Raw genomic sequence first — 125429 nt, forward strand, 5'->3', positions numbered from 1 at the left:
CAATTTTCATTTTTGAAAAAAAGGTTTTAAAACCAACAATAAAACCATCTAGGAAAATACCCGACACCACAGAAGACACAGCACAGTGTCGGTTCGATTCCCCTCCCCATCTGTATCCCCTGCCACCACCACAATTACAGACACCAGCTGTCCCATGGCCAGATTCCAACCATCGCTTCCCTGTCACCTGACTATCTTTTAAAGATGTAATAACGAAACAAAATCAACAACTTCCTGTTCCTGAGAGGGAAGACTAAGTCTGTGTTTGAAGCTCTGTAGGCTGCCCTGTCCTGTTTATAAGCTCACATCCCACGACGCTATCACACAGCAGCATTCTACTAAAATTACTCTCATTCTATCTCAAATATCCCTCTCACATTCTCACCCTAGTCGCTTTGCTCACTGAGATTTACACTTTTGGCATTCACTACCTCTCTTCTCCGGCATTCTAAACCACCCCCTGCTACCCACCCACATTAAGTACCACTGAGGACGATCCTTTTCCCTGACCTTTCCCAGACCTTACCACCTTACAGTAAACTTCTTTCTTTTCTAGATTAGTAACATTTACTCATTTGGTATTGAAAGTCATCAGATACAGGCCAGTGGGTAAAGGTACTTCTTAAACATTATGGCCTGAGTTTTGATCCTACATGCTGGAAGAACTGGTTCTTGTAGTTCCTCCACCTTTATATACACACCATGGCATGTGTGCCCCTCAAAACTAAATAAATGTGAAGTAAATGATTATGTTTGTATTAAAAAAAAATTAATCATAATAAAAACAGAAGGAGCTGGACAGATGGCTCAGTGGTTAAGAGCACTGGCTGTTCTAGAAGACTTGGGTTTAATTCCCAGCACCCACAGGGTGACTCACAACCATCTGAAACTCCAGTTCCAGAGGCTCTGACAGTAAGTACTCCTTCCTAGACAGCAGCAGCTAACAAATAAAAAACCCAGTGCCAGAGTGGGTTATTTCTTTTGGAACTGTTGGCCAGTGAAGTCGCATAGACCCAACCCCCACCCCTCAACCTTACAGGCTATTGCCACTGTTCTTGGTTACCCTCTAGAATTTGATGGAAAGACCCTTTTTGCTGAAGACACCACATGCTTGAGTCAGAAAACATAATGAAATCAAACTGGTACTGACCTGGAAGCTTCATCCCTACTAGCTAGCTTTCATAGTGCATGAAGGTTCAATGCACACTACCGGAGGAGACAATAATCATTATTCATATCCAGCTGTGACCCCTACAAACTACAACAATGACTGGCCTGGAAAGACACGCATTAGTGCAATAGAGTCACAAACATCCCCTGGTACAATAAGAGTCATGGTTTGAATGAGAATGGCCCCCATAGGCTCATATATTTGCATGCTTTGTCTCCAGTTGATAGGTTAGTAGGTGTGGCCTTGTTGGAGGTGTGCTGCTGGGGGCGGGGACTGGGGGTGGGGAGTGAGGTTTCAAAAGCCCATGCCAAGCCCAGTCTCTGTCTTTCTTTCTTTCTCTGTTTCTGTCTGTCTGTCTGTCTGTCTGTCTGTCTGTCTCTCTCTCTCTCTCTCTCTCTCTCTCTCTCTCTCTCTCTCTCTCTCTCTCTCTCTCTCTGTGTGTGTGTGTGTGTGTGTGTGTCTTCTGCCTGCAGATCAGGATGTAGAGCTCTCAGTCCCCTGCCACCATGTTCCTCACCATGATGATCATGGACCAACCCTCTGAAACAGAAACAAGCCCCCAATTAATGCTCTCTTTTATAAGTGTCGCCTTGGTCATGATTTCTCTTCACAGCAATAGAACGGTGACTAAGACAATAACCAACCACTTTCCAACTGGATTTCAAGTCCTGCTCCACAAGATGAAACCCACACCTGGCACCATTATCAGGCTATGGTTAGACAGGTCATAGGCCCTAGGAGAGAACCTACTACTATTAGTCTGCTAAACAGACAGTAGTAAACTCTCCTAATGACTTATTGTTATACCCATAAACCAATGCATCTCTCAACCTTCGTATGAGGAGCTTCTATTTACAGTACATGGTAGTTAACACAGACACACAACTGGCCAAGGTACAGAGAACAAGAGACTGCAACATGTTCAGCCCTAAAAGGATATATAACATACATGTACTCGAGTACACACACACACACACACACACACACACACACACACACACACACACACGGCTCGGGGGTCACTGCAGAAGAGGAGATAGAAAGAATGTAAGAGCCAGAGGTAGTAGATGACCATAAGGAAACAGTCTTCTGGATACATCAGGACAGTTGCCCATGAGCTCACATCAATTGCAACAGCATGCACAAACCTTGTGCACGCCCAAGCCAGACCGAATCCCAGCACGGAGAGAGGAGTGGGCACACAATCCCACAACTAACTGTAGAGCTATTGGCAATGGTTAGTTGCCAGCAGAGGGAGAGACAGTTTTCTCTAAGAGTCTAGCCCCTGGTAAGTCAACTATGCTCCAGTGGGAGACAACACATCTAAAAGGATTTGGGCAACATAAATTGGTCTTGAAAGGGGTGGGGGGTGATGCAAAGCTGCAGGGGGGCTCTGGGAAGAGCTGGGGGGGAGAGGAAGAAAAGAAGAAGAGGAGGAAGAAACTGCAGAAAACATCTAGTCTAAGGATTCCATTTACAGGTAAAAGAACTAAACCTAGAGATGAGTGTGACTCTAAATAGTAATGACTTTGGGACCAGCATTTGAGTCCCAAAATGTTCTAGTTAATCAAATCTAAAAATACATGCCAAGTGTGATAAAATTTTAATTGTTAATAATTTACCATTCATTTATCTATTTAACAACAACAACAAATCACTGAATGCTATTTACTAGATATGTTACTTAGAAGAAAGGCTTTGCTTCACAAGCAATTCCCACAACAAACAACAAAAGCAGTAATTACAATGTAAGTTTGACGTTGCCTCTGAAAGAGAGAGAAATGTCGGGAGCCAGACTGACCCAGGACTTTCTCAAAGGCCCCAATGAAAAGACAAAGGAGCTTCAGTTCGATGTCCTTGTCCAGGAGTGGACTTGGCAAGGTTGGTCTAGGGCTGGGTAGGACTGGAGCTAATGCCTTGAAAGAATCAAGGTTGTGGCTTCTGGGGACCTGACTTTTGCCCCTGGGCTGTGGTTATCAGTCCTTAGGCAGCGATATCTGAGGTATCCCATTTTCTCTTTGCCACCATCTCTCTGCTGCCCTTGCCATTTCCCCTCTGCAAATAGTGCAGATGATGCTGCACTTTTTAATAAACTTGCTTGGCATAAGTCAACTTATACAAGCCCTCCTGCCCCAGCTATTGCTTTTGTCTTATTTCTCATCTTCATTTCTCATCTCTGGTCCTCCCACTCAACTCCTCAAAGTTCAGGGTCCATATTCCTGCTGGCTTGGGTCAAGAGGAGCCCAACATGGGGCTCGAATCCATGACCCTGAAATTAAAAGTCTCAAGCTCTACCAACTGAGCTATGCAGGTTCCTATCTTTTTGGTTGGGAGCCTAGCCTCTATAATGGCTGAGCCATCTCTCCAGCACTAGAATGGACTTGGGAAGGCCTTCTCAAGTCCATTCCTAAACAAGGACACAGGACTAAAGTTCCCTTTGTCTTTCATCAGAGCCTGAGAAAATCTTGGGTCACTCTGGCTCCCCATGGAAAAACAAGTCACCAGTATACAGTATAGTATCTTTGGTCCTTCCAATGAACATTCACTAATTCACTCACTCATTTGCTTTACAGACAGACATATTTTAATAGGAGAGCATACAGAATAAGCAAATGTTATCTTTGGGCCAAGACCCCTAAGTAGGTAAAAGCACTTGGTTCAAAGCCTGACGACGTGAGTGTAGATGCCCATGGAGACCAAAAGGAGGCATGAGATTCCATGGTGCTGGGGTTGCAGGTTGCTGCAAGCCACCTGATGTAGATGCTGGGGTCATCTGATGTAGATGCTGGGAATCAAACTCCAGCCCTCTGGAAGAGCAACAGATGCTCTTAACCTCTGAGCTACCTCTCCAGCCCCTAGAGACTAAATTTCTTAATAGACTGGGTGCCCTTTATTATTTCTAGTTATGCTAAAGGTATAAGTTTCTTCAGTGAAAACTGGACACATAAATCATATGAGGCAAAGAATGATGCATATACTGATGGTATATAGCAAGACTGATGGAAATGCTACCTTTACATGCATTATCCACTATAGTCTCAGTTTATTGAAATGTGAGCTGCTACTGTGGAACAACAGATCAAATACACCATTATCAGTAAACTACTTATTTATATTTGTCTGGAATTCCAGATGTCATGAACACCTGCATAATTTTAACTTAGAAGAATGCATAGTAACCACATGTTTTTTACTTTTTATTTATTTATTTATTTATTTAATTTTGGTTTTTTGAGACAGGGTTTCTCTGTGTAGTTTTGCGCCTTCCTGGATCTCATTCTGTAGACCAGGCTGGCCTCGAACTCACAAAGATCTGCCTGCCTCTGCCTCCCGAGTGCTGGGATTAAAGGCGTGCGCCACCACCGCCTGGCTTAACCACATGTTTTAAACCTTGTTAAAAACAGTCAACACATAGAGCTATGCTACTCAGTAAAGCATCTCCTATGCACACTTCTCTGACTGATCCCACTTGCTCTGATCACTGAATTTTCCCATGCAAGCTGAACTACGTACTTGGTGTTCTTCACTATCTTTTCATCACGACTGAATTGCCAAGAACAAATTCGCTTGCTTTGCACAAGCAGCTGTTACCCTGTGTCCGGTTTGAATTCTAAACTTCTTAAGTACAGGGCTTTGTATTCCTCTTCACATCACAACTAGTACACACTGGATTCTCAGAACATTGCCACCTAGTGAATACTGAGAGGCTTATGCACTGATTATGATTCCAGAGGCACCTGTAGAAAAACAGAGCCATGGGGAGAAAATAAGGACTTTTATTATAAATTTTGACAATGCAATGCGCACTTGGTTAAATTTTAGTATTTTAGTTGTCAAAAGCTTTATTTGTGTGTAATATTTTTGTATTGATTACTAGAAAGGCAGGATTACTGCTATTACTTCAAAAGGTATTTTGTCTTTCAAGTCCTACAAATACCATGTAAGGTGGGCATTTTTCTAATTTTACTGATAAGTTTAAATTGAAAAAATTTGTTATTTCTTTAAAATCACTCAACAAATAAATTGCAAATGGGCCAAAATAAACTATATATATCATGAAAAATAAACTCTATATTTCATCACACACACAACTAAAAATAACTAAATCTTTACAAAGAAATATAGTCTCCAGACTGTGCCCTCTAAATTTTTCCCCAAGGTTCATATATTATAAATTGCACAAACATTTTTACTATTTATATTATACCAAGAAAAAAAACAAATGCTAAAAATGAGATAACAGAGAATACACACAAGGAAAATGGATTTATTTTGCTTTTAAATAATTCCACACCAAAACATTTTGCTGAGTATGAAACAATTTTTAATCTCTAGACAGAAGATACTCTAAATGGCACTGAGAGGACTGGAATGCAGCTCAACATGCTTGGCATGTGTGAGGCCCTGGGTGGGTGGGTGGGGGTCCTCAGCTCTCCCCTGCTCCCTCACCAAATATATATTCAGGACATACTGAAAGTCTGATTTTTAAATACATTTAAATATGGATCTTACAGTTACTTTAATGCTCAGCATTCTAGAATACAACATGGGAACACAAGTATGTGGTGACTGCTGGATATTCTAAAGGACAAAGGGCTTTTTCAATTATGAAAAGCAATCAGCCTTCCTATAATTTAACCCTAAGATCTAGTCTCCTTTATACACGACAATGTTGTTGTCGGTTTCGTACACTTTTACTTTATAAAGAGCTCCTGCAGGAAGAAGTTTCTGGAGGTTTTCCCAGATGTAGACAGCTACATTTTCTGTTGTGCTGAAGAAAACAAAGGAAAGAAGTTCAAAATACAAATAATGAAAAAAAGTCATTTTAATATACAGAGAAAACAGGAATTCCAGTAACATCTATCGTTAGTTACATCAGTAGTTTAGAAATACCACAATAATCATATCAAATGTTAATTTGTTTCATTTCTACTGCTCAACACGAGTCAGTGACACACACACACCTTACAACATCTGCAAAGTACGGCACGTCCAGATCCAGGTTCCTGTGATCGAGGGGCTTCATGATGGCCTCCTGCAGACGGAGAAGAGGGAACAGCCCACACTTGTTTAGGACTCAAACACCAAAGAGTTCCTTCCCCCAAGTCTCTGAGCACCCCCCTCTCATTTAGCCAAGACTCAACACCGGGGAGCAGTCTTACAAGGTTGTGAAACAAAGTTAGGCCTAGTTCTCTGTAATGACTATGTATGTATCCTGGCTCCTGATGCAGAGGGGAGGAACCACAAAAACAGAGTGTTCCTGGAACTTCCTAGAAACAGAGCCACTGTGATTCACAGTTCAGTTTAGCACTTCTCGAATTCTGTCTAAAAGTACTAGAAACACTTTTCCACAGCACGGTGTCACCTACGGAATAGTGCCCTGTGTCATTAAGACATGGCCTAAAATGATGGACATTTCTAAATTTCTGCCCTGAAGAATAATTTAACAGTGACCTTCTGTCTCAGAGGGGAAAAAAAAATGGGGATTATCACTTCCTGATGTTTACATATATTAACATAATGTTTCTTCTTATGTCATTGGCAAAGACTGTAATTGCCTTATTCTTTCTAAATTTTTACCATTAGTTCTTGTACAAAAATTTAAGCATGTGTGACACAAACTCATTTTCTACCTGGTCTGATTTCAAGAAGGCACACTAATAACTGGTTTTCTTCAGCAGAACTGGAATCACAAAAAGAGTGAGTCCTGCCAGGTGGCGGTAGCACACACCTTTAATCCCAGCACTCAGGAGGCAGAGCCTGGCAGATCTCTGTGAGTTTGAGGCCAGTCTGGTCTACAGAGCAAGATCCAGAACAGGCACCAAAACTACACAGAGAAACCCTGTCTCGAAAAACCAAAAAAAAGAGTGAATCCTACGTCAACTCCTCAACTCCAAAACCAATTAATTTTTAAAATAAGTCAAATGAAGAGATGTGAATACCAAGAAAATAAATATCTTTGCTCTATCTTGGATCCCAGTTCTGGCCCCAAGTTCTCCATTTCATAGGACTCTAACTTCACTCTATGGCCACAGAAAGCCACTTTTTCTGGTGGGAGTATGTAATAATTTAGGTAACCAAAGGAGGAAAAAACCCCAAGAGCTCTCTAAGTATTCAATCCTTGACTGCTTAGCCTTCTCACACTGTTGTCTTATAGCACACAGTACCGTGTATATATGTTCTGTGCCCCTGTAAATGCAAAGCCCGTCTTCAGAAGTCCTCTAAATTAATAAGCACAGAGCTATTCATTCATTCATTCATTCATCCCCTTATTCCCTTACTCAATAATTTTTGACCACTTACTATTCTTTACCTCCTAGAAAAGGTAATGTATATGTCTCATTCATTCATCTTTTTATTTCCAGTAATTAGCTTTTAAAATGATGCAAAGAAACAAATTTGTTGAATATATGAACAATATGAGAAAGTAATTATTAGTAACATCGTTTTATAAAACATCCTGTCAACCTTCAGAACAAAAGTAAGATGAAATGAAGAACTAAACAAGCAGCTTGAAATGGTGGGATAATGGAAGCAACTAGGTGAAAAAAAGTCTCCACTTTGTGAACAAGAAAGACCACATAATCTGGGGCAATGGAGTTAACTGTCCAGCATCCCTCAGTTTTAATTTATGGAATGAAGAAACTGGAATAAATAATCTCTAAAATCTCTTGCAACACAAGAATTTACAATAAAACAATCAAGAAGCTTTTTACTGAATACAATCTGATGTGTTATCTCTATCATGATTTGAGTATATTCTGATGTACTATCTCTACCATGAATTGAGTACATTCTGATGTGTTATCTCTATCATGAACTGCCTCGGTAACTCAGCATCAAGTCACAGTTGTTAAGTAAGTGTAGTCTTGGGGCTGCAGAGATGGTTCAAGATGGACAAGAGCCCCAATGCTCTTTCAGAAGATCCAAGTTGGGTTCCCAGAACCCACAAGGGACAGCTCATAACCACCTGTCACTTCAGCTTACAGAGATTCGAGGCTTCCAGCCGCTATATAGTCACCTGCACTTGTATATTGATGCTAGGACTCCTTCATTCAATTCTGTATTTCCAATACTTAAGCTTTAAAAAAAATTGGTTCACATAATTAAAAATAAATCTTAAAAAAAAAATGGGGAGGGGGGCATGGTGGCACATGCCATAAATCCCAGCACTCAAGAGGCAGGTGGATCTCTCAATCTCTGTGAATAAGCGTAAGATTTACAGAAGTAAGAGAAGAAAAAAAAAGTCAGGAAGCAAAAGGTAGATGAGATAATTTAAGTTAAGGAAAGCTGGCAAGAAACAAGCCAAGCTAAGGCCAGGCATTCATAATTAAGAATAAGCCTCCATATGTGATTTATTTGGGAGCTGGGTAGTGGGCCCCCCAAAGGGGCTAAAAGAGCAAAAACCCCCAACAACAAGGAGATGAGCATGTGACATTTCTCCCCATCACTACAATACAACTCTGACTACTTTCTAGTAAGAAGACCTTAGAAGACCAGTTGCTACAAACTTTCTCCACTCCCCCACCTACCTCAACTCATAAAGTCATGGCATCTCAATGAATAAGGCAAACAGAGTACTAAAAATTATACTTAGGGGATATCACATAATAAACAACTAATATGACATTACCTCCATGTATTCTTTGAGGTCAGTCAAATTCATAACCATTCCTGTAACAGGATCAATCTAAGGAAGAAAAAAGGGTGTCTATCATTCTAGTAGGCTCTCCATATTTATACTTTCACAGAGCTGGATGGGTGGCTCAAGCCTGTAATCTCAGCACTTGGGAAACAGAATCAGGAGGATCTGGAGTTCAGAGCCTTTCTTGGATACACAAGAAGTTCAAGTCCAGCCTAGTAGGCTACATGAGATCCTGTCTCAAAAGTAAAATAACTTTACAAGTTATTAAAGGCTGTACAACATGCAGCTTGTGCCCAAATTTTCCTTTAGCCTAGGGACACTTATTGTTCTCAGTGCAGAAGCACCATGGACTTCCAGCACCTTCGTCACTGGATGGATCTTCTGCCCATCCGTATGTAACAGAGAGGTCTGGCATGGCAGCAGCTCACCACACAGAGAGGCCAGCAATGAAGCAACTGAAACACAAGCTTTCAACACAGATTTCACCACAGTGTCTGGAAGATGGCCCAGAATCTGAACAACTCCGCACACCATTTCCAGCACGTACCTCTCCGTGTACTGTCACCACAACTATGGGAAAGAAAACAAAAACACCAACAAAAACAAGTATGACTTTCAACAGATCAGCATATAAGCACAAGTTAGCAACATAATTGTTAGCTCTCGGGCCCCCAAGGCTATACGTCAATTTTTCTCCCAATATCTATTATTTTAGTTAAAATCGTATCAATCAATGCAAGACTCAGTCCAGAGGACCTTGGCAGGAGCTTTGGCTGAGCGGAGGAAATGAGCCAAATTCAAAAAGGTGTGGATGCTACTTATAAGGCTGATGTCCTTGAGAGGAGGGAGATGTTGTCTTCCTGAAAAGTGGAAAATGCACATGCATGCCCAGCTCTGTCCCAAACTGACCCAGTTCCTCTGCAGACAAAAGTACTCATCTTTTACTTTCAAGAACGTGTACTCAGCCCACAAAAATGCTTTGCTGGAAAACAGCAGGTGTCCACAGGAAGTTGTAAAGCAATGACTTTACACTTCTGTATTTTTCCCGTTCCACACAAACACTACTGGGTACTCACTCCATGGTGAGTAAGTACACTGAGTCTGGGAGGCAGCTCAGAAAAAAAGAGTCGGGAACTAAACCAGAAATTCGGATCTCCTGAAGCTTTATGTAACCCTACCTTACACACACACACACTACTACATTATAATAGGCTTATGTAGCATGCTTTGAGGCACCAGGTATGTCTCAAAGAATAATGTCCCTTTTCCTTCCACAACTACTTTCTTAAAATACTGCCAGCGGAGTTTTACATATAAACTACTTTTCTGCCATAGAATACATCCCTAAGCAACAGACCCTTTTCACTGGCCATTATTTACTCAAAATAAAAAAAATTTTTTTTATTTTGCTATGAAGGTTTTTTAAATTTTAACTGATACATAAAAACATAAAGAAGTCTACATATAAAGGGGTACTATTTGATGTTTCAATCCCTATATACATAGTATGGCATTTAAATCAGGTTAAACATATCTGTCTCCTCAAACACTGATTACAATCAAATTTTAACATTGGTTTCAGCCCAATCTAATTAAAAGGACATGCCAACAGCAGTTTTACTATGCATTCAACTGTCAAAGAAAATGCTTTAAGTCATTTTTGTTGCTGTTGTTACTTACTACTGTCTTTAACAGAATAGACGGTTGTGAGGCAAACCATAACACTTACCCAACCAAGACAATAGCTCTTTGTCTTGGATTTCCACTGAAGGGCTCAGAGCACCGCCACTGTGCACAGGCCTCTCAGTCAGACCCTGTGCTTACACCACACACACTTCATTCTTACTGACAGTGTTCTTCCCTCACCTTTATAGTTGTGTCCATGGCCATTGGGATTGTTGCATTTCCCAAACACTGTCAAGTTCTCTTCATCGCTCAGAGAGGGGCTGCCAACAGAAAACCAGAAAAACTCAGTGTGAGACGGTAAGACATCCAGATTCCTCCGTTAGTTTTGCTCTGGATTTTGAAATCTACAGCTTAATTTTACTTTACATGATCAACCGAATACATCGCTTGGATTTCATTAGCCACATTTCCATCAAGAACCAATGTACACTCCCTAATTAACTACAGTACCTCATAAAATGACCAAAAACCTTAATTTCAACCCACTCACAGTTAGTGCTTGTTCTCTTGCCAAGGTCTCCTGTATCCCAGGCTGGCCTCCAAGTCACCACGTAGCTTAGCATAATTGAACTTTTTTTTTTTTTTTTTGGAGCTGAGGATCGAACCCAGGGCCTTGCGCTTGCTAGGCGAGCGCTCTACCACTGAACTAAATCCCCAACCCCACATAACTGAACTTCTGATCCTCTTGCCTCTGCCTCACAAGTGCTGGGGTAACACACTAACTTATGCAGGACAGGGATGGAGCCCTGGGTGTATGCTAGTCAAGCACTCTACCCACTGAATTACATCCTGCCTCCAATTTTCAATTCTACAAACTGTGAGTATTAGCTATGGGACACCAGCAGAACAAAGTGAGGAACAATGATAAGCACAAGAGATACTTGTCCCCCAGCGGCTTAAAAACCTCATTTCTCCTGAAAAGCAATGACCTCTTAACGAACTTGCTCTTCTCTGCCTCAACTATTGCCTAGTGGGGACTTTACCAGTATGTTCAGGGACACTCAAATTAGGTGAAACTTTAAAATTACTACAAATAGCTGTCGTTCCAGACAGAAAACAATTTTCTCAATGGATTTGTGCATCTATACCAACTCAGCCAACTCCTTATCTTCTGCATCCTTACTAACCTGATGTTTAAGCCCCCATTATAAAAATCCCTTTGAGGGGCTGGAGAGACGGTTTAACAGTTAAGAGCTCTACTGCTATTGCAGGGGACCAAGGTTCAGCTCCAGCACCCACATGATGGCTCATAACTGCCTGTAGCACAAGGCTTTTGCCGAAAATTCTCTCACTGTACAAAACATTTTCGATTCCACACACGGGGCGGTGACAAGTATGTGGTGTTCCCTGCAGTATCCCCATCTCCTAGCATGGGACAAAGCCTTGTTCGGTAAGAAGTGGATGGATGCTGTTAGAAATGATGTTCTTCTCATCTCTCAGACGAGGGAATGGTTCAGAGAGCAGACCTTCTAGTGAGTAACGAAGCTCCCTTCAAAACCAACTCTCAGGTGAGGAGGCCTTGGGTATCTGGGATTCAATTCCCAATTGTGCTGCTCGCTATAAAAAAGGGGGGGGGCACCTTGTGTTGCACCCGGTAGCTCATGCTCCTGTCATTGTGCCTTCAGGATGTGCAGGGTACTGTGTGATGCCCGCCGCCAGCTGCATGATTCTGGACTGGGGCAGCCCCGGGAGGGAACCTCTGCAGAGTGGAGCCTCCTGGATCAGAGCTCTACCGCCCTCTCCCGGGCGAGGCTCGGTAGTGCGCGCGGCTCCGCACCTTCACCATTTCCTCTTCCGCCCGCCCCAGATCGGCTCTAACCCACGCGTGTGGCCACGCCCCCGGGGACGTAGCGGGAAAAATCCCGCACTTGCGGTGACACACGTGGTCACACCCCACCTGTGCAGCCGGTGGCTCGCACTGAAGGACACGAGGCGTGACAGTCGCGCGCGGCGGCGAACGCCACCCGCCGCGCTCATGGTCTTCGGGCCAGCGACCCCGGAGCGACCGGCGCTTCCGGCTTCCGGGGCTGAGGCCAGCCCCGCCCTCCGCGGCTGCGCAGTGCGAGCTCGGCCCTCGCCTGCCGGAAGCGCTCCTCCGGGGTGGTTTCGGCGCTTGGAGCCTCTCAGTCCTCCTGGAGGCGGACACTAGCGCCTCCTGCTGTTCAGTCTTCGCCAGGCAGTGAGAAATACGGGGGCAGTGAGTGGGTGGGAGGCAGAGGCCTGGATTTTTAAATTGCCCATGATAGTTTGTGTCTTTCCCCTTTCATTCCATTTTTGACAGCCCTGGGTTAGAATAGAAAAAAATCCAGTGGCTGGGTGCCCTTATCAGATACACCCCAGCCCAGTACCACATTGGGAGTATCTTTAAATAAAGGAAACCCTAGCCAAGGGTAACAGTGCATTGTTTTCAGGGTTACTCTGGAGGCGGAGCCCGGAGGATTGATTTTAGGAGTTCGGGTCTATTCTAGGCAACATAGTAAAACACGAGCTCAAGTGTAAAATAAAGGAAAACTGTGACAGTGCAATACGCAGGTGAGAGATGTCGTGCAACGACCTTCTCAAACCAGACGCAGGCCCGAGAACAGATTCACCCTTCAGAGCCCGCAGCCTTAAACCAGTCCTGGTTTTAGATGGATGGTTTTCAGTGCTTTGGAACAAAAGGCATTCGGGTGTGGTGATATTGTGCTCCCCAAATATTGTGCACCCTAATAAATTTATCTGGGGTCAGAGAACAGAACAGCCACTAGACAGACATAAAGGCCAGAAAATGGTGTCACTCACACCTTTAATCCTAGCATTCCAGAGGCAGAAATCCATTCGGATCTCTGTGAGTTCAAAGCCACACTGGAAACATCCAGGCATGGTGACTCACACCTTTAATCCCAGGAAGTGATGGCAGAAAGCAGAAAGGTATTTAAGGCGTGAGGACCAGGAACTAGAGCTGGTTAAGCTTTTAGGCTTTTGAGCAGCACAGTTCAGCTGAGATCCATTTGGATGAGGACTCAGAGGCTTCCAGTCTGAGGAAACAGGATCAGCTGAGGAATTGGCAAGGTGAGTTGGCTGTGGCTTGTTCTGCTTCTCTGGTCTTCCAGCGTTCACCCCAATACCTGGCTTCAGGTTTGATTTTATTAATATGAACTTTTGAGATTCATGCTACATTCGGGTGTAATCCCCATTGCTCTTGTGCAACATTCACTGGCTATGTTTGGACCCTTTGTCTCAGAAGGTCGGAATCTACTAGATGCTGTCTGAGAGTCAGGTGTAGCATAAATCTGTAATCCCTGCACTGGGGCTTGAGACAGGAGGATGGTGAGCTCAGAGTCCATCTCAAAAGAATAAAATCCTGTAAGTAATGCAAATGGACATCTTTGGTGAGGCAGTCCCCACAGCCATCACCCATCCACTCATTAAATGAAAAACTTAAATTTAAAAAGTGTTCACCTAAGATCTAAATACCAAACGCTTTAAGTATCAGACACATGCACCTCAGAACAACAAAATGGTCCCTGTCATCTGGAATTTCAGTTTAATGCGGGGGGGGGGGGGGGGGGGGGGGGGGGGGGGGGGGTCAAACAAGTAATATGACAAGGGAAACTCACTAATTCTGCCTCAGAGGGAAAGAAAGCTTCCGAGAACACAGTTTTCTGAGCTGGGTTCTAAGGAGTCCAGCAGATGGGTAAGTAATAAATTCCAGGAGGAAAAGAGTTTAAGCCAATGAAATGTGGAAGTGTGGCTTGTTTAAGGTATAGTGACAAATCCTTGGCTACCTTGGAATTCAAGATAGAAAGTGTCCGGAAATATCGACTGTAGACCCTTAGGTTGAAGCATTGTGAATGTTTCTTTTTTTTTTCCTGTATATAGAGGGAAAGAGACCCCACATTTTTCTTCCCATGTAGTTCCTCTCCAAGAGAAAGGAATTTCCAACTGCTTGAATAACATTTTCGGGTACAACTGAGTCCTGCTTGCTCAGATAGTGGTGGCTTACTCTCTGGAGCTATGTATACTGGAAAAAAATGAAAGAAGAAATCTCAAAGCCCAAACTCTCCACCTCATCAGTTCTGGCCATCTTCCATTCTGTTCTGTATCTTGCTTCCCCGTGGCAAAGCTGAGCCAGGAACAGACCCTCTCATTCTTCCTTTCCTCTCACTTGTACACTGAATATCACACCCATACTGAGATGAAGTAAAGGTTCATATGCAGAAGAAAGATGCCTTCAGATCTATGTCCTTCCCAGAAGTCAGAGACCCCATCAACCTCCATGTCTACAGAATATATTAAACCTCTGTGTTTTGTCTGAGGAAATACAAGAATGCTTTTCCCCTGTAGACTCCTGTGAACATCAAGGGACTTATCCTCTCAAGGTTCTTGGCTTCCACACTCTTAGCTCTGTTTACGAATCACATTCTGCCTCTCATAAAACCTCATATGGGACTTAGGCCTTATTAGTTACTATCATGTGGTGCAAACCTCTACATTTATATATAAGGAACACGTCACTGGAGAGGAAAGGGTTAATAGGGTTTGGAATAACCCCTACAGAAATTAAAAGAAGAAACTGACTGTTGTGCCCAGATCGTGACCCCCAGAGAGACCACCAAAGACGAGCATGCCGGAATGCAAAAGCAAGGTTTAATTCTGGATATCCAAAAGCAATACAAGCCTAGGCAGGAACTTCGTCCAATACATCCAACGCAGTGGAGGCTGGAGGAAGTGCCCGCCTGTCCGCAAGCTCAGTTTTTAAAGGGAAAAATCACAAGGTTACATCATTTAGGGGTGCTAGTATGGGTACAATTCTGATTGGCTCGCTTCTAGGGGCTTCTAGAAATTACTTCTAAGGGAGTGGTTGCCCGTCACCATTTCTCATTGGCTGCCCTCAGGTGGGGCATTTTTATGGTCAGTTACCCTGGAAACCAGGGAGAGGACATTCCATAGTCTGGCAGGCATTACCTCGTGACTACCTTGTGACTCTGTACTTTTATACTTCCTGGTTTCTGAAATCTCGACTGACTTGTTTCAGTAACTATTGGCCTATTCCTAGAAGGAGAAATCTTAGGCCTTAGTTTTGGGGTGAAGGCATTTCGGTCTTATTTCTAAGATGGCTCATTTTGGTCTCACACTGACATTCCATGGACCTAGCTGTAAGTTAACAGGTGTCCAAATCACATCTTGGAGGGCTTCTTCAGGAACAGTGAACAGGTAGAAGGGTCCTGGGCAGTATAACTGCTCTAAGATTCAAGTTCAGCCACCGGGCAACAGAAAGAAAAGGAACAAGGCATTCTGGGAGCATGCCGCTGCTCACTTGACTGCTATTAGTGAAAACAGAGGGCTTAGAACTGTGAAGATTATGTGGTCTCTACTGCCACCTGCTGCCCAATTAAATAAAGAACCTCCTGCTTTTCATCAACCCCTGGAAGATTATCTATCTGGAGATTTGAATAAATGCCTGCATTTAGCAATCTCCCTCAAAACCACCACCTCTGAGGACTGAGCTGGGAGAGAGATGGGGATGGTAGTGGGTGGTCTTTAAGAGGAAAACGGAAGTGAATTGACAGTGTCTGCCACAGGCATCTGAGGAAGACCCAGTCCAGAGGCCACCAAACATGACAGCACTAGCTTCTTGTCCCAAACACCTTAAGGCCAATTGTTTTTTTTAAAAAAAAAAAATTTATTTTTATTTTATGTTCATTGATGTTTCACCTGCATGTATGTCTGTGCAAGGGTGTCAGAAGGCCTGGAACTGGAGTCATAGAGAGGTGTGAGCTACCATGTGGGTGCTGGGAATTGAACCCGGGTCTTCTGGAAGAGCAGTCACTGCTCTCAACCACTGAGCCATCTTCCCAGCCCCCTTAGGGCCAACTGTAACAGATAGACCGTGACCTGTTACAGACTTGGAGAGAGCAAGGTGCTGGTCTAGATTCTAAGCCAGTGTTTATCAACCTGTGGGTTGCAACCCCTTTGGGGTGGGGGGTCAATGACCCTTTCACGGGGATCTCCTAGGACTAATGGAAAACACAGGTATTTACATTGTGGTTCACAACAGTAGCATAATTACAGTTATGAAGTAGCAACAAAAATGATTTTATGGTTGGGGTCACCACAACATGAGGAATTGTATTTGAGGGTCGCAGCATTAGGGAGGCTGAGAACCACTGCTCTGAGTCTACTATCCTTGACTATTTGTATTTCTTCTCCCAGGGCTTCTGATCACCTATGTGGTAGTGGTAATGTCCTAATTTTATTCTTTTTGTGTGTATTCCTTTTTCAAAATTTGTGTGTGGCGGGGGCAGGTAGCACAAGTGCCACAGCACATATTTGGGGTCAAAAGATAACTTTGTGGAGTCAACTATCTCCCTCCATCTTTACATGGGTTCCAGGAACCAAACTCATGTCATCAGGCTTGTACTGCAAGCACCTTTGCCTGCTGAGCCGTCTTGCCAGCCCCACCAGCCCCTTTCCGTGTCTTCTTTTAGTAGAGAAAAGCATGTTCGATAAATGTAGACTACCTTCAAAATATCCCTCAGGGCTTACAAGATGGCTGGAAGGGTAAACATGCTTGTTGAATGACCCTGATGACCTGAGTTTGATCCACAACCCACAAAAGGTGAGATGCAATGCCTTGTATCCATAATCCCAGCATCCGATGTGGGGATGGAAAATAGAGAATGGAGCACTGCCCAGAAGTTCCCAGATGAAGGAGAGAACCCACTGTTAAAAGATGTCCTCTGACCTCCCTAAGCCTCCATGTCTGCACATAAACATACATTGTCCATAGACACGCATACAGTAACAACAAATAATAAAAAACTAAATATTATACTGATGCTTGCCCTACGATAATCTAAAGCCAGGGCTGAAGAGCTCACTAAGCAGTTGAGAGCATGCACACTGCTCTTGCAGGGAAACCGAGTGAGATAGATCCCCAGCACTCATACCAGTCTCCACCTGTACTCACATATACATACCCACATGCACAGTCACACACAGACACGTAAATCCTTTTAAAATATATAAAGGGGCTGGAGAGATGGCTCAATGATTACGAGTACTTGTTTCTCTCATAGAAGTCCTGGGTTCAGTTCCCAGCACCCACACAGTAGCTCACAACCATCTGTAACTCCCGTTCCAGGGGATCTGATACTCCATTCTGACCTCCTCAAGCATGAGACATGCATATGGTACACATGCATATATGCAGGTAAAACATTCATACACATAAAATAAATCCTTTAAAATGGCATTAAAAACACAGCAGACCATAATTACCTCACAAATTATGTTTTTAATAGAAATGTAAAACAATATATCCAGTTGGGGGATTAGTTACTTTACTGCTGCAGCAAAACCAAACCAAACTGACGGAACACCCGAAGGTGGAAAGATTTCCTTCGGCTCACGGTTTCCGGCTCACAGTTTCCGGCTCACAGTTTCAGGGTCACAGTCCACCACAGTGGGGGGGGGGGGCATGGTGGAGCACCCCATCTGTGGCAAGGTGGGGAGCACGGAGTGAAGGCCGTTCACATTGTCGTGGGCAGGAAGCAGAGAGAGGGCATGAGAGAACAGGGGCTTCAAAGGCTGGTCCCTCATCCCAGAACGTTTCCACAGCTTCCCAAAATAGTGCCACAAGCTAGGAACAAACTATTCAAAATATGAGCTCATGGGGGTCGGGATCAGGTCCAAACTACAGCAGTTTTGGGTGAGACCCGCTGTTTTTTCTTCTGTACAGAGTGCACTCATTGGGACCTGATTCTCAGACCTGGTTGTACCATCAGATGGATATGAACGTGCCGTGGAACCCATAAGGCATCTGCACAGGTACCTCAGCGCGCCCCAGCTCGGCCAAGTTCTTCGCATCCAAGACGAGGAGAAAGTTACTTTTACTCTAGAAAAGGAGGTGCAACACTGAAGTTCCCTCTTCCTTTGGAAACTATCTCCACTGGCTAGGACCTTGCTAACGAAGAAAGCACGTCTTACTCACGTTCATATCTGTTCCCAGTACCTATGCCTCACCTAGCCACCCACTAAATGTTTGCCCAGTTGCCGAACTGGACAGAAACACCGTGACTAAAGAAGTTCACACCGTAAGCAAGGAAATAAGGTTGTTTGTGCCAGTTCTCTTCATAAGATGGCTTTGAGTCTAACAATATTTTTGCTTGACCCTTTTTAATCTTGTAAAATATGAGGAAACTATTTTTCCCAAGTTAGAAATGCTGCTATTTTGTGTTACTTAGGAGCTGTACAAATGTCAGTGTTGTAAGTCAGTCTGAGATTGGTGCTGACCTAATTACTAGAGTGTTAAGTTCATGGAATAAGCCCATAACAGACATTACTAATTGATCACAGCACTTTTTTTTTCCTAAACCATTAAAGGGTGCAGAACCCCAGACCCAGGTGCCACTAATAATTGATCAAAGCTGGTGCTTGAGGAGAACACATTTGCTATAAGATTGCTCAGACAAGTCAGTAAGTAGCATTACTGAGATGCTAGCCAGGGCTTATGATACTGGAGTTTTTTAGGTCAGTTCACTGAAATTAAAAACATGGTGGTATGAACATCAGGCCAGAAGCCAGACGATTTAAACACTGGCTTTACCACTGTGAGATCAGATGCAAGCCACCTGCAACTTCTAGAAGTGACAAATTCCACATGAATAAAATGGTATTTCATAATTTATAATAATTATCATAATATGTATGAAAGTGCTTTGTCTATAACAAATGACTCTGAAGACACCACGGGTTATGATTTTACAAATAGGACTTTGAGAAGTATGGACTGTGACTTTTTTTTTTTTTTTTTTTTTTGGTTTTTCGAGACAGGGTTTCTCTGTGTAGCTTTGCGCCTTTTCCTGGAACTCACTTGGTAGCCCAGGCTGGCCTCGAACTCACAGAGATCCGCCTGGGTCTGCCTCCCGAGTGCTGGGATTAAAGGCGTGCGCCACCACCGCCCGGCTTGGACTGTGACTTTTAAAGTGGGGGATTTGTACACAGTAAAAAGGGGAAGAGGACAGAGAAGATGCCACAAGGCATCAAAATAGATTGTGGGCTGCGTCACTCGGCATCGTGCTCCGATGAACTAGTGCTGTGTTTTTATGATCGGGGGCAGGCAAATGAACTTACCTGGTTGGGAGTGATCACGACAGAAAGAATAACCCCACTGTCCTCCTCATTGGCTCCTGGGGCCGGAACAAAAACGGGCTCTGAGGGGTAAAAGCCATCCTCTCTCCAAACCTGCAAGTCCCCCCAACACACACAGAAGGCATCTGATGAAAGGTGAAGGCGAGTGGGAAGTGTTCCACAGCGTTTGTCACTGATTGCATAAATTGGGCGTCAACAGGATGTTCTGACAGCGAACACGAACCCAGGCTTACTGCGTTGAATGTAGGTAAGAGGAGCCTCTGCTGCCTCTAGATCACCATCTTATATAATTTCCCATCAACCTGAAATATAGGGGTCACTACAGCCTTCACCCCATAATTACTCCAAAAAAATGACATCAATTTTACCATTAGTTTCCCAAGTTTTGGCTTTCCTTGAGATTTGTCATAGGAAAGCAACCCCTTGCTTAAGTGATTCATGGTTCTCAAACTTAGGAAAATAGCTGAGCTGTTGAAATATTAAAGAACCCAAAGAACTGGGCTGCAGAGACGGCTCAGCAGTCAGAACACTGGCTGTTCTTCCAGAGGACCCGGGTTCATTTCCCAGCACCCACACAACAGCACACAATTTCCTGTAACTGCAGCTCCAGGGGACCAGATGCCTTCATCTGACCTCCACAGGTTCCTGCACACATGTGGTGCACATAATACACTCGAGCACAAACACATACACATAAAATAAACAGACAGTAAAATTGTTTGAGAAAAGTAATACATCTGAGGAACTACTTTAAACAAAACAGAAATAATTCAAAGGGGAGAGCAGGTCTTGGAAAAAGTGAGAAAGGAGATTTCCATTACCTTCAGTGTCTTGTTCACCACGTCAACCTTTATCAGAGAATCCCCCACCAAATGCCGGAAACCGCAGCCGTAGAAGAAATTATACTTTTGGCCATTGAACCGGCCATAGTTGATCTGGGGAAATTCAATCCCTCCTTCCTCTACCAGGTCCTCATGGTGTAGATTTTCAGGAGAGCACCAGATCTAAGAGAGATCCCCAAAGGATTAAAAGTGGCTGCTTAGTTCTCTTTACTTTCTCTTAATTCTCTTTCATTTCTTTATTGTAAGGGCACACTACTCTGTACGTGGTGACAGGATCTGAGAACTACAGTTCTACGTCATGTTTCATATTGTTCCCCTTTCCATAGTGTGTGCACATGCAGATAACATTGTCAGGCTTTGTGACTACGTCAAAGGGCAGAGGAGGCAGAGTGCTTCTGTATTCTGCTAAAAGTAAGGCACCCAGGGCTGCACAGTAAAATTCTCATGGGAAAAGCAGTGTCTCCAGAAGGTGGGGAAGGTCCGGTCAATCTTAAAAGCTCACACCTTCCACAACCACTGGCAAGTTGCCTATATCTGGCTCAGAGCAGAGAAAGTATAGCCAAACACAGTGTCCATCCCACCCAGTTTCTGTGACTCTTGTGCAAACAAGTCTCCATGACCTCACCCAAGCTCAGCCAACTATTATGAAACAGCCTGCTGGGCACCAAACATTTGGAGAAGAGCCCAAGAGTAATGTCACTAAAATCCAGACCCTTGGTCTGGTGCCCGCTGGGGGCTTACCTTCCCATCACCCTGTTTCACAGCGCTGGCAGAGGAGTAGGACAGTGGACTAAGGTTCTTCCCCTCAGGGGCATCCACACTGACATCTAAGGGCAAAACAAATCTTCGAGGGAAAGATTTTGCCATTGAATTATAGACCTGTTCAGAAGAGAGAAATGAACAGACGGGGAAATGTCATCCCTAGGATAAGAAACCAGTGACTTAAATCCAGTCATTACTAGAATTGTGCAAATAGTAATTCTAATTCATTCGTTCATTCAACAAGTATTTATTGAGTGCCTAGAGTAGGCTAAGTGTTGTTTCAGACACTGGGAATGCAACACTGAACTTCATGAAATTTGCATTCTAGTGGTGGAATAGTAATTATAAAATTAAATAGTTATTAATTGGCCTCCAATAAACAAATGATTATATAGTCAAAGGTCCCAGGGACTAGACTGTAACAAGGGAAGATCCCTTTTTCATGTTTGCTGATTCACAGAAGGCCCAGTTTAGCAGGCTAGTATTGCTCAAACCCCACACATTCTTGAGAAGGTCGATTTCCAAGACTAACCCTTTGCTGGCTCCTCGACACTGAGTTCTTAGACTGCTATTCTGATAAGAGTATGTGAAGCCTTGAATGGCACTGTGTAGTCAATAAATATAGTTCATGAAAATGATATTACTTAAAAAGAAAACCTTGGTGCCTTGCGGCGTTGGCACACGCCTTTAGTCCCAGCACTCGGGAGGCAGAGCCAGGAGAGTCTCTGCGAGTTTGAGGCCAGCCTGGTCTACAGAGTGGGATCCAGGACAGGCACCGAAACTACACAGAGAAACCCTTTAGAGGGGGGAATACCTGGGGGCTAGGGATGCAGCTCAATGGTACAGTGCCTGCCTAGCACGTACAAGACCCAAGGTTTAATCTTCAGTAGAAAAAAAAAAAAAAAAAGATTAACATCTGAGTCCTCCTAGGAGTCTAGAACTTCAGGACCCGAGGTTACTTATGTTGGCTGGATTGCCTACATGACTGATTCCCAGGATGGCCCTGAACAACCAGGTCTGTGAACTTCCCAGAAAGTTGACAGGTCTCACACGGTATCAGGACCAGTTCTTTCTATGTGTCCTATGCGACTACACCAGTAGAGAACTGCCCGCTGAGCCTGCCTTCCTCCAGCTCCTTCTCTTCGTGCTCACTGTGCTCTTGTGCTAAGTCTTGTGAGCTCTCCTCGTGAACTGCTGATGCTATGGGTAATCAGAGGAACACTCCAGACAGTCTGTATACCGAGATGGTGTTTAAGCAGAAGATGCAAAGGAAACACGCACAGCTCCTGGGACCATGTGCTTTAAGCATACTTTTCTCTCTTGAAATACTGTGAGACAGACAACAAACTGTGCCATTCCCTTGACCTACCTACCCCACGTCACCTCCATCCCACACAGAAATGTTTTCTCTGAGTAAAATACAATGCTGTTCTTTATTTGAATTTTTTTGAAACCTCTAGAATATTATTCTTAAACTTTATAAAGGATTGGCTCTTTAAAAATTACTTTTTAGCCGGGTGGTAGTGGCACATGCCTTTAACCCCAACACTCAGCAGACAGAGAGGCAGGCAGATCTCTTGAGTTTGAGGCCAGCCTGGACTACAAAGTGAGTTCCAGGACAGCCAGGGCAACACAGAGAAATCATGTCTCAATAAAATAAAAATAAAAATGACATTTTATCAACATCACTTTCTTTTGTAAAACCTTAGCTAAACAAAAAGACATTTAAGGTTGGGTCAGGTGGTATGAACCAACCATTCCTTTGAGAAGAACTAAAAGGGGAAAAAAGTCTGAATAAAATGTTTAAAAATAGGTGTTTGGAGGCAATGATGAGCTAGAAAGGCCAGGGAGGACAACGAGGCTGAGATTTAGGAGGGAAAGAACCCGCAGATGGACCAAGTGTTAGAGGCAACTCTTCCCCTCAGGACTTAATGAGATGCTCAACAACGTTAGTCATTTGAGAAATGTAAATCAAAACCACAGACACCACCTCACACCCAAATTAGTATAGTTATTACTTTTAATAAAAAAACAAATATTGATGCAGGACTGTGGTTCAGTGGGTAAAAGCACTTGTCACACAGCATGAGGGCCTGAGTTTGAATTCCCAGAATCCATATAAAATCCCAGTTAGATGTTTGCATAGCACAAACATCTATAATGACCCAGATTCTACTGGGAAATGAGAGGCAGAGACTGGCGGATTCCCAGAATTCCCAGAATCCCCTGCCTCAGCCCCCTAAAGTAACTGGGATTACAGGATTGAACCACTAGACTCAATTTAAACTTTTCTTTTTTCTTTTTGAGACAGAATCTCACTCTGTATCCTCAGCTGGCCTGAAACTCACTATGTAAACAGACTGGCCTCTACCTTCCAAGTGCTGGGATTAAAGGTACCTGCCACCATACCTAATTTAAACACTTTTTAAAAGAAGGAACCAATATACTTCATCACATTAATTAAAAAAAGGGATAAAATCCATGTGGTACTCTTAATAGTGAGAAAAAATATGAAATGCTACATTTATCCATGACCAAAATTCTTAGTAATATAGAAGTAAAAATAAAACTTTCCTAATCTAACAAAATATACACTTTAAAAAAAAAATCTAGGTCGGGCGGTGGTGGTGCACACCAGCACTCGAGAGGCAGAGTCAGGCAGATCTCTGTAAGTTCAAGACCAGCCTGGTCTACAGAACAAGATCCAGGACCAAAACTACACAGAGAAACCCTGTCTCAAAAACAAACAAAAGACATCTAAGTTTGAGTGTGTTGACACATGGCTGTAATCCCAGAACTCGGAAGACAGAGGAAATAGGACCAGTGTTCAAGGCCAGTCTTGACTATACAGTGAGTCCAAGGCTAGCCTACATTTCATGAGACTTTGTCTCAAAAAAGGCATCTATTGATAATTTATGTTTCCATGCAATCTGTGCACAAATATTTATAACAACTTTTGTCATATTCACCAAAATTGTAAGCTAGCAAGATATTCTTCAATAGGTAGAACAGATGGTCAACTAGTATACGCAAGACACTATTTCTCAATAATAATAAAACTATCAAGACACAAAAACCATGGAGGAACCACAAATGCATACTACTAAAAAGGAAGGAAGGCAGGGAGGAAGAGAGGGAGGGAGTCAGCCTGAACTGGGAATGGTGGTACCCAGCTCTACTCCCACCATTCGAGAGTGAGGAAGGACACTGATGCGTGTTCATAGCCAGCTTGGACTACAGACCTTGTGAAACAGACAGAGCTACAGAGACAGCAGATTATTTAACACAAAGGGTGAGCCCTAAGAGCTGTGGACTTCAGTTGGTAATAACAGATGAGAACTGACTCATCAACTATAACAAATGTTTCACAACAATGCAAGATGTTCATATTGGGCTGGTGAGATGATAGGTCCAAGTGGGAAATGGAGCCAGGCGGTGGTGGTGGTGCACGCCTTTAATCCCAGCACTCAGGAGGCAGAGGCAGGCGGATCAGATCTCTGAGTTGGAGGCCAGCCTGGTCTACAGAGGGAATTCTAGAACAGCCGGGGATACACAGAGAAACCCTGTCTTGAAAAACAACAACAACAAAAGGGTATAATGGTTTGCTGCGCAGGCCCCACAGCCTGGGTTCAATCCCCAGACCCCACGGTGAAAGGAGAGAACCAACTCCTGACAACTGTCTCTGCCTTCACTCCCTTCACTTGTGTGTGTGTCACCCATGCTCACGCACACACACCACACATATGCATACGTACAATAACAATACATAAACCAAGTTTACAATATTGATATTAGAGAAACTAGGGAAGAGGAATACATGGGGGGAAAGCTCCATGCTTTCAGCTTGCTTTTTTTCTTTAACCCTAGGTCTGCTCTGTAACAGTCCATTAATTAATATACAGCAAGCAACATCTTTAAAAGTAAAATGTTAATGCCTGGCATGGTGATACACACCTTTAATCTCAGCACTCAGAAGGCAGAGGAGTTCAAGATGTTTACCTACCTGGTCAAGCCCTTCCCCGGCTTTCCTGAGGTTCTGTAGCTGGTAAACTTCCAGGCTTCTCCCATCATCCTGACAGCACAGATCTATCACAATACAGCCCTGGTCCTCAAAGGCGTTGATTTGATGAAAGGTAACAAAAGGGTTGCTGTAATACACTCCTGGCAGAGTCTGCAGGGCACACAAACAATTTAGAAAGACACTCAGTTTCTTTCCTTCTCCTTCCCTCCCCTCCTTTCTGTCCCCTTTCAGGAAGAAATCTACAAAGCTCAAATTAGAAGGATCCCCACCCCCAACTTCCATGTCATGGTCAATAGGTACAACGGAAGAAAAATCAGTATATAAAAGCAAATGATTTAAGGAAGCTCATTTCAAGTTAATCAGTGAACTGAGGCGGACTGACACAAACCAATCTATTGTTGTGACTAATTTAAAAGCCTTCCTGGGGGGCTGGAGAGATGGCTCAGTGGTTAAGAGCACTGGTTGCTCTTCCAGAGGTCCTGAGTTCAATTCCCAGCAACCACATAAATAAATAAATAAATAAATAAATAAATAAATAAATAAATAAAAGCCTTCCTGAAATGTGTGGTCTAATGTTTTACAGGATAAACAGGTCCTAGACTCTAATTACAAGATTAATAGAAAATACTGTTACTTAGAATGCTTATTATAAATTAAGTGAATGATTGAAAAATACACTCATTATTCAAATAATTTTGTAATGAAATCAGGAAAATTAAATTTAGGACGCTATCTTCTTAGAGATAAACATAGACAAGTACAATGACACCATTACTAATGGGGACTATAAGAAGATACGCAGCCTGACATGCTGGACTTCAGTGGGACTATGAAAATGGCACACCAAGTCCCAGAAGCAGCTACTTTAAGCTTCAAATTGCCGTTGCAGAAGTAACAAAAGAGCTGTGCATAAACTGCACCCCTCTGCACTTTTCTGGCATGAGAAAACCCGTGATGAGAGCTTCCTGTACCCTTTTAATTCAATCAGTTGGAGGGGTAAAAACATTCCCCACAGTTTCCCAACATGCAACATCCTCTGTGCTAATTAATTAATGAGCAGACAATCCAACCAGAAAAAGGAAATAATACTCTTAATTAGAAATGTCTTTAAAAATAATGTATGAAGGTGAAAAGTCAGCCCTGTGGAAATTCACCTTCAGGGGCATACACTTTCATTATAAATATGCTCAAATACTCAGCCTGTCCATTGTGTTTATCCACCACATGAAACCGTGTGTCATACTGGGGCTCCCAGCTTATCCCATCAGCAAAGGCCTTCCCCCGGATTTTAGAAGTGACTATTTTCCACAGTTTCATCTTTAGAGGCTGTTCAATGAAGATTATGTAGTTTTTTGTCATTCCTAAAAGTTTCCAGAAAAGAATAAAATGTTACTTGGCAAACTAGAGTGAACTGAAATGTAGCAGTAAGGACACCCATCTGAATGACTGGCATGTTACTGCTGACCTAAGTAAACACCACCCAGAAATACTTTGCTGTTTCCCAGCTCAACTGGACATATTTCCTGTTTCTGCATAGAAAAGAGAACTGTTAAGAATACTTGGGTTAATGCCCTTAGTTAGGCTTTTTTTTTTTCATTTTAAGTTGTTTTGGTTTAAGGATAACAGAAAGCAGAACAATATTAAAGTGCCATCCATGCTCAGTGTATTTACTACTTAGTCTTTTTCCTGTACACCCTGGGAGTGAAGACCTAGGAGTATTTTGGCTATCACAATTTACAATATGTAAAGTAAATGTTCTGAATAAAGGCCAAAACATCTCAAAAGTTAACAAAACATTATTTTTAAAGGCTGAAACAATCTATACAGAACATAAGGTTCACACACACACACACACACACACATGAAATAGTCAAGGCCTTTTCATGTGTGACTATTATTTTAGGATTTTAATATTGACTCAAATTTTTCATTATCAATTTATATTTCTAGTAACTACTTACATGAAGAAGCCATGTCTCTTCAAGCAATCTGTAGGCTAGCATAAGGAGTACAGGGCTAAACAGAATAACTTAACTGGTATTAATGCAATCTTGACCTCAGTACGGTAACACTCTGATAAGTGATCAACATGGTACTTGTCAAAACTAATCTTTGTGATACAGCAATATTAATTCAGAGCCCAGGGCAACTGGCCTCATCCATAGACTTACCAAAGCTATGATAGTAAGAAGGCTTCATGGTCTCAGCAGAAGTGATAGAACACAGCACTTGTGCTCCATGAATCGTCTCCCCAGGCCCTGTCTTCTCTGGAGGAACCCGAATAATATTATAGCAAGAACCTGCACAACAAAAATTTCTCCCTTTACCGTTTTTATATACATTCTAAAATGAAATAACCCTTGCTCTTGCAAGGGCTTGGTATTTAGCGAGCATACTATAAATAGTTATTGATGGATTAACTAATACCACATGTTTATGTAGTTACTCAGTGAACAAATAAATATTTAGGTGATACTGAATTATCTTCCTGGTATTATAATTTTCAGTCTAAGACATGATGAACTTACATAACATGGAATTTCACAATCTCCATTATTCTTAAGGAACAAAATAACTAACACTTTTTTCTTGGTTCATTTATTCTGCAGCCATTTACTGGTCACCAGTCATATTCCAAACACTGTCCTAAGAAGTCTAAATACTATATTTCAAACTCACTGCAGTACACAGAACAGACAAAAATCTATTCATCTCTAAAACTCAAATTCTTAAAAAAAACTATGAGCAAAAATACAATGCATCTGATTGTGATATGAACTATAATGTAAACAAGCTAGAAATGGGGGCTGCAGTGACTATGTATGGGTAGGCGTTCCTGTTTGCCATTTTGAATATGGTAGTCTGGGGTGATACCATTCAAGTGAAGACCTGAAGAAGGTGAGGAAGAAATTTGAGAACATTTAGGAGAAATACATTCCAGACAGAGGAAAGTGCATATACAGCCAGGAATAGTTTGTAGTGTTCAAATAACAACAAAGAGGCCAGTGTAGTCCTGTCTGATAAGAAGGAGAATCTAAAAGATGAGTCTAGAGAGGTAGATGGGGTAAGAGGTCAACCTGGCCACTATGCTGAGAACACGGAAAAGTAAGGTGAAGAAAGTATTGAAGAAATCAATTAAGAGGTTAGTTTGATAATTTTAATTGTAAGAACACTGTGGTTCAAAAATAGATGGGTGGCCATGGAAGTGATGGCATGAGGTGGTTGGATTTTGAAGATATTTTGAGGGCATTGCTCAGATGATTCTTTTGATTAATTGGGTATAGGTGTAAGAGAGAAACATGAAGAATGATTCCAAAGTTGTCATTAGCAATTGGAAGGATGGTGCTGCCATCAACTAAAACGAGGAAGACTCATTTTAAGGAAGTTCAGCAGAGAAGATCAGAGGTTTGGTTTTGTAATGCCTGTTGACATCCTGGTAAAAACACCGAGTGAGCAACAGGTACAAATTACCTGTTGCAGATGTCCAGGGTGGAGGTATGGACAAGTTTTGAGAGACACTTCAAATATAGGAAACATCATGTTTTGAACAGTGACAGAAAAAAAAAAATAGACAAGAACAGTGATGGACTAATACGAAGAACATAGTTTAAGTGTTAAAAACTAACTGGGTTGATAAAATGTTTAAAGAATTTTTGCTAATTTGTAAGGAGGATCATAAAATATCTGAAAAGGCTAAAGCTTTACTATGATTTGCCCATTGATTCCTTAGTCCCTTTCCTACACCTTTTTGTTCTTCAAAGTAGATAATTGCCGGCATTAAAAATTACAGTGAGAAGTATTATGTAACCAAATGTATCCCAGGTATTCAGGCTCCCTGCAACTTAGGTATGCATTGAGTTCCAGTTCAAAACCTTCTCACTGAACCAGATAATCCAATGAGAAAACAGAAGCAGGTTTGCTGTTAGGATTAGAGTATAAAAGGATTCCCAGTGCTGGCACTTGGATTACCCAATTCACTGAATATAAACACTTAGTCACTCAACTGTTCTAACTACAGGGCACTGAAGGCATTGTGAAGGCATTATGCAAGACCAGCCTCTAATCCGGTGAGGAATGTGAAAGAGAGCTGCCTTGCTCAGCTCCTGAGTCTGGCAGTCTCCAGGAGTTTGTATAAACAGGAAGTTGAGGTAAAGTAACAAGCATGGGCAGTCCTGATTGGTGCCTGCATCAGCTAGACCTAGAGACTGCTTGCACCAAGATGCCCTGGGATCCGTAAAGGTACAGATTCTTGGCCTCTTTTCAGTTCTGCTGGACCAGAATCCCTAAAGATGGATGGAGCCCGTGGTCTATCCTGATAGTGAGCATTCTAGATGATTCTTAGATGCAGTAAGGTTGAGACTGATGATCTAGTGACTATTTTAAGATATATAACTAAAAATGATATTTTCCAAATTAGAGGGAGGTTTCAAAATAAACTACTTGGTTAATAGAGTTAATAAGAAGTAGATTTTTTTTTTTTAATGACTAAAAAGTGATGGATGGAACAAAACAAACAGAAAACCTACCCATGTAGGCTTTCATGTACATAAAAACCAGTGGTCTTGTTAGGACAAAGGTCCTGATTTAGCAGATTTAGTTGATGTTGAGACTAACTAAATTCTGATCTTTGAGGGCAAAACCCAGGTAACTGTATGGTTCCCCAGTGAATCCAATATATAGATAGATTTGAAAAGGTCACTGAAGGCTGGCAAGATAACTCAGTCAGTAAAGGCACTTGCCACCAAGTCTGATGACCTGATTGATTTCCATCCCCAGGTCACACATGGTAAAAGGCAAGAACTCACTCTCACAGCTTGTCCTCTGGTTTCCACATGGTCTCCACACATCACTATACCCATTAGAAGGATTTCTACTGTTTCCTAGAACAGCTTTAAAGAAAAGAAGCTAGATGGAAGCGTATTCAGGATGCCCTATCTGTACCTAAGCCAGTAAAACTAAAACTTCAGCATCCATCTTCACAGACACTCATATGTGTAGATACAGACCTACGGAGGAGCTATCCACAGAGCCAACTATTCACCAAAGATATACCACAACCACAACACATGTTTCATTGACTGTAGACACTAGTCTGACAATAGTCAAGGTAGATAGTCACAAATATCTAATACTCTCAAGTAACACACTCTTGTTCAGAGACAACATGCTCTCAAAACAGGAATGCAAATTTGCCTTCCCTGAGAGAGTGGGTGTATCATTTTAAAGGTCTTTCGTAAGTGGAGGGAGAAATGGTGACTGGGTGGAGAGTAGATGTTAAATAATATCAATACAGCCTTCTGGAGTCGGTGACGTAAAGCTAATAAAAGGGGCCAACAGCAATTGATTCACAGCAAGCCTTTGTGTTTAAAGTCAGGCCTGGTTTCAGGTCTGGCTTAGAGACATGGAAATTGGCTCAAGTAAATTACTTAAACATCCTCAGAGTTCACTGGCCTCATCTGTAAAATGGAGGTGATAATCGAGTTGTATACTTTGAGAATTGAGATTAAAGAAGGAAACAAGAAATATGCTTATCCCTAGCCTATCTTAGGCACTCAATAAACGTTAGCTGTAATTACTAGCTACTGGAACATTCTAGAGGAGATTGGTAGCAAGTTTGGAAGTGTGTAGATGACCAGCAATATGGGGTATAGCATATGCCATACAGCTATGGCCTTGACTTACTTTGTTAGTTACTTCTGTGTGATAGACAGTGGGTCCTCCCTACATTCCTTTTCTGTAGCATTATACATTTTGTTTTTACAATATAGTATGTCCTTAAAGTTCATATTCAAGAGATATGCACCTTCAATGCTTATAACATCCAAAAATCATAATGGAACATAAAAATGTAAGTTACACTGAAAAAGACATATAGGAAATCAGTTGCCAAGCATAGGTACAAAAGGACCACAGAACACATACTTAATGATAAATCATGTCTTTTAACCTCAGTAATACCTCTTTGGAACCTTTCAAGTGATAGTTCCTGCTTACATTTTAAACATAATGGCACTTTGGGAAACAGTTTACTCCTAATTACATCTAAAAATACTTGCATCCTCACTTTACCTCTTGGCCCATAGGTGTTCCCCATATTGTATGCTGTTCCATCTGGGTCATAATGAGGATGTGCAGTTGCTCCATTCACAGCAATGAATTTGCTCCAGTCCACCTACAGGTTTAAGACTACTTGAGAATTGTAAATGATACACAATAGATCTTTATTACCATAAATGAGCATAGATAACAGAAGCATGTCATCTATGTTGGAAGTGTGATATGAGGAACCTCTGAGAAATCAAAATTACTTTTCCTGCTAAAGAAAAAGAAACAGATGCAAGCAAAAACAAAACAATAAAAACCAGCAGTACCACAGCCACCAACAAAAACCTCTGTACAGATTTATTAGTATCACAGCAAAGTTCAAAATAAGCATAACAATTGTAATCAAAAATAAAATTAAAATTTTAGTTTGAGGTGGTGGAACACACCTGTAATCCCAGCACCTGGGAGACTGAGGCAGGAGGATCACAAGTTAAAAGCCAGCTTAAGGTATATGGCGAGTTGTGGGCCAAGCTGAGCTACAGAGCAGACACTGTATCAACAACAGAGTTGTCTTGAAATTGTATTAATTAATGTGCCAAGGCAACACGAGTCTACACAACTTCTAATCTGATAGTTACTGTGCCTAGGAAGAACATGAGCCTGTCAAGGCTACTTCCCTCAACCCCGGCCTTGTGATGTTAAAACTAAGGTAGGAATTTGGGATTATCTTTAAGGAAAACCAGACCCACAAGCATTATAATCCTGGCAGAGGGTGACTGTAGCCTAAATTAATGGATGTCTTTATTTCTGTGGAGACAACCCTCTGATTTCTTCCTTAGCTATCTAGATTCTACAAGGTACTCTGAATAGAAAGAAAATTGGGATTTATTTTATTCATTTGGGGCCTACACATTACCTTTTCCCTCCTTTCCAGAGTTTTAATGTCCACTTTATTCATAAAGTTAGTCTCAGTGCTCATGTAGTAGTCACCCTTGTACTGTACGAAGTTGACATTGGTGTTGTCAGTCAGGACTGAAATCAGGTAGCAGACAGTAAGCACATGCTGAGGAAGAATTTTCAATGCCCCCCTTTCTTTCACACACACACACACACACACACACACAGAGTGTATTTTTCAAGGGCTGGAGAAATGTCTCAAAACTTAAGAGTACATGTTGCTCTTCCAGAAGACTTGAATTCAGTTCCTAGCACCCACATGGCAGCTCACAACCATCTGTAACTCCAGCTCCAGGGGATTCAACAACTTCTTCTGACCCCTAAGGACACCCACAATCACAGACACATGCACATAAATAAAAATATACTTATAAAATGTTTATTTTTCAGATTTCTATTTGTAGAGATACTAATTAAATGATGATAACTGCCATTTTATGGGCTCTTTACCAGGTGCCTCAAACCTTGACATGAAACGTTCAAAGATATTCTTGCATGGATCAGGAAGAGCCAGTGTGCCAAATTCTGAGATCACAATCCTATCTCCAGCACTGTTGGCCTTGTATGAGTCACTCTGTAGAAACCTGCTCCGGTATGTCACTGTGCCCTTCTCCATTTTGAACTGGTGAAGCAAAGCCATTCCATCAAACCAGTGATTGTACCTGCAAAGGGAGGAAACAACAGAAACTAACTTATGAGTAAGGAGAGCATGGGGTCAAATGGGGGTGGAGTGATATCTCTGCCATCCAAATATAAAGATAAGTAAGTGGTATGTGTTCCCAGTGCCAATTAATAATTCAGAGAATTTGAAATTAAGGAATGACAGTGTTCTGAATTCCCTGGACTACAACAGGAAAGAGTAACTTGCATTCTCCTAACCCTGACCCTGTGATTCTTAACCCCTGTCAAAAAGCTCACTTTCCAATGCTCTGAAGGAAAACCCTACAGTGGTGAGGCCTAAGATGTTTCTGCTTTTTACCCTATGACAAGGAGGACAGAGAAAGCTTGGCATTTTCTAAATCAGAACAAGTTCCTAAGAAAAAACATTCATCCTCAAATCCTAAATGCATTAAGTTTTTTGTTTACTATAGTTGTTTTTCAATTTTACTTTTTCATTATCATTTTGGCCTCATGATTATACTAGAAATTATCTATCAAAGTGATGGGGCAGGGTTAGCAAGATGGTACAGAGGGTAAAGGTGCTTGCTACCAAGCCTGATGACCTGACTTTAATCCCCAGAACCCAGAGGCTGGAGGGAGAGAACAGACTCCTACAAGCTGTCCTCTGGCCTCCACACATATGCCATGGCACATGTAAAAATAAAATTAAAGCATGGAACATCAAAAACCTGTAAGCAAAAAAAAAAAATGTAGCTTTGTTTTGAAAAAAAAATTATCACAGCCAGTATAATGACATATATCTGTGATCTCAACACTGGAAAGATAGATGTAGGGGGACCATGAGTCTGAGGCCATCCTGAGCTAAACCCCTGTCTCAAAAGAGAAATAAACAAACAAACAAACAAAAGAGCTATTATGTGGTCCTTTCTTTCCTAAGTTTGACAGGTTAAATGCTTGATGTCATCAGCATGGGCAAGGAAGGTTAGCATCGTTGTCTGAAAAGACAATGGTTCCTGAAATCAGGGCTGGTCTTTGTTCACTCAGGCAAAGTCAACATTACTCATGAGAGCCAAAAGACAGAAGCAATGAAAGTATCTACTGATGACTAAAAACAAACCAGTTGTTGAGGTTCGTGCCTGTTACTCCCCAATATGCCACTTTGACACACCATTCTGAGTTTGAAACGCTTTGAGGATCAACCGCTGCAGACGAGCACTATATGGCCTCCTATTTTCTTTCCAAAAGTGGGAAATGGAACTCCCTCAAGAAAGATGACCTCCCTGTATCAGAAGGAAGAGAGACACCCCTGTACCTGGAGACAGGGAGTTGAAGCAAAGAGAGAACAGGATAAGCTGGCTAACGGAATACTCACTTTGACAGTCTCTTTCCCACAACTAACTGCCCCAGCTCCAAGCCTTGACACATTCTCACAATATACTCCTCTTGGTCCAACTACTACCCAGGCTTTAAACTAAATGATTCTCCCCTTCCAGCACACCCCCAGTGTGTGTGTGTGTGTGTGTGTGTGTGTGTGTGTGTGTGTTGTTTGCTTGTTTGTGACAGGGTCTGACTATATAACCAAGACCAGCCTTGAACTTGCTATGTAAATGAAGCTAACTTCAAACTTGTGATCACCCTGCCCTAGCCTCCCAAGTACTAGATTATAGGCCTGCACCACACTCAACTGCTCCTCATTTTTCTTACATGGGTTCCCAAGTACATACAAACATTAGCAAGTTGAAGTTATGTGACTTCCCCACACACACACACACTTCCAATTGTTGAATTCTTGGGACTAGTGAAGACCACAAGATGATGAGAAAAATTTTGCCTCCTCTACAATACACACCATATTAACACCTAGCACTAAAAAGGAGAAGCTGGGCACTGGTGGCACACGCCTTTAATCCCAGCACTTGGGAGGCAGAGGCAGGTGGATCTCTGTGAGTTTGAGGCCAGCCTGGTCTACAGAGTGAGTTCCAGGACAGGCTCCAAAGCTACACAGAGAAACCTTGTCTCGAAAAACAAAACAAAACAAAAACAAAAACAAAAACAAAACAAAAAAGGGAAGAAAACGCTATCATATGTCACAGCACAGATGAACCTGGAGGATCATTATGCTAAGTAAAATGGGCTAGTCATGAAAGTACAGACACTGTAGGGTCTACTTATGTACGACATTAGAAGTAGGCAAGGGTCCAGAGAGCTGGCTTAGTGGGTACAAGCACAGCCTCCAGGCTGGACGATCTGAGTTTGATCCCAGAAACCACATGGCCAGTGGAAAAGAACTGACTCCTGAAAGTTGTCCTCTGACCTCCACATGCATGCCATGGCATGTAAGCATGTACACACACACATATACGCAATTACACACACCCAATAAATGTACTTTAAAATTAAAAGTAAAATATTCAGGTTTATAAAAACAGGAATGAGGTTGGTTAATGGACCTGTAGGACGGAGAAAATGACAAATTGCTGCTTAACTGGTTAGTTCCAATTTTGCAAGATGAAAAAACTCTGAAAATGTTTCACAATGTGAATACACATGACACTACTGAACTGTACAATTAAAATGGTCAAGATGTAAAGCTTACATGTTACGGATTTTACCACATTTTTTTTAATGTAGGGAAAGAGAAGAAGTCCCTTTATTCCCATGATTTCAGATGCCATCTTTATCAGATGCTCAATTTGGTAAGTTGTGGGTCTGTTTCTGGGCTTCCTGTTCTGTTATCTGCTCCCTGTTCATGAACAGCATCATAATGTTTCAATTGTAGAGCATTTACAGTGCTCTTAATGCCTTGTAAAGCACTAACAATTTTCATTTTCAGTGTGTTCTTGATAATTCTTGCATATTTATTTCTGCATATGAACTTTGATATTAGTCTAACTTCCTAAAATAGCTTGTTGGGATTTTTATTAATATCATAATGTATTTACAAATAATGGAAAATGCACCTTTAAAATGCTGTCATTCTGTTCAAGAACAAGAGGTGGTTTTCCATTCATCCAAATGTGTTTTTCGTTTCTAAGCACAGTGGTACAAGTCTGACATCCCAGCACTTGAGTGGCTGAGAGTTAAAACCAGGTTACGCCCTACTCTATATTGTCATTCAGTACACTGTGTATTGTGGAAATCCATGTTTGTAGCATGGTGTGCTCATGACACTGAGGCAGAAAGGTTGTCTTGAATTCAAAGCTAGTTCAGGCTATGTAGCAAGACCACGTTGGCACATCTCCAAATGAAACACCAAGAGCCAAGTCCCTTTCCTAAGTATTTAATCCATTGCTACCGTGAGTGATGTTCTCTTCACCAGTGAGGTTCTACATCCTGCATTTTACTGTTGTGTTTAGTTGTATTATTTATTTTGGATTCTTAGGTTTACTAACCTATCATCTGAAAGGGAAAGATTTACTTCTTGGCTTAGGCTTTGGCCCCTAAATCAATAGTTTAATCTAACTGTGTTACTTACAACTAATTGGATGCTGAGCTATAGAAAAAAACAAAAACCTACAAAAAAAAAACCCACTTGCAAGGCTACACACAGAGAAATGCTGTCTCTAAAAAAACAAAAACCAAAATCAAGAAAAAAAAAACACCTACTTGTAGCAGTTCCCAATTTAGCCTTACTATTTTTACATAAAGATACAGGCATGAAGAGAGAGATAAGACATTATATATTCACATGTTATGAAGACATATTAAGAAACTATCTGTTAAGTTTGATTTTCCTGGAACATTTTATGAGAAATGAATCATGAATTTCAATGAAAAGTCTTCTCAGCACCTATGAAGATAATCTATTACCTTATCTATAACTATTTTTTCCTGAGGACCAGTTCATAATGTGATATGGGCAGATTTCCTATTGATGAGCCATCTTTGCTTTCTTGGACTTAATTCTACCTGATCTTTGTGGATTTTATGTGCAATGTGATGTTAGATTCTGTTTGTTAATAAATAATTCATTAGTGTCAAATTACTATTTTATATTTTGTTCTTGTGCATATATATTTATAAACATGATTGGTTTGATGTCCCATTCCCTGCACTGTCTTTATATACTGAAATGATGCTTCCCTCATAAAGTCAACTGAGACATTTCCTCCCGTTTCCAGTGCCCTTAAATAATTTATAAAGCAATATCAGGCTACCTCATATATAAATTTTTGGTGGAATCATCTTTGAAATAATCTAAGCCGTGTGCCTTTAAAAAAAAAAAGAATATATCCTTAAAAAGTGTATTTAGCTGCCTAAAAGTCAATCTGCTTAAACTTTCTATCTCTATCCATTCTAGTAATTCACATTCCCTAGAAAGTTACTCGAGGTTTTCAAATGTATTTGCATTAAGACCTACAAAATCTCTTACAGGTTTTTGTTTGTTTGTTTGTTTGTTGTTTCAGTGGCTGCTTCTTTGTTCTCTCTCATTTCTGTCTATTGGTGCCTCCCCACTGCTTCTCTTTCCTTGTTATCTATGGGTTTGTGAACTTCGATTTTTCCCCACTGTCAACCTCTACCTCAGCCTCTGTCCTCCTCTCCACCCACCAGCAAGCTGACCTCTAAAGAACCTCCTTGAGGCCTCTTGCAGCAGCTGGGTGGGGCGCTCCACTGCATTTCATGCATGCTATTCACTGAAGACAAGGCCTCGACAAATTAAAATGTCTGCCAGTATGAAACATATATCTTAAAATTATCCTGAGAATGTCTCGTTCTCTTGGTCCTTGGCTTATTACCAAAAACAGATGGAGAGGCATGATGGACTGTGACAGTCAGGCACCCGCTCTGGTGTAGCTGACAGAAAAGTGGAATGGTAGTTGGCAGGGGAAGGGAAGAAAGGAAGGAATTAACTCTCTGTAAAATGAGATGAGTTCTGTGGACGGATATAAAGAGAGTATGACAGGATGGATGAACTCAGTGCCGCTGAACTGTACCCTTGTAAGTAGTTAAGATAGTAAGCTTACGTTATATATATACATATATAACATAATTGTCATTGTGTATATATATATGTATATATATTGCTCAATTTTTAAAAGGTAATAAGCTCTGAAATAGCGAGTCATTAAAAATAACGATCATCCCTACTTTGTAGCAACATAAAGCTATCACAGTGTGAATTTTTAAGTGTGTATGTTTGTCTATATATACGTATACCACAGAATGTATGTGGAGGTCAAGGACAACTCACTGGAGCTGGTTCTCTCCTTTGACCACGTGGGCTGTATTTGGCTCATCATGCTTGTTAGCAAATACCTTTACTCACTGAGCTATCTTGCTGCTATGATAGCATACATTTTTAAAAAGCAGAACAAGCCGGGCGGTGGTGGCAGGCGGATCTCTGTGAGTTCTAGGCCAGCTTGGTCTACAAAGCGAGTTCCAGGAAAGGCACAAAGCTACACAGAGAAACCCTGTCTCAAAAACAAAAACAAAAAAAAAATGTCTACTGCTGATTGCAATTCTTTTCTTATTGAAATTGCTTTTGATTTATTTATTTTGTTTTATGTATGTTAATGTTTTCCTTGCATGTATATATGTGTACCATGTGCATGCCTGGTGCCCAGCAAGGTCAGAGGAGAGCATCAGATACCCTGGAACTGAAGTTACAGATGGTTGTAAGTTACCATATAGTGCTGGGACTCGAACACAGGTCCTCTGCAAAAGCAACAAGTGCTCTAAACCACTAAGCCATTTCTCCAGGTCCCCAGATGATGGCAATTAAAAAAAAAAAAGTCTATAGAAATAGCTGAGAAGACTGGCAGGGAGTAACATAAGATTGCTAAAAGAGGCTGTGTTGGGTAATCCATGTCCACCCCATCCCATCCCAGTGACTTGGCTGTAGTTCAAATTTTTTCATGCAAAAAATTTCCAACATTTAAAAATACTACAGAGCAGATTACTTCCAAGCCATAGGCATATCTGCCCATTATCTCATATCCCTCAGACACCCAAAGAGATGATATTCTAAAGACTGACTGGGTTTTCACCCAGTGTATCTACCTACTGAGTGCTATCTAGCTAGGTACAGGCTATTGATCAAGATATTGGGAACATATGGATAAATTAGGAAGCATTTCTGCCCTCATGGAACTTACATCCTAGCAGAGAAACACAGCTAAGACACATAAACAAAGAAAAACAAACACGGCTGGAGAGCTGGCTCAGTGGTTAATAGCTCCTGTTGCTCTTAGAGAGGAAATGGGTTCAGTTCCCTGCACCCACATGGTGGCTCACAATCACCCATAATTCCAGTTTCTGGTGATCTAATATCCTCTTCTGATCTCCTCAGGCACCAGGCATATATTTGACACATATACTTACAAGTAGGCAAAACACTCATACAGATAAAATATGTGAGAAATGAGTCATTTTAAAAAAAACAAGCCAATAAAGTAAAGAGACACTAGCAACAACAGTGCTATGTAGAAACTGGTAATGCAGTCAGTCAGTCTTGGTGTGTTTAGAATTAGAAGTCACACAGGAGGCATTAAAGGAAGTGAGATTTGAGTTGACATCAAAGGACAAAAATCACGCCTGAGAGATGAGGGGAAACAGGTAAGAAAGCATCAATGCTAAGATAGTGGGTAAAAATATGAGGAACTGAAAGAAGTCATTGTGTCTGGGAGGTTCAGGGTGGCAGAGAAAGAGGTAGGAGGTGAAGGAGGTACCTTTCCTTCAGGACCTTGTGGTGAAATATCTCAGTAGTCTCACAGAGATCTTTGCATGGCTCCCTTGGGCATAAACCCAACGAGAACTTCAAATTCACAATTCACGTGGGGGTGAGGGAGCAAAATGGTTTAAAAGAAAGACAAAAAACAACTTTTTTCCCCCTCCTCTAAGCAACAGTTTCCCTATCTATAATCAAAGGGATAGAACGGCAGTAATCACCTCAGAGAAGAAAGAGAGTTGAAAGCATGCTCCATAGAATCAAACCACACCATGAAGCCCCAATTGTTCTCCAAAATCTAGGCTTACTTATCCTTTCCAAAGTCGAACTTCCCGGGTCCAACTCGAAGGAGATAGCCATTGAGCCATTCAGGAATGTGTCCTCGGACTCGAGCAGACACGGTGTCCAGAGTCTCCTCCACGGTGGCCAGCAGCGGGGCAATGCACGGCAGATTCTTTCGCTGTCTCAACATGTTTTTTGGTGAGTATTTCCCACGTATTTCTTCGAAACTGTGGAAGAGAAGCAAAAACACATGCGTGCGCAGACACATTGTTACAGGATCACTTGCTAATGTGTTTATTCCCCTACAGACACAAGTGCACGTGCACACACACACACACACACACACACACACACACACATACACACACACTTGTTACAAGATCTTCTGTTAGCATGCTTATTCCCTCAAAGACAGTTCTATGGACTGGAAGCTTGAGGGGAAATGTGAACTAAATCAAATAGTCTCCAAATTCCTCTCTCCTTTCCTTTTCTTTTTCTTTTAAACATAATTTCTGTATTGATTCTCTGGGAATTTCACATCGTGAACCCTAATTCTGCTCGCCTCTCAGTCTCTCTCCTCATATCCTCCCCTCCCCTCTGCAGAGGCCCCCCGCAAAAGAAAAATTTTAAAAAATCAATCAAAACAAAACAAAGCAAGCCAACAAACAAACAGAACAAAACAAAACAAAACAAAACAAAAAACAAACAAACAAACCACTTCACTCCTCCATCTTGCCGCCTCTCCCACACCTCTTCGTTCGTCCTGGTGGCATTGGGAGTGGTGTGTTACAGTGTATACGCCCTTTTGTCCAATCAGCTTTACTTGCAAATGTTCTTTGTAAGGAGTCATTGGTTTGGTTCAAGGAATTCCTCTCTCCATTTTCTTACTCTCAAGTTACCAGCACGGATTCTCCATTATGAACCATAACAATCCTTAGATTTCTCTCAGTAATAATCTACCCAAGTGTTAACTCAATACTGTAATTACTACTATTGTCCTCTCTCATAGTTGAACAATGCTTTTCTTTTTCTAGATTAACTCCACATGTTAACTCCAGATGTGCTAATAGCAATTTAAATGTTAGAGCAAAAATGGTGGCCATTCAATATTACCATAGTTAGGTTGATCATGGTACCTTAGATAAGCCAGAATGTAACCCCAAATATTTCAGTGCGGTCTCTATGTATTTAGCAGGATTTAGATTTAATTTATTCTATTTTAATTATATATATATAGTATATATAATATATATAATATAGTGTATTATATATATATATATATATATACACACACACACACTAATACTCTATGAAATGACATGAAATCATTAAGCCACAAGAGTAAAATCTTATCCTATAATCAGGAGCTGAACATCATCCCTGTTATTTCATACTTACAAGACTTCACAAGATAGTAGTGCATGAATGCAGAGTGAGATGTGGTCAAATATAACTTTAGTTATAACCAAGTTACTTGTAACTTTGGCTACAATTCTTTACTTCATAAATAGAAGGTTTGCAGAGGTACAGGAGTTAGACTAGAAAAAAATAACAGATAAACATCCAAAGACCAGAGATCTATGTTCTTTTGGCAATTTATTTTATACTGTCCAATTTCTTTGAAATACTAAGTTTGAAGTACATATGACCTTTTACTTTCCTAAATATAACAACTCAGTCAGGCCCAGCTCTTTCTTGTTTTCCCAAATAGCATTCATTTCACCTGGGATGCCCTTCTCAAAGCCTCTCCCTAAGAAGATTATAGCTGAGGATGTATGTCAGTGGTAAAGTGCTTCTTCCCCAACATCTACAAGGCCCCGTGTTGGATTCCAATACTGAAAAAGAAAACAAGGAGAACATCTGGCAGTTGTGGTGGCACACAACTGTAATCCTAGCACACAAAGGAGCATATGAGGCAGCCTGGGCTATGAAGTAAGATACCGTCTCAGAAGGGCGAGAGGAGAGCAGGGGGAAGTGGGAGGACCGGAAGGTAGCTTGCTGTGGGATGGTCTGTATGTCAAATTGCTCTGATTGGTCAATAAATAAAACACTGATTGGCCAGTGGCTAGGCAGGAAGTATAGGCGGGACTAATAGAGAGGAGAAAAGAAAGAACAGGAAGGTGGAAGGAGTCACTGCCAGCTGCCGCCAGGACAAGCAGCATGTGAAGATGCCGGTAAGCCACAAATCACGTGGCAAGGTATAGATTTATGGAAATGGATTAATTTAAGATGTAAGAACTAGATAGCTAGAAGCCTGTCACGGCCAAACAGTTTAAACAATATAAGTCTCTGTGTTTACTTGGTTGGGTCTGAGCGGCTGTGGGACTGGCAGGTGAGAGAGATTTGTCCTGACTGTGGGCCAGGCAGGAAAACTCTAGCTACAGTAGCTCAGTCAGTAAATTGCTTACTGTGCAAGCATAGAACATGAGTTCAATTCCAACACCCACATAAAGAACAACAATAACACTGGGTGTGGCAACAAGCCTTGTTATCCTTGCACTGGGACAGTGGGAGAGTCTATGACGCTTGGCTGGCCAGCCCGTCTAGCCCAGTTAGTTATCAGCTGCAGGGTCAGAGAGAGATCCCATCTCAAAAAGGTGGAAAGAAACTGAAGAAGACACCTGCTATCAACCTCCGGCCTCTGCCTGTGCACATGCACAGCCATGCAAACACACACACACACACACACACACACACACACACACACACACACATACACACACACACACACACACACACACACACACACACACACACTCACAAAACAGAAAAAGTAAAGATTCTACCTGTTGTTCAAGGTCTAACTCAAATGTTACTTCCTTTAGAGAGCATACATAGCCAAAGTGCCCAGGATCAACTCTTAAGTCACTTCCAAAGAAAGTTTTTAACCTCTCAGTGCTTTTTCTTCTTTTCTAAGACAGGAGATAAAAATTCTTATGTGGGCTGGTGAGATGGTTTAACGGTTAAGAGCACAGGTGGCTTTTCCAGAGGCCCCGGGTTCAATTCCTAGCACCCATATGGCAGCTCACTTCTGTAACTCCAGTCCCATGTGATCCAACACTCTCACATAGAAACACATGCAGGCAAAATACCAATGCACATAAAATAAAATAATTAAAAATTAAAAAAAAAAAGCCAGGCAGAAGTGGTGCACGCCTTTAATCCCAGCACTCAGGAGGCAGAGGCAGGAGGATCTCTGTGAGTTCGAGGCCAGCCTGGTTTACAGAATGAGTTCCAGGACAGCCAGGACTGTTTCACAGAGAAACCTTGTCTCAAAAAAACAAAAACAACAACAACAACAAAAAATTCTTATCATGCTTAAGGTAGTGAGTGACCATGTAAGTTTATGGGAAGCTTTAGAATACAATACATATCCCCAAAATGTTTAGTTTTATTTATTTAACTTTTAATGATCAATACAATAAGATGCACTACAGCTTTTTTTTCTTTGAAATATTTTAGTTTTTCAACAAAGAGCTGGACATTGCTAAAAGACTGAAAAGTCTCCAAACCCAAAAAGAGGAACCTGTTGCCTAGGGGGTGAGATGAGTCACTCCTGTATTGTGCCTCTGTCCTATCTGAAGACTGCAACAAAAAATACAACCCTGTTACTCTGGTACAGGAGCTAAATTCCAAATTCCTGGACTCCACTCCATACATAATAATACATAGTCTCTGTGGTGAAGCAAGCTGGTATACAACAAGGTGGGAATGATATATAGTATTTAGAGGTATTAAGAAAATGCTTTGAAAAAAAGCAAAGAGAAATCTTGATTTTTTTTTCTTACTCTACTTTTGTAAACAGTGGCAAATTTATCTTATTCTCCTCTGATTAAAATTCCCCAATAAAAGCATATTATTAACTATTTTAGGTAGAGTTAAACTGAATAGCCCAATTAGATACACATAAATTGTAATTATTTCACGTTTTTATGTCTTTGCACCATATGCACGCCTGGTGCCTTCAGAGGTCAGAAGTGAGTACTGGATTGCCTGGAACTGGAGTGAAGGATGGTTGAGCCACCTTGTGTATGCTGGGAATCGAACCCAGATCATCTGGAACAGTAGCCAGTGCTCTGAACCACTGAGCCATCTCTCTGGCCCCTTCATTTTAGATTGTATTTAGATATCTGCATGCTCTATACTCCATGGTATTGGCAATCTTGTACTCTCCAAACTTATTGTGGTATTTGACATGGCTGCTACCATCTCCTCACCTGTTTCTGTTCTTGGCTTGGAAGACAAGCTATTTGACCACTTAATTGCTGGTTTAACTTTGCTGCCCTCTAACTATGCTGCTTTTTGTCAGCTGGCAACCTGAGGCAAAAATCTTAACCCCATCCAACCTCAAGTTTTTCCAAGATAAAAAAAGGATTAAGAGAGGTTAATGATTCCTGCTTATATCTACCATCATAATGAAATATAATGATACTTTGCAAATGTTAATCTCCTTTACCGATCCTTTCCCTCTTATCACCACATAAATGTCAAGGTATAACCTTGGACCTTTACTCTTCAATTTCAGCATTTTCCTCTAGTAATCTCATCTTGGCTCTTAAATTCTCCAGTTATGTCTCAGACGTGGATCTCAGCTCTTCACCTTCTCTTCTGAATCAGTTCTTCCACCAGCTAAAACACCTCACTTCAGTCTCTCTGTGGGCGCTGAACTCATCTTGTTCCCTGCCCTTACAACACAGTTCTTCTGACCACAGTGGCACAGGGCCCGTAGGAAATCTCTGAAAAAGACTTTCGTGGCTTGTGTATATATTTCCCAGACTCAAAGTTCTGCACGGGTAACTTCCTTTTCACAAGTCTCTCCTCCCTGGGACTACACGTTGTTTCCTAACCTAAGCGCATCTTCCTAAGCACCGACGCCTGGATTTTTCCTTCCTATGCATCACTTCCTTCCTACTGCCCAGCTCAGGCCCTTGATTCTTAACAGATCAACAGCCTCCCAGCTGCAGAAGCTGGGAAGAGAAACTCAGTAAGGAATGAAGCTCCTTCTACACACCACAGCTTCCTACTCTAGTGAGTTGCTTGAACCCCTTGGCCATCTTAAGGGTTGGAGACCTCAGGCCAATTGCCTCCAGCTCTAAATAGCTCATCAGGACTACAGATTCTAATTTATCTGGATGAGCAGGGAAGACGGCTTCCACCAGAGCAATGATATGAAAAAGGCAGAGACGCACTACTACTAAATCCAATTTCCTACATACAAATCTGGCTGCATCGTTTATTCCCCCATGACTCACCAATCACCTGTCATTATTCAAACTACCTGACCAGGCACTTGAAAGCCTTGTATGGTCTCAGCCCAACCTAGCTGTTGACTCCAGCCTAACTAGACTACTCCCCCAATCTCCTGAGCATTCTATTCTCTTCACCCAGGCTATCTCCCATCTCCTTTACATGAAATTTGCATATGCAACTTAACCTTTAAGCTCCAGTTTCTGGGTCACCTGCTTCCTAAGCACCACACCCCCATTTCCTCCCTGCAGCTGTTGACAGCTTCCCTGTGCTCCTTATCTTGCTGTGTTGTGTGATAGAGATAAGGATACTTTTACAACCTCTCCTAGCAGTACTCCTGGAATACAAAGTCTAGCTTACATCTCCCCTGTCCTAGCACCTAACACACTACCTTACACATGGCAAGCACTAAGTGATTAGATAGCTTTATAATTTACTGTGTATATCACTGCAGCTTCTGGCAGTTCTGCATCAACTAATTACTGAAAATATAATAGAGAGCTACAACAGAAAACCCACAGGGTTTGAAACCAGTTCCGAGGATGCAAATAGGAGAACCAAACATTTACAACAGAATACAAAGCAGTGGTTTTCAGTTGTGAAAAGTCAGAATAGAGAAAACCCCTTCCAATGAGGCATCCAAGAAAAATCTCTGGACCTAATCCTGCCCATGTGTTGCATTAACTGAGTGAGCACAATGGCTGCTTCCTTTCCAATGAGTAAACCAATTCTGTCAGCCTTCTTTCACTTCTCCCTCTGGAGTTGCGGCTTGCATCACACAGAGGGGAAAACTTCAGAAGCCTGCCACAATCTTCAGACCCAGGCCCAGCAGTCCACTTGCAAACTGGTAAGAAGGGGACCAGGAAAGGAAGGGGTTGGGGGAATTCCCTACCTGGGAGCTGGTGTACTGCCACAGAAAGAACGCCCACTTCAGTAGCAGGAAGGCTGCTGAGGGAACGGAGAGAGATTGGAGAAAACTTTAACTCAGTTCAGGGGCAGCTGGCAGGTCTCAAGATCTCCAAATCCAAAGCCACCGGCCTTATTAAGTAAATAATGAGTGTGAGTTGTCTCTGGCTCTGTGACAAAATGGGACTGAGGGGAAGGAAGGCAAGGGGTGGGGCCTCAAAACACTGGTCAACTTAGTCTCAGTTCCATGGCAAGTATCCTAACCAACTATAAATAATCTTTGTTTCGACATTAAAATCGGACCAATGATAGCCTCCCTTCTTGGCCATCCCTTTCTGGAGTCTGGCCCTACCTGTAGCTAAGTCCATGGAACTTGGATTCAGGGGTTCATTACACAACTTCTCTCCTTCTGAATGATTCAAACACAGAATAAAGTTCAAATTTAGACCAATAGGCAACAGCTCACCCTTCTCCCTTTCATTTCATCCCTTTTCTTCTATATTCATTAATCTTATGAAAAGCATTCTCTCACAATAAAGCACAGACAGGACACCGTGAATATATATAACCATACATGATTTTATTACTTTGACAAGTATCTTTGAGACTCTAAGTAGCAAACACTACTAGGAAGCAAAAATACCAAGACAGGAATAAGCACCCCATTCCTTTTCTTTCTTTCCTTTCTCTTTTAATTACAACACTCTGGAGGCAGGGGCAGCTAGAGTTCAAGGCAGACTGGTCTGCATAGTGAGTTCTAGGCCAGCCAGGATTACATAGATCCTGACTCAAACAAACAAAAAAGAAACTTGATGAAATAAAATTTTATTTTAAAGTTTACAGGCAGCAAAGATTCTGTCTAGTTTAAGAATACAAATTCCTTATAGTGCCCTATGCAAATGTACCTAATTTCTAATTGCTTATATTGGAAAATACACATACAGAAGACCAAATTGTCAACATGATTGAAGGTGGAGATTGAGATTTTTTTTTGATCCAACTAATGTAGTTATACATTACATAGCTCTTTTTGAATAAAATCATAGTAGTACTTTATTTGTATCAAAAGAGGAACTATTTGGTCTGATAAGAGATCCTCTAGACCAAATTCAATTTCACATTATCATAGGATTGAAAGGGCCTGCCAAAGCCATGTTTAAGATGACCTCCTAAGTTCCATACTACTAATTTCCATCTAATCCACCCTACAGCTAAGGCTTCTAAATATAATTTATCAACTTCACAAATCAACGTGGCTAATAAGTAAAAAGCCGCTTGGACAGCCAGACTTGGTGGTACATAACCTTAGTGTTGATACTAGTAAGGTTAAGGCAGATGTACCATGAATTCATCTGGGTTCCATAGAGCATGACACTTGAAAAATAAAGAAATAGCCAGGTTATAGTAATTTTCAATTTTTATTTTACTACTTTTATCACATTAAAATGTTTTAAGCCAAATTTTTATTAGTCAAATATAATGGTTAAAAGTAAAAATAATTAAATGGTAATATTAAATAGCAGTAGCACAGTTATATTTTATTATATGTTGAAAAACTGGACAAATTACTTTTAATGTTTAATGTTCTTTTATAATACTAACAAGAAAAACATTTAAAACTATCTCCAAAATTAGCTGCTATTTAAACAAATACTGTTAGACATAATCAAATTAACAGAGTCCTCTTTCACAGTTTAAGAAGGATTAAGCAATTTAAGAGTAAAGGAGAAAAAAAGAACACATATATAATTTTTAATTTACATTTTTATATAATGTGCCAAATAGTTGACCCTCAAAAGAACGATTACAAACTTCATATTACTGTTCATGTTAACCCCCTCCTTTAAATTAGAAAAAGTTACAGTTCACTACATGTATTTTCTTTAACAAGTAGACTACAGCAATAATAGGAATGGACTTTCAGTTGGTATAGACACTTTACTTGTGCAGGGTGTTGGTAATCAGTGTGAACCTCTGCTTCACGAACTCTCTTTTTTGCTCCAGAAAGTTTTCAATACTATTGGCTTCTTTGAAGAGTCCATCTAGCTCGTCAATGTAAGATGCATCTACTGCTGCTCTCTCACTAATAGGGAAAAAGGCTTGATCTTAAAATGAGTTATAAAGTCTAGACATGTCATCATTGTCAAGTTCTTTATACTGTATCTGTTAACTATTTCGATTTCATGGCTTTGCCCATGACAGAACTTAATTAATTTACTAATATTATTCAAGAAAAAGTTAAATCAGTTTAGCAAATATTTTTGACTACTTAAAAGGTCTCCTGACACAGAGAAAGTGCATCTTATACACTTTAATTATAAATTAAAATTGAACAAACTATTACTCAGATACAGTGACTGTCCAGTAGCTTATAAAGCACCTTGTAACACTTCAAATTCTCAGGCCAATACTTAAATTCAGCCTTGAAATATATACTAATAAAATATAAATATTCAAAATATTTATCTTTTAATATAACCCCATTAACATTAATTTCACCAAATAATACTATTCTCAAAGAGATAGCTGAATAAAATTTTAAAGGTACTATCATCTAGAGACCAAGATACATCCATTCTGGTAGTAGCACTAGAAATATGAAAAGTGATGTTTGGACAAGTTGGGGATTACACCCTTAAAATAATCAACTCATCTATTATAAGGAATCGAGACAAAATTGTAACTTCAATTTTCTAGTTACCAGGTAAGATTTTTAAGCCACGGAATTAAAATTTTTACTTCATTTTTCAGAAGGAAAGAATTTCTAACAAAAATACTCGAAAAATGCCATAATTACTTGCCTCAAAAGCTTTGCATATGTAGACAACATCAGATTAATTTCCTTGCTCATATCTGTTCAAAAAATTGAGTAGGTTGTAAAATCTAACAAAGCTTCTGCATGATACAGTCAATCACATAAATATAATCATTATTTATACATCACCACTCAAATCCTTCTCCAGGGTTTCCTCTTTATAAAGGAGTCCAGAACATTCAGAGAAAGAAGAATCCGATTTTCCAAGAGAGGGTACCTGTGAACTATCTGACACCAGAGGCTAGGAAAAGAAAGAAAACAGATCAATGGTAAGATCTTTCAGTGTACTACAGTGTTTGCCTAACATCCTTAAGGCTGTAGGTTCAATCCCCAGTATTTCAGAATTAGAAATGAAACTCTATGATTGGGCCTGGGGATTATTTCAGTGGGAAACACTAGACTAGGAAAGCACTGAAAAATAAAAAAAAAAATAAAAAAAAAACTAAGACACGCTAGAGATTCCATACCAGTTATAAAATTTTTATCATCAAGGAAAACTTTAGACACAAGAAACATCTTGCTCAAAATACTAAATTTTGTTCAGTTTTGAGATTTTGAAAATGGCTTTTAACTCTTAACCAAAACCAGTCTTTTATCTTGCACCAGTGGATATTTTTATAATAACGTAACTGTACTTTAGACAACAGACAAATGGCTGCAAGATTTTGCAATATAGAGACTGGTGAGGTGGCTCAGCAGTAAAAGGAAGCCCTAACCACTGAAATCTGATGATCTAAGTACAATCTCCAGACTTGCCTACGGCATGTAAGAATTTTACTCATCTTAGCAAATAATTATGCATGTAAACTCCCATGTACCAAAAAGACATGGACTCACTTTGGTTACTTTTTTTTTTTTTTTTTTTTTTTTTGGTTTTTCGAGACAGGGTTTCTCTGTGTAGCTTTGCGCCTGTCCTGGAACTCACTTGGTAGCCCAGGCTGGCCTCGAACTCACAGAGATCCGCCTGGCTCTGCCTCCCGAGTGCTGGGATTAAAGGCGTGCGCCACCACCGCCCGGCCCACTTTGGTTACTTTTAAGGCCATAAACTACCAAGAAGAAATCCCCAAGTAGATTTTTATAGGTCTGTTCTTAATGGAAAAGCTAGGTAGAGTCAACCTAGTTCCTGCTAGGACCATCCTACCTCTGAGACTATGAGAACACTAAATTCTACTTACCAATAGCACTTTCTCGAAGAAAAGAAATCAGAAATGGGTAAAATACAACAAAAGGCTCCAGGAGCATAAAGCTTACCTCCAATTCTCTTGACCTCTTGCAGTTTCTAGAATCAGGTTTTACGAGGTGGTTTGCCATCATACTCTGGAAGCACAAACTATAAAATTTAGAGGTTTGTCAATTTAGGTATGAGCTCCACACTACACTTCTCTTCACTTTTCCCACTTCTACCATCATTAATTTCTGCTCTCCTGATCTGCCACCTAAATTTAATTTCTCCCGTCTCTATTTCATCTTACCTCTCAAAACATTTCATTCAGAAACCTTCTGGGTCAGTAAACTCAAGTTTTATCACATAGCATCCAAGGTCCTCCATCATCTGAGACCAACTTAACTATTCATACCATTTTCAACTACTCGTCTATATAAAACGAGCTCAACTAACCTCACTGGCAATTCTATCTTGTTTTAGCACCAGAACATTTAAGGGTCTTCCGTCTTTATAAAATTTTAATGTTAAAATTAAGAGGTTAGATGCTCTTGGGACCCTCTTCCTCCTACTGAGTTGCCTCATCCAGCCTTGATATGAGGGTTTGTACACAGTCTTATTGTAGCTTGTTATGCCATGCTCAGTTGAGATCTCTAAGAGGCCTGCTCTTTTATGAAGGGAAATGGAGGAGGAGTGGATCTAGGGGAGGGAGGAGGGAGGAGGGAGGGGCTTGGATGAGTGGAGGGAGGAGAAACTGAGGTAGGAATGTAATATATGAGAGAAGAATAAATTTTTTAAAAACTAGAGTTTGGAGTTCCCCTTTCTTCCTTCTCGAAAGAAGGACAGAGTGAGGTGAGCTCTAGAGATGGTTGATCACATTTAAACAAATAAAACTGGGCTATCCCAGAAACAAGATCTCTTCATTCTTCTAGTATGATGTTGTTTCCATTGCCCTACCCATACCTTAATATGGCACCAAATTGCTTCCCCATAAATTCTGAAGCTATTTTCCTAAGAATCTGAACTGTTAAGGTTTAAACTTGAAAAGACAATGAAACTTAAAAGGATGGTCTCTGTATCTTAGAGTTGAAGAACTATTTACATTCAAATAATCGATTTGTTTCTCTTTTTTTTGTTTGTTTGCTTTTTGAGACAGGGCTTCTCTGTGCAGCCCTGGCTGTCCTGGAACTCTCTCTGTAGACCAGGCTGACCTTGAACTCAGAGATCTACCTGCTTCTGCCTCCAGAGTGCTGGGATTAAAGGCCACATGACCTGCTCTGTTTCTTTTAAATACCATGAGTTAGATAATTATAGGGAATCATATCATATATGTATATGATATGATGGGGAAAAGCGCAAAAAGCAAATTATAAAGATGTTTCTAATTTCAGCATGTACTTCTGAGTGCCTACCATCAGGGTACTAAGTTGAAGCGCTAGCATAGTAACATGCAGAAAATGCACTGACATTCCTAAAGAATCGAAACCAACACAAGCTAAGAGCCTTTTTCCTTTTTTTTTTTTTTTTTTTTGGAGCTGAGGATCGAACCCAGGGCCTTGTGCTTGCTAGGCAAGCGCTCTACCACTGAGCTAAATCCCCAACCCCCTTCTTCCCCTTTTAGTTTTCCCTTTTCTGCTTCTTCTTTCCTTTCTCAAACTAACAGATTGCATACACACACACACACACACACACACACACACACACACACACACACACACACACACACATTAGGTAATTCTGTGTTTGTAAAAGTGATTTCTGTCATCATTTAAGACTCCTAAATAGCTGAAGTCTGGATTAACAGGCGGGCCCTCCCCCTATGAAAATAGCGACTTGGGGCTACGTCACCCAAGGTGTCACCTTGTGCAACTGTTCGTGGTTGTTAGTCTAGGATTTCCTTCGGCGGGAGGAGTATGGTTTGGTTTCAGATTTTCTGGGACTGAGACTCACCACATAAACCAAGCTAGCCTGGAACCCATCGGGTAGCCGAGGCCGGACTCAAACTCGCAGCAATCCTCCTGTCCCCGTGCTCCCAGTGCTGGGACTACAGGTGTGTGCTACCACCGCCGCTCCCGCCTTCTGCCGTGCTCCCTTCACAGCGCCGGTGCCTCCTCACGCCATTTCCCCGCCTCTTTCCCTCACCTCCCTCACGCCTTCCGGTTCGCGCCCCCACGCCAGCCCCCGGCCCCGGAGAGGCCGCGCCCATCCCCACTCGCTGCTTTCCTTCCCCTTCGAGGTCCCCGTCACGCGCGCTCACCCTCTTGTCCCACTCGCGAGGGGAGATTCGGCCACGACCTGCCTCCTCAGAAGCGTGGGAGCGCCAAGGCTTCGTGCTCCTCTGCGCAGGCGCCCGGGGCGCAGCTCCCGGCAGGCAGCGCGCCGGTCACGTGACCGCCCCGCTGGCTCTGTCGACTTGGAGCCACGCTTCCGCTGATTTCCCGCCTTTTCCCCTCTCGCCTTGGAACCTTCGAGAAACAGAAAGCTCGCTTCCCACCCTGTGGAGAAGGAAGAGTAAACTTGGAAACTGGTCTCCAGGAAGGAGAGAGGCGTTGCCAGGGTCAGCCGGGCTTGTGCCAGGGCCGGGAGTCTCAGCGGATGAGCATTAACTATTTCCCACCTGCTCTCTCAGGAAAGGGCATGCTGGGCATGCTGGCGGCATAGGGTGTGCTGGCAGGAGGCGGCTCAACCGGTTCCTCAAGCCCAGAGTCTCCATCAGTGCCCCTCTATGTCATGGAGATGTCAGTAAGTGTAGCTGACCTCAGTAGCGTCCAAAAGGTACACTTAGTAATTCGCATGGTTCACACACTTCACTTTATTGGGTACTTTTGCAGGCTGACTTTGACCTGCAGTCTCACAGACAAACTTCCTAAACTCTTTCTGGTGTTAGTTAACCTGGTGCAGAAACAGTATATTGCCTCATAAAACAAAGGTCAGTGACATGCCTCCATGAACCCTGAGCACATAATTTTACAATTTTAGAAGGCTGTTATTTAACTCGTAGTCTTTTGTTTTTGTTTTTTTCCCTTTTGTTAATTTACTGGTTAGTATCAAGGCTGGGAAGTGGCTAGCAAGACGGAGCATTTGCCTAACTAGAACGTTCCTTCCTTGCTATGAGAGGTGGGGGTGCTTGAAAGAGTGTTATCTGTGTTGAAATTTTTACTATCTGTAGTATGTAATACACTTTTTATAAAGTGTATATGTTCATTTTACAGCACTTTCCTATCCTTGGGTCCATTCTCCAGCACCTATAAATCAATGCATACATGTAATTCTAGCACTGGGAAGGTAGAGGCTAGAGGACCAGAAATTTAAGGCTATCCTTGGCTACTTTTGAGGCTAGCCTGGAATACATGAGACAAAGTTAAAGATTGTCTTTTATTAAAAGACTATAAATGGGTGGTGGTAGTGCACACCCTTAATTCCAGCACTAGGGAGGCAGGCAGATCTCTGTGAGTTTGAGGACAGCCTGGTCTACAGAGTGAGTTCCAGTACAGCTGGGGTTTATGCAGAAAAACCCTGTCTTGGAAAAAAAAAAAAGACTATGACTTTTCTAAAATTTTTTATAAACATGAAATGAAATAAAAATGTAAGGATTTAAATTTTTAAGCATTTCTAGCAAATATAATATTCACCACTCAATATTTATTTGGTTTTGTTTGTTTTTGAGACAGAGTCATACTTACAAGTCCAGGCTAGACTGGAATTTATAATTCTCCTGCTTCAGTCTTAGCTATTCTATATTACTATCACTAGAACAGTTTTTTTTCCAGCACCATTATTTTTAAAGGTCCATTAAATGAAAAAGTCTGGTTGATGTTGATCTATTTCCTCTCCCAGCCTTCACACTGTATTATATCTAAGCAGATAATTATCGATTTGGTTCCTAAAATATTTCAAAGAAAAAAAAAGGATTCTCTCCTAATACATAAATGTTTTCATCGGATTAAAAGAAAATCATATTATATTATTTTCTTGTTTTAATGTTACCCTCATTGTGTGAGTAATGAGAAGATGTGGAGGGTTCTGGTTAACCAGTGCCTTAGAATCTACCAAGGACTGTCAACAAGTCTATAAAATATATAGGACACAGAAACAGCTTACTCCAGATCATATAAAAAAATAACTTTGTATCAAAGTCCCAAAACTTAGAAATGTACATATCATTCATCCTACATCTTTTAGAGCTGGAGGAAGCTCACTGGCACTCACTCTGCTTCTGGTCACTTTGTTGTGCATGTATGGAGATGGAACCCAGCACCATGTTCTTGCTAGCCAAATGCTCTACAGTTGAGCTAACCCCACTGATCACTCTGTGACCTTACTACATTCAGCCATTTGTGTCACTTGGAGGATGAAAACTTGCTATTTAAATTCAATCACATTTGTATTCTTACCACATTCGTTTTTAAAAATGTTAGTTTGTCTTCTGGTAATCCATTACACCAAGTCCCTTCAAAGACCTCACCACAAACTTCCTCTGTAATCATGGCTATGGACATGATGTTTTCATGACTTTAGGAAATTAAAACTCTACCCTGTTTTTTTTTTAAGTCAAAACTACCTGCTTACACAGCATTTTATTTCCTAACTTTAGAAGCCCTCTTACCATCTCTGTACTGGAAAGAAAAAAATCACTTTCTAATTCCATTGCTAACAAAGCAACAATTTAGCTCGTGTCCAAGTAAAAAGTCCCTACGAAATACTACTATTCTTTCAAGGCTATATTTACACCCTTTTCTTTAGAAGTAACATTTTAGAAGGCTATATCAATGAGTTGATTCGAAAGCTGTATCAATGAGTTAAAGATAAACCTTAAAAAATAATCTCCCTCAATCATATTTCAAATATTTTAGGTCAAAAATCTGCCACCATCCTAGGACTAGATGGTTTGGGTTTGGGTTTGTGTTGGGGGAAGGAGCCTGCAGTACTAGCATGCTACAGTATATATGTGGCAGTCAGAGGACAGGCTTCTGATGTCAGTTCTGGGCTGTCTTTGCCACCCAGGCTAGCTGGCCCTGGAGCTTTCTGGGGAGTCTCCTGTCTCTACTTTGAATTTCCTGTAGGTACACTGGGATTAGACACTGTGCTACTGTGTCCAGATTCTAGTCTATTTTTACTCAAGTTTTTTATAAAAAAAAAAAAAAAAAAAAAAAAAAAAAGGCCAATGCTGGGACAGAGGAGACAACTCAGCCAGTAAAGTTCTAGCCACACAAGCATGAGGACCTGTGTTCAATCCCCAACTAACTCACATTAAAAAAAATAATGCCTGGCTGGGCAGTGGTGGTGGTGCACACCTTTAATCCCAGCACTCGGGAAGCAGAGCCAGGTGGATCTCTGTGAGTTCGAGGCCAGCCTGGTCTACAGAGCGACATCCAGGACAGGCACCAAAACTACACAGAGAAACCATGTCTCAAAAAACAAAACAAAACAAACAAACAAACAAACAAAAGCTTGACATAGGGCCAGTGAGATGGCTCAGAACATAAAGGCACCTACTGCCAAGCCTAAAGGCCCAAGTTCAATCCCTGGGGCCTGCATACTGGAAGGAGAGAACCCACTCCTGCAAATTGTCCTTTGACCTCCATATGTATACCATGCACACAAATCCCCCATATGCACACACACATTTACACAGAAAAAAAAAAAACTTTTTAAAAAGCCTATTAGTATGATGGCACACACTTGTAATCCCAGCAGTGAGGAGAGTGAGAGAGTCAGCTCCCTGGATCTCACTAGCCCATCACTTAGCTAGCCAAATCATGTGACAACCCCTGCCCCCAGGTCTTTTTTTGTTTTATTTTGTTTTGAGACAGGGTTTCTCTGTGTAGTTTTGGTGCCTGTCCTGGATCTCACTCTGTAGACCAGGCTGGCCTCAAATTCATAGAGATCCACTTGGCTCTGCCTCCCGAGTGCTGGGATTAAAGGTGTGCACCACCACCACCACCACCACCACCACCATCGCCGCCGCCCGGCAACCCCCAGGTCTTAGTGAGAGACTCTGTCTCAAAAACCAATATGCACAGTTCTGAGCAACACCACCAGAGGCTGGCTTCTGCCTCTACATGAATGTACAACTTCCACACACCCACGCGCCCGCACACACAGGAAAGATTCTAATGATATAGATTTGGCCTGGTATTTGATGTGATAATGGAAAGGCATTATGAAAATGTGCTGTTTCCAGGTCATTGAGAAGTAAATCTGAACAGCCCCTATCAAGTGTCATGTGACACCATGTTGAGCTTGGGAGGGAAAAATCCTAAATAAGGTCTTAAAAGGGGGGAAAAATACTATACAAAAATATTTATTTCCCCCCAAAAATTATATTTTAGGGGTATTTTAGGTATTTGGGGTATAATATAGAAATACAATAATTTCTATATTACAGAGATTACTCCAGTGTGTTAGACGGAAGCATTTCATGCTCAAGTGTGACAAGAGCCTCAGAACCAAGAGGCCGGTGTGAGAAAGGATGCTCTAGTTAACCAAGCAGGGTCATTTCCTTATGTTGCTTTCCTAACCTTCTGAAAGAGGCATGGGCCTGGGAAAGGCCAGAAACCAGCTTTTACAGAAGAGATGATTCACCAAATAGTGACATTTACATTAAAGGAAATGCCCGTGTTCTCTAGCATTTTGCTGCAAGTTCTCCGTGCCTTGGAGACGGGCACCATTTGAGGCGGGTCTGAGGCGTGCCAGGGGCAGTCTCCTCCCTTGGCTACCTCCTTCCTCATTCCTCCTCATGTCTCAGTCCTCTTCTCACAGACGGCTGCTGGATCCACACCCAGACTGCAGGCTCTCTGGGTCTCCATGCTCTCTGTATTCCCGGCTGCCTGCTCCAGCTGCTGACAGAGCTGCCACCCTCTACATCTCCAGTGTCAGTAAGAGGAAAGAAGTCTCAGAGCTTCCAGATCACTTCCTCTTGGAGGGAACTATTGACCCAGGTAAGACATGTCCCTCTTTCTTTGGAAAGGCTGTCATGACAATTAGAGAAAAATAAGCTAAAACCACTATTGAGAGGAATGCGTCTCCTCTCTCTCCAAGACAGGAAGTCAGTGATCCCCTAAGGAACAGAGGCAGGGAACAGGTTGTTTTCTTTACTAGATGTGGGAGAGTGTCTCTCCAGGGCACAGATTCTGTTTGTCTTTTGAAAATTATTAAGAACCCTGACTATTTTCCAATTACTGTAATGTACTGTGCTAGAAAAAAATTTAAAGCTGCAGAAATTTAATAGCCACCTAGTGGTTTATTGTAAAGTACATCACATGTATTTTTAAATAACATTCTTGGAGACAGCCGTCTAGCCTGAACACTCTACAGCCGTTTGTATATTTACAAATCTCTTTACTGTTTGGCCCAGTGAAGAAAGCAGGATTCTGCTTGCTTTGTTTTCATACTGTTGCGATGGTACACAGACTTCGCCTCTGATACTTTCTTGTCCACTTGTGAGAACACGAGATCTGAAAGGCAAGTGGATTCTAGGATTACCAGAAACAGTCTCGGCTACCCTATGAGCCACTCCGAACCTCTGCTTTGGAGCGATGAAACAAGATTTTCTTTCAAGGACATCTCAGCTCCAAACCACTTCTGTCAAAGCAAAACAGACCTAGTGCAAGGCTGATAATCAAGAAGATCTGCAGGAAGTCTTGGGCAGGTCTGTACTTGGATAACATAGCATTCCCCAGGAAGACTATTTTACAAGGGAAGGGCTGAATAAAATTATCGCTGTTTTTTTGTTTTGTATTGTATTTTTAATTTTTTTATTTATTTTTATTTTTTTATGTGTATTGGTGTTTTGCCTGTGTGACGGTGTTGGAGCCCCTGGAACTGGAGTTACAGACAGTTGTGAGCTGCCATGTGGGTGCTGGGAATTGAACCTGGGTCCTCTGGAAGAGTAGTCAGTGCTCTTAACCTCTGAGCCATCTCTCCAGCCCCAATTATCGCTATTTTGAAGTCAAAGAACAAACCCAATCAAGATGTCTTTAATCTCTTTACTTTTTGCCTATTTTTAGCTGACCAAATTCTCTGACACGCTCCTGCAGAATACCTTACCTCTCACCTGCCGCGCTTTCCCAGGGCTGTTAACCAGGGTCTGACTCTTCCATAGGACTCTCAAACCCCTCCATATTCTTCCGTTCACTGCAGGAGAGAACTGCTCCACCTGCCACCCCACCACACCACTGTTTCCCATCACACAAGTACCCTTCCCCAGTGCCATCCTCCTCGCCGTCTTCAAAATTAACACTGACTCTCCTTTCACACATTCAGGTATGTCAGGTTCATTTGACCTCTTTTGTCAAGTCTATATTTAACAGTTGATTAAATATACCTGTCATTAATGATCTAATTTCCTGTTGTGTTCTGCCCCCATTGCTTCCACATCCCACGTACACACGTTTGTGTGTCTGTCAAGGGCTAACTGACTTACTGAACTGAAATGTCACCTGGCCGGTGAGGTGACTCAACAGGTACTAGAGCTGCCTCAAAGCCTGCTGACTGAGCTTGATCCAGGGGACCATGTGAAAATGGAAGGAGAGACTCGACTCCACAAAGTTGTCCCTGACCTCCACACATATGCCGTCGTACACTCATGCACACAAACTAAACACAGGCGTTTGGGGTTTGGTTTGGTTTGGTTTGGTTTCTTTTTGTTTGTTTATTTGTTTGAGACAGGGCTTCATTATGTAGCACTGGCTGCCCTTAAACTATGTAGACTAGGATGGACTTGAACTCACAGAGATCCACCTGCTTCTGTCTCCCGAGTGCTGAGATTAAAGGTGTGCACTGCTATACCTGGCTACAATAAAGGTATTTTTAAGAAGAATCAAAATGTTGAGTGTTGATCTTGCTGCTGTCAAGACGACTTCCCACCTGATTGTAGAGATTTAATCATGTAGCAGGGCCCTCTGTTCTGCCCATACCTAGTCCACAGAACTGGAGTTCCACAGAGAGGGCAAGTGGGATCATAGTTGCTCTTCAAGTTCAAGGTATTTTACTTTTAATACAATACTACATTTTTATTTTTATTTTTTTTAAATTTATTTATTTATTATGTATACAGAAGAGGGTGCCAGATCTCATTACAGATGGTTGTGAGCCACCATGTGGTTGCTGGGAATTGAACTCAGGACCTCTGGAAGTGCAGTCAGTGCTCTTAACCTCTGAATCATCTCTCCAGCCCACAATACTACATTTTTAAACTCCTAGCAATTTAGAAATTCTGACTGAATAAGATTCTATAGCTGTGTATTGCCTTCCAGTGGTTCTCAGCCTTCCTAATGCTGTGACTCTTTAATACAGTTCCTCATGTTGTGGTGACCCCAGCCATAAAATTATTTTTGTTGCTACTTCATAACTGTAATTCTGTTTCTGTTATGAATCATAATGTAAAGATCTGTGTTTTCTGATGGTCTTAGGAGACCCCTGTGACAGTGTTGAGCCCCACACGTTGAGAACCACCACAGGAGGAAGCGGCTGCTGGGACATTTGTCCCATATAAATAAATGGTCTTTCGTGGCAGCTTTAACTACAGCCTAGAATTGCAGAATGCTGGGGCTGGAAAAGACCTTAAAGCTTGACCACCAGCTTCCTTGTTTTCCAAATAAGGAAACTGAGACCCTCCCCCCCAAAATTAAGTAACTTGTCCCAGACAAAATTGGAACCCATGTGACCTAATTTTCATCATGATATTTAGCCATTCACTCTCTGTGGGCTAATTTTCAAAGGTTTATACAACTTTTTTTGTTTTAAAGACCCAATGTTTGCTATATGCTCCTAGGAGGCTCTTTATGAGAATATTAGGTGAAGGCTGGAGAGATGCCAAGGTTGGAGAAGTACTCCAGGACCTGTGTTCAATCTCCAGAATGCAAGTTTAAAAAGCAGACGAAACTGAGTGGTGCAGTGAGCTGCTCACCCAGCACTAAGGTGACAGGGACAGTTGGACCCATCATGGGGCTTGCTGACCATCCAGTTGAGCCAGCAGGCAAGTGCCAAGACACTGAGAGGTACTGTCCCAAACAAAGGTGTGGCCAGCAAATTAACTCAGAGGGTAAGGGTGCCTGCCACCAACCCTTGCCCCAGAAATGACTTCTGCAAGTTGTCCTCTGACCTTAGACATGTAGACCCACGCACAAATAAATACTGTTTCTTTATTTTTTAAAAGGGTGGATGGTACTTAATGAATAATACCCATAATTGTCCTCTGATACACACACACACACACACACACACACACACACACACACACACACACACACACACACACGCATGTGCATGCACAAACACACACACATACACATGCAAGAGACTATCAGATAAACTATTAGATAAATGTTAAGGCACTCTTGGCCACTGGGAACTGTCTGTCATAGATTCTGTCAATTATTACAATTGTGCATGTGCATGAGACAGATTAGAATTGAGGAAGCCAAGAAACATGGGTGAGAAGGAGTCAGAGAAACATGGGGAGAGGAGTGAAGAGGAGATTACATTTGCAGTCACAATGCACTGAGAACTAACTGAAGTGGGGACAAAGTAAGTGAAAACTTCAGACTAAATACATGAAACAAAACAAATTAGAAAAAAAGGAGAGTGAGAGTCTTACACTTTGAGTGATCTGTTTTCAGGTTCCCCTTGTTTTCTTTCTTTCACTGAGTTTTAGAGGGGAGTTCTAAAGTCTGTCCCCCAAAATAGAATGTATTGGCTACACTATGACCCAAGTGACTTTTGAAAAACTTAGGTTGAACCTGTCTTTCTCCTACCCAAGGAGATCAAACTTTTCAGCCTGAGGAAACAAGACTTATTACCTGGTTTGTGTCAAAGGAACTACACTGCAAGTTCCTCTAAATTAAATTAAGGCAAAATTGAAATAATGTAACAGGAAAATAATGGTTTAACTTTATAAGTAATTGGAAATAATATGAATATTTTCAAATTAAATACTTGGTCTAGCTGGGAGGTGGTGGTGCATGCCTTTAATCCTGGCACTCAGGAAGCAGAGGCAGGCGGATCTCTGCAAGTTTGAGGCCAGCCTAGTCTACAAAGAGAATTCTAGGACAGCCAGGACTACATAGTGAAACCCTGCCTTAAAAAAACTAACTAACTAAATAAACAAACAAACAAACAAATAAATAAATAAAATACTTGGTTTAGATTGGCGTAATTTCAGAGCTGCTAGGCCGGGGGGTTGGTAAACTCTGTACTATTGCCAAGTGGAAGAAGACCTTACCCTGGTTGGATTATCTGCCTCCACCACTATGGCATAAATTAAGCTGTTCCTTCCAGATTTCAGCTCTCCCACTGAGCCCTAGTTCCAACCTTCCCCCTCCCTTTTTTTTTACATTTGTGGGGGAGGGGAGACAGGAGCTAAATTACCTAAGATGACCTTGAACTCATTCTGAGTTACCCAAGCAGGCCTCCTGTCTCTACCACCCTTGTAATTGGGGTTACAGGCCTATGTCAGACTGGATTATAATGCTAGTATACATTTTATTACAATGTGTGCATGTGCATGAGACAGGTGTGTGGGAGTTAAAGGACACTTTTTGTGGAGTCAGTTCTCTCCACCTTTATGTGAGTTCTGGGAATCGAACTCAGATCTCCAGACATGTGTGGCAAGTGGCCAGAACCATCTCACCAGCCATTTAATACTATTTTTCATCATAGTTATTTTCTTGTCCTTTTGCCTTTTTGAGACAGGGTCTCACAAAACCCAGAATGGACTCTAATTCACTGTGTAGATGAAGATAATCTTGAACTTCCTATCTCTATCTTGAACTCCAGGCCTTTTCCTACTAAGTGTGATGACTGGTGTACACCAACACACCCAGGTTTCAATATCTGATAACAATGTTATCAAGGTATTAAGGGGCATTGTTACTATTTGTGATATGAACAATCTCTAAGTATATAAGTACAAGTAAGATGCAAGAATACAGCATTAAGAGGGCCAAAGTACCACCATGATAAGGTGTGAGGGGAAAGGACTCTACAAAGCATTGTTAATCATGCTGAAGGTGGGTGGAAAGAAGGCATGCATCCACGTTGATGGCTGTCAATATGTGCACCCCAAGAATGGTGCCTCCGTACTGTTACATTTATTACCAAGGACTAAATAATCTTGGATGTGGGATCTTCAGAAACACATCCTTTCGGAAAGCTGTGACTACATTTATGCTTTGTATGGTAAAATGATGAAAAACTCAAGCAAGCCTTGTTCTCCCAGCCTCCCTGCTCCTTGGCCCTTGACAAGGCTGCTCCTCTGTCCTTACTGAACTAACACCACTGGGAAACCTTCTCCAACACCACCACGAGGTTTCTTGCAATTCCAGCTCCTACAGCATACATTATACCTTGTCTCGCCCACCGGCATCTGAGTCACTGGTAGATGGGAGCTAAGTGTCATTCAGCTTCTAACCCCAGCTGACTCATATCAGATGTTTAGTGATTAAATGGTAAACAAGTTCAAGAATTATGGGGAAGAGTGGTTGTTTTGTTTGATATTATTATTGTAATTTTTGAAGGAAGGAGCCTTGCGTGTGCCAGCCAAGCTCTCAAACACTGGGCCACATGCCTAACCTCTGTTTTTTTGAGGCAGGGTCCCACTATGTAGCCCAGGGAGGCCTCTCTCTAATTCATTATCCTACAGCTTTGGCTTCTCAATATTGGGAATACAGACATGTACCACCAGACCCCTTCTCGATATTGGAAATACAGACATGTACCACCAGACCCATTTAGGAGTGGTAAATTAATAAATTATTTATTTATTTTATGTATATGGATGTTTTGCCTGCATGTACCACTGCTGTCTGTGGAGGCCAGGAGAGGGCATCGGATCCCCTGGAACTGGAGTTATTGATGATTGTGAGCCACCGTGTGGGTGCTGAGAATGGACCTGGGTCCTCTCGAAGAGCAGCCAGTGCTCTTAACCACTGAACTGTCTCTCCAGCCATAGGAGTAGTATTTCTGGGATAACTGACTAAGTCCTTCTCTAGGGTCGTTCAATCAATGACTAATTAAATACTCACTATAGTAAATACTAGTAATTTAAAAACACAATTTTTGACCATAGTGTTTGCTGTATTCCAGGTAAATTACTTTTGAAAACTATGGGCTGGGCAGTGGTGGTGTACGCCTTAAATTCCAGTACTCAAGAGGCAGAGGCAGACAGATCTCTGTGAGATCGAGGCCAGCCTGGTCTACAGAGCAAGTTTCAGGACAGCCAGGACTATACAGAGAAACCCTGTCTTAAAAAACAAAAAACAAAAACAAAAAAAAGAAAGAAAGATATATACATTGTATAATATTAGAAAAGACAACATAAGCCATTTATTCACTAGTAATGAATCAAAATAGAGTCCCACTCTTTACTCCTCTGGTCCCCTTCCTCCTTCAAATCATCTCCCTTCTACTTTTCATAGTTTTTAAATCTAGATTCTGCATCTGAGAGAAAATATCTTATACTTGTCATTCTGAGTCTGGCTTATTTCATTTAAGATGGTGACTTCCAGTTCCAAGCATTTTCCACCACGAAATGTAATTCATCCTTTATGGCTGACTAATACCCTGTTGTATTATTTCATTCATTCATCTGCTGGTGGACACCAACTGATCCTATAACTTGGCTCTGGTGAACAGTGCCCTGAGTAACACAGATGTGCAGGTATCCCCACTGTGTGTGTGGCTTTGACTTATTTGGGTATATTCCTAGGAATGATTTACCAGTATAATATGATAATTCTCTTTTTTGTTTTTTGAGAGACTTCCATTTTGATATCCACAGAGGTTAAACTAAGCTACATTTCTATCAGGAATGTAGAAGGATTCTTTTTTCTCTACATCCTTGCCAGCTTGTTAGGGATTTCTTTTTTTTGTTTTGTTTTTGTTTTTGTGTTTTCCTGATGATAGATATTCTAACTGGGGTGAAATGGAAACTCAATGTAACTTTTATAAGACTTATTTTTTATTGTTCTAAATTATGTGTGTGCTTGTGCTTCTGTGGAGGGGTATGTGCATGTGAGTATAAGTTTCCATGGAGATCAGAGACATCAGATCACCTGGAGCTGGTGATTATAGGCAATTGTGAGCAGCCTGATGTAGGTGCTGGGAACTGAACTCAGATCCTCTGCAAGAGCAGTACAAGTTCTCAACCAATGAACCATCTCTCCAGCTCCTCAATGTATTTTTAATTTCTCTGGGAGCTAAAGGTGTGACCCTTTTTTTCATGCATTTATCAGCCGTTTGTACTTCTTTTGAAAACTGCATGTTCAGTTCCTTTACTCATTTATTAACTGGAATATAAAATATATTTAATAACTATTTACATTTGGATATAAGGAACTAAACCTAGGTCAAACTGTTAAAACATCTACCATGTAATAAATACTTTAGGTTAGCTTCATTAAAATTAAGTTTTTCAACTGAGTTTTAATTTCCTTCTACTGTAAGTACTTGGTCTCAGATTATGCTAAAAACAGTGAGTTCTTAAGAGCACAGATTTATAAATACTCCCCTAAATACTACTGTTTTCAATAGCTATAACAGAATACCTAAAGCTAGATAATTTAGAAGGGGGTTGGGGGGCAGCAGTGGAGAGGGAGGGAGACAGAAAGACAGAGAGAGACTTAAAAGTAATAAATACGGATGGTCTGTGACCATTTGTAACTAGAGCTCCAGGGTATCCAAAGACACACACACACAGAGAGAGAGAGAGAGAGAGAGAGAGAGAGAGAGAGAGAGAGAGAGAGAGAGAGAATAAATCTTAAAAGTGCCCTCTCATGAGAAAAAGCACTAATCCCTTCCTTCCTGTGGGCTCCACTTTAATGTTATGTAATTCCAAACACCTCCACAAAGCTTCACCTTCTGCACTGACACATAGAGACCAAGTCTCAACACTAGTCTTGGTGGCTACAAACCATAAAAACAATTAACAGCTGTGACTCAGTCACAGTCCTGGGAGCTCCATCCATTAACAGCCCTCAATGCACAAGATGCCAGCTGCTCTCTAGAACATTCCTGTGGTGTAGGGGAAGTTTGAAGTTTTCCCCTGAAGGTGCCATATTTGAGTCTGCTAAAACAAGACTACAGTCAATAGATTATCAGGAGCAAAGGCTACAAGAGATCGTTAACTCGCACAAGGACCTGAGTTACACGAAACAGGAAAATATACGAAGCCAGAGAGGTGAAGTTTGGATACGTTCCTCAGAGAGGAAGTGGAAGTAAGGTTTGCAGGTGGCTTTAAAGAGTGTTGAATAACTGTTGGGAGAGCATGGCCCCTGAGTCAGGATTATGATTTCAACAGGACCCCGTCTCAAAAGAGAAAAAAACCCAAAAAACAAAAAAAACTCCTAAACGACTGAAGGTAATCGTGTTCCTCTTCGGTGAACCCGCCTTCAGGAGACAGTGAGCTGCAGAGAAGTCTCTTTCCTACCTTAGATGAGGAAGGGGTCAAGAGAACCTGCCAGTGACCATGGGAGGGAGCAGAGAGACCCCGAGGATGCTGCTTTCATCCAGCCCGTTACTTTCACATTAATGTACATGCAGGAAACGTATGAAGTTAGAATAGTTATTAAAAGCTGAGGAGGCGGTTGTTGAGACAGGGCCTTAGGGAGCAATCTTACTGCACAGTCTTGAACTCCAGATCCTTCTGACTCAACCTCACAAGTGCTGTCGAAAACAACCTATCAATTTTATAGAGTGCTTTTGTGTTCCTTATTAATACATTAAGCTACAAGATCTGTTAGGGTAATTTCAAAATGATAAAGAGCTGAAGACATATTTCGAGACTCCTGGTAGCAACAGTAGCTGATAATAAGCAAGCATTTCTATTAGTAGCAGGGTCAGGACACTGGTTTGTTCCCTACATAACACCAGGAGGGGTACTACATTTTAGCTTAGAAATAAATGGGAATAAATATGTATTTTTTTTCTACCCAAAGTCACAGATTTCTCATACTTAGAACTCCATGACAAACCCTTATTCCATGACAAAATTCTGGAAGGCTATACGCATGTAAATGTAGAGGAGGGTGAAGAAAAGGGAAAAAGCAAATACAATGAGGTTTTGGGTTGGTGTGGGTTTTGTTTTTTTTGCAGAAACATCATATTTATGTATTACTCATACACAAACACTTCAGATCAAAAGCTGCTGCTGCCTTCAGAAGGAACCCACAAATGTCAGAGCCTTTTCCCACACTGCCCCAAATACCGCTTTCTTCTGCCTCCTCTCTTTCACCACTGTAACAGTGAGGTCATGAACCTTCAGCATCTCATCTACAGGAAGCTACTGGGTTTAAGTTCAGGTTAAGTTCATCCCCAGTTAAGGATGTATTTCTAGCATCCTCAGTGAACTTGAAACTAATCATTCAATAATGAGCCATATATTCACCCTTTAAAATATTATGAAACAGCACTCTCCTGATTCCAGACAGCTAACAGTTTATAAAAGACCATAAACATGAGTGTGCTAGACTGATGCTTTACATTTATTAAACATCACAGTATTCATCAGCATACTGAATGATAAATGACTTTCAAATGTGGAGGTTTAGAAGGTAACATTAAGGAACTGGAGAGGTGGCTCAGCAGTTAAGAGCACTGGCTACTCTTCTAGAGGACTGGGGTTCTGTTTCCAACACCTACATGGTGCCTCACAATCATCTGTAACTCCAGTTCGAGGACATCCAGTGACTTCTGGCCTCCATGAGAACTGCATACGTGTGATGCACAGACATACATGCAAGGAAAGCACCAAATACATAAAACAAATCTTTTTTAAAAGGAAGAGGTTTGTTCATTTTATGTGTACAAAGAGCAGTCTTTGCCTCCTCATGGGTGACTCTTTGCTTTCATTAGGAATAACAATGGCTGCCGTGCCAGAAGGCTTTTGCATCAACTTCAAGGAAATGATATTTATTGACAACACACTTTACTTTATGCGTAAGTCTAAATCAATAAGACAAATGCAGGGCTCAGATACAGGTATTCAACTAGAAAGGAAATCATGAAGTGAGCTTGGACTTCTGTTGGTCATCAGATTCTACTGTAATGTTAATGACCTCCCTCTCTAAAAATAACCAGAAGATTCCCACGGTCCCAGTGCCCTGCCCTATGTCATGGGGTGGCACTCCAGCAGTAGCTCACCAAGATGGTGTCTGATGCCTATCATGGAAATGTACCATTGAGGAAACACTGTCTCCCCAAAAAAGATACAATTCATGATATTCTAGGACTAGAGTTCTGTGTACACCATTCATGTGAATATATTTAACCAAAAAAAAAAAAAAAAAAAAAAGATTCTAAGTTTCCATTGGTGATCTGACTTCACTGAAAGTTCAGCTTTCTTTGGAAGCTTCCTGGAAAATCCTTAGATGTCTTTCCATTTAAACAATAAATTTAAAGGAAAGTTTGCCACTTTATTAAAACTTTTTATTTACAAATCCTGGGTTTAAATATTTTAATTATTACTGTTTTATTTTATGTGCACAGGTGTTTCTCCTGCATGTATGTCTGTGTGCTATGTGCATGCAGTGCCATTTGAGGCCATAAAATAGTGTTGGATCCCCCTGGAACTAATGTTATAGATGGTTGTAAGCTGCCATGTGGGTGCTGGGAATTGAACCTGGGTCCTTTGGAAGAGCAGACAGTGTTTTTAACCACTGAGCCATCTCTCCAGCCCTAGATTTAAGTCTTATACCGTACATACTTGAGCACACACAAGCCCTGTTATGGGCTCCTGAATGTTTGTCATCTGATATTCCTGATGGAGGCCAACAGAGCCCATCACCATTCCACAAAGGTTAGGGAGTGAGGAGTGGGGCCAGGCATGGTGGCACATGCCTTTAATCCCAGCACTTAGAAGGAAGAGGCAGGTGGATCTCTGTAGGTTGGACGACAGCCTGGTTTACAAAGTGAGTTAGTTCCAGGGCAGCCAGAACTATTTAGTAAGACCCCAAGGAGGGAGAAAGAGAGAGAGAGAGAGAGAGAGAGAGAGAGAGAGAGAGAGAGAGAGAGAGAGAGAGAGAGGTGTAGAAGGAAGAATAGAGTTGCAAAAGGGTGGGGAGGGGACATGTTAAACTGAACTATATAATTTAACATATATGTTTCTCTTTTTCTCCCTTTAGCCGAAGATGATGGTAAAGTATGAATTTATTTTTCTCTCTTTGAAAATTAGAAGGTACTTGAGACACATCCATTGTCTGCTGGGAGAAACTGTCCATAGAGATGTTTCCTTGGTAGTTAATAATTACAGTTATATTAAATACAGATTATCCTATGGTGAGAGCATAATAAAACTTGAATATCTTGGCCAGTGGGCTTAGGTTGTTTCCGTCTTACTACTGTTTACAGCACCCTTGCAGGATTCTTGGAGATTTCTGTTGTCTGGCTTGATTTGACACTGGTTGTTATTATATAGCCTAGACTAGCCCAGAAGTCACTATATCTCCTGGACTGGCCTCAAACTTGTGATCCTCCTGCCTTAGCCTCCCAAGTGCTAGGGTCATGAGTGTGCAGCAGCATTCTTGTACAACAGTGTTAGCACATGTGTCTGTCTATTTGTTCAGGATAAAATCTAGGAAGTAAGCCAGGTGGTGGTGGCAACGCCTTTAATCTCAGCACTCGGGAGGCAGAGCCAGGCGAATCTCTGTTAGTTCGAGGCCAGCCTGGTCTACAGAGTAAGAACCAGGACAGGCACCAAAGCTACACAGAGAAACCTTGTTTTGAAAAAAAAAATCTAGGAAGTAGAAATGCCAGGTTGGCAGAAGGAAGGGGATAATTGGCAAATCACAGCTTCAATCCATTGCACACAGCACAAGTGGGGTCTGCCTTAGACACTAGGAGACACTTTTTCTGTATTTTCCTTTGGTGGAGGAAAATAAATGGTCCCTCCATTGAGTTTATAAATGTACTAGCAAGAGATAATTCCCTAGCCTGGTGTGGTGGCACACGCCTTTAATCCCAGCACTTTGGGAGGCAGAGACAAGCAGATCTCTGAATTTGAAGCCAGCCCAGTCTATAGAGCAAGTTCCAGGATAGCCAAGACTATACAGAAAAACCCTGTCTTGAAAAAAATAAATTAATTAATATATATGTGTGTGTGCATATATATGTGTGTGTGTGTATATATATATATATATTTAGAGAGTGTAGATGGATTTTTCCTTGGAACGTCAACTCACAAAAAAATCTAAATGAAGACTTATTAATTATGAAAGCTCTGCCTTAGCTTAGGCTTGTTCCTAACTAGTTTTTTTTTTTTAGTTTTTCGAGACAGGGTTTCTCTGTGTAGCTTTGGAGCCTGTCCTGGAACTCGATTTATAGACCAGGCTGGCCTCGAACTCACAGAGATCTGCCTGCCTCTGCCTCCCGAGTGCTGGGATTAAAGGCATGTGCCACCACTGCCCGGCTCTAACTAGTTCTTATAACTTAAATTAACCCATGTCTATTCTTCTGTTCATCTACATGTTGCCACACGACTCACGACTTTGACCTCTCCTCCTGCATGTCTGTTCCGTCTGTGTTCGGCTGACAACTCCACTTTTCTTCTTCCCCGAGCTTTCTCCTGCTTTACCTCCTGCCTAGCTGTTGGCCGTTTAGCTTTTTATTAAGCCAATCACAGAGACACATCTTCACATGGTGTAAAGGAATATTCTACAATGAGGGGGGGATTCCCTGAAAGGGAAAATAGAGATGGTAGGGTAAAGTTCCTGAGAGCAAGAAGACTTGAAACCACAGCTGTGAGAGACAGAGCTCAACTGGGAAACGAAGTACTGACAATTGATGAGCCTATGCTGGCACAGTTCTCACATTTGTGTAAATAGGTTGAAGATTTTTTGGGTTTTTTGGTTTGTTTTTTGGGGGGTTTTGTTGCTGATTTGGTTTTGGTTTTTCAATACAGGGTTTCTCTGTGTAGCCCTGGCTGTCCTGGAACTCGCTCTGTAGACCAGGCTAAAACTCATAGAGATCTGCCTGCCTTTACCTCCCAAGTGTTGGGATTAAAGATGGGCACCACCACCTCACAGCTGGTTAAGGATTTAAGGTACTAACAACATGCTGTAATGAGCCACCACAAGGTGCAGTTATGAAGGGAAGGGCAGGCAGAAGATCAGCTAGGGAAGAGGTCCCGGAGGCAGGAGACTAGAGGGCCTCATGATGTCTAAGAACATGGACAGCATGAATAAAAGTGTAAGAAAACAAAGGAAACTGACCAGAAAGTAGAATATTCGAACCTTTGGAGAGACAGTAGTTCCGAGGGCAAACAGGAAACATGGTGTGCTTGCTCTTAGAAGCAAACTGAAACACAACAGGCTCATTGCTGCTTCTAGAACAGAGGGTTGTGCTAACTCTGGAAACAATATTAATAGGTCTATTTGTTGATCTAACCAAACAACTTACCTTTAATGAGTCAACGTGTATTATAGGAGACCTGGAATCCGACCACTTTGGCAGGGATTGCTCTACAACTGCAGTAATACGAAATATGGATGACCAAGTTCTCTTCGTTGACAGAAACAAGCAACAACATGTGTTTGAGGATATGACTGATGCTGACATAGGGGGTACTTTTCTCTACTTATTTAAAAACACAGAGATGACCACCCACTTCTTCCCACTCCATTTTACTGCCTACATTTTCAAATGTCAGATCCCATCCTTAGATGGAAGGTCACAGTAGTAACTATAATTTCACTTTAGAGAGTACCCCTTTTTAGTTGGAGTGAGGAATTGGATCCAGTAGACACTGGTAGAGTCCATGTCACTCTGAGTCTATGTGTGTATCACCAGTTCCCCTATTTCAATTGTATTCTCCATAGAAGAACCTTTTCATGTTGGATCCTTTATCCCCATTGGTTATAGCTGAATATACTGCTGACACCAGCAAAATGCAAAGGAAAAGTAAAACACAAGCATTTCAAATGAACCTGTCTTCCACCAGAACATGAGAGTGCCTCTCAAGATGAGCACGCTTACCTGCCTCTCAAGATAGACATTCCAAATATCACAGTTTGGGGCCTAGTTGAATGTATATTCCTGAAAAAATCCTATTCTAAGATTTTTGCCTTAACAAATGTTTTGAATACTCTGTTGAACATTCAACAATTAAACATAGTCTTCAGACTTAGAATAACGTTCTGTTTGGGGGTTGATTTTATTTTTTATTTGAGACAGGATCTCATTATGTGGCCCTGGCCATCCTGGAACTCACTTTGTAGACCAGGCTGGCCTAAAACTCACAGAGATCTGCCTGCTTCTGCCTCCATAATGCTGGGATTCAAGGTGTGTGCATCCACACCCGGCAGGGTTCATGATATCTTTAACACACTCAAGAAAAATATCAGAAATCAAGAAATATATCAGAATATCTTTAACACTCAGAATATTTTTAACACACTCATGTTGCCTACCCAATGGTTTATAACACCCTGTAAGGATGTTTTAAGGGGTGTCTGGCTAGCTGGGCCTCATGTCTGTTGGCCATTTGGCCAAACCTGAGTTCAAGGTTGTGACTGATCTATTAAGGTGGATCTATCCTTTTGTTAAATTTCTATAGATGCCTATTTTAGGGGGAAAACTACTCTAATTAATGGCTTCACTTATTAATATTTATTTCAGCTAATGAGCCCCAGACCAGACTGATAATATTTATGTATAAAGATGATAAAGTAAGAGGACTGCCTGTAACCCTCTCTGTGAAGGATACAAAAATGTTTACCCTCTCCTGTAAGGACAAAATCATTTCCTTTAAGGTAAGATTCAACTTCATTTTGGTTTTAGTCATATTAATGCACAAAATTAAAATACAGATATCATCAGACCAACCTTGTGTGTAAAGCCCAAAGAGCAGAGACAACCACTGCAATGCGTGGTACAGGGAGCCGCCAAGCCCTTCGACTCGGTTGGCTAACTCTGTCTCTGAGCCTGTCAGAGAGGGAGAGACAGCTGAATGGGTTTTTCTTTTAAAGATTTATTTATTTATTATATACACAGTGTTCTGTCTGCATGTTTTGCCTGCACACCAGAAAAGGACATCAGATCTCATTATAGATGGTCTTACAGATCTTACCCATCGCTGCCATAGACTAGGTTCGGGTAAGACCCAGCTTCATTTCCCCATCATATCACTAGAGCTCTGTGATCGAGGATTACTTCTCATTTAGACTAGGCTTCAGCTTGGCCCTGGAGCATCTCCTGCAGCTTAAGTCTCTCCCTGAGTTGTGGTTTACCAGGCACAGCTTCAGAAGCAGATGCTAATGAGAGAGCAATTTATATTACCATCAATTTACAGCCCATACTAGTTTGGTAAATGGCAAAGAACTATGGCTGTCAATTTATCTAGTTCAGTTGAAAGCACACCTTCAGAGTCTTCTATGCATTTCAAGAGAGCAGAATGCATTTTTAATTCTAGAGATTTCTCGATCAGTCCACAGGATCATGGGGATCTTTGCTATCATTGGGCCAAAATTAACTCCAAAATATCAGTTCTATGATTAACATAGAAGAAGCTCGGACAGTGCCCATATTTTCTAATACACCCTGAAAAGTAGATGCAATAGGAAAAGCCAGGCATTCCTAGCAGTTACAGGCCCAGTGGGAAGGACTGCAGTTTCCAGACATCTAATCCGGAGCAGGACCTTGGTGTCTGGACAAAAGATACGGGAATCAGTACTTGGTACTAAACTCAGGACAGAAGGGAGAGAGTACTGTGCACTGTCATGCTTGACAGAAAAGCAGAGCCGGGGGCCAAGGGGCTGAGTCCATGCAGCTGGGCTATTGGGGAACCCAGGATTCAGCTGTGGAACAACTGCTGGTCTCATCACACTACAGTTTAGTTTCGGAATCCCAGGAAGAAGGAGCTAAGATTCTGACACCTCCTGCACCTCTCATGGCTGATTCAGAAACTAGAGTTCCTGAGCTTAAGGGAGGATGCCATGAGTGTTTTTAGCTAAGGATGACTGAAGAAGACAAGAACTGAAATTAGCCCAAAGAGATGGTTGTCTTTGCTAGACCTTTACTTCATCATTAGCAGACCTGGACTCCGCTTGGTGGAAGAGAACAGAAGGAAGGTCTCTGGGCATAAGGGAACCAGGAGGTCTCTGTATTGATGAGCTTGCCATGGCGGAAAAGGTCAGAATGGACAGGAAAATATGTTAGGAACTGAAGAGAGGTGGTCAGTACCCCTACTGCGCCTATATTCAGAGGGTTTTTTCTTAACTCTTGAAAAAGTAAAGCTTTAAGTCTGTTTAGTAATACACTTCTAAATAAATTGCACACGTTCAAATTGTTAAAATACTTTAAAAAAATAGTTCATTTTCTGTATGCATGTCTGTGTACGCGCATGTTTCTTCAGAGGCCGGAAGGGGGAGTCATATCCCCTGGTGCTGGAGTTTCGGGCATTTGTGAGCTGCCCCATGTGGGTGCTAGGAGCCAAATTCCAGAGAGACCAGAGCAGCAAGCCATCACTCCAGCCCCCAGTTATTTATATCCTTAAAAATTATGTAATATCAGGCTGGGTGGCAGTGCCTTTAATCCTAGCCCTTGGGAGGCAGAGGCAGGCGGGTCTTTGTAAGTTCGAGGCCAGCCTAATCCACAAAATGAGTTCCAGGACAGCCAGGACTGTTACACATAGAAACCATCTCGAAAAACAAACAACAACAAAATTATGTAATGTGTGTTTTCTCCACAGGAAATGGATCCACCTGAAAATATCAATGCTACAGAAAGTGATCTCATATTCTTTCAGAGAGGTGTTCCAGGACATGATAAGATGCAATTTGAATCTTCACTGTATAAAGGATACTTTCTAGCTTATGAAAAGGATGGTGATTTGTTCAAACTCATTTTGAAAAAAAAGGATGAAAATGGGGATAAATCTGTAATGTTCACTCTTACTAACTTACGTCGACCTTAGGTATTAAGTGTTATTGTGTTCCAGAAAGATGATTAGAATACATGAGCCTTAGAATAACCCATTATGTGTTGCTGTAACAAAATACCTGAGGCTGCATAATTTATAAAGTAAGCAGGTTCATTTGTCTCATGTGTCTAGCCCAATTCCTACTTCCTGGTGGATGGCCCTGACTGCATTACAACATGGAAGATAAAGGGAAAGGGATTAACTGCTCTTGAATTAGCACATGGATGAGCTTCACTTCATTCGTCCTGGAGAGAGGCATTAGTCCTTTCCAATGCCAGAGCCCTAGTGATCCATCAGTATCTCACCACCTCAAGACGGGGTATACCAAGTTTCCAGCACACGTATCACAGCAAATCTACTCTTGTGGGGGTAAAATAAATATCAGTAATGGCCTCAACATGTCATTAAAGTGTGGTAATAATTAGATGATATTTTTTAAGATAGCATTTAGGAGGTAGAGAGATGGCTCAGTGATTCTTCCAGAGAACTCTTGTGCATGTGATGGGTTTGTGCACATGGCCACACTGAGTGAGTAGAGTTAGTTCTATCCTTCCATCTTTGTGTGGGTTTCAGGTTCCAGGTTCTAGGAATCAAACTCAGATCATCAGGTCTGCATAGCAAGCTCCTTTCTCTGTTGGGTCGTCCGGCTGACTGTATTGTGTGTTCACTTAGTAATTATCGTTCTGTCTCACTGTGAAAACGTTGAGCAAGTCAACATTATAGGGTGGTTCACACTGCCTTTGACCCCAGCTCCAGCAGCTCTGACACCTTCTTCTGGTCTCTGTGGGCACCCTTGCTCACACACACACACACACACACACACACACACACACACACACACACACACAAAGACTGATTAGAGTTGCTGATAGGCTGAGGTCCAGCTAGTCCAACAACAGTTGTCTACCAACAGAAAGTCCAAGAATCTAAAAGTTGCTCAATCCATGATGCTGGATGTCTCAGCTAATCTTTAGTACACACCTGATTCCAAAGAAGCAGACTCTAATGCCAGTGAAGGAATGGACTTACCAGAGAGTGTAAGGGTGAGCAGTCAAAAGGGAGCAAGCTTCCTTCTTCCATGTCCTTTATATAAGCTACCATTAGAAGGTGTGGCCCAGATTAAAGGTAGGTCTTCCCTCCTCAAAAGATCTGGATTAAGGTGTATCTTCTCATCCCAAAATATCTGAATTAAAAGTTGGTCTTTCCCGGCCGGGTGGTGGTGGCTGGCGGCACACGCCTTTAATCCCAGCACTCGGGAGGCAGAGCCAGGCGGATCTCTGTGAGTTCGAGGCCAGCCTGGTCTCCAAAGTGAGTTCCAGGAAAGGCGCAAAGCTACACAGAGAAACCCTGTCTCAAAAAACCATAAAAAAAAAAAAAAAAAAAAAAAAAAGTTGGTCTTTCCCACTTCAAATGATTTAAAGAAAAATTTCCTCATCGGGTGGTGGTGGCACATACCTTTAATCCCAGCACTTGGGAGGCATAGGCCAGCCTGGTCTATAGAGCGAGTTCCAGGACAGGCTCCAAAACTACACAGAGAAACTCTGTCTCAAAAGAAAAAAAGAAAAAAAGAAAGAAAGAAAAATTTCCTCACAGGTGTACCCAGCCACGTGGGCTTTTGTTACTCCAGATATAGTCAAGTTGACAACCAAGAATAGCCATCACAGGCTCTTAAACTGAAAGAATCTGCAAGATGTCTTCAGAATCATTAATTCACTTTGCTGTAGCTTTTTTATTTAAAAAAAATGAAGATATTTTTCAAAAAGCTTTCAGATGTTACACTCTGAAAACAATATATTTTTTAAGATTTTACTTTAATTTCTAATGTATGTATATGCATGGGTGAGTGTATACATGAGCTCAGTGTCCATGGAGGCCAGAGGAGGGCGTCGGATCCTCTGGAGCTGGAGTCCCAGGCAGTTGTGAGCCGCACAGTATAGGTGCTTAGAACTGAACTTCAGTTCTCTGCAAGAATGGGAAGCATTCTTAACTGCTGAGTCATCTCTCCAGCCCCACAATATGTTTAGTATCAGAAGCACACAATATTTTTAATATCAGGAGTTGGAGAGATGGCTCAGCAGCTAAGAATGCTTCCTGCTCTTCCAGAGGACCTGAGTTCAGTTCTTAGTACTCACCTCTGGTAACTCACAACGGCCTGTTAACTCCAGCTCCAGAGGGGATGCAGTACCCTCTTCTGGCCTCTCTGTGCACCTGCACACACACACACACACACACACACACACACACACACACACACACACACACACACACAGACACACACACACTGCACAAATAAAAATAAATCTTAAAAAAAAAATAAGACCATAAGCAAACAGAAGCAGGGAGGCTAAGATGTAGCTACATTAATGGAGTACCTGAAGTATGCACAAAGTACTAGGCTGGACCCCCAGCACTGCATAAAACTAACCATCATGGTACACTCCTGTAATCCCAGAACTCTGGGGGTAAAGGCAAAAGGATAAAAAATTTAAGGTCATTCTGGACGTTGGTGGTGCACACCTTTTTTTTTTTGGGGGGGGGGGGGGTTTCGAGACAGGGTTTCTCTGTGTAGCTTTGCGCCTTTCCTGGAACTCACTTGGTAGCCCAGGCTGGCCTCGAACTCACAGCGATCCGCCTGGCTCTGCCTCCCGAGTGCTGGGATTAAAGGCGTGCGCCACCACCGCCAGGCCTGGTGGTGCACACCTTTAATCCCAGCACTCGGGAGGCAGAGCCAGGCAGGTCTCTGTGAGTTCAAGGCCAGTCTGGTCTACAGGAAAGGCACAAAGCTACACAGAGAAACCCTGTCTTGAAAAACAAAAACAAAAAAATTAAGGTCATTCTCTACTATTATAGCAAATATTGAGGCAAACTTTGGCTACATGAGACCCTGTCTAAAAAAAATAAAATTAAAATTAAAAAATATATATCAGGACACAGTCTTAGGTCTTCTAAAAATTCATGAAGTAAGAATAAAAACAAAGGCCAGGCGGTGGTGGTAAATGCCTTTAATCCCAGCACTCAGGAGGCAGAGCCAGGTGGATCTCCGTGAGTTTGAGGCTAGCCTGGTCTACAGAGTGAGATCCAGGACAGGCACCAAAACTACACAGAGAAACCCTGTCTCAAAAAACCAAGAGAAAGAAAGAAAGGAGGGAGGGAGGAAGGGAGGGAAGGAGGGAGGGAGGGAGGGAGGGAGGGAAGGAAGGAAGGAAGGGAAGGAAGGAAGGAAGGAAGGAAGGAAGGAAGGAAGGAAGGAAGGGAAGGAAGGAAGGAAGGAAGGGAAAATAAAAACAAGGAGCTGGAGAGATGGCTGAGGGGTTAAGAGCACTGGCTGTTCTTCCAGAGGTCTTGAGTTCAGTTCCCAGCAACTACATGGTGGCTCACCATCTATAATAGGATCTGATGCCCTCTTCTGGCCTGCAGGGATACATGCAGAGCACTCATACATAAAATATAAATAAATAAAATGTGTGAAAAAGAATAAAAACAGGGGAGAAGCCCCACTGCCAGGTGAGCCTTCACTGAAAACATGTCACTCAAGTCTCGAAAACAAGAAAGATTTTAAGCTTATGAATACGGAACTCATCGGAAGGTATCTGTGTAGGTCAGAGGGCTAATTGACACAGCGGAGGCCTAAATCATAGACTGTGGGGAAAGAACTCAACACTCTCTACATTTTAATTTCTTCTCTGTGTTCTCACCATTCTGAAAGTGGTAGAGACTAGATTTTAGATCTTTTAGGGTGCTTCTTTGTCCAGAATTGTATCTAAGTTCCATGGGGTAATACCAAAGTACCAGGAATGGGGTGGGTAGGGAACCTAATTCTCTGTTATCAACACACTATGGCATATGCTAAGATGTCACTCCCTTGTGGTCTCTGCCTGGCTGCTCACAACGTTGCTATTTAGCAGGCTCTCACTCCTGTCCACGGAACCCTTCTAGGAGTTTGGCTGTCTCCACCTGTGTGGTTGACACTCTTGGTCACTGTTCTAGGATCCATTTTGCCTCCCTCCTTATGTATGCAGTTTGCTCGGGTCAATGGTGTTGATTGACAGAGCTACCCTCTTGCCTCCCAAAGCCACTGGCAGAGTTCCATTCACTTGGGCATGCCCTGATGACATTTCCTAATATACAGTGGTCCCTTGAGGGTGAGTGTGGGAAGGATGTTGGTCCAAATCAAAGTTGAGTATTTTCCTGTGGTTGAGAGAAGAGAAATTCCTTTCTGAACAGGAGTGGGTGAGGCCAGGAACTGATGTAGTCACTATTTGCTTAATATTAAATCATTTTGTACTGCAAGTAGGAAAAGAGCCAGCCTTAGGAGAAAGCCAACACCCAGAGGGAAGAGCAAGGGAGCCAGTGCCTGATAAAATCCCTTCCGCCTCTGATCTTTTAACACTGAGCATCGATCAGCATTAACTGGATTTCCTATTGCTGTTATCCAAGAGCTTCCAGACTAATCCAGTCAGCCTTAGGAATGCTCCTTAGAACACTGAATGTCCCAGGTTTCTGGACTCTGCTGGACTGCACTGAGGAAGTTCAGGTCTTAGCTGCTATCCACCCGTTTCTTTTACACGGGAGCTCCACTCCGAAGACAGCATAGAAGTCCTCTATTTTTGTGCCTAGTGCACAGTGAGGGATGGTGGCCTCCATCTCAGCCCTGGAACTCCACAGGGAAGCTCTTATTGGATCCTCTCCCACCTCGGCCCCAGACCTGCTTTTTCAGGAGGTAGCTGAGCCTGCACAGCCCATAAATCCACATCACTGGTCTCAGAATTACACACCATTTGGGTCCTTTAATGTTCTGAGGCTGGACTGTTGGTACAGTATAGAGTGAAATGGGCACATGGAGGGGGTAAAGGAAGAACAGTCAGAGGTTCGAAGTCATCCTTAATTACATAGCAAGTATAGAGCTAACCTGGGATAGATGAGACCTTTCTTGGAAAAAAAAATGAAGAAAAAGAAGAAATTAAAAAAAAAATAGGGAGCTGGTGAGAGGGCAGCTTGCTTCAGGACCTCAGTTTGATCCCCAGAACCCACATGGTGGAGGAAAAGAACCAACTCCTGCGAATTGTCCTCTGACCTCCACTTACTTGTTATGCCTTGTAACATGGGCATGTGTGCAAATAAATAAATAAAATGTAATTCAAAAATTTGCAAGCCTCCAAAGCTCTGAAGTCCTGAGGACCCTAGTCAAGAGCCTAGACTGTGCTGAGGGGCAGAAGGTGATATCTGCAACTTATGCTTTGTCATTTATCAGTGGCTGGTAGCCTCAGAATCTTTCATGGTTAAAGATTTACCATAGAAAACAGAACGCCAATACCTTCTGGGCCAAGATCGGTGAGGTCACAAGTGCAGGCTGCACAGGATGTGCAGAACCAACACGCTGGCCCTGCCTGGTCAGCATTCCTCTCTCACCTTGATAAAACACTGCACACCCAAGTCTTCCAGTAAGTAGCTGGAAAGATGCCACCTTCTTTCCTAGCACCTGGACATGGATAGCTGAACCTAGGCGAGGGATCAAACGTGCCCATACTAAATGCCAATTATATGCCAAGCAACCTGTCATTTACTACACAGATGCCCACAAATCAAGTTCCTAACTCCAAGGTCAGGCTAGTCTCAGGAAGGTGCACACAAGTTGCTTAAGGAAGCAAAGACAGCCTGAAGGTTAAGCCTAAGACAGGGTTTCCTCACTTTTCTAGGTAGACATTAAGCCATGTGTTGTATCCTTTTAGTAGTAGTAGTAGTAGCAGTAGTAGTATTTACTGGTATTAATAGTAGTAGTAGTAGTAGTAGTATGTTTGTGTGTGTGCATGCACACACATGCACCTGTGATTGCATGCTCACCATGATTCATGTGTGGAGGTCAGAGGAAAACTTTGAAGATTGAATTTTCTCCCCCTCCACCATGTGAACCCTGGGAGTTGAGCTCAGGTCATCAGGCTTGGCAGCAAGCACCTTTACCTGCTGAGCCTTCTCATTGACCGGATTTGGAACTTCTGACCCTCCTACCTCAGTCTCCCAAGTTCTAGCATTACAGGGATGTGCCACCATGCCCAGCCCAACTATGGGTTCATGTTCACGTTTGCATAAAGGTCATAACTTTATCTTATTTGGAAGTTATCATTTAACTACACAAGAGAGGGAGAGGTGATCTAAGTCAGTGGGATAAAGTGAGGACATGAAGAAGACAGGGTTCTCTAGTAAGGTGAGGGACTCAATCAGAAGTCCGCTCCCCCAAAAGACTCCAAGAGATCACTTCTTTTTTCACAGCTGTTGTTCTTATGGGTTATAGCATGCATGTAGTTGGGGAAATACAATTAAAAACAGAATCTCCGGGCTGGAGAGATGGCTCAGCAGTTAAGAACATTGGCCACCGCTCTTTCACGGAACCTGGGTTTGATTCTTAGCACCCACCCACAGGACAGCTCCAGTACCAGAGGATCTGACGCCCTCTTCTGGGCTCCCTGGGCATTGCACAACACCCATACACATAAAAATAAAGGGAAAAAAATTAAAGCCAAAATCTTTGGTCAGGGAGAAACGACTCTATGGGTAAAAGCATTTGCTACCAGGCCTGACAAGCTGAGTTCCATCCCCAGGAACCACATGATGGAAGGAGAGAACACAAGTTGTCTTCTGACTACTACACAAATGTGGGCCTTCCACTCATTCAAAAAAATTAAGTGAAAAACATCTTAGCTGGCAGATACAACCCATTACACACATTGTTGAGATGAATCATAATTAATCCTCAATTAAGAGGGCCTGACAACTTATTCCCCATGGTCATCCTAACTTTACTAAGTGTTCTAGTTTCACTGTTTGCTGTGAAGCAATACTCCAAAAACCACAGGGGTGAGTGGTATTTGCCTACACTTCCAGATCACAACTATTAATGAGGGAAGGCAGGGCAGGAACTCAAGGTAGGAACCTGAAGGCTGCTTCTTATTTATTACTCCCCCCCATAAACTAACACTCTGTATGTGTCTCTCTCTGTGTGTCTCCTCCCCCACCCCTGTGTATGTGTGTGTCTTTGTGTCTCCCTGTCTCTGTCTCTCTCTTTCTCTGTCTCTCCTGTGTGTGTGTGTGTGTGTGTGTGTGTGTGTGTGTGTGTGTGTGTGTGTGTGTGTGTGTGTGTGTTGAGGCAGGGTCTCCTATAATCCCAGGCTGATCTCAAATTATAGCTGAAGAGAACCCTGAGCTCCTGATTCTCTTGACTCAGTCTCGAAGATCTGGGATGACAGGCATGAACTGCCATCCCCACCTTACTTAGAATGAAACCTGCTAAAGGTGGGTTAATGCCTCAACCTAAGTCAGGCAACAGCACAATCTCAGACTTCCACCTTTCCAGGTACCCATCACACTTTCAATTAATTAGCTGAGAACTTAGATTTTAAGAGACAGGGTTTCACTATGCAGCCTTGGCTGGCCTGGAACTTGTAATGTAGACCAGGCTAGCCTTGAACTCATAATGATCTGCCTGCCTCTGCTTCCTGAGTGCCAGAATCGAAGGTGTGAGCTACCATGCCTGGCTTATCAGAAAAAAAAAAAAACAAAAGCCAAAACAAAACAAAAAAACCAATGCTCAAATTCTGATCCTTAAACCTGAAGCCCATGTCCTTGTTCCATGGTCAGGCCACTAAGATCAGGCAAAACCAGGGAGCTCAGTCTTGCCTGTCAAATGTCTGATTTCTCCTTCTCAAGATATACAACATCCTATGCTGGGCGGTGGTGGTGGTGCACGCCTTTAATCCCAGCACTTGGGAGGCAGACCAGGGGAATCTCTGTGAGTTCGAGGCCAGCCTGGGCTACCAAGTGAGTTCCAGGAAAGGCGCAAAGCTACACAGAGAAATCCTGTCTCGAAAAACCAAAACCAAAACAAAACAAAACAAACAAACAAAAAAGAGCACAGAACTAATTCATTCCAAATCACCTCCAAATTAGAACTAAATTCATTCCAAATCATCATCTTCCCAGAAGAGTCTTGCCACATCTCTGGGTCCTCGTCTTTATCACTTTTCCTTCACATTGGCCGTCACAACCTTCCTTGTCATTCATGCTGGTGACACACAGGAAGTTCCCAACGGAATGGAGCACCTGGCACGGCTGCTGCAGCTGGCTCAGTGCCAGCTTTGCTTCTGCTCACTGTCTGCAGCTGCCAAACCCAGTCCAGTGTGGGGACTCCAATGCCGTGGGAATGACCCACAGAGAAAGCTGTGTTCCCATCAGGCAGCTCCACTCTCCTGGGACTAATACTTTTTCACTAGCTTTGTGCACTCAACTGACTCACTTCTCTACCTAAGACGTTTATTGACCAGGACATAGTATAACCCTTAATGCCAACAGAGCCTGCAGGAGGGGCACACACCTTTAACCTCAGCACTTGGGAGGCTGAGGCAGGTGGATCTTGAAAGTTCCAGGACAGCCAGGTCTACACAGAGAAACCCTGTTTTGAAAAACAAATGAAAGGCAAAACACTTAATGCCATCAGAATCCATCTTCACTTTGGACAGCGCTAAAATTACAAGACAGCCAGAGAAAAGCTTCCTCCTCCTCTGTTTCATTTTTTTGGTTTGTTTTTGTTGTCGAGACGGTCTCACTATGTAGCGCAGCCTGGTCTCAAACTCGTAGTTTTCTTGTCTCTGTCTCCCAACTGCTGGGATTACAGGCATGTGCTACCACATCCTGCTAAGGCTGCTCTTAAGTGTTAGTTGCAACAAATCTGCTTTTATGTGTGTGTGCATGCATGTGTATCTGGTGCCCTCTTCTGGCTTCCAAGAGCACTATCCATATATATGGAGATAGATATAGATGCTATACATATATAGATGTATAGATATATATGAGAGTGTATCTGATGCCCTCTTCTGGCCTCCATGGGCACTGTCCTTAGGAAGATCGTTTGCATGCACACACATTCAAGCAAAACTCACATACACAAAATAACAAATAACTGCACCAGGTCCTCTGCATGTGTTACGGCTGTTATCTTGGTGTTTTTGAGACTCCTGACACTGGGAGCAGGTGGAGCTCTGACTCTTGCCTGCTCCTGAGACTCTTTTCCTCCTATTGGGTTGCCTTGTCCAACCTTGATATGAGGGCTTTCACCTTGCCTTATTGTACCTTGTTTTGTCCTGTTTGGCTGTTGTCTCTTGGAGGCCTGCTGCTTTCTGAAGAGGAAACAGGGGAGTGGATCTGGGGGAGAGGAGAGATGGGGGGCTAGAAGGAGTGGAGGGAGGGGAAACCTTGGTTGGGATGTATTGTATGAGAGAAGAATCTATTTCCTATTTTAAAAAAGTTTGAAAAAAAGGTGTGGTTTAGAGATAGGCTCCTGATGGCTGGTTCAGCAGGTGACAGTGCTTGGTGCTGTGCTCGATGACCTGAGTTGGGTCCCAAAGACTCACACGGAGAACTGACTCCTTCAGGCTGCCTTCTGACCTTCACAGAAGTATGGCCCTCCCTGCATCCCAACACACACAAAATAAGTGCTTAAGGGCTCTTGTAGGCCCGCCATGTGGTCAGTCACTGTGTGACTAAGAAGACATCGTTACTATTTATCGCTGTCACTTCCCCCTCAGCTTCGTGGCCAGGAAGGACTCTGTAGATGTAACCAACCTTCTTATTAAACAAGAAACACAGAACCAATGCAAAGAAGAAAGCCAAGAGGTCAGAGCTATGAGCTAAAACCTTACCTCCTGCGGTGGTCCTACCTCTCCGAACCAGAGCTACCCCTGTGTTAAAGTCTTTATATAGAGTTCCTGTTCTGCCTTCTCATTGGTTGTAAACCCAACCACATGACTGCCTCCTCACGGCCTGTCTGTATAGGCCTCCAGGTTTTCCATGATTGGTATTGATTAAAGGCATGTGTATCCAATAATGGCTGTATCCCTGAACACACAGAGACTTACCCAGCTCTGCCTACCAAGTGCTGAGATTACAAGAGTACACCACCACTGCCCTGCTTTCCTATGGCTTGCTAATAGCTCTGACCCCCAGGCAACTTTATTTATTAACATAAAAATAACATTTTAATAAAAATAAAATATCACCATAGGACTTGCTAAAAGCATTACAGCCATCAACTTGCCTTTGAGCTTTGCACCAGGCACAGCTCCTTGGATTTACAGTTACCAGTTTGCTTTTAGCTTTGTGGTCATTTTGAAGCCCCTGCCATTGGATCCCCTTTGACCTTCCAATTGGTCACCACCAAGTGTGGAGCCTCACAGACTACAAGTCACTGCTGGCTCACTTTGAACCTGGCCAGAGAAGGCTTCACTGGAGAATGACAGAGGCAGCTGGCAGGCTTTCCGCCACAGTGCTCGAGTCTGCCTTCTTAGCTTGTTATTATTACATTTATTTATTGTTTGTTTGTATGCGTTCAGTTTGAAAGATGCTCAAATTCAGGTTGTCAGATTGTGAATTAACTGATGGCAGTTAAATACCCTCAGCTGCGGAGCCTTCTCATCCACCTCTGATTTTTAATTATAATTTCCTTTTGGGGGGTGTGGTTCACGTGTGTCACGGCACATCTACAGAGTTCACAGGGCAATGGAGTCATCTTTTTACCGTGTGAATCCCTAGGATCAAACTGAGACTATCAGGCAGTCAGCCCCCTACCGCACTGTCCTAGGTATTACTGCCCACGGACCATGTCACCTGACATACTGCGTACATGCTGACACACTCATGCTGCAAATGGTGCCTGGAAATCAGATGGCCCTGTCACTTAAACACTTCCCAGCCGTGCTGCCCAGCAAGTCCCCGGGGAGTGAAATGTCCTTTTAGTACTCATCAGGCCTTGGAGTTAGTGTAGCTAGAACATGAGGTTGGCACTCACAGAACACCCTAGTACTAATACAGTCCTACTACCTACTACTCAGTCTTCATATTCTATTCGTACTTAAACTGCCTGTTTCTGCCTATCAGAGTCCTTTTGGTATTGTGGCATTCTATGTGAATTACTTATTTACTAAGCCACACACGTTAAAACTCATCTCTGATTCAGAGCTGTGGATACACCACTTTTAATTACTTAAGTGTTTTTTTTTTGGGGGGGGGGTTGTTAAGTAATAATTTCACTATGTAGCCCAAACTGACTTGGAAAATACTGTGGTCAATGCTGGCCTGAAACTCATACTAATCCTCCTTCCTCAGCCTCCCAGAGGGCTAGGATTACAGGCATGTAATCTCATATAACCTGTCAACCACCATACCTGGCACAATAGGATTTTGTTTTGTTTTCTTTTGGCGTGCACGCGTGTGTGTGTGTGTGTGTGTGTGTGTGTGTGTGTGTGTGTGTGTGTGTGTGTGTGTGTGTGTCTAAAGGGTTTCTTTTTGTAGCCTGGGCTGTCCTGCAACTAGCTTTGTAGACCAGGCCAGCCTTGAACTCACAGACATCTGCCTTCCAATTGCTGGGATTAAAGGTGTGTGCCACCACTGCCCAGTGTATAACAGAGTTTTTTGTTTTGTTTTGTTTTTTGAGACAGGGTTTCTCTGTGTAGCCCTGGCTGTCCTGAAACTCACTTGGTAGACCAGGCTGGCCTTGAACTCACAGAAATCTGCCTGCCTCTGCCTCCTGAGTGCTGGGATGTAACAGGTTTTTTTTTTTTTGTTTTTTTTCTGTTTTTTTTTTTGGGGGGGGAGAGGGGGTGTTTGTTTGTTTGTTTGTTTCCAGGCAGGGTTTCTTGTATAGCTTTAGAGCCTATCCTGGAACTCGCTCTGTAGACCAGACTGGTCTCGAACTCATATAGATCCTCCTGCCTCTGCCTCCCAAGTGCTGGGATTAAAGGCGTGTGCCACCATCACCGGCAGGGACACAACAGTTTTAATGACTAAAACTAGAGCCAGGCAAGGCAATACACAACTCAGGAGACTAGACAGAATGGCTTGAGACCAGGATTTTGATGCTAGCCTGAGCAACAAACTAAGACACCATCTCAAATTAAAAGAAAACAAGTGAGTTTTGTGGTTCACAACTATAACCCTAGCACTTGATACCTGTAACTCCAGCACTCGGGAGGCAGAGACTGCCACAAGTTTGAGGCCAGCCTGGTCTACCTATAGAGTTCCAGATCCGATTAGGCCTATAAGACTATCTCAAACAAACAAAACTTCCAAAAAACCAGACACCAAGGAATACTAGCACATAAAAAAGTACAATGTATACTCATTATGTAATATTTTATTTAAAAATTTTGCTTTTTCAGAGTCTGATTGCTCATGAGCGATTCCCACGGTGGGAAAACCCCTCGAGTACTCAGTCTCTCACTTGCGGACAGCTTATTTCTGCATAAGGGGCACTTTCCTGAAGAGTAAGCCTGTTTGGAATCTGTCATAGTCTAACCCACCCACAAAGGAGAACTCCCTAAACTGAACGTCTTTCAATTCACCTGTCCTCCAATTCCTTCCCAAGACTTAAGAAAAGTCGGTAATTGGAGACATGAGCATCTCTGATTTGAAGTTCCCCAGACGCTCAACAGCTGGTGCTAACTGAACAGAGTGGGAGCTCCAAATGGAAGACTTTCCAATTTCATGCAAAGTCTATGACTCCCGAATGAACAGTCCTCCCTCCCAGTCCAAGAGAAGTCTCCTTTTATCCCAACAGGGAAGAGCTGAACTCTCCTCAAGAAACGGTAGTTAAAGGCAACATGAGCTCATGAAATGTACAGTTACACCGTGGGTCTTGTGAGCAGGAAGCCACCAATGCAGTGGACTACGGAACCCAGACTCAGGACTAGTTGAACTTAACTCCTCTCAAACCTTTTCCTCAACAAATGAATTCTGAAAATAACCATGTAATTAGAAGAAATTCTGCCCACCAATGGACTTATCCTTCATTTCCCCCTCACTGTGAGCTGAACGGCATCGACAGAGCAGAGGCAAAGAGGCATACAATCTAAGGTGCTGACGGAAGAGGTCAGAGCTTCCACAGCATGGCAACCGCTCTGCAGATGCCTACGTCGTGGTAGTTGAAATAGCAAAGCCCAGCAAAGGTCAAAGCCGAGAGTCCCAAGAGGCCTGCCTTGACAGCCTTCTGCAGCGAATCCCCATGAACGTAGTCAGTCACCACTTGTCCAAGGCCCCTAAAGAGAAGAAAGCCACAGCACAGGGCAGTTAGAGGACATACAGTCATGACCCCACTCACCCCAAAAGTCAGACTCAAAACAGTCTTTTTTATCTCTAACTCCAGTAACTGTTTGCCTCTTCCAGGGACTCTGTGTGACCACTTTCATAGATGGATTTCTAGGCTTGAGATAACTAGTCAAAGCAACTCATAGTAAAAAAACAAAAAACCAACAACAGTGGAAACCAAAACACAATCAAGAGTTGCTAACATGTAATAAAGAGAGCTCATCCTGTGGACTTAATTTCCAGAGCCCTTAGACAGTAACTAAATGCTCCTCTGTCTATAAACTCTTCTGCAGTATTCACTCCTGCAGAGTTTACTAAGCAGGTATTGTATGCCAGAACATGTCACCAATGCTAAGGGTGCAATAGATAACAGGATGCTCCCTCTGTGTAAAAACATTCTAGTGAAACAGAAAAAGTTAACTACATATGCAGCATGAGGAAACGCCTTAAGAAGGGTGAGTTGAAAGAGAACACCCAAACAGAAGTGACAAGGACCCTGGCATCTCTGAGGAGCAGTGAGGAAATTAATGAAGCTGGAATCTTGTGAGTCAAGTAAAAACTATAGCAAATCAGGGCAGACTGCAGTGTCCAAAGGAAACACACACCAGGTTTTCAGCACAAAGTATCCTAAATAAGGAGTGACCCGACTTAACATTTCTACAGCAGTTGGCTTTGTTTGTTTGCTTTGGGGGGGGGGGGGTTGTTGTTGTTTCTTTGAGACAGGGTTTCTCTGTGTAGCCATGGCTGTCCTGGATCTCACTCTGTAGACCAGGCTGGCCTCGAACTCACAGAGATCCGCCTGGCTCTGCCTCCCGAGTGCTGGGATTAAAGGGGTGCATCACTGCCGCCTGGCCAAATTTCACCTTTTTAAGTTTACCATTCAGTTTGTTAGTCTAGTCAGAGTTGTGAACTATCATCACTAATTCTAGAACATTTTCACACACTCAAAAAGAAGCACTAGTGATTAGCCCACTCCATACCCAATCACTGAGCTCCTTGTTTCTATAGATTTGCCTAATCTGGCATTGCATACAATAAAGCCATGCAGGACATTCCCTTTGTGTCGTACTTTATTTAGCATGCTTGTGCTCTCAATGCTCATCCATACTGCAGCACACCTCAGTACCCCACTCCTTTATGTGGCTGAATAATACTCTATATTCTATTTTGGCCACAGGGATGGTTTTCACTTTTAACTAATTTAAGTAATGTGCTATGACATTCTTGAATAAGTTTTAATGCAGACACATTTTGTTTTCTTTTTTGTTGTTATGGTTTTGTTTTTTGAAATGAGATCTTGCTATATATCCCAAGCTGGTCCCAAATTTGCTATGTTGCTAAGGATGACTTTGAACTTCTGATCCTTTTGCCTCCTCAAGTGCTGGATTACAGGCAAGCACCACCATGCCTGGAATGGTGGGGAGAGAACACAGGGCTTCACAAATGCTAGACAAACACTGTAACAACTGAGTTACCTGACCAGCTCTGTATCTGTACTTAATTATAGGAGGGAAGAGGAGGAAGGACAAAGGCACAAATAGTAAACAGATGATGTAACACATGAGAAGGTCCTGAGTGCTCCTAAGGAAAACAAGGGAAAGATGACAAATGTGAGAACTGAGTGAGTGGTTTGGGCAGGCTCTGCTGAGTGCAGTGTTAAACATCTACGAGGGAGCAAGCCAAGTGTGTAACCAGTGATAATTTCAGACAGAAGAGAATGCAGGGTCCCCAGCACAGCTCAAGAACAGTAAGAAAGCAGCCAGTGTGGCTGAAAGGAGCAGCTGGAAATGAGAGGTGTGTGTGTGGAGGAGGTGGAGAAGGTGGACATGGTGGTAGAGGTGGTGGTGGTGGGTATTAAAGACTCTCAGGGTAGTCTTTTGTTTATTTTGGTTTCTTACATACATATATATATAAAATATTTATATCGATTATACATATAATATTTCTTTTTATTTTACATTCTTTTTTGTTTGGTTGGTTTTGTTTTTGTTTTGTTTTGTTTTGTTTTTGTTTTTTCGAGACAGGGTTTCTCTGTGTAGCTTTGCGCCTTTACCTGGGACTCACTTGGTAGCCCAGGCTGGCCTCGAACTCACAGAGATCCGCCTGCCTCTGCCTCCCGAGTGCTGGGATTAAAGGCGTGCGCCACCACCGCCCGGCTGGTTTTTTTTTTTTTTTTTTGAGACAGGGTTTCTCTGTGTAGCTTTGCGCCTTTCCTGGAACTCACTCCGTAGACCAGGCTGGCCTCGAACTCACAGAGATCCACCTGGCTCTGCCTCCCGAGTGATGGGATTAAAGGCCTGCGCCACCACTGCTCAGCTCATTCAATGTTTTTTATTTTGCCTACATGAATGTCTGTTCAAGGGTGTCAGAAGCCCTAGACAGACAGGTGTGAGCTGCCATGTAGTTGCTGGGAATTGAACCCAGGTCCTCTGGATGAGCAGCCAGTGCTCTTAACTACTGAGCCACCTCTCCAACCCTTTATTTTGGTTTCTTGAGACAGGGTCTCACATTGGTGCCCAGGATGAACCTGAACTCACTATATAGCACAGGCTAGCCTTGAACTCAAACTGATTCTCCTACTTCAGTAAATGTGGGGATTACAGATGTGTTCCATCACACTTGGGAATTTCAAGCGTTTAATAGAGACAAGGTCTCACTGTTGTTGTCCTGGCTGACTTTGAACTAGCAATCTTCCTGCTTCAGCTCCCTGGAATAGATAGGACTACTACGCAGCTAATACTACATAAAGAGTCTGTACAAAACTTTAAGAATTCTTTTAGTTTGAGCAAAATGAGATAGAGTACTTATCCCACTTAACATTTTAACAGGATCACTGGGGCTGATGTATTGGCATCAAACACAAAGGAGGTTAATTTAGAGATTACTGCTGCAGCCAAGGATGGTGACCAGATATAATAAAGAATAAGATGAATAAGAAAGAACACAATGGAATGACAGTAACTGACATAGCAAGAGGAAGAGCCAGGTGCGGTGGTGCACACCTCCAATCCCAGGACAAGGGAGGCAGAGGTCTCTGAGTCCGAGGACAGCCTAGACTACCTAGTAAGTTCCAGGTCAGCCAGCCGGGGCTGCAGAGTGAAACCCTATCTCAAAAAAACGTACAGGAGAAAGGCTAGACTTGATGACCCAGGTCTGTGACCCCAGGACTTGGAAGGTGCAGACAGGAGGATCAGGAATTCAATGTCATTCTTGGCTCAAAAGACACTGTCTCAAAAAGAAAAAAAAAGGATACAGGAGGAACAGATTGGGAGACAATCAGGAACTCGGCTTTACAAACACTATGTTCAAACTGCCTATAAAGATTATTAAAATTAAAACAGCAAACAAGCAGGATACATGCAGGACCTGCTGGTTGTGGTGGTTTGAATGAAAATGGCCTCCACAGGCCCATACTTGAAAACTTGGTCCCCAGTTGGTGGAACTCTTTGGGGAGGATTAGGAGGTATGGCCTTGCTGGGGGTGTCACTGGGGGGGCCTTTGAGGTTTCAAAAGACTCTCACCATTCCCAGTGCTCTCTCTCTGCCTCCTACTTTCGGATCAAGATGTGAGTTCTCAGCTATAGATGCAGAGGCACACTTGCCTGCTGTCATGCTCCCCACCATGACAGTCATGGACTCACCCTCTGAAACTGTAAGCCCCAAATAAAATCTTGGTCTCTTCACAGCAATAGAAAAGTAGTTAAGACAGAAGTACATATATATAATCCCAGCACTTGAGGCTGAGTCAAGACAATTTCAAGTCTAAGGCTAGTCTGGGCTACCTGACTAAAAAAAAATATATTAATAAACTACCCACATACCCAGATTTATTTGATCACTATTATTTGTTTGTGTGTTTTTAAGTTTTCTAGAAGTCTTGAGAATTTCAATCAATGTTTTCTTCATAAACAGACAGACAGGCTTGCAGCAAACAGACCAAGCAGACAATGCAGAGGGACTGTTGTACTTGCCAGTGACTGTGCAGGGAGAGGGCTGCAGCCAGGGAGTAGTCCACCACAGAGCAGGGGCTGAAGTACCCAGCTGGAAGCAGGCCCAAGAGCAAAACACTGACAACCCTCTCGCTAGTCCAGTGGAGAGATGCAGCATTGGAACCAGCTACAAAAAAGAAGAGATTCATGGAGTTGAGAAAGAAAACTTCAACCTATCACATGACTACTCAAACAGTTAGAATGATAAATAGTGTACACAGAAGATCCATCTTGAATATAAATCACATGGCATAGCCTTTATGTCTCTGAGCACAAAACACACTTTCTCACAGGCCAGAAGGCAGGCTAAGTATTTGTGGAATTAAGTCAGTCTTGGGCTTCAGTGAAACAGGTATCTCATGGATGTAATTTGGTGATCACTAGTAGACCTCTTTAAAATAATAATGCCAATAACTCTAATCTTTGGGGGAAAAATGTAGTATGTTCTAAAAACAGCTTAAACCAGCCAAATGAAAGAGAAGCCCAGGTCTGAGGATACCTTTAAGGGTATAGTCCTTGTGCCCTTTGCAATTCAGTGCAAAACAAATGAGACACAAAGGCTGATTTTAGACAGGTAAAACAACACAGGCTCTAAGTACTTCTTTTCTTTTTTCTTTTTGTTTTTTTGGTTTTTTGAGACAGGGTCTCTCTGTGTAACAGCTCTGGCCGTCCTGGAACTCTGCGTAGACCAGGCTGGCCTCAAACTGACAGAGATCCGCCTGGCTCTGCCTCCTGAGTGCTGGGATTAAAGGTGTACGCCACCACCGCCCAGCGGCTCTAGGTATTTCTAAGAAGCTCTAAACTCCTTAGAGAACCTGACAAAAGGATGGAGTTCCTACTCAGAAAAATGCACATGGGCATACACATTAAGACCTATGCATACAACTTTGGGGAACTTTCCTCAATCCCATATACTTCAGAACCAGTCTGCTAAATCTAACAAAGGCAGAAAAACCCAACAGCTCTAATCTCTCATCACTCAGATGTAACTGTAAGTGGCTGACTTAAGAATTGGGGAGGATTGAAAGGTAAAAAATAAAAACCAAGACGCTTTACAAATACTGATCTCAGCAGTCAGGCACAACAGCCCCAAGGCGGCTGAGGCATGATGACTGTGCCAGTCTGGAATACAAACTGAGTTCTAGGCCAGCTACAGTGGGAGACCTACCTCAAAAGAATTCACAAACCACAAAAAGGCAAATAAAAAACCATGATTTCAGGAAGAATACTGCAAGTGTGAGGTTAGCCTGGACTACAAAGCAATTTTCAGACCAGCCAGGACAAAATAAATATTTTCTCTCTGGACTTTAAAAATGGAAATACAGCCAGGTGGGTGGTGCTGGCGAAAGCCTTTAATCCCAGCACTCAGGAGGCAGAGACAGGCGGATCTCTGTGAGTTCGAGGCCAGCCTGGTCTACAGAGCGAGATCCAGGTCAGGCACCAAAACTACACAGAGAAACCCTGTCTCGAAAAACAAAACAAAAGAAAAAAAAATGGAAATACAGTTAACTCATTATTCATGTTCATATCGTCTAATGTGAATATCCACACAGTATTATCTAGGAGATTCCACATGGTTTTAATCAACCTAAAAAAATTCCAGCTATAAATCCATGATTCAGTCCACGCAGGCTCCTCTCTATTGGCTAAACAAACCAGTCACTAGCTACACTGAACAGACTTTCTACAGAGCTGTTCCCTTGACCGTGAAGTTAGGTCAGAAGAGTCTCTGTGAACACAACGGCACCACTCATGCCTGCACCGTCTGTCCAGGGGGATAAGCTAGGTCTTTATTTACTAGCACACGGGAGAGACTCCCGGAGAGACACCGAGGCCCGCCGAATGTGTGATGGTCAGCCCAGGTGTGACAGTCCACAGCTGTCTGAATTCCAGTGCCCGGAATCCAACACCCACGCAGGCAAAACACCCTACACCTAAAACAGTAAATGAAACTGTTCACGAAGCGTCGGCAGAAAGGACCTACAGTGGTGCCTTGGCGACAGGTGAACGTGCTGCGTGCCGTGCCATCCTGGGGTAGGCTGGTCCTGGAGAAATGCTGAGACAGAAGCAGGTTTCACCACCCGGCTTCGGAGTAACAGAGCTGAGAAAGAAAGACAGGGAGCGTGAGCACTTCCTGGCAGGACCGACAGACTTTCTAAACTACCATGAGCATGCCACTCAAACTTTTTTTTTTTAAAAAAAAGGATTTACTTTTTTAAAGGACAAACTTTATTTAAAGGATTTATTTTACACGTATGAGTGTCTTACTTACATGTATGTCTGTGTACCATGTACATGTCTGGTGCCCACAGACATCCTTCCCCATATAACTGGAATTACACACCTCCCCTAGACCTAGAGTTCTAGTTATGAGCCACCATATGGGTGCTGGGGAGAGAAGGCAGGTTCTCTGGAAAAGGAGTCAGTGCTCCTAACCGATGAACCATCTCTCCAGTCCCAAACCTTTTTTTAAAAAGAAAAAAGAAGTCTGTGCTGGGGATGTAGCTCAGTTGTTTACTTAGCACGCATGAGGCTATTTCCAACACCACATATAGTCCCAGCCCACGAGAAACGGAAGCTGAAGTTCAAGGTCACCTTCACATGGAGTTGGAGGGCAGCATGGGATGACATGAGACCCTGTCTCAAAATCAACAAAAATCTGCAGACTCCTATTAATGAGTCATGTGTAAAAGGGCCTCTTGGATTTCATTTATTAAAAAACTGGTGGTCCTCTTGTTCTTTCATTTACTCATCTAGTTATCTAGTATTAACTGCAATCAAGACTGTTTCACAATGGAGCAAGAAAGATAAGCACAGAAGTCTTTGCCCTCAAGATATTCAACTTAGTTGAGAAAGCTCACCTAGCGCCCTCTTCCTTTTCAAGACCGAATCTCACTGTGTATTCCTGAACCCCTGCTTACTGTTCCCTTTTGGATCCCGCCTCTTGGTTGAAAAGACAAACTGATGTTTACCCAGCTACATCACAGATTAGCCATAGGATGACAAGCAGTTAAGTTAAACAGCTCTCTAAGGTTCGGTTTCCTATGCAGAAGGAGAATGCTCTGGATTGCTTTCTGTTACTGTGATAACTACCATGACCAAAATCAATTTAGGGGAAGAGGAGGTTTATTTCAGCTTGCACTTCCAGGTCACAGTCCATCATTGAGGGAAATCAGAGCAAGAAATCAAGTAGGAAGTGAAGCAGAAACCACAGAGGAGTGCTGCTTACTGGCTTGCTCCCCAATTCACAATCAGCTAGCTTTCTTACTTAGCCCAGGTACAAGTGCCTAGGATAGTGCTGCCCACAGTGGCCTGGGTCCTTTCACATCAACTATCAATCAAGACAGTTCCTCACAGACATGGCCAAAGGTCAATCTGAGGGAGGCAAATCTTCAGTTAAATTCCCTCCTTCCAAGTGATTCTAAGTTATATCAAGTAGGCAAAAACTAGCCAGCACAGTAAAAAACTGCATTTACTTCATAACACTGCTCAAAACTAGGCAACACATGCAAAGGTTTAATGAGCTCCAAGAATGCTAATTGCATACAAACAGAAAAAAAAAATTAATAGTTTCTCTCTCTTTTTTTTTTTTTTTTGGAGGTGAGGTTTGTTTTTTGAAACAGTGTATATCACTTTGTAGTACAGGCTGGCCTGGAACTCTCTATGCAGACCAGGCTGGCTTCTAACTCAGAGACTTGCCTCACTCTTTCTCCTTGCCCCTGACCTTGAATTTTCTGATCCTCCCACCTCCACACACTAGAATCACAGGCCTGTGCAAGCATTCTACCAACTCGGCGGCAGCCCCAGCTCCCCCTACTCTTTCTTGCTCCTCTTTCCTTGCTTCTGTGAAATGGTACCCAAATCATCTGTACTTCCCAACCATTCAACCATGGAACTTGTTTTTAATACTTCCTTGTCTGTTCCAGAAATTCAATAATCCCAATAGCCAGTCAGGGATTTCCTTCCTATAAGTCACCAAATTCTACTGACATATCTCCTTAACATTTCCTGAGACTGCCTTCTTTTCCTTGTACCTTCCAAGCTCAGGACTTCACCAGCCTGGTCTACCACAATAGTGCCTTATCTCATCTCCATGACTTGCCTCTAAACCTGCTCTATTTCCATCAAGGCCATCTACCACACTATTACTAAACAGTAAGTTTAGGCTGAGAGTATACAGTTTGGCAAAAGGGCATGTACTTAGCATGCATGAGACGCTGAATTCAAAAGAAAAAGACTGCCAGGCAAGGTGGTGCACATCAGCTACTTAGAAGGCTGGGCCAGGTCAAGTTTCAGGCCAGACGAAGAAATAATAACAACAACAAAAATAAACCTAGACTGCAAATCTATCAAGCCTTTCAATGTTACTGCCAACCTGGGCAACAAAGAAAAATTGTATCTTCGGAATAGAATAAATAAATCCTGTGATCTAGTTCTACTTCGCCTTTCTAGGCTAAATTCATACTATGGCTTTCGAAATACTACTTTATTTGTTCCACTTTATCTCACACTGCGCATCTTTCTATCCCTTCACCATTGCTTTTGCTGCGCTCAGTTACTAAATATGTACTTCTCTGCAGAACGAAGACAGGTTAGTCCTTCCAAAACAATTACCCCAAACTTTCTCTGGACTCATATTAACAATGTCTATATAGCACAACAGTTTTTGCTTTACACTATCTGTACCACGCCCCTCACCCCCCGAGTTCTGTAGAAATTGTTTTATTCGTATTTGTATACCAGCCTCTGAAGCGTTTTATATAACCAAAATGCCTGGTTAAAATGATTATCGAAGCCCTGAGTGGCAGTACATGGCAGTCATGCCAGCACTCGGGAACCAGTCAGGAGTCTCCTGGCAAGCTCTAGGTTAGCCTGGTCTACATGGCTAGATCGAGGAAAGATGGCACTACATAGAAAGCCGCTGTCTCCAAACAAAAGATTATCAAACGGATTCCTTCCACCCACACTCAAACAGGAGTCTGTTTTCACATTAGCCCGGCAGCACCACCGCAGCCCAGAGGCTGGAAGTACCAGCTGGAGAGAGCCGCCACCAGGTACACACTTGGGCCTTTGGGCTACAGCGGTCTGGGCTGCGAACGCAGAGGCGCCTCGGGGGCCGAAGAGGAAGTCCCTTCCTCTCCAGACGTCCCGCCACCCGGCGGTCGAGCCCTCACTCCTTCCCTCCCCCTGCTCCAGGCCGCAGCAGGAAGCTCTGTTGGCTAAGACACCTCACCTCGGCCTCCTTGGCCACTGCAGAGGACACCCAGCTTTAAGAGAACCGCCATGTCGCTTAGGAGGGCTCAAGGTCACCCAACAACCCGGAAGCAGTTATCTAGCAAGTCCCGCCCCTCGTAAAAGAAGGGCAAAGCAGTCTGGAGGGTGAGCCGGAAGGCGGCGCGCTGCTACCGCGCGTGCGCACACCCGCGGAGTCACTCAAGCTGACAATGGCCGAGCTTGGGGAAGCAGACGAAGCGGAGTTACAGCGTCTGGTGGCCGCGGAGCAGCAGAAGGCGCAGTTCACTGCGCAGGTACGAGGATGAGGAACAAGGAAAGGAGGGTGAGGCGCAGGCCCCGGGCACCCACGGAGCTCTGGACACTGCGGCACAGCGGGCCCACTCGATGCTGGATGCCGGCTGCTCCTCCCGCCTGGTGGCCTACGGCGCTCAGTGTCCGTGAGACTAGCTCTGCGTGGGAGGAAAGAGGTGTAAAGCGGGTTGTGGGGGGAGGTTTGGGCGACAGAAGAGCATGGTGGTCATATTAGGCGGCCACTGGTCGCGAGTGGCATTCGGAGTCTCTAGGTTCTGACCTTGGGGTTCAAGGGCCGGTAGGGAAGACACCGGTCCCCACCTTGAGTTCTGGGTTCGTTGTTGCCCGCTGCCTCTCTGCATTGGATCATGTGATACTGGAAGTGATGATCGTTATTAAAGGTGAGCGCTGCAACAATCAGTGTAGACTCGCTTGAGACAGTTTGGAGTTTTCAGGCGCATTTCAAACCAGGATGTTAACTGTTGCTGACCTTGGAACTACTCATAGTTATCCTTTCAAAAACTGACTACTGGCTGGGCGGTGGTGGCGCACGCCTTTAATCCCAGCACTTGGGAGGCAGAGGCAGGCGGATCTCTGTGAGTTCCAGGCCAGCCTGGTCTCCAAAGCGAGTTCCAGGAAAGGTGCAAAGCTACGCAGAGAAACCGTCTCGAAAAACCAAAAAAAAAAAAAACCCAAAACTGACTACTTACTTAGTACTTAGCTTTTCAAGTAATATCACTACGTGTCCTTAGATACAATCCCAAACTATGCTCGGTTTGGAGAAATCAGTATCTTGACTTCTTCCCATTTTATAATAGTGCTAGTTGCTTTGAGGATTGTGGGCGGGCGGTGGTTGCACGCACCTTTAATCCCAGCACTATGGAGGCAGAGGCAGGCAGATCTCTGAGTTCAAGGCCAGCCTGGTCTACAGAGCGAGTTCCAGGACAGCCATGGCTACACAGAGAAACCCTGTCTTGAAAAAGAGAATTATTAAAGTATGAATTCTAATGAGGATTTACTGTGTATAAGGATGAGGAATTATTGGAATTATTGAAATTATTGGTAGAGTAGACCCCAAAGTGATCCCATGATATGCTATTAAAAGTGGTTTTTATCAAGTCACAGAAGAAATAAGGTATCTGCTGTGGATATTGCTCTATATAAATAAAACAGATTGGCGAGTGGCCAGGCAGGAAGTATAGGCGGGACAATGAAAGAAGAGAATTCTGGGAAATGAAAGGCTGGGGGAGAGAGACCTGCCAGCCACCGCCATGACAAGCAAGATGTAAGGTACCGGTAAGCCACAAGCCACATGGCAACTTATAGATTAATAGAAATGGGTTAATTTAAGATAGAAGTAGGTAACAAAAAGCCTACCACGGCCATACAGTTCATAAGTAATATAAGCGTCTGAGTGATTATTTTATACATGGGTTGTGGGACTGCGGGGCTTGGTGGGACCTGGAGAGAAGCTCTCCAGCTACAGGTATCTACAGACCCCAGTGATGAAGGTTTTTCTCTCCTCTTAGGTGCATCACTTCATGGAACTATGTTGGGACAAATGTGTGGAGAAGCCAGGGAATCGGCTAGACTCCCGCACTGAAAACTGCCTCTCCAGCTGTGTGGACCGCTTCATTGACACTACTCTTGCCATCACCGGCCGGTTTGCCCAGATCGTACAGAAAGGAGGGCAGTAGGCCGAACCTCAGAATGACAGAAGACCCAAAAGACTTGTTACTAAGCAGATTGAATGGCCACTGGAGAAAGAGTTGTCAACGTGTCAGGTTAGCATCAGGCAGTTACTAAATCTGTTGGTGCTAAAAAGTAACAGATCAAATGTCCAAAAGTGAAATTTTATTTATTGGAATTCAATAATTCCAGGTTGTATCACACCAGTTAATAAATGTGAAGTCTCCAATTCTTTTTCTTCTAAGTCCTAGTTTAGGAATCAACATAGAGATCTCTGATTGACAGAACACTAAAAAGAAGTGTTCCATGGCTGGTAGTGCAAATGGGAGATCACAGGTTTTGAAAAGCCACCCTAAGCCATCTTCAAGGGGATTAGAGGAACCATCAAAGCCTTAGCCTAAGGCATGTTAGGGAATTTAGGGGTAAGAAAGGTTTAGAACAAAAAACAATTTTATTGCTTATATGACAAAGAAAAGATGAACATGGTTGGGGGTGAGGGGGTAAAAAAATAATCAGGCAAAATGTGCATTCCTTGGGGACAAGAAAAGCCTGTTAGTATGGGAGGAAGGTAAGGTCAAGACCCAAACAGAACCAACTTCTTGGAAGTGCCTTATTCTGCAGGACCATCTTCCCAAATCTGTGCTTAGAATCAGTACTTTTGTAGCACAAAACCGCTTTAAAAATACATGCCCAAAACTGCTTCCAACAAAGATTTCACTTGCTTCAAGAAGGTTATGAGGTAGTAACTAGACTCTCCTCCCATTAAACCTCCACTAAACCCAAGGAAAAAACATACCATGGAACGTTGACATTTGAGTACCAAAGTTAATAGTGTTTCAATATCCCAAAAGGTAGCACCTGCTTATAATCAAGGGATAGGGCACATCTGGCCAACTATGTATTTTAAAAACAAGCACTTTATTAGAAGTATGTTCCATAAAGAGCACAAATTTAGTTAGAACTATAAAATGCCACTTCATGGGAGTCAGCATAGTAGTATTCTATTGCTGGTGTCTGTCATGCTAACCATGAAGTATTTTTGTATTACACATGCAAAAAGTAAGGCCAGGGAGGTTAATTTAACCTGCTGTAGAACTCAATCAATTAGTGGCAGAACCATGACCCCCACAGTCTTAGGTATGAGTTTTTGTGCTTTATACTCAGTACCAAAAGTGACAACCTCAAAAACAAAAACCCTGACAATGTCACTTTATCTTTCCTCTTAATGAAAAGTCAACTGTTCTACCAGCCACTTTTCAGTGGTATTTTGGTTTCTTTTAATATCAGGATCACAGTATAGCAGGGAGAAATAATATGTTATTGATAATCGTAACACAAAGTCAGACTGGGAAGAAGTGGGTATGTCCCTGAGAAGTGTGTTTCATTTTGGAACTGATTCAGCTGGTTTCAGGGAAAATCAAAAACTCATTAATAGAATAAGTGAACGACAGGATGGGGGTATGGCTCAGTGGTAGAGCACTTGCCTAATGTATGCAAGGCCTTCGTTCAATCCCCAACTCGGCAAAGAAAAGAGACATTTAGATGGCTGTTGCCCTGAATCTCTTTGAAAGCATCATTGGCAATGTGACTACTTCCTAATTCTTTCCATTTGAGAGGACAACTGAACAAATAATTTCAAACATGAGCCCATTTTAGGCAATATAAAGCAATGGAACTAGAAAACCAATTACTATCCAGTTACTGTTATGTTTGGGTTATACTAAATGTAGCTGTAGCCCCTGACCAGCAGGGAAATTAGGCAGAAAGCCCTACGTTCCTTAGCAGTCATCTGTGGATCTTACCCTGAAGGGAAAAGGTTTGTTCTTATACCCATTTCCTCACTAAGTAAATTAGATACCTGTAGGACCCAACTCTAGAAGAATCAAAGCACCAAAGCTGAAGTCAGGACACCTCCTGTATAAATAGCAAGTGTTTCCTTGTCAAACTATTCTATCTAGCACTACTTCAATCCTCCTCCTTCATCCCAGACCCTTGATTCCCCCAAATCTAACATTCCAATTGGTATACCCAGATTATTTCTGATTTCAGCTTTCTGGGTTCTTTAATTTGCTGTATAGGTATTCTACCCTAAATAATTAATTGCAAAAAATAATCTCTTTAAGAAACCTTAACAAAATACCAGATTCCCTATTAACAACAAAAGGGGATAGAGACTAACAATCCAAAAGAGGGAAAAAAGGGACCTATGGCAGGTCAACTCTGACCTCCGACCTCCGACTCCTGTGCTGTCGGAGTTGCTGGCAAACCCCCATTATACAGAACTGCAGATGACCAGAGTCTGTGGGAGGCAGGACTGCAACCTTCCCACTCAGTCATCCTCGGAGCTTTCAGCAGACCCTGCATCCGTAGCCACCTTCCAATTCCTGCGCTTACTTGTCCTCTCCTGCACTTCAGGGTTAGCCACAGGAACATGAACACTTTTCTCTTTCTTTTTCCTTTTGGTTTTCTTAGTGTCTCTTTCCTCCATTTCCTCAGAACTGCTAGCTGCTGAATCATCCGACTGGGAAGTAGCACTTTCTCTCCCTAAAGGTAAAGATTTTTTAGGAGACTTTTTCCTGGATTTTTTCTTGCTCTTGTGTGGTTGCTTCCTTTTCCTGGTACTAGAAGCTCCAGTTTCTTCTGAGAACTCCCTTGAGGAATCTGCTGCTATGTCCGTAACTTCCTTTTTGCTTTTCTTCTGTTTTTTGTGGGACCGTCTTTTCTGCTTCTTTTTATGGGATTTCTTTGACTTCTTATGTTTTCGGGATTCATGGGCAGATGCTTTCACCTGGGGAGATGTTTTTTTCCCATTGGTAATGTCTTGCTGGTCACTACTAAGAAAAAGTGAAGACAAAACTTTTATGGAAGAAAGAAAAGGTACATTTATATTTAATATTCTGCACTAAATTATTAACATCTGAACTTTAAATCAGAACTTGGAGCTGGGTATGGTGATGCACAGCTATAATCCCAGCACTCAGAAAGCAGAAGCAAGAAGACTTCCCAAGTTTGAGGACAGCTTGCTCTACATAGCAAGTTCTAGGCCCCCAGGACTACAAAAAGAGACTGTCAAAAAAAAATAAATATGAACACTCTGAGAATGTTACTGTGAAGTTTCTATTTTATTATTCTCACAATGTTTTATTTCCTCATCTTTAAAATCCTAATTTGAACTAACCATACTGGCATATACCTGTAATTCCAATGTTTAGAAGGTAGGGGCAGGAGAGCCAGGAGTTCAAGGTCATTCTTGGCTACATGTCAAGTTTGAGGCCATCTTGAGCTATAGAAAATCCTGTCAAAAAAAACCAAACTCCTGATCTGCCATGCTGAGTTACATATGAAATACTAAATACCAGTGCTCCCTTATAGTTTCATTTTCTCTGATTTCCAGTCACCTGTGGTCAGTTCCAGAAACAGTTCCTAAGACTTTAATTGCATGTCATTCTGAATGGCAGGGTGAAATTCCTCACTGTTCCACTGTGTCCCACCTCATACCTGAATCATCCCTGTGGCTAGTTACCAGCCATCTGGGTTATCAGATCCACTGTGTGGTATAGCTTATTTATAGCACAAGCATGATGCTGACAATTAAGATATGGCTGCAAGAAGCAGGAAGATACGTCCTTAAAGTGAAAAAAAGATTTTAATAAGTATTGTGTATAAGAAAAGAATAGGATATGGAAGATAGGTAGATAGACAGAGGATGTAAAATATCTATGGTTTCAAGCATCTTTGAACATGTTCACTACAGAGGATGGTGCACAATTCGTCTCTAAAGTCCTTAGGCTGACAGAACATCAAACTTCAATCAGGAAAGGCACATAGGATTGCCTCCCAACTAATTCCACTTGTTTTCTTTGTTTTGGAGACAAGACTTCATTATGTCCCAGGCTGGCCTCAAACTCCTAGACTCAAGCCATGCTCCTGCTTCAGGCTCCTGAGCATCTGGGACTATAACCATGCATTACCATTCCAGGTTCTGGTTATATTTTCTGTGGCAAGTTAATCTTCTGTAAATGTTAGGAACTCTACTTATGGCACAATTTTGCATTTATCTTAGGTGTTTGGTTTTGTGTTTCTAGTAAGTGTATTTACCTACCTGTCTGTTTCAAACTCTTCAGGATACAACTCTTTATAACCACTGTGACCCCATCTGTAAAATGACATAATACATGTATTTTTATGAAGCAATGCATATCAATTTTGGAAATTAAAACAGAATTAGTTTTGGACTGCATGAACACACATATATACACAGAGAACACAGGAAAAGGGGGCAAAGTAAAACCACACAATAACTAGGTAACAACTACTTCTATACTATCATCTCAGACACAGGATGTACTGTTCACTTGAAAGCTTGCATCTGTTCTTGAGGAGACAACTAAAGAACTCTATCAGTGAAATCATTTTCCCAAACTACTTTATAACATGTTATCTACACTGGGACATTCTAGAGATACTGAGAAGTGATTCACATGCCAAGAAAGTTGTCCTTTTTAAGTGCTGAGCCTGCAGCCCAAGGCAACCATTAATCTTTCTGTCTCTATGGATTATCCATTCTGGACACACCACATAACAGAATCATAGAGCATGTGGCCTTTGTATCTGACTTCTTTCACCATTTTTAAGGTTTTCAAGGTTATGCATGTATAATTAGTACTTATCCCTTTTTACCACTAAGTACTATTCCCCTATATGGAAAGCTATATTCTGTTTATGCATTCATTAGGCACAGCATTTGGATTTCACTTCTTAGCCATTATAAGTACTGCTGCTATGCATACTAACCTATAAGCTTTTATGGGACAATCTGTTTTGAAGAATTATTTATATTTATTTTATGTGTATGAGTGTCTTGCCTGCCTTTATATATGTGCATTACAGGCATGCCTTATGCCCCAAAGGTCAGAAGAGGGTGTCAGATCCCCTGAAAATGGAGTTATGGACAGTTGTAAGTTGCCTTATAGGTGTTGGGAACCAACATGGGTCCCCTGCAAGAGCAGCAAGTGCTCTTAACCACTGAGCCATCTCTCTAACCCTAGGGCAATTTCAAGAAATAGATATTCTCTGGCCAAATATCATTAGGGGTCATAAGAATGTAGTCACAAACCTATCTGGCATGTTGGATTCATAATCATATAATTTCTTGTTCCAGGATTTAGCCTTAAGAAAATCATCTTCCAGGGCCCCAGGAATTTCACTCCTTGGCCTCCAGTAGTCTCTCTGACTTTCTTCATCAAAACCATCACTTCTCATCCGACTGTAAATGAAAAAAGACAAACATTTAGATTTAAAAGTAATCTGTGATGCGACTTTATGGAGCACTATAAACAAAACTCATGGAACGTGCTGGGAACACTACCATTGCACCACATAACAGTGATACCAGTCATACTTAGCCAGTAATACACCAAAGTCCATATACTCTACAGACACACTGACTTACAATTCTTTTTTCTTTTAATGATTTCTCTAGGTAGTTTTAGAAATCAAGGCCAGCCTGGTCTACAGAGCGAGACCAGGAAAGGCGCAAAGCTACACAGAGAAACCCTGTCTCGAAAAACCAAAAAAAAAAAAAAAGAAAGAAATCAAGATTATGACCTATCTCACATACCCACTTCCTGTACTTAAGGCCATATAAGGCCCTAGAGATATTCCTAATTATTCATACATCCTATACCTCCCATAGAACACAGTCAAGCCTGTATAATCCTTTATATTCACTCAATTTTTTTTTTTTTCCTGACAGGGTTTCTCTGTGTAACAGCCCTACCTGTCTTGGAACTCAATTTGTAGACCAGACTGGCCTCAAAATCAGATCCACCTGCCTATGCCTCCTGAGTGCTAGGATTAAAAGTGTGTACCACACCCAGTCACACTCAAATACACAAAGAAAATAGGAAAGCCCATTGACCTCCTGGCAAAGACAGTGAGTAAATGTGGCTTTTAAAAGAAGTATAGGGCTGGGTAGCTAGCTCAGTGGTTAAGAGCACTTTCTGCTCTTGCAGAGGATGTGCTAGTTCAAATTCCAGCACTCATGTCAGGAGCTCACAACTGCCCAACTTCAGGGCATCTAATGCTCTCTTCTGCCCCCTGCAGACACCAACAGGCACAGAGACACATATACATGAATAAAATAAATAATTTTTTAAAGGCTCTAACAGACTAAAGGGTGAACAGTATGACTGACTAAATTAATTATAAGACTCCAGGGATTGCTAGAGGGCTAAGCAGCTAAAAGTGAGTGCTTGCCTGGAAAGTCTGATGACTTGAGTTCTATTCCCAGAACCCACAGTAGGAAGAAACTCCTGAAAGTTGTGCTTATACTTCCATGTGTACACTTTGGCACATCATATATACTCACACATCATACACAAAGTTGCCATCACAATAAACTGGTTTTGTTTTTGTTTTTTGAGACAAGGTCTCTCTTTGTAAACTTGGCTAGCCTGGATGTAGACCAGGCTGTCCTCGAATTCACAGAGATCTACCTGCCTCTGCCTCCTGAGTGCTACAATTAAAGGTATGAGGTACCATGCCCAGCAAATAATATAATTTTTATAAGACAAAAGAAAAAAGAAAGAAAAACACTCCAGTAGAAAATCTTAAAAGCCATTAGACAAAGTTAGAATCCATAAAACCTAAATTTTACAGTAATCCAAGGAGAATTTTTTAATTCTCCGTTGAAAATTAGTGTAGAAAGCCAGGTGGTGGTGGCACACAGGTTTAATCTCAGCACTCAGCAGGCAGAGGCAGGCAGATCTCTGAATTTGAGGCCAGTCTGGTCTATAGAGTGAGTTCTAGGACAGCCAGGGTTACACAGAGAAACCCTGTCTTGGGGGAGCAGGGAAAATAAAAAAGAATCAAAAATGGAAAAAAACTAGTATAGTGTAGTCATGTTATCACAACCATTGTTATGCTTGGACCTAAACTTAGGAAACCAGGAAGGCTTAATTTGCTGAACTGAATTCATCTATCCTTAACATACTAGAATTTTTAAAGCTAAAGTTAGTACTTCTGAAAAAAGAGAGTTATTTTTGGTTCTCAGAGGCACACTTCACCTTGAGCTGCTGGGTACTGTGTTCCTTCTGGTCCCCTGGTAAGCATCCTCCATTTGCTTCTCTAGTTCTCTGATTTTCCACATGTCAGATTCCTCCTGAATCTAGACGTTTTCAAAAAGGAAAGAAACAAAAATAAGTCACTGAAAACAGCACTTTGCATTACAAAAAAGGAATTGCCCTAACTATGGGGTACAGACTGGGCTATGATCTGGAAAACAAATTCTGGTTTCTCTAAGAAGTTTAAAAAGTGACAGCCGGGCAGTGGTGGTGGTGCACTCCTTTAATCCCAGCACTAGGAAGTCAGAGGCAGGCAGATCTCTGTGAGTTCAAGGCCAGCCTGGTCTACAGAGTGAGTTCCAGGAGAGGCTCCAAAGCCACACAGAGAAACCCTGTCTCGAAAAACAACAACAACAAAAAGTGACTAAACAGTCTAATGCAGTAAATCTAAAATTATGCAGCAACAGAGGTTCTTGAACCCCTGAATAGACACACTAATTACCTCATCAATTTAAAATCTTGCTGCAATCAGAAAATAATAGCCCTACGTGTTTCTGAGATACAACATGATCACAACAGTAAGAGATCTTATAGGAAAGTAAAGCAGGTACCATTAGAATATTTCACAAAGCAGTAGCAGCAGCACAGGGACCTTACCAACACCTTTTTAAAAACAATTAGGTTTTCTTTTTTTTGGCGGCGGGGGGTGGGGTGTGTGTGTGTGTGTGTGTGTGTGTGTGTGTGTGTGTGTGTGTGTGTGTGTTCAAGACAGGGATTCTCTGTGTAGCTCTAGCTGTCCTGGAACTTGCTCTATAGACCAGGCTGGGCTTGAGCTCAGAGATCCACCTGCCTCTGCCTCCTGAGTGCTGAGATTAAAGGCGTGCACCACCACCGCCTGGTGAAACACAGGTTTCCTTAGTTTTGTTTCTCAGTGCAGTACACACTATACCACTGGCCTGGTACCCCTTCCCAGTCCCTGCCTTTGGTTTTGTTTTTTATTGTTCTTGTTGGTAGTGGATTATTTTGTGTTGATGTTTTCAGACAAAATCTAAATTACTTAGGCAGACCTTCAACTTGTGACCCTCCAGCCTAGCCCTGGCCTCCTGGATGGCTGAGATTATAGGCCTGTGCACAAGACCCAGCAGGGACAGGTGTGCAAATTCCCTAGGCACGGTCTCTTTTTACATTAAGAAAACAGAACGGATGGATAGATAGGTGGGTAGATATAGATTTTTATTTACTTTGTGTGTGTGTATGAGTCAGAGGCAAAGAGAAAGGGCACACACGTGGGGGTCAGAGATAACCTTCAGAAGCTGGTTCCTGACTTCCACTTATTGAGTAGGGTCTCGCTTGTTTTCTGCTGCTACACTATATACTCCAGACTCGCTGGCCCTGAGCTTCCGGTCAGTTCCTCATCTCTACCCCATGCTGCTGTAGGAGTACTGGGATTACATACTTTCATCACTGCATCTGGCTCCACATGGGTTCTAGAGATCAAACTTGGGCAATCAAGCTCATATAGCAAATGCTCTTACCTGTGCCATCCTCCCACCCCATTTTGTTTTGCTTTTTTTGGTTCTTCGAGACAGAGTTTCTCTGTGTAGTCCTGGCTGTCCTAGAACTCACTCTGTAGACCAGGCTGGCCTTGAACTCACAGAGATCCGCCTGCCTCTGCCTCTGAGTGCTGGGATCAAAGGCGTGTGCCACCACGCCTGGCTTGTTTTGCTTTTTAACATTTGTATTATTTTACTTTATGTGAATGAATGTTTTGTCTGTGCATGCAGTACCCACAGAGGCCAGAAGAGGATGTCAGATTCCCTGGAACTAGATACAGATGGTGTGAGCTACCATGTAGGAGCTGAGACTCAAACCCCAGGTCCTCTGGAAAAGCAGCCATCTCTCCGGCCTCTTTATGTTTGTTTGTTTTCTGTTTCTTGCCACATAGAACAGGCAAGTCATGTACTTCAGCAAATTTCCTGTCTCTGTCTCCTAAGTACTGGGATTACAGGCATGCACCATCATACCTGGTTCACATTAAAATTCTTGTCAGGCCAGGTGGGGGTGGTACACACCTTTAATACCAGCACTTGGGAGGCAGAGACAGGCAGATCTCTGTAAATTCGAGGCCAGCCTGGTCTACAGAGTGAGTTTCAGGATGGCCAGGGCTACACAGAGAAACCCTGTTTGGAAAAAAAAAAAATTCTTGTCAGAAACAAAACAACATAGTAACCAGAAAAGTGACTGAGAAGCAGATGACAATTGCCAAAAACATAAGTGAATTTTATCTCTAAGTCCTCCTGAACAACTGGGTTAAACCTATGCCAGAATTATCTTCCTTTTAGCTGTCCCTCTCAAATACAAGGTCCCTAGACAACTACAAGTAGAGTTAACCCAACTATATAGGTTATGGTGATATTTTATTTGTATTAAAATGTTATTTGTAGGTTAATAAATAAAGTTGCCTGGGGGTCAGAGCTATTAGCAAGCCATAGGAAAGCAGGGCAGTGGCAGCATACGCTTGTAATCTCAGCACTTGGTAGGCAGAGCTGGGTAAGTCTCTGTGTGTTCAGGGATACAGCCATTATTGGATACACATGCCTTTAATCAATACCAATCATGGAAAACCTGGAGGCCTATACAGACAGGCCGTGAGGAGGCAGTCATGTGGTTGGGTTTACAACCAATGAGAAGGCAGAACAGGAACTCTATATAAAGACTTTAACACAGGGGTAGCTCTGGTTCGGAGAGGTAGGACCACCGCAGGAGGAAGGGTAAGGTTTTAGCTCTTAGCTCTGACCTCTTGGCTTTCTTCTTTGCATTGGTTCTGTGTTTCTTATTTAATAAGAAGGTTGGTTACATCTACAATAGGTAGCATGGGTAACTATCATACCTGCATCCGCAGTGAGAAACTCAGGTGACAGCTGCACATGAGTCTGTAATCATAGCTACTGCAGAAGTAAGAAGTCCAGACCCTGCCTGGACTATGGAGTGAGATCAAAACCAGCTAGATAACAAGCTTAGTGATCCTGTCTCCCAGGTTCAATCCCAGTACTCATCACCCTAAGTAATATGGCAGTGACAGTGTTAGTAATGATCAAGCCAGGAGTAGTTTGCTGAAGGAAACTGAACAAGAGGGTCTTGTCCTTCTTTTCTTTTTTCTTTTCTTTCCCCCCCCTCCCCCGGAGCTGAGGACTGAACCTGGGGCCTTGCGCCTAGCAAGCGCTCTACCACTGAGCTAAACCCCAACCCCTTGTCCTTCTTTTCATTAGAGGTACACTCTTAGGTGACTGTCTAAATCCCCACACTTTTATTCCAGCTCCAGTCTTCTCCTTGCTCCAAGTTCCTTATCATAAATACATTCAGAACCAAACTACCTGCATCTCCCATGTTTGCCCTCTTGTCACTCTTGTTCTTAATTACTACCTGCCCAGTCACAGAAGGTGGTCACCACCATCCCATCAGCCCAAGCTCCTCTTCATCCCTGCTACACTTCCATCCAAACCTCAGCCCCACTCACCTAGGACGTCAGTTACCCAATCATCCTCCACAGTACTTCTCTCTGTCTTCTATTTCCTACCACACCGACAAAATCATCTGTCTAAACGTACACATTTGTCTTTGAACGTATGGCAATCATACCATCTCCTCCCCTCAAGGTGTAAAACAACACTTACAAGTATGACACATGAAAGATACCACTCCTCAAAAGACTTCTTTATTGCCCAGAAGAGAAAGTTTATCTCCTAAGTTTCATACAAACAATCTAATTTGCCACTTGGGCCTTATTTTCTGTCACCAGCCCTATATCTTCTATTTTCTAGATGCATATAATTTCTTGCCGCAAGTGATTAATGCTTGAGGGGTGTGGATGAAATGAAGGATTTTGCATATATGAGGCATCACTGCTGTAAGCCACAGGAAAACAGCTACTATCACAAAAGCTGCTACTTGGATAAGTCAAGGAAGGTCAAGCCATGGCTTAAGAAGTCTTAGTGATATTTTAGCTTTTGTATACATATTAGCCGATAACTGTAATGATTTCCTTGTAAGCTATGTACACTTCCAAGAAGTCATAACAGTGTATTTTATCTGAAATATCTATCAAGCATCCAAGGCTAAACAATCTCCTGAATTGAGGTACATTAAGCTCAGACCCTCCTTTCTTATACAGCCTTAGTGGTATTTATACTAACATTATAGACTCCTAACATTTACCTAACCACACCTAGAAATGTTGTTTGAGCATATAAATTCCCTTTTTCTGATATATTAACCGATTTTAGCTCTTAGTGGACCACCTCCTTTACCACTCCCCTTTTGGGTTGTAAAAGAAAGCCTGACGGTTACTACCTAAGGAAAACTCTTGTCTGTCTTTATGACCCTGTAAGAATTCAAGCCTGGTGACCTTGCTTTAGCTAGAGCACTGCTATTGTATGAGTATATAACTGTAAACCTCAGACATAGAGAGGATTTTTTGAGGATTTTGACTGGAGAGAACTTTGACTAGAGAACTAGAACAATGAGATGAAAGATGAGGAAGAGCTAGATGGGGAAAAACAAGATGAGAAAGACCAAGACGGGGCAGAACTAAGATGAGAGAATTAAGATAGAACTTAGAAGGGCCAGCAGATAAAGGTAGAGAGAAATCAGGCAAGAAAGGAGATAGGCACGAGAACAGAACTGAAGCTGTGTAGACAGGATTTTATCCCAGAGGAATAAAGTAGATGGACAAAGAGCTTGGTTCATTTCTAGAAAATAATTCTAGCCATTTGGAGCCTCTCTTCCGAGCCCCTGGAAGAAGATTTTTAAGGCTGGTCCTTAATAATATTTGAGACATTATCACTAAGATACATCACCAGCCCCTGATATTTTGCCTGTATTAGTGCATGGTGCTCTCAGTCTAGTAATGCATCCAGTAAATTTTATTCATCAAGAACAAGTTCAAATATCAGCAACTCCAATACCATTCATTCTGTGAACTCTTTCTAGTTTCCCAAGGCAAATTTCTTTATTCCTTCCTGGGTGCTCTAACACACTTTGTAACTATCTTCATGATATAGTACTTTTCAAATTACATCTTTGCTATCTCCCAACATAATTCATAGTTTACTGGATACTCTCAAGAAATGTTGATGACTAGATTGTATCACCTACCTTATTGTGAGCATCTGTATGCCGGATGACATTCCTCAGGAGGACTTTCCCCAATGGAACCCGTGACATTCTTTAATCTGAAATGAATCAATAATTTGTAATAAATTTTTTTTAACAGACAGCTTTTTTTTTTAAACTTTATTTTATGTGCATTGGTGTTTTGCCATGGGTGTCAGGTCCCCTGGAACTGGAGTTACAGACAGTTGTGAGCTGTCATGTGGGTGCTGGGAATTGAACCCAGGTCCTCTGGAAGAGCAGGCGGTGCTCTTAACCACTGAGCCATCTCTCCAGCCCCGTAATAAATTTATTTTTATTAAATTATAACGAAACAAAAGGTAAAGGGAAAAAAATAACTGAACTTAGAAGACACAGAACCTAAGGGAGAATTTTCCTTTCACTGTTAAGATGCACGACTACAGCAAATGAAGGGTGAGAGAGGATAATGTACAGTGAAAGTCTTTACAATTGCAGAAAGCCGCTCAAAATGGCTTCTATGAGCACCATTTTATTTAGTCCTTGTAAGTCTCTATGTTTTAAGAGTCAAGGAGTCCCTGAAGATCCATGGGGGGATTCGTTCCAGGGCCCCTAAAGGTAACAAAATCCATGGGTGGGCTGAGGATATAGTTCAATGATAGAGCATTTGCCTACACAATAGCCAACCAGGATTCAGTCCCCCTTTAACATATACATGCACACACACAAAATAATCCTAGGGTGCCCGTCTATCATTTAGAATAGTGTAGTATTTGCATATAAATTATGACTTTTTTTGGAGACAGGGTCTCAACTAGCCTCAGCTAGCCTTGATCCTCCACCTTCTAAGTTCAGAGACAACAGGCATGCACTTCCACACTTAGGGTAGGTGAGGGGATCTAGATTACTTGTCACACCCAAAACTATGCAAATCTTATGTAAATATGTTACTATGCAGATTAGAAATAATGACAGTAGGGGGAAAGGTATGTACGTAATAGGTATGGATGCAATCTGATTCCCCAAACATTTTCAGTGGGCTGTGGTTTGAACCTGTGGGGATCTCGGAGTTTGGGCTATATCCCCACTCCTGTTTTGAAAATAAAGATCCTTAAAGTCATAATTCGCCCCCAGGCCGAAGAGATCCAGGCAAAGGATTGTATGTCAGTGTCTAGGTTGGAAATCAAATCTCAGACTCCCCAAAATTAGCTTGCAACTAAGTAAACATCTAGATTTGCAGGTATCAACATCACATATGTCAACAGTAATAAAAACAGTTCTAAAAATTTGTTAGATGACCTAAATATCTCTATTCAGGACATTTTGTTTCCTACATCGTTTGGAACTTTCCAAAACCCAGAAAACAACGATATTCACATGTGCAGCTACCAGGGGCTTGGTGCCACCGTCCCGATGCTCACTCACCCCTCAATCCTGAGGAAATCAGGCATCTTGTTAGTGTGAGACGAAGAACCACTCCATTACAAGATCTCCTCCGACCCAGGAAGCCAAGGAGTCAGGGCTGAAAGGCAGCTCTGCAGCTTCACCCGAGTCCTTCGTGAAAACGCAGCCTTCCCACCGGTTACAGTGCCCTCCTCACCCGAGGCCCAGGCTACGGCTGCCTTCCCCCAGCCGAGCCCGCCCGGCGGCTCTCTCTCCGGGACCCAGGCCAGAGCGGGCGCAGGCGCGGAACGCGGCCTGCGGGCGGACCCGGGCGGGCATGCCCCGCTCGCGCTGGGCTGGGACGGCGCCCGGCGGCTCGGTTTCACTCCCGGGACAGAATGGGGACACGGGGCATGGGTATGGCCTTCCGTTGGGACCCGGGAAGCGTCTAGGGTGCCTGAGGGGGAGCTTGAGGTTTCCAAGGGGAAGTCGGACAGAACACCCCCATGTCTGTCAGCGGGCGCCCTGCCCCGCCGCGGCCTTGGCGCTCCCGGCAGCCTTCCCTCCAAACGCCCTCCCCACACAAACACACACAAACACACCCATACCGTGCGCCGCAGCCTCGCGTGGCGGGGTGGGAGAAAAGGCGGCGGCTTCCTTCCGGGCCGGAAGTCGTGCTCCCGAGAAACGCTTCCTTCCCACCGGGGACTCCCACAGAGCGGGTTCGCGGGTGGCCGGGGAAGCTGACAGGTGCAGGAAGGAAGCCGGCACTCTTCTGAGAGAGAAGCCGGACGGCCCCGCTGAGGAGCTTGTCCGGCACCGGAGGAAAGATCCCGGAACTGGATGTAGAGACGCAGCTCTACTTTGCACTCGCCGGACCCAGTTAGATGTTGTACCCGGCCTGGTTACCATGGTAACGGGAGTCGCGGTTTGTCTCCGAACTGAGTGAAGAGGTGGGTTACCCCACTTTTGGATTAACTGTGCGTTCGTTGTTTATTAAATCTAACCTTAATACATGATTTTAAGACTCTAAACCTCTTCTTAAAAATTTTGTGGACCTTCTGGGACACTTCTCCGCTGCGGGAGGAGGGTGATGATGCGATCTTAGGATACTACTCTCACATATTGTTTATAAGTGTTCCAGCTTTAAATATTAGCGTTCTTAATCCTCATCTTCATTTTGAGAAGAATAAGTGTATATATACATTGTTTGCTCAAGGCAACATAGCTGCCTGGAGTTAGAAAGAACTTAAGCATACTGGCTCCAGTGTTCCTACTCCTCTCCCCCACCCCCCGCCCCCGCCCCCGACACACACACACACACACACACACACACACACACACACACACACACACACACACACACACACACACACACACACACACACACACACACACACACACACTGGTTTTTTTGAGACAGGGTCTCAATATGTAACCCTGGTACTCGCTCTGTAGACCAGGATGGCCTCGAACTCACAGAGATCCACCTGCCTCTGTCTCCCCGAGTGCTGGGATTAGAGGTGTGCACACCACTGCCCGGCTCAGTGTTCCTACTGTTAACTGCTATATTGAGAATTAATGTGGCTCTATGTGTTTCTTTCTTTCTCTCCCCATTCACCCCTACACACACACACACACACACACACACACACACACACACACACACACACACCTCACTCTTTCAGGACTGGGAGGCACAAGTCAGCCAATATCCAACTATTTGAACAAGATCACCAAGAAAAACAAGACTTAAAAGGACCTTTCTGCTCCCACTGTGTTTGTGAAGACCAGAGAAAGGGACAGGTACAACGTGGTGGGAATTTAGGAAGTGGTTAGACTTACAGACTGTAGAAGAGTCAAGGTAAAGCAGAGTGGGTGTGCAATCTTTTAGACATAGGAAGTAAGAACAGTTGAGAACTTCCCCAAAACAAATCCAAAAGCCTTCCTCCTTCCTTGAAAGAGGAAGTAAGGCCATAGCCACACAGACACATCTTTTCTCAAGTCATATCTTTCCACAGGTTCTAGAGGCCTATCTCATTACCAATCATGAAGGCATCTTCAAAGGGTCTTCTCACCCAGATTTCTCAGTTCTGGAATATGCTCGATGATTTGGCTGAAAATGATCCTGAGCGCTACAAGAACTTCATTGAGCAGGAGCTGAAAGATGGAAAAGAGCTCTGTGTCGACCCAGAACCACAACTCTGCCTACAGACCAAGATTCTAGTATGTAGAGTTGGTGCAAGGGATGATAGGTACTCAATAAAACTACTCCAGTGTAACTAAAGAATACCTTACCCTTCTCAAGTGCTACTTTAACACAAGAGAAGTTTATTAAAATTGCCTCTCTAAACAGAAAATGAAACAGTGTGGAAGATTTCACTGAAGGAGTAAAAATGAGAAATTCATACTTGGTATTTCAGAAATATCCAAATGAGACCTTCTTGCTCTGTAAGGTAGAAAAATAGTGATATAATGAATTAAGTTTGTAAAAATATTTTTATTACATTTTATGTGTGTGCATGGGTGCTGTGGGATGGTTTGTATGTCAAGTGTGTTGCTGATTGGTCAATAAATAAATCACTGATTGGCCAGTGGCCAGGCAGGAAGTATAGGCGGGACAAGGAAGAGAATAAAGCTGGGAAGTGGAAGGCTGAGTCAGGAGACACTGCCAGCCGCCAAGATGAGAAACAGCATGTGAAGATGCCAGTAAGCCACGAGCCATGTGGCAAGGTATAGATTAATAGAAATGGATTAGTTTAAGATGTAAGAACAGTTAGCAAGAAGCCTGCCACAGCCATACAGTTTGTAAGCAATATAAGTCTCTGTGTTTACTTGGTCAGGTCTGAGCGGCTGTGGGACTGGCAGGTGAGAGAGATTTGTCCTGACTGTGGGCCAGGCAGGAAAACTCTAGCTACACATGGGTTCAAAGAGTGCGTGGGCAAGGGCAGTTGCCTAACATGTGGGAAGGCCTGAAAAAATGTGATGACTTGCATTCAGGATATTATCATCAAATTTCATTTAAAAAAACTGTTTGACAATATCAAAATTATTCACTTTCTAGAAACCAAAAGAAAAAATACTTTTTATCAACCTATGTCAATGGAAAAGGATCCCGGCTCCCCAATCAGCCACTCATCCTGTACCTATATATGTTGGCAGACCAGAAGATTTCTCTGAGGCATCAGGTATAAAGGATTAAAGAAAGTATGTGTGAATTTTTTATTGAACATGTTCATAGACCAGATTTTACTTGGTAAAAATATTCTTTTCTTTCTTTCTTTCTTTCTTTCTTTCTTTCTTTTGTTTTGTTTTTTGGTTTTTTTCAAGACAGGGTTTCTCTGTATAGTTTTGGTGCCTGTCCTGGAACTCGCTCTGTAGACCAGGCTGACCTCAAACTCACAGAGATCCATCTGCCTGCCTCTGCCTCCCAAGTGCTGGGATTAAAAGTGTGTGCCACCACCGCCCGCCCAGATAAAAACATTTTAAGTAAAATATTTCATTTGGTGTTAATATAATTAATGACAAGTTAGTGTACTGCATGCATATTTAATATGATTTCTAATAATATGATCTTTCAACCTACATAGTAATGCCAATATAGAATTGGAATTTAATGTATATTATGTGTTAGAACAGGAACCTGCATTTATATATCCTACAGCGCAAATCAGGCTATGCCTCCCACAGCTCTCTCTGATACAGAGTTAAGAATCAGTCTTTGGAGCTAGGCAGTGGTGACTCATGCCTTTTAATCCCAGCACTGGGGAGGCAGAGGCAGGAGGATCTCTGCGAGTTCGAGGCCAGCCTGGTCTACAGAGCGAGTTTCAGGACAGGCACCAAAACTACACAGAGAAACCCTATCTCAAAAAAAAATATCAATCTTTGGGAGCTGGAGAGATGGCTGAGCAATTAAAAGCACTGGCTGCACTTTCAGAGGACCCATGGTTCAATTCCCAGCACCCACAGAGCAGCTCACAACTGTCTGTAACTCCAGTTCCTGGGGATCTGACACCTTCACACAGACATACATGCAGGCAAAACACCTGCAGCACGAATCTTCAAAGTTCTTATTAATAAAAACAAACCTGAGCCAGGTATTGGGGTGAACACTGAATGATCAGAGAGACAGAACCAGCCACAGCTACCTCACCTTGCCAATTCCTCAGCTGATCCTGTTTCCTCAGACTGGAAGCCTCTGAATCCTCATCCAGAATGAATCTCAGCTGAACTGCTGCTCAAAAGCCTAAAAGCTTAACCAGCCTCTAGCTATCTCGTCCTCACACCTTAAATACCTTTCTGCTTCCTGCCATCACTTCCTGGGATTAAGGGCTCACTTCCTGGGGTTAAAGGTGTGAGTGACCATGCCTGGCTGTTTCCAGTGTGGCTTTAAACTCACAAAGATCCAGATGGATCTATGCCTCCCAAGTGAGAGGATTAAAGGTGTGTGTGCCACCATTTTCTGGCCTCTATGTCTAGTGGCTGTTCTGTTCTCTGACCCCAGATAAGTTTATTAGGGTGCACAATATTTTGGGGAACACAATATCACCACAAACACCAATGCACATAAAAAGAAATAAAAATACTCAGTCTGTTCTGTGACTTGACAGCTTTCAATTCATGATCACCTGGCTCTTCCATGATGTCATGTACTGAAGTACATTATGTGAATATGTACTGAAGTAAATTATGTGATGTGAAACTTAATAGGGTTTCTGCCCCCCCCCCCCATAATAGGTTTCTCCACTGACACAGTAAGCCAGATCAAGCCGAATCAAAAAAGTATAACAGGTTTATTTAAGCAAAGCAACTCCCAGGGGAGTTCTCCAGTCCCAGAGATCGAGGCTAGAGAAGCTTCACAAACAAAAGCAGGGAGAGTTTATAGGTTGTAGGCAAGGGGTGATGATGTGTCCACCACAAGCTGGGTTGTGCCCAAGTGTGGTCAAAAGCTGAGCGCTTTAGGTGGGGACTTGGGCAGCTGGCAACTTCAGGGGAGGAAGCTGCAGTAGCCGCCAAGAATGCAGAACTGGGCTTGTTGGTGCCTTCTGTTTAGAGACTCTCTGAATGGGCAGGGTTGGGAGGGAGGGAGGAAGGGAGGGAGGGAGAGAGAGAGAGAGAGAGAGAGAGAGAGAGAGAGAGAGAGAGAGAGAGAGAGAGAGAGAGAGAGAGAATGGGGTTTCCCAGATCATGCAGGGGTGAGCTGCAGGTTCCAGCTGAACATTACTGTCACTGTTAAAAGATCATAAAAAGTCAGCTTTTTCTTTTGTTCTTTGGATTGGTCCTCAGGGGATTCTGCTCATGGAAGTGTCCTGCAGCTGTTCTCTGAAGAACCCCTTATCCTGTCCCCATCTCTCTTATGGCAGCTAGCCTTCTCTCCCACACTACCTCTCATTCTCACTCTGTGAAGCTCCTCTCCAAGTTTTAAAGGGAAGTCAGTAGTTCCCTTTAAGGCTCCATTGGGCTTAGATCTCCATCTACTGCGGTGTTCTTGTCTAAGGCTTTTCCTCTCATCTCACTTCAAAGCCCTTTCTCTAATAAACTATTTCTTCTGCAGGTAATTTTGTGTCAGCTTCCTTTCAGGACCAGCCACTGCTGGTTTAGCATAGTGCTGCTGTGATTGCTCTAAAAACACAGGGATGGGATTTGTGGTTTCTAACTTTCTAATGTGGGTTAGTATACTGCCTGACAAGAATCCTTATAGAAACAAGCTCTCTTCTGAATTCCACACAGGTTCCTATACAGTCATTGATGTTGCCTACAACCCTGGTGTTCTGCAAGCAGCAGAGAAAGACCAAGGGATCAAAGATCAGTTAATAAAAATGGCCATTCATTGCATTGAGGAGCGACTCCACTTCACACTCGCACATTCATACCGTGTTACTAGCTTTAAAATAAAAGGAAACATTCAGAGAATGAAAGAAAATCTGATGGGCATTAAAACTGACTTCACAGGCTTCAAAGAGATAATGAGAACTGGTAAGTGGATGAATGTAAACTGAAAAGAAGCTGATGTCAGATTTTGCTTTTGTAACCTGTGTATATTTTTCAAAGCAGAAGTCTCTATCTTAAAAGAATGAGAAACTTAAAGAGAGAAAAATATACATTATTAGAAATGTCAGTAGCCAGAAAGATGTCAAAATCTTTCAGAATTCCCAAGCAAATTATTTGGCTTGAGGTTCTGGGTGTTTTGGGTCTGTTTAACTTCACCAGAGTCAAATCCAGCCAGAGCCTCACATGCTAGGCAACTTTCACTGAGCTGCACGCCCAGCTCTGCTTCAGATGCTTAGAACTACATTTCTAAGCTAATTCCTTTTTTTTTTTTTTTTAGTTTCTCCAGACAGGGTTTCTCTGTGTACCCACCATGGCTGTCCTGGAACTTGCTGTGTAGACCAGGCTGGCCTCGAGCTCACGGAGATCCACCTGCCTCTGCCTCCCAAGTGCTGGGATTACAAGCGTACACTACCACCACCTGGCTCTAAACTAATTCAGTGGCAGCTTCAGCAAATGTCTGTAAACACCACCTATCTTAATGCTCACAACCTGATAGTATGTTGTGATTCCCCTCCCTTTTTTTTTTCTTTCATAAAGAAGATACTCTTGAAAAGATCAGGAGCAGTGCTGAGAGTGAACCAAATCACCTTCCTCAGGTGCTGCTGACAAAAAAACCAGCATCGGGCAAAGGACGGTGTCTTATAGAGGAGATTTCAAGTTCTGAAATCCAGGTGGAGGTTAAGAAACCAGCCTATGAATTAAAGGTTGTAAAGGATCAGAATGAGAAACCTCTGAAAATTGAACTGAAAATCCAGTTACCTGGGATTAACTCAGTCTCCCTCTGTGAGCTTAGTGTTTCTGAGGTAAGTTAAGCAGATCCTGTGGTAGTCCTGTGGTGTTGCTGGGGGATTGTTTTCAGGAACTCCTGAAGATAAGAAGATCCTCTGATGACCAGTTTTTTATTGTTTGCAAGTAACATTTGCACCTCCTCCATGTGCTTGAGGATACTCCTGCCATTGAATAACATGTAAGTGCTGTGTAAATTTGATTGTGCATCAGCTTTGCACAACTATAACAAACACGTGAGATAACTTTAAAGAAAATATTTGCTAGGGAGGGTCATGATCTTCCAGCCTTGTTTAGGTGGCTGTGTCGGAAGTATCAAGCAGATTGGGACAGGAAATCATGACAAAGCAAGGCCAGGAGATAAAGGAAAGGTCCCGGGTCCCACAATCCAATACCCTGAATGACCCAAGGACTTCGCACTAAGTCTCGCCTCCTAAAGGCCCCAGCACCTCCCAATAGCACGTCTATAGTGGGGAAACCCTCGGAGCTTTGGGGGGCAGTTAAGATCCAACTATAACCAGGCATGATGGTGCGTTTAATCCCAGCATTTAGGAGGCAGAGGTAGGCAGATCACTGTGATTTTGAGGCCAGCCTGGCCTACATAGTAAGTTCCAGGACAGATAGGGCTATGTAGAGAGACCCTATCTCAAACAAACAGACAAAAAACCAGATCCGAACGATGCCAAGCTCTTTGTACCAGTTACAGAATGATGGGAAGAAAAAATATCTGCTGCATGTTCAGTGTAGATGCAATCACTATAGGCCTAACTGCTTTTCCAGTACAAGGTAGGCTGCATCCGCAGATGTAGAACCTTCAGACGGAGGGTCGATTGTACAGTAAATTTGTATCTATAGTATGCTGCACTAGGAACAAACTCCTAAGTTTCAGAAGCTTACAGTAATTTTCTCAGGCTGCATATTAACTAGGCCTGCTGCGCCCCATTAACTGTACATTCTGAGACTTGAAATATGCCGTTTTCATGGTGGGGGGCCACAGAAATAGTTGCCCAAAGTAATAGACCTAAAACTTCCATGTATATAGAGCATGTATCTCTTCTACTTGCACCCCATCAGCCCAAGTACATCACAGGGCAAAAACATCAGTAGGTCTGGGAATCACAAAAAGTGATATATTTATTGCAGAGATGTATAAGATGATCTTACCTTACAGAAGAGGAGCAAATAATTGGGATGTCCTGTAGTCCTGGCAGAGACAATTTGCTTCATTCCTCGAGGAAAACAACCCTAATCACAATCTGTTCTCTCTCTGTTCTCTGTCTCTGTCTATCTCTAGTTTTTCAAGACAGGGTTTCTCTGTGTAGCCCTGGTTGTACTGGAACTCGTTCTGTGGACCAGGCTGGCCTTGAACTCAGAGACTGCCTGCCTCTGCCTCCCGAGTGCTGGGATTAAAGGCATGTGCCACCACTGCCTGGTCTGTGTTCTCCTTTTAAACCAGACCAATGACATGTCAAGTTAAGTAATCTATTGTGAACCCCGTCCACCATATGGTGAGAGATAGAAAAGTCTCACCTCAGAAGTGACCCCAAAAGTCTAGTTACTGGGGAGCAGCAATCCCGGAATTCTAGCAAGCAAATCCTGTGAAAGGCCCTACATGGAGGTGGAGGATGTTCTTGTTTAGATGCCTTGAGAACGTCCTTTGACTACCTACCTTCCTACTCCATTGTTTGACCAATATTCAGCTCCATCTGGGGGAAGTTTTTCCTGTTTCAGCATCCACACTGGTCATATATATAAAAGGAATATGACAGAATATGTCATTCTTGAGTGTTTAGTGCTCTGTGAGTTACCTGCTTATGGAATGCCGAGGGCCAGGATGCTTTAGAATTTGAAGACAGTTCCTTTTAGCCCATTGTAACTGGTTCTCTGATTGTAGTCATTGCTCTGACCACAATTCTTTCCCAAGACTAGCATCTCTAAACTTCATTTATTTATTACTTGTTTATTTTGGTTTTTGGAGACAAGGCTTCTCTGTGTAGCTTTGGAGCCTGTCTGGAACTCTCTCTGTAGACCAGGATGGTGTTGAACTCACAGAGATCAGCCTGCCTCTGCCTCCCAAGTGCTGGGATTAAAGGCGTGCGCCACCACCACCCAACTTAAATTTTATTTTTTATTTTTAAATTAATTTTTAGGCTAATGCATACAATAACATGTTCCATCGTGGCGCCTTCATATCTTTAAACTGAATTGCTGCCATCTTAGCCAAATGTAAGGATTGACTGACATCTGCCTTAACCCACTCAGAGGCTTTAAACAAATGACACTTAACCTTTGTCTCAATCAGCCATTATAGCTAATGACCATTTCTTAATTTTACTTTTCTGAATTAATTCCATTTTTTGAGGCTGCATATAAACTAGTTGTCTGCACCCACTCCCTCTTTGTAATACCTTATGAAATGTACCCAATAAGAAGCACACGTTAATAATATTGTTTCCCACTACTAAAGGCACAGATCAGCTGGGTACTTTATTTGCCTTCAGAATTAGTGGGCTAGCTTCCCTAAGGGCATTGTCACTATGAAGCATGGATCACTATCTCTCAGGCCCCAGGACATGCCCTCGCCATCTGATGGTAAATCCGAAGACAGCAACACAATGTTCCGATGGCAACACTCTACTTCTGGTGCTGTTACCAGTTAACATGTGATGTGTCCTGTTAGTAATCAGAGGCTCAAGAATCCACAATGTTATTGCTTGCTGCAAGTCCTATGGCAGGAACTAGGTCTTCACCGGTGAATGTCGTAGTCTCTGGGCATCACTTTTAGGATGCAGTTTTCTCTTGTCATGATTCTAATTTGTCATGATTTTAATTTGTAGGTTGACTTATTGATTGAGGTCTCTGAGAAGTACCGATTATACCTGAATCTTCCGGAATCGGTTAATACAGAAACGACTACGGCAAAATTTGTCAAAAATAAATCCGTACTATTTATTACAATGCCACTGGCATGAGAACAGAGTGTTCCGTGTTTTCACTGCTGCAGCTCATGTCAGTTACAGGACCTACGCTGTGGGCAGGGGTCGTGGGACTTTGTTTTTGTTGTTGTTTGAGACAGGGTCTCACCTGGTATAGCCCTAGCTAGCCTGGAACTTGCTATGTAGATCAGGCTAGTCTCAAACTCAGAGGTCTGCCTGCCTCTGCCTCCTGATTTTAAAGGCATGTATGTGCCACCACACCTAGCAATATATATTTTTATCTTAGGGAAAGGATCACATGTAGCCCTAGGTCACATGGCTTAACCTTGCTACATACCCCAGGATGATCTCGAATTTCTGATCCTTCTGTCTACAATGCCCAAATGCTGAGATTACAGTGATATGTCTAATTTCATTTACTTTTCTCAAACTTTGTGGGGCTAGAGAGATGGGTAAGAGTGAAGACTGTTGTAGAGGACCTGGGTTTGGTTCTCAGGACCCATGATGGGTGGCTCACAACTGCCTGTAAGTCCAGGTCCAGGGGGATCTGACACACTGTTCTGGCACATGTCCTTAACTGCACATACCCACACACAGACACAAACATATACATACAACTTAAAATAGAAAATAAAACATCTTGAAATAAAAATCACAGAACTTTGCATCAACCAGAAATTTCAAAACACTATAACCACAAGATGATGGTTTTAAAGATGTTTATAGCTATCTCAAGTAATTTAAAATGTCATTTGGGAAAATTCCAATTGTTTACAAATGTCTTGGGGTCTCTAATGGTGTGATAAAACATGACCAAAAGCAATTTGGGGAGGAAAGGGTTTATTTCAGCTTACAGTTCGACCACATCATCAATGGAAGTCAGCACAGGAACTCAAGCAGGGCTGGAGCCTGGAAGCAGGAGCTGATGCAGAGGCCAAGAACTGACCATTAGCTTGATGCACCAGGTTTACTCAGCCTGCTTATGCAACCTGTAACTGCCTGCCCAGGGATGACACTACCTACAACAGGCCGGGCCCTCCCACATCAATCACTAATTAAGAAAATGCACCAGGCTTGCCTTCAGGCCTATCTGATGGAGGCATATTTTTCAACTGGTAGCCTCTCTTCCCAAAAGATTCTAGCTTGTTTTAAGTTGACATAAAACTGGTTACAGCTACCATCTCAAGTATCACGTGAGAACTGTTGGTTTATCAGGAAAAAAAAAAAAGATTTTTGCATCAGGAAAAACAAAAACAAACCCACTCAGACTCCAAACAGAATCAACAGGATCAGCTGTGGCAGTGAAGGGGTCTTCCAGAAACATACAGGGCCAAATATAGTAATATCCATGGCTATGCCTCTAAGAACTTCTGTAAGTCAATAAAACAGGCTTTTCAAATGGCCAGCTAGACTTCTGCCAGACATGGACTTGTCTGGGCTAGACAGAATACTTGGAGGACATTGCACACCATAGGAAAAATACATGCAGCTCTAATTTGAGAAAAAGTTGACTCAGCCCAAGTACTTTATTCTATAGAAAAGAAGCAACATCTTTTTTTTTTTCCTGGAACAGGGTCTCTGTGTAATATTGGCTGTCTATAGACTAGGCTGGCCTCAAACTCACATAGATTCACCTGCCTCTGCCTCCTGAGTGCTGGGACTAAAGGGCATGTGCCACCACCAGCCAAGTGGCATTTTTCATTTTTGTTTCTAAGCTGTCAAAAAAGTACCAACTACCCAATTTGTTTGCAAATACAGCAACAGGCAGATCAAACTTCATTTATTATTTTATGTTTATAAGTACTCTATTGATTTTATGCCAGAAGAGGATACCAGATCTCATTATAGATGGTTGTGAGTCACCATGTGGCTGCCGGGAACTGAACTCAGGACCTCTGGAAGAGCAGTCAGTGCTCATCAACCTCTGAGCCATCTCTCCAGCCCTGAGGGCAGATCAAACTTTAAACATCATTTGCTTTTCAAGGTTGAACCCAGATCTCACAAACGCTGGTCAAGATTCTACCAACTGAGCTGCCTCATAACCCTGTTATGTGACATTAAGAAAGCAAATATGTGGTGGCGCACACCTCTAATTCCAGCACTCGGGAGACAGAGGCAGGCAGATCTCTGTGAGTTCAAGGCCAGCCTGGTCTACAGAGAGAGTTCCAGGACATCTAGGTAATGAGATTAAATTGCTAACAATCTATGGAAATAGCTTAATGATTATAGGAATTTGGGGGGGGGGGTTGTTAACTCATAATACAAGAAACTCACAATACAGGAAATCAGGATTATAACAGGGTCCTGGAAAGGTGAGGCACAGTCCAGCACTGTTCTCCAGAGAGCTCTGCCTTGATCCGTAGCACCAGCATCCAAGACCACGAGGTATCGAAGAGAATAGAGTGCACGTGCATGCATCCCAGGTCTTAAAGGTCCCTGTCCGGGCTATGCCTAAGGGGCAACTATCTAGCAGCTACCTACTGCCTCACTGGGGCGGTGCTTCAGGGTACGGCACAGACAACCACCCATTACAGCTAGGGCTGTTACAAAGAGAAACCCTGTCTCAAAAAAACCAAAAGACCAAAAAAAAAAAAAAAAGCAAATATAATTTTCTGGAATATGACTTTCACTAGAATATGACTTTCTTCAGAATTTCTGATATTCTAAAAATAATAGTTAATAAATTAATATCCTCACCCTCCAATACACTTGAAAAGCCTTCATTGATACAGCCATGTTTCCTAGAAAATGCCTCTACCTGGGACTGGAGAGATGGCTTGGGGGTTAAGAGCACTGACTCCTCTTCCAGAGGACCTGTGCTCAATTCCCAGCATCCACATAACTGCTGATCAGTCTATAACTCATCACAGAGGATCGATCGATCCATCGCCCTCTTCTGGTCTCCAAGGACACTGCAAGCATGTGCTAAACAAAGCATGCAGGCAAAATTCATCGGATAAAAAATGATTCCTAAAAGTATATGGTATCACTCAATTGGTTAGGAAAGAAAATGCCCCTACCCAATCACATGACTAATTTTGACTCTCTACCTTCTTAGAAATATTTCTACATTTATTTATTGTGTGTACATGCACACACATGCTATGGCACACATAGGGAGATCAGAGAACTTGCAGTTCAATTTCTCCTATAATGTGGGTCTCAGGGATCAAGTCCCCAGGTTTGGTCAATGCTGCAAGCCGCAGAAACATGAAGGAGGAATTCATCTGACTATGGAAAAGCTACTACCTGGAAGAGTTAAGAACTCTTCCAGAGGATAAAGCCAAGCCTCAAGGAAGTATTGGTGATACTGGCTCTTGAATTCAGCTGTGTCCTGCAATGAATTTCTTATGAGCTATTGTAGCTTTCCCATTTTATTCTTTTCCCAAGAACTTCTAACTGTGTGGTTGATCATTCACTGGGCACAACTTCCCCTATACATTAGAGGTATTTGGATAACATCTCCCAACTGTTAACAGCTATCACACAGCCGAGACCCCTAATTTCAGGCCTTTCTGTAATTATCATTAGCAACATCTGGCCAGGACCATCTCTGGATGAAAGTATTTTATCTGATATACTTCTCAGACCTTCTAAGAATGGACTGCAGATAGATAAGCATCCAGACTATCTGTTAGAAAAGACCAGATGGATGTGCTAATTAAGCTTAACCCTCCTTCTTCCAAGTGCTGTTTCTAGTTCTATATCTCCCTTTAACAACAAACTCAGAACTAAAAGGGCTTTTACATATCAGGTACATCAAGCTGTGACACAGGTTGCCTAGCTACGGAGCACACTTCCCCCCGCCCTGCCAGAAAACGGGCAGCTGAGTTAAGTGACAGATACGGTTCCAAAGGGAAAAAAGGGCAGTTTTAT

At 42.5% G+C, this 125429-nt stretch overlaps 8 protein-coding genes and 1 non-coding gene across 14 annotated transcripts; 3 read left to right on the forward strand and 6 right to left on the reverse strand.

Annotated features, from left to right (window-relative positions):
• Nucleotides 1–5418: 5418 nt before the first annotated feature.
• Nucleotides 5419–12554, reverse strand: Pts (6-pyruvoyltetrahydropterin synthase). Its single transcript, XM_052760069.1, is given in 8 exon segments — nucleotides 5419–5942; nucleotides 6136–6206; nucleotides 8805–8861; nucleotides 9364–9386; nucleotides 10683–10762; nucleotides 12082–12266; nucleotides 12268–12344; nucleotides 12347–12554. Coding segments are annotated over 8 exon segments (750 nt in total). The 5' UTR covers nucleotides 12480–12554; the 3' UTR covers nucleotides 5419–5818.
• Nucleotides 12555–17761: 5207 nt separating this feature from the next.
• Nucleotides 17762–46166, reverse strand: Bco2 (beta-carotene oxygenase 2). The gene is made up of 12 exons (XM_052760031.1): nucleotides 45974–46166; nucleotides 39861–40061; nucleotides 32715–32926; nucleotides 32224–32339; nucleotides 31332–31434; nucleotides 27434–27562; nucleotides 26463–26623; nucleotides 25245–25412; nucleotides 21221–21358; nucleotides 20459–20641; nucleotides 19620–19730; nucleotides 17762–18381 (listed from the first exon to the last, which is right to left on the reverse strand). The coding sequence occupies exons 2-12, from the start codon at nucleotides 40022–40024 to the stop codon at nucleotides 18268–18270; spliced, it is 1599 nt and encodes a 532-aa protein (XP_052615991.1). The 5' UTR covers nucleotides 40025–40061; nucleotides 45974–46166; the 3' UTR covers nucleotides 17762–18267.
• Il18 (interleukin 18) lies at nucleotides 45791–74272 on the forward strand. 3 transcript variants are annotated; one of them, XM_052760055.1, is made up of 9 exons: nucleotides 45859–45928; nucleotides 48951–49071; nucleotides 56713–56905; nucleotides 58107–58229; nucleotides 66816–66899; nucleotides 68084–68095; nucleotides 70382–70519; nucleotides 71574–71707; nucleotides 73645–74272. In XM_052760055.1, exons 2-9 carry the CDS (start codon nucleotides 49069–49071, stop codon nucleotides 73867–73869), a joined length of 912 nt encoding a protein of 303 aa, XP_052616015.1. In that variant the 5' UTR covers nucleotides 45859–45928; nucleotides 48951–49068; the 3' UTR covers nucleotides 73870–74272. The 3 variants fall into 3 exon arrangements, with proteins under 3 accessions (XP_052616004.1, XP_052616015.1, XP_052616024.1); XM_052760044.1 differs by lacking the exon at nucleotides 48951–49071 and having other exon boundaries at nucleotides 45791–45928; XM_052760064.1 differs by lacking the exon at nucleotides 45859–45928 and having other exon boundaries at nucleotides 48748–49071.
• Tex12 (testis expressed 12) lies at nucleotides 46349–52329 on the reverse strand. Its single transcript, XM_052760076.1, has 5 exons — nucleotides 52222–52329; nucleotides 50054–50132; nucleotides 48932–49043; nucleotides 48789–48840; nucleotides 46349–48070 (listed from the first exon to the last, which is right to left on the reverse strand). The coding sequence occupies exons 2-5, from the start codon at nucleotides 50114–50116 to the stop codon at nucleotides 47926–47928; spliced, it is 372 nt and encodes a 123-aa protein (XP_052616036.1). The 5' UTR covers nucleotides 50117–50132; nucleotides 52222–52329; the 3' UTR covers nucleotides 46349–47925.
• Nucleotides 51493–51565, reverse strand: Trnaa-agc (transfer RNA alanine (anticodon AGC)). Its single transcript has one exon. It is a non-coding gene; the product is annotated as a tRNA-Ala (tRNA).
• Nucleotides 74273–86035: 11763 nt separating the features above from the next.
• On the reverse strand, nucleotides 86036–96355 carry Sdhd (succinate dehydrogenase complex subunit D). The gene is made up of 4 exons (XM_052760116.1): nucleotides 96225–96355; nucleotides 92976–93092; nucleotides 90974–91118; nucleotides 86036–86954 (listed from the first exon to the last, which is right to left on the reverse strand). The coding sequence occupies exons 1-4, from the start codon at nucleotides 96274–96276 to the stop codon at nucleotides 86789–86791; spliced, it is 480 nt and encodes a 159-aa protein (XP_052616076.1). The 5' UTR covers nucleotides 96277–96355; the 3' UTR covers nucleotides 86036–86788.
• Nucleotides 96356–96382: 27 nt separating this feature from the next.
• On the forward strand, nucleotides 96383–100815 carry Timm8b (translocase of inner mitochondrial membrane 8 homolog B). Of its 2 annotated transcripts, XR_008222805.1 has the most exons (3): nucleotides 96383–96519; nucleotides 98047–98301; nucleotides 100703–100815. XR_008222805.1 is itself a non-coding variant. In XM_052760122.1 (2 exons), exons 1-2 carry the CDS (start codon nucleotides 96436–96438, stop codon nucleotides 98212–98214), a joined length of 252 nt encoding a protein of 83 aa, XP_052616082.1. In that variant the 5' UTR covers nucleotides 96383–96435; the 3' UTR covers nucleotides 98215–98435. The 2 variants fall into 2 exon arrangements, 1 of the variants encoding a protein (XP_052616082.1); XM_052760122.1 differs by lacking the exon at nucleotides 100703–100815 and having other exon boundaries at nucleotides 98047–98435.
• Nkapd1 (NKAP domain containing 1) lies at nucleotides 98357–112502 on the reverse strand. Of its 3 annotated transcripts, none has more exons than XM_052760101.1 (6): nucleotides 112389–112502; nucleotides 110425–110501; nucleotides 105274–105374; nucleotides 103323–103472; nucleotides 102309–102362; nucleotides 98357–101040 (listed from the first exon to the last, which is right to left on the reverse strand). In XM_052760101.1, the coding sequence occupies exons 2-6, from the start codon at nucleotides 110491–110493 to the stop codon at nucleotides 100536–100538; spliced, it is 879 nt and encodes a 292-aa protein (XP_052616061.1). In that variant the 5' UTR covers nucleotides 110494–110501; nucleotides 112389–112502; the 3' UTR covers nucleotides 98357–100535. The 3 variants fall into 3 exon arrangements, with proteins under 3 accessions (XP_052616061.1, XP_052616065.1, XP_052616056.1); XM_052760105.1 differs by lacking the exon at nucleotides 112389–112502 and adding an exon at nucleotides 111823–112382 and having other exon boundaries at nucleotides 98357–101037; XM_052760096.1 differs by lacking the exon at nucleotides 112389–112502 and adding an exon at nucleotides 111823–112382.
• A 118-nt stretch (nucleotides 112503–112620) lies between these two features.
• Nucleotides 112621–121609, forward strand: Pih1d2 (PIH1 domain containing 2). The gene is made up of 6 exons (XM_052760085.1): nucleotides 112621–112733; nucleotides 113802–114006; nucleotides 114845–114968; nucleotides 117511–117756; nucleotides 118369–118634; nucleotides 121455–121609. The coding sequence occupies exons 2-6, from the start codon at nucleotides 113830–113832 to the stop codon at nucleotides 121587–121589; spliced, it is 948 nt and encodes a 315-aa protein (XP_052616045.1). The 5' UTR covers nucleotides 112621–112733; nucleotides 113802–113829; the 3' UTR covers nucleotides 121590–121609.
• The last annotated feature ends 3820 nt before the right edge of the window (nucleotides 121610–125429 follow it).

Source organism: Peromyscus californicus, unplaced genomic scaffold, assembly GCF_007827085.1.
Source record: "Peromyscus californicus insignis strain IS unplaced genomic scaffold, ASM782708v3 Scaffold_11__1_contigs__length_118956290, whole genome shotgun sequence".
Lineage (NCBI taxonomy): Eukaryota > Metazoa > Chordata > Mammalia > Rodentia > Cricetidae > Peromyscus > Peromyscus californicus.

Excerpts from the sequence above, each read along its gene's own strand:
- Bco2 (XM_052760031.1), bottom strand. The coding sequence starts at position 40,024 with ATGTTGAGACAGCGAAAGAATCTGCCGTGCATTGCCCCGCTGCTGGCC. Across the intron at positions 25,413-26,462 it reads TGGATAAACACAATGGACAG|ACTCTGCCAGGAGTGTATTA; the intron begins GCTGAGTATTTG and ends TGTGCCCTGCAG. Across the intron at positions 19,731-20,458 it reads TGGTGAACAAGACACTGAAG|GTTTGGAGAGAGGATGGCTT; the intron begins GTAATGGAAATC and ends GGGGACTTGCAG.
- Il18 (XM_052760044.1), top strand. The coding sequence starts at position 45,797 with ATGAGTAAACCAATTCTGTCAGCCTTCTTTCACTTCTCCCTCTGGAGT. Across the intron at positions 45,929-56,712 it reads AGCAGTCCACTTGCAAACTG|TCCTCTTCTCACAGACGGCT; the intron begins GTAAGAAGGGGA and ends CTCATGTCTCAG. Across the intron at positions 71,708-73,644 it reads ACAAAATCATTTCCTTTAAG|GAAATGGATCCACCTGAAAA; the intron begins GTAAGATTCAAC and ends TTTTCTCCACAG.
- Tex12 (XM_052760076.1), bottom strand. The coding sequence starts at position 50,116 with ATGATGGCAAACCACCTCGTAAAACCTGATTCTAGAAACTGCAAGAGG. Across the intron at positions 49,044-50,053 it reads AGAGGTCAAGAGAATTGGAG|CCTCTGGTGTCAGATAGTTC; the intron begins GTAAGCTTTATG and ends TTCTTTTCCTAG. Across the intron at positions 48,841-48,931 it reads CCTGGAGAAGGATTTGAGTG|ATATGAGCAAGGAAATTAAT; the intron begins GTGATGTATAAA and ends TTTTTTGAACAG.
- Sdhd (XM_052760116.1), bottom strand. The coding sequence starts at position 96,276 with ATGGCGGTTCTCTTAAAGCTGGGTGTCCTCTGCAGTGGCCAAGGAGGC. Across the intron at positions 93,093-96,224 it reads CAGTGGCCAAGGAGGCCGAG|CTCTGTTACTCCGAAGCCGG; the intron begins GTGAGGTGTCTT and ends TTTCTTTCTCAG. Across the intron at positions 86,955-90,973 it reads CTCTCCCTGCACAGTCACTG|GGGCCTTGGACAAGTGGTGA; the intron begins GCAAGTACAACA and ends TCTTCTCTTTAG.
- Timm8b (XM_052760122.1), top strand. The coding sequence starts at position 96,436 with ATGGCCGAGCTTGGGGAAGCAGACGAAGCGGAGTTACAGCGTCTGGTG. Across the intron at positions 96,520-98,046 it reads AGGCGCAGTTCACTGCGCAG|GTGCATCACTTCATGGAACT; the intron begins GTACGAGGATGA and ends CTCTCCTCTTAG.
- Nkapd1 (XM_052760101.1), bottom strand. The coding sequence starts at position 110,493 with ATGTCACGGGTTCCATTGGGGAAAGTCCTCCTGAGGAATGTCATCCGG. Across the intron at positions 105,375-110,424 it reads ATACAGATGCTCACAATAAG|ATTCAGGAGGAATCTGACAT; the intron begins GTAGGTGATACA and ends GAAAACGTCTAG. Across the intron at positions 101,041-102,308 it reads GAAGAGTTTGAAACAGACAG|TAGTGACCAGCAAGACATTA; the intron begins GTAGGTAAATAC and ends ACTTTTTCTTAG.
- Pih1d2 (XM_052760085.1), top strand. The coding sequence starts at position 113,830 with ATGAAGGCATCTTCAAAGGGTCTTCTCACCCAGATTTCTCAGTTCTGG. Across the intron at positions 114,969-117,510 it reads AGATTTCTCTGAGGCATCAG|GTTCCTATACAGTCATTGAT; the intron begins GTATAAAGGATT and ends AATTCCACACAG. Across the intron at positions 117,757-118,368 it reads CAAAGAGATAATGAGAACTG|AAGATACTCTTGAAAAGATC; the intron begins GTAAGTGGATGA and ends TCTTTCATAAAG.